Source organism: Schistocerca cancellata, chromosome 9 (assembly GCF_023864275.1).
Source record: "Schistocerca cancellata isolate TAMUIC-IGC-003103 chromosome 9, iqSchCanc2.1, whole genome shotgun sequence".
In the NCBI taxonomy this organism is placed as follows: Eukaryota; Metazoa; Arthropoda; class Insecta; order Orthoptera; family Acrididae; genus Schistocerca; species Schistocerca cancellata.
Genome location: NC_064634.1, coordinates 241216682 through 241360860, shown reverse-complemented (window position 1 = coordinate 241360860; position 144179 = coordinate 241216682). Strand labels below are relative to the sequence as shown.

General features: G+C 40.4%; 1 protein-coding gene across 1 annotated transcript; it reads right to left on the bottom strand.

The window, feature by feature from the left end:
* Window positions 1-95117: 95117 nt before the first annotated feature.
* On the bottom strand, window positions 95118-143311 carry LOC126100906 (uncharacterized). Its single transcript, XM_049911573.1, has 3 exons — window positions 143168-143311; window positions 142940-143071; window positions 95118-99750 (listed from the first exon to the last, which is right to left on the bottom strand). The coding sequence occupies exon 3, from the start codon at window positions 99613-99615 to the stop codon at window positions 96598-96600; it is 3018 nt and encodes a 1005-aa protein (XP_049767530.1). The 5' UTR covers window positions 99616-99750; window positions 142940-143071; window positions 143168-143311; the 3' UTR covers window positions 95118-96597.
* Window positions 143312-144179: the final 868 nt, after the last annotated feature.

Here is a 144179-nt window from a genome sequence, read left to right as displayed (position 1 = left end):
CCATATGTCAGTTTAGTGCAGGATCGTCCAAGAATTGCGCCCGGCAAGTGCGGGCGTGTCCCACAGTTGCAAGGCATTATTGTTCAGTGCCCCATACGCGACCGTTATTGCGAGTGTGGGCATAGGAGCGAGAGAGTTAGTTGCAGAGCGATTGAGACTGCACAGCACTGCTCTGCCCTGCCCTGGACTGTCCCACAGTCAGATCCAATGTAAACAAAATAACAGAGGACATGCAGATCTGTAAAAGTGGTCGATGAGTGGTAAAACAAGCAAACCATTTACTGTTTAGGTAACAGTTAGTGTTCATGTGGCAGATTTACTGCGCAAAGCTTTAGAAAACTATATACAAAACAAGAATTGAAGAACAATTTAGTAGTTTTCTGATCCACAGGCTGATTCTATTAGTACTGTACATGAACACTCGCCATATGTACAGTATGTGTCTTCTGAAAGATAGATCAATTTTTTAAATGAACTAGTCTCATAAACATTCTATTTCAGAAATAATTTTGCATAAGTGATATAGAGTCCCATTCTTCCAATTAGCAGTTACAAGTAAATATTTTTTTGTTGTACTTTGTGCTAAAGCTTTTTATTCTTTTCAGAGTTTAGACATCGGATCCTTAATTTTCTGTTTTGTACATAATAATTTTAATTGCTCAAGTTTGAAAACCTATTAAAAAAATAGAATTAAAGTTGTAAAGACCTTTGATCCTCACAGTCAACATTATTAAAGAAGACCATTAAAGTTTACATATTTTTCTTTTTTGAGAAATTGATTTTGTCTAGGTTTGCTACAATATTCCAGGAGACAACTAACTTCATAGAATTAGTCAAATTTTTATCGCTAAGTAGCAAACGGTTCTTAGTTTCAGCAAACATTAAAAGGGAGAAAAAGCACTCACAAATATACGTGGAACCAAACATTGAGAGAATTTTGGCATTGTGCTGGTGCAAAATGGGATACTTCTCTCATGGAAAACATCTGTAAAAGCCATTCAAAGTTTTACACATCAGAAAGCAGTCCTTCAGGCACATATCGTACTGCAGATCAATCGGCTCTAGTTGAAATACTTGTGAGACGTCCTCTGCCCGAAGGGAAAATGCTGGTTGAAGCTCACTTATCTCCAAATATCTGTTTTCAAACTCTTCTTGTAATTTGCAAATGATCTGGACATAATCTGAAAAATTCACATCTTCTTTAATGCCGTCTAATGCAGGGAAGCAGGAAAGTGTCCACAATCCTCCTCGTGCAACTGTTTTTCCTACAAAATAAGTTTTTTTTGAAATGCTTCAATAATCTGCACTAAATCAACAACAGAGTGATTTTAACCTTGGAGTGAAATGTTCAAAGTATTTAAATGACCAGTTAGGTCACTCAAAAAAGCCAAATTCGCCACCCACTTAGGATCACGAAGTAATTCTCCTGGAAATCCTTTCATTTCCAAAAAGGTACTGATTTCATCCTTTAAGGAGAAAAACTGATGAAGCACCTTCCCTCTGCTCAGCCATCATGTTTCAGTGTCGTAAGGGATATCTGGGTATTTTGTTTTGATATCAGCCAGAAATATTTTAAATTGGCGACGTGTGTCAATGCAAGCGAAGATAATTAACTGTTGGAGCAACTGTGTCCATAACTTTTATATGTTGACAATCTTTGCACATAGTGCCTCCTGGTGTATCAGACAATGGACTGCCGTGAATACGGAACAGGTGACTTCAGCCATTTTTGAGCTGATGTAACCTGGGAATCCAGTGCGTATCCCTTGTAGTACAGGGGCTCCATCCATTGTTACACTGGTCAGGCGTTCCCATTTTAAACCCATTGACTCGAGCACATCTTCCATGGCTAGAAAAACATCCAAACCTGTGGTTGTGTCTTTTAATGGTATAAGGTGGAGAAATTCTTTGGTGACACACAGGTTGTTGTCAACACCGCGAATGAGTATGATGAGCTGAGATATGTCCACAATGACAATAAACTCTTCAAGATCGATAGAAAATGAAACAAAGTTTGCCACTCTCTCCGTTAATTGCTGCTCCATATCTTTGACTCGGCGAGCAATAGTTTGAGGCAAAAGAGCTACTTTTTTAAATTTTTACATGAGGTCTGCAGAACAAATACAAACTGCTGAGTCAACCAGGCAATACTTGATGTGATTCCCAGCTGCAAAAGGTTTCCCTGCTTTCGCAATTCTCAACGAGCATTTGTAACTTGCTTGCAAACTTTGCCCACCAATTTACTGCTCCTACCACAGCAATAAAGAAAAAAAAGCCTTTAAATTAATTTTGTACAATTCTGTTTTTAAAACATTTTTATAATTTTAACAATTAATTGCTTTTCATTCATTAAAATCCAAATAAAAAACTAACAAGAAAGATTAGTTGTAGCTGCATTTTTCCCCAGTTCTTCTGAAAAGTGGTCATAGATGCTAGCAAGGACAGCGAAATAAATTTTTATTTATTGGAATATTTGCATTTTAATTAATTATAAATTAAGATCAAACTACAACATATGCCTTACCATAAATCAAAACACAAAAACAAAGAATGACTCTTAATGACACTTTGCTGTCCGAGAGAGCATTTGTAATGGCTTTTCAGAAAGTGGGAAAAAGTAACACACCTGAAACTTTTTTTTTTTTTTATGTCTGTGCAACGCGATTTAATGCAACCCAAATATAAAAATTAACCAAAAAGAAATGTTCCTTGTTGCTGACAATCTGATATTCGATAACTGGCACATTGCTAAGTGACATATCAGATTATAAAATATAGTTTTATTTATCATCTTTATAAACAATAAAGAGTCATATGATAGAAAACACTTACTTCTCTATAATGCTTCTTGAAATATTCTTTTAGTTCTTCAAGCTTTGACTGGCATTCCTCTTGCAACAAATTTTCGAACTGATCTTTGCGACAGATACTAAAGTGCCGTTCAATCGAGTACTTTTTTTTAATACATGCGGTTCCAATGACATACTAAACATTTGGTGAGATTTTTGACAGCAGTACAAGAAAACTGAATTTCCTACTGAGGTTTAAATAGTGTGGAGATGCCACTCCTCCACTTTTTGTCTGCTGCTGTTGACCATTCATCTCGATCCAGTGTAGCCTTACGCCTGTTGACTAACATCTTTGTGTCTTATCAATGCTTTTGACTGCTGCTGTTGCAGCAGTCTGTCTTCTGTATGAAGCTTGCGTGCAATGGCATGGCGAGGCATGGTGGGTGGACCACACGGTCAGCTAAGCGGCACAGATCAGCCACTGCAGCAACATACAAATTTGACTGGGGCACTACCCTCAGGCAATTGCAGGTGCTAGTGCCCCAGGGGCACAGTTTGTGGCTAATGAAGTCTAGACTGAAACTGAAAGTGACAAAATAAACACTTTTAGCTTCTTCATAACCAGACATTATGTGTGTATTAAGGTATCATTCACTACCAAAAATACATTGTAACAAGTAAAGAAAGGTAAAACAAATGGATTAAAAAGGGCCTCATTGTTTTGAGCAAATGGCTTAAAGTAATGCACAGAATATTACAAATGGTCCACATCAAATTCATAAAATGTACAGAGAAAATGCTTACTGAAAATGGCATTATCAACTCAGACAACAAGGCAAAAACAATGTGGATGATCATAAATTCAGAAACAAGATGGGCAACACATAAAAATAGTAGTCCAGAAAACAAGCTGGGAGAATTCTTTTCAAAGAAACCAGGAAACTGTTCCCAGATTACTTAGTGACTACTTCACAAATGCATGCAAAAATCTAACAAGGGGGTATGTCAACTCCAACAACTAGCACTATAGATATTTTATTAGAGAGAAGATGTTCTCTAAGAAATTTCATATATCTGTATCCAGCAAATGAGGAAGAAGTAAGAAGAATCACCAAGACCCAGGACATCTGTGGTGTCTCAATATGATTATTAAATTGTCATCTAAATTCTCATTAAACTCCTAACCAACAAGATTGAAGCCATCAGAGAAAGACTGTACCCTGAGAGTTTGAAAACTGCTACAGTGCTACCACTGTAAAAAAAAGATAAATCCCCCTCCCCACCACCATCACCAAAAAACCACTACTTCAGTGACATAGGACCTTGTTGACTATGTACTACAAACATTTAGAAGGGAAGACTCAACAATTGGGTATTCTGTGACCTACCAAAATCTTTTTGTTTAATTAATCTCAAGATTCTTCTGGAAAAGCTAAAATTCTATTGGGTGAGAGGAACTCGATTCAATCCGATGAAATCTTACTTAATGAACAGCAATGAAAAAGCAGAAATGCTAGATGAGGAGAATAATAACAACTGGCACTAGTTGGAAATGGGGAAGATCTTAACAGCATGCCACAGGGAAGTTTCTAGAGCAATTACTTTTCTCAGTAGCTGTTAATGACTTCATTGATGAAATCCATGCTATTTGCAATTGACACCAATATTTTAATTGAGGGACCCGATCTAGAAGCAAATTGTGGTGTTGCATATACTCTGCAAGAATAAAGTGTAACAATGTGTTTGCCTTACTGACAAATGAAATTCACAAATGATAAAATGATACATTAAACAACACTATGCAACAAAATGTTTTATGTTTGCATAATTTTTGCTGTTAATGGAGAACTTTTTTGGCTGATTTCTGATCCGTTATTAGTTTTCCTATCATATACAGTGTTTTCACAAATCAAGTAAACCCACTTTTCATTAAAACTTAAGTTTCAATGTGAGAAATTTTATTGCAAGCAGAGGAAATTTTGTTTTAGTATGATGGAGTAGTTGGCCACACTTGTCAAAACCAGCTGTCTGTTAGACAGGACATTGTAGTTCATGTTCGCGGCTCATTGTCTTGCGGTTGCGTTCTCGCTTCCTGAGCACGGGGTCCTGGTTTTGTTTTCCAGCAGGTTCAGGGATTTTTCACCTGTCTTGAGATGACTGGGTGTTTGTGTTGTCCTCATCATTTCATCATCATTCATGAAAGTGGCGAGATTGGACTGAGAAAAGGTTGGGAATTTGTATGGGCACTGATAACCGCACGGTTGAGCACCGCACAAACCAAACATCATCATCATTTTAGTTCTTTGTTGACATACTATAGTGCTGTGAGATTATATCCAAGCTGTGAAATAGAGTTTTGCAGTTTCTCAGAAATGAGTTCCCCATAAGTGTTTGAGAAACACATATGTATTCTCTATATTTGTGGTTGCTACATAATTGTTAAGTAAAGGCAGGGCATTAATAGTTTCAAGATAAATGTCTACTGCACATACTTTGTTATAAGAATTGCCAATCAAAACATAAAGCTGGGCACTCGACAAGATACACTATACATGTGTTGAGGGATTGAGACTGGAAAAACAGGAAGAGGAAGGCAATGCCTTTTGCTATTCCCATGGTTTGGTGGGAGCCACCAACTCATGTACATGATTGTTATTTTTGTTTGGTTAATGCTGAAAAAAGCAATAAAGATATAAAATACCCTAACCTTTCTTTGGCCTTACAACTAGTTAGGCATAGTGACTCTCTCCCTATTCCAATTTGACACACCACACTTGAAGATTTGCAACAGGAGAGCAGCTCAGAAAGTGAATGTGATGATGATGAAGATTGTGCATCAGAATTATTTATTGAAAAATTAAGTAAATGATTCAACTTGACTCGAATCTGACAAAAGAAGTTGATGAATTGCTTATGTCAAGACTGAAAGCAGGTCAGCATCTTCAACCCAGAGTATCATTCTCTTGGAACAGGCACAGAGAAAAGGAATTTCATTTCTTTAAAGTATATTATGTGGTGTTTTGTAACAATATTATGAAAAGGAAAGTTGTTACTCACCATATAGCACAGACACTGAGTCACAGATAATGCAACTCACACACCCGACTGCAATCTCTGGCAGCTGAAGTCACATTGCGAGCACCAGCTCCAGTGCACGATGGGAGTGGCAACTGGGTGGGGGTAAGGAGGAGGCTAGGGAAGAGGAGGGATAGCAGGGTAGAGGTGGAAAACAGTGAAGTGCTGCTGGGTAGCATGCAGGGATGAGGGGGAGAGAGGGTAGGATAGCTATGTGCAGTCGGGAAGCTGGATGGAGGGCAGGGGAGAGGAGAGTGTGTGTGTGGGGGGGGGGGGGGGGAAGAGGGGGAGGGGGTTTGCAGAAAAGGAGAGAACACACAGTGTGATGGTCGAATGATGGCTGTGTAGTATTGGAATGGGAACAGGGAAGGGGCTCGATGGGTGAGGACAATGACTAACGAAGGCTGAGGCCAGGAGGCTTACAGAAACATAGGAGATATTGCAGGGAAGGTTCCCACCTGCACAATTCAGAAGAGCTGATGTGGGTGGGAAGGATCCATATGGCACAGGCTATGAAGCAGTCATTAGAATGAAGGAGGTCGTGGTGGGCAATGTGCACAGTGAAAGGGTGGTCCACTTGTTTCTCAGCCACAGTTTGTTGGTAGCAATTCATATGGACAGACAGTGATGTTTGTGATGAGACTGGAGTAGGTTGGTGGTGGGAGGATGTATGGGACAGATCTTGCATCTACGTCTGTTACAGAGATGTGAGCCATGAGGTAAGGGGTTGGGAGCAGGGGTTGTGTAGCGATGGACAAGTATATTGCATAGGTTTGGTGGATGGCAGAATATCACTGTAGGAGAGGTGGAAAGGGTAGTGGGCAGGACATTTCTCATTTCAGGGCATGATGAGAGGTAGTCAAAACCCTGGCGGAGAATGTAATTCAGTTAGTATTCAATAACAGCAAGGCCATGGGCATTAGGGATGTTACTGTAAATGGAAGTGGCATTAATAGTGAAGAGCAGGGCACTGTGTGGTAAAGGGACTAGAACTATGGAGAGTCAGTGTACAAAATGGTTGGTATCTTTTATATAGGAGCATAGGGTCTGGCTAATAGGTTGAAGGTGGTGTTCTATGAGAGCAGAGATTCTCTCAGTGGGGGCACAGTAATCGGCCACAATGGGGTGTCCTGGTTGTTTGTGTTTATGGACTTCAGGAAGCATGTAGAAGGTAGAGTGCGGGGAGTGGTAGGGGGTGAGCAGAGAGATGGACTCCAGGGGGAGGTTCTGGGATGGGCCTAAGGATTTGAGGAGTGATTAGAGATCCTGCTGGATTTTTGGAATGGGGTCATTGTGGCAACATTTGTAGGTGGATGTATCTGACAGCTGGTTGAGTCCTTCTGCCAGGTAATCCTTGTGGTTCAAAACAACAGTGGTGGAGCCTTTGCCTGCTGGTGGAATTATATGCTCAGGATCAGTATTTAGATGGTGGACTGCATTTCTTTCTGTGGATGTAAAGTTAGTTGGCATGTTGAGGCATTTGGGGACTGATGGTGAGGCAAGGTTTGAGGTTAAGAAATTCTGGAAAGTTAACAGGGGGTGATTTGTGGCAGTGGGGGTGGATCACAGATGGATGGAGGAGTGAACTGTGTCAGGCCTGTTTCAACATTGGTCTTTGGTTGAGTCTTATTGGTAAGGTTGGTGGTGAAAAAGTGTTTCCACTGTAGGGACTTGTTTGACAAGTCCTGCGTGATTGAATTTGGGAGTGGGGCAAAAGGAGTGGCCTTTGGAAAGGACTGATATTTCTGTGGGGATAAGGGTTCTGGAGGAAAGGTTTATGATTGTGTTTCAGGTGTGTTTGGCTTCTGGATTTTGTTTGATGGTGGGAGGGAGTTTTGGAAGGTGGGGTAAATGTAGTAGGTCTGTGAGACAGGGTTTGTCAGCTATGAGGGGATGTGGGGGAGATTTGCAGGTTGCTGTAGAGGTGGTGGACAGTGGTAGTCCAAGGTGGGAGTAAGAAGTTAGTAGGGTAGATAATTTTTTGAGGTTGGATTGTGCATGTTGCTTTAGTTCCTGGAGGGCAAGAGTTTCAGTGTGTGTTATGGGTTCCAGGAATTTAGGATTGCATGGCAGGAGAATTTTGCAGATGGGAAGGTACTGTAAAGAAGTTTGAGCTTAGTTTATGTGGTTTTGCAGGACTTGTTAGTGATGACTAAGGACTGGCAGAATATGAACACATGGAGGTCATTGTGGAAGGAGGGGTGGCAGCCGGAGATTGGTAACTTGATGGTAAGGCCATTTGGGGAGATTCCATGAGCCAAACAACAATGCAGGGACGGTATGTGGGACTGGTTTCTGGCTACGGATAAGGAAACTTTTCTGCATTGACACAGACGGAAGGAGCAAGGACCCATGGTGGTGGAAAAAAAAGGCGTAAAAATACGTAATTAATGTAAAATTGTGTCAGAAAACATTTGCAAAAATACACTCAAATACATGGGAACAATTACAAAAAGAAAGAAATGGATGAAATAAGGGGAAACAAGCTGAAATCTGAGGGAGTAGGTCGATAGTGAAAGGCGAAAAACTTCTGAAATTGGAGTGAAGTTACAATGGAATCAAATGAGAAATAAAAATACTTGTAATGTGGGTTGCCGGTCTATGAGTGGATAAGCCTCAAAAGGGGGCCAACAGAAGTGATTAGATTAGGTGAAATTAGTAGGTGCGAACTGGAATAGAGAGAGAGAGAGATAGAGGGGAAGGAACGGGGGGTGAGGAGGGATTGGTAGGATAGGATACAAGTTCGTGTGGGATAGGAAAGGTGCGGGAAATGACATGTGAAAATACCTAATCTTGTCACTCCTGCCATTCTCCTTTTGACATTTACCCAACCATTTTTTTGCCTCATGGAATCCCCCCAAATGGCTTTACATCAAATTACCTATCTCTGGCTACCACCCTTCCTTCCACAATGACTTCCATCTGTTCAAATTCTGTCAATCCTTAGCCCTTACCAATATAGTTCTGCAGAACCATATTAATCAGATCCAGTCCTCCTTGCAATACCTTCTCTCCATTTGTAAAATACTCCTGCTATGCAATCCCAAATTCCTGGATCCCACAACTGACACTGAAACTCATGCCCTCCACGAACTAGAGCACTATGCACAATGCCACTTCAAAAAACTCTCCAACCTACTCCCTTCGTACTCCCACCTTGGACCACCACTGTCCACCACCTCTACAACAATGTCCAAAACTCTCCAATATCCACTTATAGCTGACAAATACTGTCTTGCAGGCCTACTACATTCCCCTACCCTCCAAAATCTCATAGGCCAACATGTTCAGCCTATTACCCACAACCTACCCTCCTACACAAAAAATACCAAATTATTTCCTACACTGACTCTCCACAGTTTCTGTCCCTTTACCACCCTGCTCATCACTATTGATGCCACCTCCATTTCAACTAACATCCCTAAGGCCCATGGCCTTACTGCTATTGAATACTAGCTTTCCCATTGCCCGATGGATTCCAAACCAACAACCTCCTTCCCTGTCACCACAACCAACTAAATCCTAAACAACAATTAATTCCCCTTTGAAGGCATTACCTACAAACAAATCCCACCAAGACATTAGCGACCCACATTACACCATCCTGTGCCAACCTGTTCATGGGCCAACTAGAGGAATCTTTCCAAAACACCCAGAATACCAAACACCTCACCTGGTTCATATTCACTGATGAGATCTGGATCAAGGTCTAGTACAGCCTATACACATTCCTCCAGAACCTCAAACCCTTCTCCTCCAGTTGTTTCACCTGGTCCTACTCAGCCCGTCAAGCCACCTTTCTTGAAATTGACTTCCGCCTCAAAGACGGCTGTACAGCACCTCTGTCCATATCACCATATCAAACCTACCAACCAACAACAATAAGTCCACTTTGACAGCTGCCATCCACTCCATACCACAAAGTCCTTTCCACACAGCCTAGCTGGGATGGTTCCTTTGAAAGGGCACAGCCGATTTCCTTCCAAATCCTTCCCTAACCCGAGCTTGCGCTCCGTCTCTAATGACCTCGTTGTCGACGGGACGTTAAACCCTAACCACCACCACCACCACAGCTTAGCCACCCATGGCTGTCACATCTGTAATGACAAGCAGTCCCTCTTGATATACACTCCTGGAAATTGAAATAAGAACACCGTGAATTCATTGTCCCAGGAAGGGGAAACTTTATTGACACATTCCTGGGGTCAGATACATCACATGATCACACTGACAGAACCACAGGCACATAGACAGAGGCATGCACAATGTCGGCACTAGTACAGTGTATATCCACCTTTCGCAGCAATGCAGGCTGCTATTCTCCCATGGAGACGATCGTAGAGATGCTGGATGTAGTCCTGTGGAACGGCTTGCCATGCCATTTCCACCTGGCGCCTCAGTTGGACCAGCGTTTGTGCTGGACGTGCAGACCGCGTGAGACGACGCTTCATCCAGTCCCAAACATGCTCAATGGGGGACAGATCTGGAGATCTTGCTGGCCAGGGTAGTTGACTTACACCTTCTAGAGCACGTTGGGTGGCACGGGATACATGCGGACGTGCATTGTCCTGTTGGAACAGCAAGTTCCCTTGCCGGTCTAGGAATGGTAGAACGATGGGTTCGATGACGGTTTGGATGTACCGTGCACTATTCAGTGTCCCCTTGACGATCATCAGTGGTGTACGGCCAGTGTAGGAGATCGCTCCCCACACCATGATGCCGGGTGTTGGCCCTGTGTGCCTCGGTCGTATGCAGTCCTGATTGTGGCGCTCACCTGCACGGTGCCAAACACGCATACGACCATCATTGGCACAAAGGCAGAAGTGACTCTCATCACTGAAGACGACACGTCTCCATTTGTCCCTCCATTCACGCCTGTCGCGACACCACTGGAGGCGGGCTGCACAATGTTGGGGCATGAGCGGAAGACGGCCTAACGGTGTGCGGGACCGTAGCCCAGCTTCATGGAGACGGTTGCGAATGGTCCTCGCTGATACCCCAGGAGCAACAGTGTCCCTAATTTGCTGGGAAGTGGCGGTGCGGTCCCCTACGACACTGCGTAGGATCCTATGGTCTTGGCATGCATCTGTGCTTTGCTGCGGTCCGGTCCCAGGTCGACGGGCACGTGCACCTTCCGCCGACCACTGGCGACAACATCGATGTACTGTGGAGACCTCACGCCCCACGTGTTGAGCAATTCGGCGGTACGTCCACCCGGCCTCTCGCATGCCCACTATATGCCCTCGCTCAAAGTCCGTCAACTGCACATACGGTTCACGTCCACGCTGTCGCGGCATGCTACCAGTGTTAAAGACTGTGATGGAGCTCCGCATGCCACGGCAAACTGGCTGACACTGACGGCGGCGGTGCACAAATGCTGCGCAGCTAGCGCCATTCGACGGCCAACACCGTGGTTCCTGGTGTGTCCGCTGTGCCGTGCGTGTGATCATTGCTTGTACAGCCCTCTTGCAGTGTCCGGAGCAAGTATGGTGGGTCTGACACACCGGTGTCAATGTGTTCTTTTTTCCATTTCCAGGAGTGTATAATCTCACAGTGGTATTCCGCCACCCATCAAACCTACACTATGTCCTCATCCGTCCATACATAATCCCCGTTCCCAACCCCCTTGCTCATGGTTCCTATACCTGTAATAGACATAGATGCAAGACCTGACCCATATATCTTCCCACCAGCACCTACTCCAGACAAGTTACAAATATCACCTATCCCATCAAAGACAGGGATACCTGTGAAACCAGTCATGTCATCTATAACCTAAGCTGGAACCACTGGGCTGCTTTCTATGTGGGCATGACAATCAACAAGCTGTCTGTCTGCATGAATGGTCACTGACAAACTGTGACCAGGAAACAACTGGGCCACCCTGTTGCATGCCACCCATCACAATGTCCTTCATTTCAATGACTGCTTCACAGCCAGTGCCATCGGGACCCTTCCCACCAACATCACCCTTTCTGGAATATGCAGGTGTGTGCAATGCTCTTTGTAAGGCAACAAGAGAAAGATGACAAACGTTGAGTACAGTGATGCAAAAGAAAATAGTAACAATAGAGAACAGCACTGAGTTAGGATCAAAGAAAAGCCACCACGAAAAAATCAAACAATGGAAAATCCAGGATGTAATGTAACAATATTATGAGAAGCCAAGTTGCCACTCACCATATAGCAGAGATGCTGGGTTGCAGATAGGCACAACAAAAAGATTTTCACATTTAAAGCTTTCAGCCAATGAGCTTTGTCAACAACAGACACACATATGCATGCGCGAGCGCACAAACATGCATACAGGAGCAGGAGGACTGTTCATCACTGCAGATGTGACGACCATGGGTGGCTAGGCTGTAGGGAAGAAACTTCTTGGTATTGAATGGGTGGCAGCTGTCGAAGTGGGGGTATTGCTGGTAGTTAGTAGGTTTGATATGGACAGAGGTACTGATGTAGCCATCTTTGAGGTGGAGGTCAACATCTAGGAAGGTGGCTTATTGGGTTGAGTAGGACCAGGTGAAGCAAATGGGGGAGAAGTTGTTGAGGTTATGGAGGAATGTGGATAGGGTGTCCTCACCTTCAATCCAGATAGCAAAGACGTCATCAATGAATCTGAACCAGGTGAGCAGTTTAGGATTCTGGGTGTTTAGAAAAAATTCCTCTAGATGGCCCATGAATAGGTTGGCATAGGATGGTGCCATGTGGGTGCCCATAGCTGTACCCTGGATTTGTTTGTAGGTAATGCATTCTAAGGAGAAGTAATGGTGGGTGAGTATATAGTTGGCCAAGGCAATGGACTAGGGATGTTAGTGTACAGGGAAGTGGCATCAATAGTGACGAGCAGGGCACCCTGTGGTAAAGGAACAGGAACTGTGGAGAGTCGGTGGAGGAAATGGTTGGTATCTTTCATATAGGAGAGTAGGTTCTGGGTAATAGGTTGAAGGTGTTGGTCTACGAGAGCAGAGATTCTTTCAGTGAGGGCACAGTAACCATCTCAGGTGGTTAGGTTTATAGACTTTAGGAAGCATGTAGAAGGTAGGAGTGCGGGGAGTGGTAGGGCTGAGTAGAGAGATGGACTCTGGGGAGAAGTTCTGGGATGGGCCTAAGGATTTCAGTAGTGACCGGAGATCCTTCTGGATTACTGGTATGGGGTCACTGTAGCAAGGTTTGTAGGTGGAAGTATTTGACAGCTGGTGGAGTCCTTCCGCCATGTAATCCTTGCAGTTCAGAACAACAGTGGTGGATCCTTTGTCCACAAGTATGATTATGTCAGGATCAGATTTTAGATGGTCGACTGCAGTTCTTTCTATGGATGTGAGGTTAGTCTGCACGTTGAGCAATTTGGAGAATGATGGTGAGGCAAGATTTGAGATTAAAAAACTCTGAAAAGTTAACAGGAGGTGGTTTGGGGGCAGTGGGGGTTGATCACATTTGGATGGAGGTGTGGACTGAGTTAGGCAAGGTTCAGTATTGGGCTTTTGTTGAGTCTGATTGGTAGAGTTGGTGCCGAAAAAGTGTTTCCACTATAGGGACCGGGAGAAGGAGAGAAGGTCTTTAACAAGTCCTGCATGATTGAATTTGAGAGTGGGGCAAAAGGTGAGGCCTTTGGAAAGGACTAATATTTCTGTGGGGCTAAATATTCAGGAGGAAAGTTTCATGCCTGTGTTGCAGGTCTGTTAAGGTTCTGGATTCTTGTGGTGGTGGCAGGGAGTTTTGGAGTGTGGAGTAAGTGTAGTAGGTCTGCAAGACAGTGTTTGTCAGCTATGAGGGGGCATGGGGGAGGTTGTTGTAGAGGTGGTGGACAGCAGCACTCCAAGGTGGGAGTAGGAAGTGAGCAGGATGGAGAGCTTTTTGAGGTGGCATCATGCATATGGCTCAAGTTCCTGCAGGGCAATGTGTGTTATGGGTTCCAGGTATTTGGGATTGCATAGCAGGAGAACCTTGCCGATGAAGAGAAGGTACTGCAAGGAGGTTTGAGCTGGGTTGATACAGTTTTGCAGGACTTTATTGGTGAGAACTAAGGATTGGCAGGATTTGAACAGGTGGAGGTCATTGTGGGAGGAGGGGTGGTAGCCAGAGATGGGTAATTTGATGGTAAGGCAATAATGGAAAATCCAGGCTGGAATGTAACAATATTATGAGAAGCAAAGTTGCCACTCACCATATAGCAGAGATGCTGGGTTGCAGATAGGCACAACAAAAATATTTTCACATTTAAAGATTTTGGCCAATGAGGTTTGTCAACAATAGACACACATACGCACACACGTGCACGCGTGCACATGCCCACACACAATTGCAGTCTCAGGCAACTGAAATCACAATGTGAGCAGTAGCACCAGGGCATGATGTGAGTGGCGACTAGGGCAAGGAGGGGGAGGGATAGCATGGTGGGGACGACGATGGACAGTGAAGTGTTGCAAGTTGGATGGAGGGCTAAGGAGAGATTTGGGTGGGGGGGGGGGGGGGGTGGAATAGCGGAAAAAGAAGAGAAATAAAGAAATAAATTAATAAAAAAATAAAATAAAATAAATAAATAAAGACTGGGTGTGGTGATGGAATGACTGCTGTGTAGTGCTGGAATGGGAACAGGGTAGAGGCTGGATGGGTGAGGACAGCGACTAACGAAGGTTGAGCCAGGAGGGTTGTAGGAATGTAGGATGTATTGCAGGGAAAGTTCCCACCTGCACAATTCAGAAAAGCTGGTGTTGGTAGGAAGGATCTATATGGCACAGGCTGTGAATCTGTCATTGAAATGAAGGATATCATGTTTGGCAGCATGTTCGGCAACAGGGTGGTCCACTTGTTTCTTGGCCACAGTTTGTCGGTGGCCATTCATGTGGACAGACAGCTTGTCGGTTGTCATGCCTACATAGAATGCAGCACAGTGGTTGCAGCTTAGCTCATAGACCACATGACTGGTTTCACAGGTAGCCCTGCCTTGGATGGGATACGTGTTGTTGGTGACTGGACTGGAGTAGGTGGTGGTGGGAGGATGTATGGGAGATGTCTTCGATCTAGGTCTATTGCAGGAGCATGAGCCATGAGGTAAGGGATTGGGAGCAGGGGTTGTGTAAGGATGGATGAGTATATTGTTTAGGTTTGGTGAATGGTGGAATACCACTATGGGAGGAGTGGGAAGGACAGTGGGCAGGACATTTCTCATTTCAGGGCACGATGAGAGGTAACCGAAACCCTGTCAGAGAAAATCATTCAGTTGCTCCAGTCCTGGGTAGTATTGAGTTACGAGGGGGATGCTCCTATGTGGCCGGACAGTGGGGCTTTGGGAAGTGGTGAGAGACTGGAAAGATAAGGCATGGGAGATATGTTTTTGTACAAGGATGGTAGGATAAACACGGCCAATAAATGCTTCACTGAGATTCACAGTATATTTCAAGAGTGACTGCTTGTCACTGCAGATGCAACGACCATGGGTCGCTACGCTGTACAGAAGTGACTTCTTGGTCTGGAATGGTTGGCAGTTGTCGAAGTGGATGTATTGTTGGTGTTTAGTAGGTCTGATATGGACAGAGGTACTGAAGTAGCCATCTTCGAGAGGAGGTCAACATCTTGTTGGGTTGAGTAGGACCAGATGAAGCAAGTGGGGGAAAAGTTGTTAAGGTTTTGGAGGAATGTGGATAGGGTGTCCTCACCTTCAATCCAGACAGCAAAGATATCGTCAATGAATCTGAAACAAGTAAGGATTTTAAGATTATGGGTGTTTAGAAAGCATTCCTCTCGATGGCCCAGGAATAGGTGGGCATAGGGTGGTGCCTTGCAGGTGGCCATAGCTGTGCCCCAAATTTGTTTGTAGGTAATGCCTTCAAAGGCGAAGTAATTGTAGGTGAGGATGTAGATGGTCATGGCAACTAGGAAGGAGGTTGTTGGTGGGGAATCCGTCGGGTGTGGGAAAAGGCAGTGTTCAATAGGGGAAAAGCCCTGGGCATTAGGAATGTTAGTGTACATGGAGGTGGAATCTCTATTTATCTCCTTTTCTTCTTGTCCCCCCCCCCCCCCCACCCCTGCCCGCCGCCCAAACTGTTGTCCCAACCATGCTATCCCTCCCCCTCTCACCACCAACTGTGTGTGTGTGTGTGTGTGTGTGTGTGTGTGTGTGTGTGTGTGTGTGTGTGTGTGTGATTCACATAATATTGTTAAAAAAAAAAAAAAAGCACTCCATCTTCAGGCCACGAGTGGCCTACTGGGACCATCCGACCGCCATGTCATCCTCAGAGGAGGATGCGGATAGGAGGGGCGTGGGGTCAGCACACTGCACTTCCGGTCGATATGATGGTATTCTTGACTGAAGCTGCAACTAATCAGTCGAGTAGCTCCTCAGTTGGCATCACAATCTCATGGGAACCGGTGTATCCACTGCGGCAAGGCCGTTGCCATAATATTGTTAAACATAAGAAAATTAGTTATGGAATGTAAAGAAGAACTTAATACATGTTCCGTATTTCCTCCAAATTTCCATTTCAAGCAAATTTGTTATGTGTAGCACTTACTGTCTGGAAAGCAGTACTGTGAAATATGAACCACCTAGCTCTGATGAGCAAGATGCAGAAAAGGATTGGGAACACATGACATCTTAGCTGCCCTGCAGGAGCAGCATGTTGAGCAACAGTGCCTGACTGTGTTCCAGGCAGTATATGTGTGGATGGGCATGACTGGGCAGAGAGGGGGCAGGACAAGATAGATAGTGGGAGGAGGGAGCAGGAGATGGACAGAGTGGTTCAGGAGCAGATGGACAGAGGAGTGTGGGAGGAGATCAGTAGAGAGAGGGGGAGAAGGACATAGGCAGAAAGAGGGACGATGAGATGGACAGAGAAAAGGGAGGATGCGTTGGACAGAGTTAGGGTGTAATGGAACTGACCAATGGCTCATTGATTTGCTAGATATTACTTGTTGATAAATTTAAGTAATTAGATTATTCGATACATTCCAAAAATTTACTTCACAATACAGACAACTTTCAAAAATTTACAATCTCACATTACTACAGTTTTAACTACACCAATAAAATAACTTTGTATAGTTATACACAGAAAATCTGTTCCAACATAAATGTAACATTGTGTTGTTGTTGTGGTCTCCAGTCCTGAGACTGGTTTGATGCAGCTCTCCATGCTACTCTATCCTGTGCAAGCTTCTTCATCTCCCAGTACCTACTGCAACCTACATCCTTCTCAATCTGTTTAGTGTATTCATCTCTTGGTCTCCCTCTACGATTTTTACCCTCCACACTTCCCTCCAATACTAAATTGGTGATCCCTTGATGCCTCAGAACATGTCCTACCAACCGATCCCTTCTTCTGGTCAAGTTGTGCCACAAACACATCTTCTCCCCAAGCCTATTCAATACCTCCTCATTACTTATGTGATCTACCCATCTAATCTCCAGCATTCTTCTGTAGCAGCACATTTCGAAAGCTTCTATTCTCTTCTTGTCCAAACTATTTATCGTCCATGTTTCACTTCCATACACGGCTACACTCCATACAAATATTTTCAGAAATGACTTCCTGACACTTAAATCTATACTCGATGTTAACAAATTTCTCTTCTCCAGAAACGCTTTCCTTGCCATTGCCAGTCTACATTTTATATCCTCTCTACTTCGACCATCATCAGTTATTTTGCTCCCCAAATAGCAAAACTCCTTTACTACTTTAAGTGTCTCATTTCCTAATCTAATACCCTCAACATCACCTGACTTAATTCGACTACATTCCATTATCCTCATTTTGCTTTTGTTGATGTTCATCTTATATCCTCCTTTCAAGACACTGTCCATTCCATTCAACTGCCCTTCCAAGTCCTTTGCTCTGTCTGACAGAATTACAATGTCATCAGCGAACCTCAAAGTTTTTATTTCTTCTCCATGGATTTTAATACCTACTCCGAATTTTTCTTTTGTTTCATTTACTGCTTGCTCAATATACAGATTGAATAACATCGGGGAGAGGCTACAACCCTGTCTTACTCCCTTCCCAACCACTGCTTCCCTTTCATGTCCCTCGACTCTTATAACTGCCATCTGGTTTCTGCACAAATTGTAAATAGCCTTTCGCTCCCTGTATTTTACCCCTGCCACCTTCAGAATTTGAAAGAGAGTATTCCAGTCAACATTGTCAAAAGCTTTCTCTAAGTCTACAAATGCTAGAAACGTAGGTTTGCCTTTCCTTAATCTTTCTTCTAAGATAAGTCGTAAGGTCAGTATTGCCTCACGTATTCCAGTGTTTCTACGGAATCCAAACTGATCTTCCCTGAGGTCGGCTTCTACCAGTTTTTCCATTCGTCTGTAAAGAATTTGCGTTAGTATTTTGCAGCCGTGACTTACTAAACTGATTGTTCGGTAATTTTCACATCAGTCAGGACCTGCTTTCTTTGGGATCAGAATTATTATATTCTTCTTGAAGTCTGAGGGTATTTCGCCTGTCTCATACATCTTGCTCACCAGATGGTAGAGTTTTGTCAGGACTGGTTCTCCCAAGGCCGTCAGTAGTTCTAATGGAATGTTGTCTACTCCCGGGGCCTTGTTTCGACTTAGGTCATTCAGTGCTCTGTCAAACTCTTCACGCAGTATCGTATCTCCCATTTCATCTTCATCTACATCCTCTTCCATTTCCATAATATTGTCCTCAAGTACATCGCCCTTGTATAGACCCTCTCTATACTCCTTCCACCTATCTGCTTTCCCTTCTTTGCTTCGAACTGGGTTTCCATCTGAGCTCTTGATATTCATACAAGTGGTTCTCTTTTCTCCAAAGGTCTCTTTAATTTTCCTGTAGGCAGTATCTATCTTACCCCTAGTGAGATAAGCCTCTACATCCTTACATTTGTCCTCTAGCCATCCCTGCTTAGCCATTTTGCACTTCCTGTCAATCTCACTTTTGAGACATTTGTACTCCTTTTTGCCTGCTTCATTTACTGCATTTTTATATTTTCTCCTTTCATCAATTAAATTCAATATTTCGTCTGCTACCCAAGGATTTCTACCAGTCCTCGTCGTTTTACCTACTTGATCCTCTGCTGCCTTCCCCACTTCATCTCTCAAAGCTACCCATTCTTCTTCTACTGTATTTCTTTCCCCCATTCCTGTCAATTGTTCCCTTATGCTCTCCCTGAAACTCTGTACAACCTCTGGTTTAGTCAGTTTATCCAGGTCCCATCTCCTAAAATTCCCACCTTTTTGCAGTTTCTTCAGTTTTAATCTACAGTTCATAACCAATAGATTGTGGTCAGAGTCCACATCTGCCCCTGGAAATGTCTTACAATTTAAAACCTGGTTCCTAAATCTCTGTCTTACCATTATATAGTCTATCTGAAACCTGTCAGTATCTCCAGGCTTCTTCCAAGTATACAACCTTCTTTTATGATTCTTGAACCAAGTGTTAGCTATGATTAAGTTGTGCTCTGTGCAAAATTCTACCAGGCGGCTTCCTCTTTCATTTCTTAGCCCAAATCCATATTCACCTACTATGTTTCCTTCTCTCCCTTTTCCTACTACCGAATTCCAGTCACCCATGACTATTAAATTTTCGTCTTCCTTCACTATCTGAATAATTTCTTTTATTTCATCATACATTTCTTCAATTTCTTCGTCATCTGCAGAGCTAGTTGGCATACAAACTTGTACTACTGCAGTAGGCATGGGCTTCGCGTCGATCTTGACCACACTGAGCTGTTGACTATGCTGTTTGCAGTAGTTTACCCGCACTCCTATTTCTTTATTCATTATTAAACCTACTTCTGCATTACCCCTATTTGATTTTGTATTTGTAACCCTGTATTCACCTGACCAAAAGTCTTGTTCCTCCTGCCACCGAACTTCACTAATTCCTACTATAGCAAACTTTAACCTATCCATTTCCCTTTTTAAATTTTCTAACCTACCTGCTCGATTAAGGGATCTGACATTCCACACTTCGATCCGTAGAACACCAGTTTTCTTTGTCCTGATGACGACGTCCTCCTGAGTAGTCCCCACCTGGAGATCCGAATGGAGGACTGTTTTATCTCAGGAATATTTTACCCAAGAGGATGCCATCATCATTTAACCATACAGTAAAGCTGCATGCATTCGGGGAAAATGTAACATAGATAATATTAATTAATTAATTTTTTTTATATTGGATTTATTTCAAAATTTTGTTATTGTAGCCATTGAAATTAAATAACTTGAAATCAGGAACAGAAACAGCAGGCTTAAGAAGTATCACCATTGTGATATCAACTAGCGCCAATAGGTGATGAGATATGGGCAAAAATGTACTTTTCCAGCTCATGCTGTATAGGCTGTTCTGAATGAATGGCATGTTTCATGAGAATGGCATCAGCCTGCCTAATCATTCTACTTTGCAGGGAAAACTACATGTCAGGACAAGAAACACTTTACCGGGCCCTGACATGTAGGCTGCTCTGCATAACAGGTGCACTGGAAAAGTATCAGTCCACTTTATCGACATGCCTGGTACGGCTGTCCCTCATGTTTAACCTGCCCTGCAACAATTTGGCTGGGACCAGGTGGAGATGGATAGAGAGGAGGATATACAGAGTGAAGGGAGGAGGAAATGAAAAGAGAGAGGGGAAGATAGGGAGATGCATGAGGCAGATGGAAAAGAAAGAAGGGGAGGCAATGATGGAAAGAAAGAGGGGGAGGAGGATATGGTCAGAGCGACTGAGGAGGACAATGTGGTGAGAGAGGGAGTGGAGGAAATGGATAAAGAGAGGGGAAGGAGAAGGTGAAGAGACAAAGAGAGTGGGGTGGAGCAGATAAACAGATGGAGGTGGGAGGATGAGGTGGACAGACAGAGGGAGGGAGAGGTAGACACAGAGAGGGGAAAAGGAGGTATGTTCAATATGCGTTTCGAACGAATATGCAGACGAAGCTATGGGGAAAAGACTAGTATATTATAAAGATGTATATACGTACATATACATATATATGGTCCCATCTCCTCTTTAAGCATTTATCACTTAGAACTAATTACCTACCTCTTATTGGCGTGGTGTTTGAGTTCAAAGTGGCATCACATAGGAGATGGATGGAGAGAGAGGGAGAAGAAGGAGATTAACAGAGGCGGTGAGGTGGTGATGGGCTGAGAGAGAAAGAGGAAGAGGAGATGAACAGAGAGAGTGTGAAGGAGTAGGTGTGCACAGAGCGTGTGGAGGAGTAGATGAACAGAGAGTGGGTGGAGGAGCAGATGGGCAGAGAGAGGGTGGAGGAGGAAATGATCAGAGCGAAGGAGGAGGAGGGGGATGTGTAGGGCGGAGATGGGTAGGCGGCAGGTGTGGAGAAGCAGCTGGAAGAGGTATAATGAATCATTTCTGAAAAATATTGGCAGATTCCCAAAGCATAAGATGACACGATTGAATTGTAGTGGCGACTTCTGCCATCAAATGTATCAGGATGACCAAATGTAGCAGGAAGAGGTAAAAGAAACAGTATTAAGACTCATCTGAGCTTTCCAAATGATTTATTTGTTTCCACTACAGTGCCTCATTCACCTCGGTCCGTGTCACAGTGTCCCGCAATGCTGAGGCCACCGCCCCAGTGCAACACGCTGCTGTGTGTTGGTCTTGTAGGACTGCATCGTCAGGGCTGTGCTGGCAGCTGGCTCAGCGGTCTGCTTCCCCGTTGACTCAGCACTGGTCCGCTGGGAGCTGTCAAGTGGCCCACTGCATCCTTCCTCGCTGGTGTAGCTGAGATCACAGCGACCACATCCGGCGTCTGAATCTGTGGCCCTCACCTCGAGATGCCCCTGGTGTGAGTTGGAAGCCAAGGCGACTGCCCATAGTAGCGAGCCGAATAGTGACCTGCCACAGGCTGGCTGGCTACGGACCCCGAACTGGCCTCAGAGGTTTGAACCAGCGACCTGCCATGGTCTAGTATGCTGGCGCCCCATCTGCTGCTGCGTGTAGCTGATGGTGTGACACGCCCTGCTGTCCAGGATAGCTGCCACAATTGAATGACTCTCATTCGAAAACGGCACGTATTTATACCCAGCTGTGAGCCCCTATTTTGCTAACACGCTGCTCTGAGTCACGTATTCATCACACTTAGGTTGTGCCAGTGGGTCCCTTCTGCCTGTAGCTTGCGTCATGCAAACTGCTGCATTTACTCTTTTCAGTGGTTTGACAGCCCTATGGCCTCCTATACTTCGCAACCGCTGGTCAGCGTAACTTACTGCAATCCAGCCTGCACCTGGCAGTAAGTTGTGCTCAGAAATGTTGGACCGAATCTAACTTTCCTATCTTAAACTGTGGTGCTGCTATATTATTCCCCTCTTCAGAAAGACCTGATCCCTGGGTCAACCCTTAACTAGCTCTTAACTTGTTTGGGTCAGCAGCTATGGCATATTTCCTTACTATTAGAAAACTTAAATGTGGTCTTGTGTCCCTTCAAACCATGACATGAAAAGAAACGTAAAAATTCCTTACCGGATGACCACTGCTCTATCAACCCCTTACCTACTTGTCCAATGCCCTCGGTATCCAATCCATAGGGACTTGGACTACCCTTGGTTCCCTTTTGGAATGAGCTCTCTGCCCGATCAGAAAGAAAACAACACATAACAAAGTTAAGGCTGTGATGAACTTTGCACAGAGGTGCTCAAAATGATCGTTATTTGCCGTTTCCTTTCCCTATACTGAGCAACATGTTCCACAAGCTGTTCGGCTGACATGCAACCCTCTTGGTCCAAAATGAACTGGTTTATGGATCTCAATAGACCTGGCTCCAGAGTTTGATTTAACAAGGTCAGATTCTGCCTTGGGAAAAACTCTCAGTACAGCTGTGCCTGCGTAACATTCAATTGTGTGACTCCTGAAACTGACAGTGGCAGGTGGAAGGTTGGTCCTATTATGTTACACTTAGTTCCATTGATTAAAATTCTGCTTCCCTCAAGCTCTATACATTTCACTTCTGCAAATACTCCCTGCTCAAAACAACTTGCTACTACTACCAAATTCTCATAGGTGGAGAAGATCCAATGCATCCCGACCCGTTGCAAGCTCAATTTTGGTTCCATGATGTCCCTTGGGCAGTCTATTCCTATCCCCCTGGCTAAAAATAACTGCAACGTGCATGTGTCCCATATTTGTAGCTTCACATATTTTCCTCCAACACTCACTATTTTTTATCCAAACCCAACACTGATTTTGTGATTACTTTCATCCTTAAATTTACATTGTATGAACTGGTGCAATAAGCACAACTTCCCTGACCAGCAATGTTGATAACAAAGAATTTAAACAGGAAATCATATGACTCTGACATCATTCAACACATATTTATTATAGCTTTGCTGCAAAATTTACTCTGACGTATTTATTTCTCCAGAACTGCGTTTGATTTCTCCTCCAACAACACTCCACATATGTCAGACACTACACTTCCCTTTTCAGTGACCTGAGGACAGGGATCACCATTATCCTTCCTCCCTCTTCAAAAGACTGCTGCGCCTAGCAGGCGCACAATACTTGAAAACACATACAAAATACAATGCCTAATTAATCAATGCAACACCAAATGATACATGACAAGAAAACAAAAAAAAAGCTACAAATACTCTACTACTTTCTGGACCGGAAAGCATACGGTACTTCATGCTGTACTCTATCTTCCTGGTTTTCTTTGTGCTGAACACCTCTCTTCACTCTCCCTTTTTTCCTCTTTCCTTCCTGTGACACACCTGGAATCACATCTGGGCAACCCTTAAATGGCCATAACAGCCCACTGTGTACGATCATCATTCTAGTTGGCAGCTACAGCTTAACATTAATGAGAGATGTGGTTTCAACAACTTGGTATGGCCCTTGATACGTTGTGAGGAACTTCTTCGTTTTTCCTTTTTGTGTATAGGGGCTGGGCAGCATTACCCATTGCCCCACTCTGTACTGCAGTAAACTTCCTTTCTCTTTTACTGGATCTTCCTGCCTTTCCAGAGCCTTTGTTTTTGTCTTTTGTACCCGTTTCCAAACATCCCGAATTGTTCTCGTGAATTGACGTACAGATTCACCGGTCCTTTCTTTCTGTAGTTTCACTAAATCAAACAGTGACAGCATTTGCCTGTACACTACCTTATATGGAAACAAACCAGTATTTGTATGAACTTTTGCATTGTACGTGCATACAGTATGCTTCAAATACTCGTCCCACTGGTGGTGATGAGAATCCACATAAAAACTCAGCATCTTCCTGATTGTTCTGTGTACCCGTGATCCCTCAACTTCGCTGGCACTACTACCCTTGGTCCTAACTTCGTTTCCCTGCACGGAAGACTATCATTCACATTAAACTGTGGCTGTGTCTGATACAATTTACAATCGTTGTCAGCATCCTGTAATTCTTGTCATACCACTAGGTCCTAACCTATGACTTCTACTTTTGCCACCTTCCAACTTAGTGCATCCACATTACCATGCTTCTTCCAGGCTTGTGCATCACCTCGTAGTCGAATTCACTAAGCCTCACAGCCCGTCTAGCGAGTCTAGTGGCTGGATCCTTCAACCCCAACAACCACTTCAATGCAGCATGATCTGTCACTACCTAGAATCTTCTCCCATATAAATAACATTTAAAATATGTGATTCCATAAATTACTCTAAGCATCTCCCTCTCAGTTGTTGAGTTATTCCTCTCTGCTGCATTCAACTGCCTAGACGTATAGGCTACAGGATGTTCTTTCCCGTCAATTTCCTGACTAAGAACATACCCTAATGCTTGAATGCTTGATTTGATGCATTGCATGCTAGTATAGACTCCTTTTCAAAATCTGGGAACACAAGAACCGGACTTAATGTTAACACTTCTTTCAGTTTGTCAAACCCTTTCTGACACACTTCTGCCCACTCAAATTTCACACCCTTTCACAACAGTCACGTCAATGGCTGTGCTAAATCTGCAAACCCCTTCACGAATTTTCGATAGAAATTGCAAATTACGATGAATGACTGCACTTCCTTAACTGTTTTCGGTTCCTGAAAATCCCTTACAGCCTGTACCAACCTTGGATCTGTTCGCACTCTGTCCTTACTGATAATATGACCCAAATATTTTAGTTCTTCTAATGCAAAATGACACTCCTCCAGGCTCAACGTCAAACGAGCTGCTCTTAACCTCATAAAGACTTCCCTTAACCACTGTCTATGTTGCTCCATACTACTTGAAAACACTATAATGTCACCAGACACTGCCATGGTTTCACACCCCTCAAGACACTGTCTGGCAACCTCTGAAATATTGTAGCAGCGTTTTTCAAACTGAATGGCATTCTAATGTACTGGTAATGGCCTCCAGGTGTAGGGAAAGCAGTTTTTGGATAATCCTCTGGAGCCACCTCTAACTGATGATAACCACTTGTCAAATCCATTGTAGAAAAGTACTGGCACTGTCCTAAGTGATCCAAAGTCTCCGATATGTTTGGAATGGGGTATGCATCCATTACTGTCTTATTATTGAGGTATCGGTAGTCACAACAGAACCTGTATTTCTTAGTTCCATCCATAGATTTTTTAGGTGCAACAACAATGCCTGCTCCCCAGCAACTATTACCATGGTCTATAATACTGTCCGCAAGCTGCTGATCAATGAAATCCTCCACAATCGCCTGCAAATACCTTGGTATTCTGTACAGTATACGGTAAACAGGTGCGTCATTCCCCGTTGGTATCCAATGTTGACTAATGGAGTTGCTGGTAACAGCCCTTGTGGAAAAAACAAATCCTTAAATTCCCACAATAATTCTTCCACTTGCTCTCCTTCTCCTCCTTTCAAATGCTTAATTTTGTCAAGCAATGCAGTTCTGTCAGCAGTTAGTGGTTGATCGCTTCGCCTACCTCTTGAACACCAGTCTTCGTCATCTGGCACATTCAAATTTGCTATTAAAACTCCTTTCCTCAAATTCGCGCCTACAGCGCTAAAATTATCCACATTCACAGGAACTACTCATCCATCATTCCCCTCCTGTATGCGTACAACACTACGTGTCACAAAACAACCTAATGGATCCAAAAATTCATTATCATCCAATGGTTCAATAACACATACTGTACCCACAGGTAGATTCGATTCCACACTTACCCAAAGCGACTTCCCGGTGCCACTAGACACACACTCATGCGAATTAAGCCTTAATGCTAGTATATGCAGTTCAATTGGTTTGTTCATTACGCTGAATGCCCCTGCAACAGTTCTGCCTTGACAACAGTTTCCCAAAGCTAAAATAACATTCCACAAAGTTCCTCAGTTCGTTGTCCAAGGTTCAATTTTGGCATGATGCTGATGCAAGAAATCTACTCCTACGATCATGTCATAGCACTAGCTTACCCATGGTACTACCTCCATGCAGGCATCAAATTGGACTTTCCCTATGCGAAAGTCAACTGTCACCAACCCCAAAGGCGTTACCTCCTTACCCCCCACTCCACGCAACCTATAACGTGGTGGGTCTAACTTCCTTCATCCCATTATATTCCTAATAGCCACTGACACTTGCGCCCCTGTGTCCAACAAAATCTCAAAGATTTTAGTTCCCATGGCTCCTACCACTAAACATTCCACCTCTGCATATATATTCGTAGCATCAAAATTTCCCTTAGGTGGCTCTTGGGCCCCCTCTACCATTTAATGATTGTCCACCTCTATTAAAGCCCCTTCTACATCCTCCATGCAGCTGATTTCTACCCCTTCCTTTATTTCTCGGTGACTGGGTACATTGCCTCTGCATGTGTCCCATATGACCACACTTAAAACATTTCACACCTACTGTAAACACCGTTTGCCTATCGCACACCCCTATTGCCACGTCTATTTCCTCACATTGAACTGCCAGCTAAATGGCCAAATACAAATCTTTCGGATTCCCTTCATGCACTTTCCATGACATATGTGCTAGTAATCCTCTCAAAAATACATCAAGTGCCTTTGCTCGACCTCCTGCAACAGAACACTATTCGCTTCATCGCTCTGACCCAACTTGTAAGTATACTCATTAATTTCCCTTATCCTGTCCAAAAATTTCTCTACCGTCTCCCCCTTGTCTGTTCGTCATTGTACTCAACCTCTCCCTAAAGTACTGAGCACTATTCTGTTTCTTTCACCTTTGTAAAAGCCCCTCTTTCAACTGCTTAAACTGTCCTGCCTTCCATAAGGCCTCAGAACCCCTTACATATGTCTTCGCTTCACCCTTTTAATCTAATCTTGGCTACATGTAATAACTGTTAATCAGACCAACCATTCATCACAGCTCAAGTTTCCAAGTCCTCCACAAATGAACACACATCCTCAGATGCCTTGCCAGAAAATGGAATAATCAAACTTGCGGCAGCTGGATCAATCTCCTGCTGTGGCACCCTAGGCAAAAACAACTGATGCGATGTGGTTTCCTGCTCACTTCTAGATGTTAATTCACTCCTCAACTGCTATTGTGTGCTGTCAATTGTGTTACCTTTTCCACCAATATCCGTACTGCTTCTGGTACCGACACACCTTGCATCCCTCACTCTGCCACTGTGTTGCTTTCATTCCGTTAGCCCCAAAACAAAGCATTTAAGTACAAGAATAACCCAATTCCCTACACCTCCGTATCATCATACTCAAACCAATACAAAAGTAATCAAATGCCACAAGAAAAAAAGAGAAAGAGAGAGATAGAGAGAAATCTTACTGACTCAAATACACAAACACTTACTCTGACAACAAAAAATGCTATGCCCACACAAAACATCTGCAGTGTGGCTTGCCAGGAGCCATACTTGAACAAAAAACAGGCAAGAAAATGTCCAATACTCAAAAGAAAACTGGTAAAAACTTACCACTTCTTGTGACCGTAATGCAGGCGGTGGGCTCAAACATTGTACTGTACAGATGACGTCCGCTGTTCTGACACCAAATGTAGTGGCAACTTCTACCACCAAATGTATCAGGATGACCAAATGTAGTGGGAAGAGGTAGAAGGCACCATATTAAGACTTGTCCAAGCTTTCCAAATGATTTATTTGTTTCCACTACAGTGCCCCGTTCACCTCGGTCCGTGTCACAGGGTCCCACAATGCTGAGGCCATCGCCCCAGCAACCCAGTGCAACATGCTGCTGTGTGTCAGACTTGTAAGACCACATTGTCAGGACTGCGCCGGCAGGCTGCTCAGCAGTCTTCTTCCCCGTTGACTCAGTGCTGCTCCACCGGGAGCTGCCAAGTGGCCCACTGTTTCCTTCCTTGCTGGCATAGCTGAGCTCGCAATGACCACATCCGGCGTCAGAATCTGCGGCCCTCACCTCAGGATGCCTCCAGTGTGAGTTGGAAGCCAAGGCGACTGCCTGCGGTAGTGAGCCGAAGAGTGGCCTGCCACTGACTGGCTGGCTATGGACCCCGCATCAACCACACAGGGTCAAACTAGCGACCCACCATGGACTGGAACGCTGGCGTCCCATCTGCTGCTGCGTGTAGGTGGTGGTGTGACATGCCCCGCTGTCCAGGAGACTACCACACTTGAATGACTCTCATTTGAAAATGGCACCTATTTATACTCAGCAGTGTACCCCTGTTTTGCTAACGCGCTACTCCGAGTCACGTAGTCACCACACCTAGGTTGTGGCAGTGGGCCCCTTCTGCCTGTAGCTTGCGCCATGCAAACCTCTGTGTTTACTCTTTTCAGCAGTTTGATGGCCCTGTAGCTTTGATTATACTTCGCAACTGCTGATCAGCATAACTTACTGCAATCCAGCTCGCACCTGGCTGTAACTTGTGCTCAGAAATGTTGCACTGAATCTAACTTTCCTATCTTAAACTGTGGTGCCGCTACAGAATATACATGTAGCTTAATGGTATTCTGTGTCAATCTTTCATATGTATTTCATTTAGAGGACAAATGCTGGAGGACAGCATCAGCTACTGTCATTTTCTTCCTTGGGACTCCTCCTGACTGCATATTAGGCAGACAGTGGTTTCATTTGTCATCATATTTTTATGATATTATAAATTTAATGAGAAGCAATTAGTAATTAGTTATTGCTTTATGAATCTTTGACCTAATTTGTTCTCTAAATATTTTTACAGCAAAAATTGTTGGAGAGTATGAATCAAGGCAATCATTTTAATATATGATGCCATCAATCAGCTGTCATTGTAGCAGCTTTAATTGCATTTGGCAAGATCAGTCCTAGAATCTACCTTCATTTAAGATTTTTATTATAAAGCCAGATATTATTTTGAGTAGTCATTTTCCTATAAAGACAATACTGGCACTGAAATTTGTAATTGTCTTCTCATGGTCATGCATCACCTTATAAACGATGGACCGACTACCATGGGTTATGCTGACTGTCTACCCTCCCTGACAATTAGCTGTGATGTGCCCTTTCTCAATTTATTTTCTTTATTCATTACCTACAACATTCAGAATTACACAAGAGGTCAGATTACAAGTAGCAAGGCAACAACTGGACATGTCGTTGCATTTTCTGTCTTCTATGTTTCGTGTTCAATGCATTTATGGAGATCAACCATTACAAAAGAAGAGGCTACAAACAAAGAGCAGAACAGGAAATTATGGTTAGGAAAAGAGGAAACTAAATTTAAACTCTGAGTTATCTTGTTTTTATTATTTTGACAGTAAACCCTGAGGACACTTGGGCAACTTAAGACCAGACCTTCGAAAAAATAACACCCCGCTTATATCCATTTCAGCATCGCTAGTTAAATCTCTGGCTGTTAAAGAGCATCTGGCCTACATTTGTAGCCTGGCTGTTGCATTCTGCCATTCTGCATGAAAGGTTGACACACTGTATGCATCTTTGGATACTCAACAACAAAACGAATACTTTCAGCCTCTCTCCTGTATTGTTGTTAGGCAATGCTTTCAAAAATGGGTAGCTGTAGCGATTCTGAGTTTGAAATTGAATTTAGTGGCTCAGAAAGTGAAGAAGAATGTGACATTACTTCATTATAGATTGAAAGTGATGATAGTTAGCGAGTTGAGTAAATTGTGCTCACCAATGGTACAAGATAAATACATACACTGTGCACCAGCCAGCTCCTCTGAGATTTATGTTCACAGGTAACCTTTGTGAAATACATGGATAGACTTCATATAACAAAAATAAACAAATAAAATTTTAAAAAAGTCTTCAAGTTTCAGCATATTTTAGTCAAAGTCCAGTGCACGAGTATTCTCAGAATTTTGTTATCGGTGATCTTCAGAATTTTGTAACTCACTAGTTTGAGCTTTAGAAGCTACCTTCATAGGTCTATATTTAGTATAATTCATTATAGGATGTTTTTCATTAGTAAAAAAATATTTTTTGAAACATAATATGAAAATAAATCAATATGTTAAAGGGGTTAAATAAACAGAAGTCGGTACTGAAGCAATCAATGCATCGGTATTTGAGGAACGGACAACAGTCATCATTTACTTACATCCACAGTGCAAACAGTGTTTCTTATTAAAATATCAATCTATTGACACAAACAAATAAAATTTTCTTTGTTAATTTTCATGATTATTAATAGTTAATTTTTCACCACAAGATGGATGGTCTTGTAACATGTGGGAGTCACCAGAAGAACACCTGTGAATGCAGAAGAAATGCAGCATTATTCTGTGGCAACGAGCGTTCAGACGATCTGCTTTACTCTTTGATTTTTATTAGTATTCTTGGTATTGACTTGTGTTTTGAGTTGATTGGTGTTTGAGCCTTGAGAAAAAATGAAAAGTTATTGCTTGACTACTGCATTGCATCTCTTCAGCAGACGGAGATAAACTTCAGTTGCCAAAAGTGGTGACCCCGTATATTGAATTCCATTTTTGATGAGCAAATACAGCACTGATTGGTATTGTCTACTGCAGAGTCGGCGCGTCTGGTTGACACACACAGAGTACTACAGATCAACGCGATGCTTTGTTGAAACACATCGAAGATTTACGACACGACATTAGAAACCAGAAAAATGCTACTTTGAACTTTTCTATTGCATCAAGGAACAGCCGTTTGGTGGATGACACTAGCAAGATCAAGATATGCCCACTGCAGTTCATTCCTGATAAACCATAATTATGGCTTGCAATGCTCGATCTGACTTTCCAGCACCACGGCATTGTAAACGAAGATACCACAATTATGATCACTGTTAGTGCACTCAACAGTAAAACAGCAATGATCAGCCCAGATATAATACTCCACCGACCCACCACACAGAAGTATATGCATTTTAAACAGTTATTCCTTGAGCGGCTACATCAGCCAGTGGAACAACATATCCAACAAGCACTACATGGTGAAAAGAGAGGAGACATATCGCTTTCAGAATTTTGGCGGTACCTGCAAAGCTTAGTTGGCAGCACCGAGTTTCCAGATACAACACCGCAACATGTATGGCACAAACAGTTGCCACAGGCAGATAGAACAGCTTAGTGCTTTTCAATGCACATGATATTTCATTGTTGCTCTCACTAGCCAACAACAAGGGCATACATCATCTGTGACATTCAAATGCAGCAGTACAGACGTTCAGGAAGCTGCACCAGTACAACAATGCCAGCAACCAGATGTTACTCAACAACTGGACGAACTACGAAATCACATTGATGACTTGCGGCAACAGATACCGACGTTGCTGGGAGGCAGAGCAGTCGCATGCAAGAAGAGCAAGGAAGATGGCAACGTGTCAAAGGAACATATCTACTGGTACCACCGTCGCTTCGGAAAGAAGGTGAGGCGGTGCACATCACCTTGCACTCACCCAAATGGCGACAGCAGCCGGAGATAGGCGATAGGTGCCACCGGTTGCGAGTTCGAGCACCAGCACCTACCACTGCAAAATGAAAGTGTTGACAGGAAACTACTGGTGAGTAACCTTTTTTCTTTGCCTTCGCTGTCCCACCAACTTTTTGTCACAGACGCTAAATCCGGCCACGCTTATCTAATCGACTCAGGCTCAGACGTCAGTGCATTGCCTGTTAGAAGTTGCGATGTGAAGTTCCTCCATCTCAATCAAAGCTCACAGCAACAAACCAGACTTCAATAATGACTTATGAAAAATGCCAGATAGATGTAGGCCTCAGGTTCCAAGATCGGTTACCATGGACTTTAGTAATTGCCAATGTGTCAGACGCAATATTGCGTGCAGATTTCTTGCTTCATTATGCAATGATGGCTCATCAAGCATCTGCTGGCGTAAACAGAGCATAGAGGCACCCTAGGATGAGGTTCTCTGCCTACATATGATGACAGACAGGAAGTGATGCCACATGTAGCAAACTGTGCTGTGTGTGCAGACAGTTAAGCACAACATGGTCTGTCACATCAGGACTTCACCTGGTCAACCAGTATCTCAGCACCCACGCCAGTTATCTCCTGATCGTTTCGCTACAGCAAAGGCAGAATTTGAAGAACTCTTGAGCTCGGGAGTCATCCATAGATCCAACAGCCTGTGGTCATCATCACTTCATCTTTTTTTTTTTTGGTCATCAGTCTACTGACTGGTTTGATGCGGCTCGCCACGAATTCCTTTCCTGTGCTAACCTCTTCATCTCAGAGTAGCACTTGCAACCTACGTCCTCAATTATTTGCTTGACGTATTCCAATCTCTGCCTTCCTCTACAGTTTTTTCCCTCTACAGCTCCCTCTAGTACCATGGAAGTCATTCCCTCATGTCTTAGCAGATGTCCTATCATCCTGTCCCTTCTCCTTATCAGTGTTTTCCACATATTCCTTTCCTCTCCGATTCTGCATAGAACCTCCTCATTCCTTACTTTATCAGTCCACCTAATTTTCAACATTCGACTATAGCACCACATTTCAAATGCTTCGATTCTCTTCTGTTCCGGTTTTCCCACAGTCCATGTTTCACTACCATACAATGCTGTACTCCAGACGTACATCCTCAGACATTTCTTCCTCAAATTAAGGCCAGTATTTGATATTAGTAGACTTCTCTTGGCCAGAAATGCCTTTTTTGCCATAGCGAGTCTGCTTTTGATATCCTCCTTGCTCCGTCCATCATTGGTTATTTTACTGCCTAGGTAGCAGATTCCTTAACTTCATTGACTTTGTGACCATAAATCCTGATGTTAAGTTTCTCCTTGTTCTCATTTCTACTACTTCTCATTACCTTCGTCTTTCTCCGATTTATTCTCAAACCATACTGTGTACTCATTAGACTCTCAAACCATACTGTGTACTCATTAGACTGTTCATTCCATTCAGCAGATCATTTAATTCTTCTTCACTTTCACTCAGGATAGCAATGTCATCAGCAAATCGTATCGTTGATACCCTTTCACCTTGTATTTTAATTCCACTCCTGAACCTTTCTTTTATTTCCATCATTGCTTCCTCGATGTACAGATTGAAGAGTAGGGGCGAAAGGCTACAGCCTTGTCTTACACCCTTGTTAATACGAGCACTTCGTTCTTGATCATCCACTCTTATTATTCCCTCTTGGTTGTTGTACATATTGTATATGACCCATCTCTCCCTATAGCTTACCCCTACTTTTTTCAGAATCTCGAACAGCTTGCACCATTTTATATTGTCGAACGCTTTTTCCAGGTCGACAAATCCTATGAAAGTGTCTTGATTTTTCTTTAGCCTTGCTTCCATTATTAGCTGCAACGTCAGAATTGCCTCTTCATCCCTTTACTTTTCCTAAAGCCAAACTGATCGTCACCTAGCGCATTCTCAATTTTCTTTTCCATTCTTCTCTATATTATTCTTGTAAGCAGCTTCAATGCATGAGCCGTTAAGCTAATTGTGCGATAACTCTCGCACTTGTCAGCTCTTGCCGTGTTCGGAATTGTGTGGATGATGCTTTTCCGAAATTCAGATGGTATATCGCCAGACTCTTATATTCTTCACGCCAACGTGAATAGTCGTTTTGTTGCCACTTCCCCCGATGATTTTAGAAATTCTGATGGAATGTTATCTATCTCTTCTGCCTTATTTGACCGTAAGTCCTCCAAAGCTCTTTTAAATTCCGATTCTAACACTGGATCCCCTATCTCTTCTAAATCGACTCCTGTTTCTTCTTCTATCACATTAGACAAATCTTCACCCTCATAGAGGCTTTCAATGTATTCTTTCCACCTATCTGCTCTCTCCTCTGCATTTAACAGTGGAATTCCCGTTGCACTCTTAATGTTACCACCGTTGCTTTTAATGTCACCAAAGGTTGTTTTGACTTTCCTGTATGCTGAGTCTGTCCTTCCGACAATCATATCTTTTTCGATGTCTTCACATTTTTCCTGCAGCCATTTCGTCTTATCTTCCCTGCACTTCCTATTTATTTCATTCCTCAGCAACTTGTATTTCTGTATTCCTGATTTTCCCGGAACATGTTTGTACTTCCTCCTTTCATCAATCAACTGAAGTATTTCTTCTGTTACCCATGGTTTCTTCGCAGCTACCTTCTTTGTACCTACGTTCTCCTTCCCAACTTTTGTGATGGCCCTTTTTAGAGATGTCCATTCCTCTTCAACTGTACTGCCTACTGCGCTATTCGTTATTGCTGTATCTATAGCGTTAGAGAACTTCAAACGTATCTTGTCATTCCTTAGTACTTCCGTATCCCACTTCTTTGCGTATTGATTCTTCCTGACTAATGTCTTGAACTTCAGCCTACTCTTCATCACTACTATATTGTGATCTGAGTCTATATCTGCTCCTGGGTACACCTTACAATCCAGTATCTGATTTCGGAATCTCTGTCTGACCATGATGTAATCTAATTGAAATCTTCCCGTATCTCCCGGCCTTTTCCAAGTATACCTCCTCCTCTTGTGATTCTTGAACAGGGTATTCGCTATTACTAGCTGAAACTTGTTACAGAACTCAATTAGTCTTTCTCCTCTTTCATTCTTTGTCCCAAGCCCATATTCTCCTGTAACCTTTTCTTCTACTCCTTCCCCTACAACTGCATTCCAGTCGCCCATGATTATTAGATTTTCGTCCCCTTTTACATACTGCATTACCCTTTCAATATCCTCATACACTTTCTCTATCTGTTCATCTTCAGCTTGTGACGTCGGCATGTATACCTGAACTATCGTTGTCGGTGTTGGTCTGTTGTCGATTCTGATTAGAACAACCCGGTCACTGAACTGTTCACAGTAATACACCCTCTGCCCTACCTTCCTATTCACAACGAATCCTACACCTGTTATACCATTTTCTGCTGCTGTTGATATTACCCAATACTCATCTGACCAGAAATCCTTGTCTTCCTTCCACTTCACTTCACTGACCCCTACTATATCTAGATTGAGCCTTTGCATTTCCCTTTTCAGATTTTCTAGTTTCCCTACCACGTTCAAGCTTCTGACATTCCATGCCCTGACTCGCAGAACGTTATCCTTTCATAGATTATTCAATCTTTTTCTCATGGTAACCTCCCCCTTGGCAGTCCCCTCCCGGAGATCCAAACGGGGGACTATTCCGGAATCTTTTGCCAATGGAGAGATCATCATGACACTTCTTCAATTACAGGCCACATGTCCTGTGGATACACATTACGTGTCTTTAATGCAGTGGTTTCCATTGCCTTCTGCATCCTCATGTTGTTGACCATTGCTGATTCTTCCGCCTTTAGGCGCCATTTCTCACCCCTAGGACAAGAGAGTGCCCTGAACCTCTATCCGCTCCTCCGCCCTCTTTGACAATGCCGTTGGCAGAATGAGGCTGACTTCTTATGCCGGAAGTCTTCGGCCACCAGTGCTGATTATTTATCAAAATTTAGGCAGTGGCGGGGATCGAACCCGGGACCGAAGACGTTTTGATTATGAATCAAAGACACTACCCCTAGACCACGGGTTCATCTAGTAATAAGAAAGACAGAACCGGGAGACCATGTGGAGACTACCAAGCACTCAATATCCATACTATTCCCGACTGCTATCTGATATCAAATATTAGGGATTTTATGGATGCGCTGGTAGGCACAACCATTTTTAGTGTCATTGATTGCCGGAAAGTATATCACCAGATACCAGTAGCGTCTGCTGATATACTGAAGACAGCTGTCATGACACCATTTGGCTTATTCGAATACCTCCATATGCCGTTTGGTTTGAAAAATGCAGCACAAACTTGGCAACAGCTTATTGATGAAGTACTAAGAGGTTTACTGCACTGCTTCGCATACCTCAATGATATCCTGGTCTTCTTGGCATCTGAGAAATTGCACGGGCTGCATTTAAAGACTGTTTACCAATGCATTGATGCATATGGCATTTCGGTCAATGAATCAAAGTGTTTACTTTGGCGACTTCAGGTGCCATTCTTAGGATACTCAGTGACAGCAGCTGGAATCAGCCCACTGCAACATAAACTTGCCATTATCAAAGAGATGGCTCACCCCGTTGATTATCATCAACTATTCCAGTTCCTTGGAGCAGTTAATTCCTATAGACAACGTCTGCCTGATGCGGCAGCCATCCAGGCTCCTTTGATGTCACCACTAGCCAGCAAGGACGCAGTGGGCAAACAACCTTTGCAATGGACACCAGAGATGTTGATGGCATTTGATAAGACCAAGGCGTGTCTACGTCAGGCAATCATGTTTACACACCCAGTTCCTCAGGTGTGACTGGCAATTGTTGTGGATGCTAGTCAGCAAGCCATTGGCACAGCTCTACACCAGCATGTCGAAGGCCACTGGCAGCCCCTGGGCTTTTTCTCCCATAAGCTTACATTGTCACAAGTGAAATGGAGCACTTACGATAGGGAATAGCTGGCAATTTATGAAGCTGTCAGGCATTTCCGGCCAAAAGTGGAAGCCAGGCCATTCAAGATTTTCACAGACCACAAGCCGATTACTTTCCCCTTCGGTAGGAACAAAGATGGCTTTCATCATGACAATTTAGACAACTTGAATTCATTGCCCAATTCACTACAGACCTGCAGCATATAAAAGGAGCTGAGAACATTGTGGCAGAGTTTCTGTCTCAGTTGGAATCAATCTCTCAGGCTACTGATTACAAGGAGCTGCCTGCTGCGCAAGAGGCAGACCAACAACTTGCCAAATTCCATTGCAACAGTACATTCGGGTTATGTCTGCGGCAAATACAACCTGCTGGTGAACGTTTGCAAGTTTGGTGCAATGTATCACAGGAAAAACCAAGACCTTTTGTACCTAAGAAATTGTGATGGCAATTATTTGACAGCATCCATGGGCTGGCTCATCCGGAATAAACGCCAGCGTCAAGCTGTTGATGGGACAGATTTTTGTGGCCCTACATAAAGAAGGACTGCCGTAGTTTGGCAAAAATGTGCTTAGATTGTCAGAGGGCCAAGGTTGGACGACACGTGCACAAAGCAGTGGGAGACTTCCCACTTACGATGCAACATTTCACACACATGTGCACCTGGACATCGTGGGACCTCTGTTGCCATCAGAAGGATACCATTACCTCCTCACTGCAGTGGACCACTTAACCAGATGGGCGGAGGCAGTTCCATTATTGGACACTTCTGAAGAAACAGTGGCACAGGTATTTCTTTTGTCATGGATTGCTCATTTCGGCTGCCCTTTACATGTCACCACAGACCAGGGGTGTCAATTTGAATTGATGCCGTTCTCAGAATTGGCCAACCTCTGCGGTTTTCACCATCATCATACCACGGCTTACCAACCAGCAAGCAATGAAGTGGTGGAACGCTGACACAGAACACTAAAAGCTGCTTTAATGTGCCATGCACAGTCTTGGTCATCAGCAATGTCACTGGTTTTTTTGGTCCTTCATATAGCATTAAAAGCATATTTAGGTGCATACACTGCAGAATTGGTTTGTGGTGAACCCTTAAGACTCCCCTCAGAATTCTTCACCGCTCAAACTGGGGCACGACAGACAGAATTTCCTTATGGACTGCAAACGGTGCATGAGCATATGGCCAGACTTTGCCCATCAGCTGTCTCAAGACAAGGGGCAATAACAACGTTCATGCACAAGGACCTACAGTCATGTACACGTGATGCTATGGACAGACACCATCAAGTCACCACTGCAGCCCCCATATTCTGGGCCTTACAGGGTTCTCTCCAAGGATGAACATACCGTACATATAGCTCAAAATGGGAAGACCCAAGTGGTATCATTGGAACGTGTCAAACATGCACATATGTTACCAACCGAAGAAGATGTACATGCTGAACATGATGTGTCACCTTCCACACTACTGGACACGAATGACACTGTCTCGGTGCCACAGGAGGAAATAGAACCATCACTGCCAGCATCGGAGGCTGAAGAAGTTCAAGCAGTGCCTTCAGTACACATGAGAGCTGGACGTCGGGTGTAATATAAATACCCCTACATAACCGGAGCTCCACTCTACCGTGGGGGGGGGGGGGGGGGGGGGGGGGGGGGGGGGGGGGGGGGGGGCTGTATGGGAGTCACCAGAAGAACATCTCTGAATGCACAAGAAACACAGCATTATTCTGCAGCAACAAGAAGCACACAGACGATCTGCTTTACTCTTTGATTTTTATTACTATTCTTGGTATTGACTTGTGTTTTGAGTTCGTTGGTGTTTGAGCTTGAGAAAAAATAAAAAGTTATTGCTTGACTACTACATTGCATCTCTTCAGCAGATGGAGATAAGCTGTAGTTGACCAAAACCATTTTGTTTGTAATAGTGATGGTAGATTACACTGTCATATACATAACACTAAACTATTCATGCTTATAAAATAAATATGATTATTCAGTAGACGCTTTTTCAAATCATAATTTACTCAAAATTTCTGTAAAAGTATTTTTCACTTACATTATGTTATGGTGAAAATGGGAAAGAACACAATGGCTACAGAAGAAAATAGTAGCATGGAGTTTGTTTCAGAACAAAGTGAACTTACTAATGTGGAAGATGTGGATTTAGGCAGTTCAGAACACAATCCTGGATCATGGCCTGAAAGCAAAACTAAAGTTTTGAATGAAAATCTTTTCTGTGAAGTTGATATTGACAGAGACAATTCTTTACATAATGTAACTGTTCAATTTGATGCTTCACATAAAGTAAATGTTCAAATGGGCAGTATTTCACATTCACATGAAATGAATGTACAAATAAGCAGTCAACCAACTGATCCAATCACCTTGTTATTACAAAGTCTTCAAGTAATGGAAGAAAACATAAAAGTTCTTAGAACAGAACAACAATCTAACTTTAACCACTTATTTGGAAAAAAAAGTAATTCACTGCTAATTTCAGTACTTATTGTGGTCTCCCAGAAGCAGTTCAGACTTTGTCTCAAGATCACAAGCGACTAAAAGGAACAGTAGTGAAATTAGAAAATGAAGTAGATACCTCTGTTGAAGACCATGTGTGATGTTCGCCTGCTTTATTGGGGGGGAGGGGGGGGGGGAATTTCAATACAATACTGACTACTGTAAATGGTGTAGTAGCCGACAGGTGCACAGTTGCATTTTGCATTTCATAGTTCACAACCCCCCCTCCCCAATATTCACAGCTAATATAGCCAGTCCACTATTGTTGAATCTTCGATAAGCCTCATTAATAGGTTGCAGGCAAACATCAGCACAGATGTCATTGAGCAGTATAACCTAAACACACAGTTCTTGCAGAATAATATGGTATGTATAGAACAGACACTGTAGCTGTTCTAACACACAGACTAATTGTGTTACTCTTATTCCACGGTTAAGTTGATGCACTGTTGTTGATCTAACCAATACAGATTCCTCGTCTGAAACTTGGCTGTGGACTGACTGTCTCAGGACAAAAAATCGGGCCTTTATATATCATCACAATAATAGGCATTGAAACTATACATTGTTTGATGTTTAATTTACAGAAATACAATTAAAACATAACTCATTAAATTAACTGAATACATTGAAAACTTCCTTCTTTTTAACAGTTTCCTCTACTACAAGGTTGAAGCTGAATTATTTGTTTAAATGTTGAAATTAACAGATATAGTTATGCGAACAATACTTTTGACAAATCTGTTAATTACTTTGTAATTAATTAAGAGCTGGCTTTGCTAACATGTTTTCAAATAGAGCCAAATGAATACTTTAAGAATCCAAGAGATTCTTTTTCCAAATGTTCATCATTATTACAGAATTTATATTTGTTTGTAAGTCAACAACAGGAGTTAAGTCACAAAACAATTACTGATTTCACCCTATAACAGAAGATATTAACTAGGAATAGTCAAAATAAATCAAGAAAATAATTACATACACAAAACTAAGCACAAAAGTAGATCTGGTGCTACATCCTTTAAAACTGAGGGCCAACCTTTCTCTTTTATGAAAATGCAGATTATATTCACGTATGTTAATGGTAATTAGCTAGCAAAAAAATGAATTTAAGCAGGCACATGGCAAAACAAGAGAGGAAATAAACAGATCCCTGCTTGCTTTGTCACACAAGGAGCTTAAATTCAAATGCAGTTCAATGACCAGTGCAAATACATTGTTGATGATTTTTCGCAGTGGCTTTTATGCAAAGGTATAGAAATTAACACTAAATTAAGTTCTGAATTAGAGTGTGTTGTAAATGAATCTGTCACCTGTGCTGTGCCCAAACAATACAATTACAGTGAATTCTTAAAGTCCGAATTAACTCAAATAAATGTCACCGTGAGCAAAGATTTGCCAGAATGGCATGAACAAATGAATATGCAAGTTGCAAACATGTGACAAGAATTGTCTACAGTCAGGGGAATTGTTCAAGGCACCCTGCCTATTGCTAAAAAAGTATGTGATAGTTAACGGCAGTCTTACTGCTGCAGGTTGTACAACATATGGTGAAGAGACAAATTTCAACAACTTATTGCCAAATTCTATACCATAAAAAGTAAAGACTGCACAATTACTATCTTCTGTCTTGCCCGAAGAAACATAGCTCAAAAAAATTGGCAGTTCCAAGTTTCTGTATCAGAAAAAAATGCTACACATCCAATAATATTTATACAAGCATTCAAAGATGTGTTACCGTTACCACAGTCTTGGACTGAACAGCAAAAGAACCATTTCATCACTGGATGCACAAAAGGTGATGGAGCCCTTTGGGCCAAGGACACTGTGGTACCCTGTCAAATTTTCAAGCAGTCTGAAAGAGCATTTATATCTAAGTACTGGTCAAGAAGCCATCGAGACAGATGGATAAAACAGGTATTCAACCTGGAGCCTTTCTGTACTAAACAGAATAGTCTCTGTTGATATTTTGAAAAATATTTAAACAAAACTCGGTATCGAGACGAGCCTATTTCTGAGATAGACATGTTAAAAATTTTGAAGGCAAAGTTACCTTTAGATATTCGTGAGAAACTAGTACATGTACCGGATGAGTATCTAGAACATTGTATGTCTGCTCTATAATCTATTGACCTTATTCATGAAGATCTGAAGGTCCATAACCATAACCATAACAGTAATGGTCAGAACAGCATAGTGCAGTCAAATCAGCCATGCATGCAAATTCTGCCAGCCATCCAAATGGATACCACTCTGACCAAGTCACGTCAGCTCCAACATCACAGAGATGTGATGCATGTCATACAGACCAACGCCCACCAAATTCAAATAATAATAAGAAACAATAGTCAATACAACCCTGATTACCAAGGAAATGTGGGCAGAAAAGTTCTTAGGAATAACAGTAACAGTTGCTGTAATATCAAGGAAAGCAGCTGTTAAACACAAATGAGATTGCTTCAACTGTTGGGAAGGCAGTCCTGACAGACCGTAACACAGCACAAGTTAGTGGACAGATGGAATGTAGCTGAGTGGGCTTCATGGGTGGCAGGAAACAGAGATTTTTGGTGGACACAGGTGTAAATGAGTCCATTATCAGTCTGGACCTGATGGGAAAGAGAAGATAGGCCACCACAGTATAGGTTATGTGGGGTTGGCAATAATAGGGTGGAATCATTGGGCACAGCAGTACTGGAATTTTCAGTCAGGAAAACTAAGTTCAGCAAATGGATGGAAATGTTTCCACGTGTAGGCGAAGATTATTCAGTGATTCTCAACAAACATCACACAAAGATTGATCTTTTGCAATGTACAGTGGGGCTTTGTTTCAACTGGGGGAAACAGCTGAAACTGAGACAATGGTGCAAGGTTCACCTATCATGAGGGAGAGACCAACTAAGCTGTGTATGTTTTCAGTAAAGATCAATCAACAGGCTAAAATACCAGCAGGTACTAGAAAGATAGCATGGATTTCAGTGGATACCGATTTGCTGAAGGAAACATTACTTGTGGCTGAACCACTCTTAAGCAATGAAGAGTTGGATAGTTCACATTGTTTTATCTGCAGGAGTTTAGAACATTTGAATGACATTAATGGGGAACAGATGATTCCGGTTAGTGTGGGTAACTTTGGCAGAGGGGAGGTGACTCTATCAAAGGGTGCAATAATAGTCACTCTGTAAGTCTTTAAAGATGAGGACTTCAATACATTGATCCTAGAAGAAAGCCACAAGCAAACCATCAATACGGAAGTGTTATGAGGGAAAGTAAGTAATTTGAAGGGCCAATGACAAACCTCACTCTGGACACCCCAGCACATCAACAACAGGTGATAACATTGAAGCTATGAAGAAAATGGTTTTGGAAAATCATTGAATTATCATAATATAAGTTGCTGAGCATGTTGGCATTTTGGTCGGTTAGTGTCACACAGTTTTTTCACATGTTTTGGGCATGAGATGTGTGTCAATGAAGTTTGTTCTAAAACTTCTCAATTTTGATCAGAAGAACCATTGCATAAGTATCACTCAGGAGCTCTTGAAAGACATCAATGATTATCCTGACTTGCTCAAAATGGTCATAACTGGTGACGAAACATGGGTTTACGGTTATGATGTCAAAACCAAAGCCATCATCCCAATGAAAGCATCCCCGAGAGACAAGAAGCCATCATCCCAATGAAAGCATCCCCGAGAGACAAGACCGAAAAAAAGCAAGTCAAGTTCAATCAAATGTCAAAGTTTTGCTCACTGTTTTTTCAATTACCATGGCGTTGTGCAACATGAATTTTTGCCTGAAGGTCATACAGTCAATAAGGAGTATTACCATGACATTATGCATCGTTTGTGAGAAGCAATACACAAAAAATGACCAGAACTGTGGAAAAACAACTCATGGCTTTTGCATCACAACAATGTGCCAGCTCATTCATTGTTACTTGTGAGAGATCTTTTGGCCAAAAACAACATGACAATCACACCTCAACTACCATATTCATTGGATTTGGCCCCTGCAACTTTTCCTTGTTCCCAAAACTGAAGAGACCAATGAAAGGATGAAGATTTTCAATGAGTGAGGAAATAAAAACTGCATCGCTGGAAGTACTCAAGGCTGTACCAAAAAGTGCTTATGAGAAGTGCTTCAAGGATTGGAAGGAGCATTGGCACAAGTGTACTGCATCTGGGGGGGGGGGGGGGGGGATTACTTTGAAGAGGACAACATGAATATTGATGAAAAAATAAATACTTTCTCATAAAAATATAAAGTCCCCTGACTTTTGGACACACCTCATATAGCAGAGCTGTTTTGATGAAGGAACAGGAAACGTGATGTGGAGCAGTATGTTAAGCATTGTGTGCCATGTGTGCAGAGGGCCAACATTATACACCAGAAAGAGCCACTGCAAAGGTTGCCAGAGGCATCAAGTCCATTTTCTATCATAAAGTTGGATGTACTCAGCCCCTTTAATAAAACACCTGCAGTAAATAGGTACGTTCTCACGATCATCAATCATTTTTCTCAATTTTTAGCAATGGCACTGATGCTAGACCAATGACCTAGTACCATAGTGCAGGTGTTAGTAAACAACTGGATAATAAAGTTTGCAGTACCTGAGACCATAATTAGGGACCAAGGTATGAATTTTGTCTCAGAGCTCATGAAACAACTATGTCACGTATTGTGTGTACAGAAGTTGCGGATGAGTCCATTCCATCCCCAGGCCAATGGGAGAATGGAATGTGTGCACAAGACAATGGTAAAGATGTTGAGCTATTACATAGGTGCCAGGCATGACGATTGGGCCACCTATTTACCACATGTACAAGGTTCATACTGCTATGGGTTTCTTGTCATTAGAGGTGGTGTACGGTATGGAAATGCAATCTCCTTTTGGTTTATTGATTCCTAAATTAGGCCTGGATGGTGAGTCAGTGAGGAAGTTGTCCAGGAGAATTAGGAAGTTTGGACGAATGTGCGAAAGGCAAACATGAAGGTGCTGGAACACTAGGAACAACAGAACAGACGTAAGGGCATATTGCCGCAATACTGTGTGGCACAGTGGATAATGGTCACTAGTCCCTATAAGTTGAAGGGGATAACAAAGAAATTTTTAACAAAATATCAGGAACCATACCAGGCTGTGGAAATGACCTCATCGGTCAACATGAAGATATGGTTCTCCACAAAAACGTCTGTTACACACATTAGTTGCATCAAACCACTTAAAGGAAAGGTGGAGGAGAACCACAGCTATCGTAGCCAACCAAGAGATTAAAGTTACAAAGGGTATAAAGAAAGAACCTGGAATTGGTGAACAATGTAAGGTACATGATGTGCCATATAGGTTAAGGCTGTGTAAGTAAGTTGTATACTTGTAATTTGTTGCTTTTTTTATTGTTTGGTTTAGTGTATCAGGGAGTATGTATTTTTTCCATAGGGATAATTGTTTTTGTGGAGTTTTTTGTTTTTCATGTTATTATTACTAATATTGCTTTTTTGTGGATTGTGTGTACAAGAAAGGCGTGATAGAGTAATTTGTGATCTTTCCAGATGGCCAAGTACCGACTGACATGCAGAAAGGTGAGGTGAGTGTTTCTGGGACAAGTAAATGGGACGAGTTGTGGGAAGGAGCTTCTGCCAGCCCAAATGTACTTCCCGAGGGTGGGTACTCATTTTTTATACTCCGTATACTGTATGATTGAATTGCTATGAAGGAGGCAGACCTGTAGGCTCCAAAAAACTCGAGCTTTGGGAAAACGGAATGACCATTAATGGCACAACTTGTGAGGTAGTCGGGAGGGATTTTCGTCCTCTGGCTATGCTTACAGGCTCAACTATTTTGACATTGTTGTGAAATACATTGCATTGGCTGGAAGGATCTCTGAGGTTATTAACTGTCCAAATTTTAATGTATTTAAATGACACACTCTTTCCAAAGCTTTTACAGTCCTTGCACAGATTAATAGAGTCCCAGGAAGGGGGGATTTCGATGGAACAAGTGTGGCAGCATGTACACCATTTCCAGGATGAATAGGAGAACAAAGTATTAATGGTGAGCAGGTCAGCCACCACTTGAGGAGTGTTTCTAGCAGACTTTTGCATACTGTATTTCTGTGTAAGTTACAAGAGGGCACAGGCTATGGATGTGTAAACACACCAATTATGAGTAGAATGGTTGCCCAGCATTGGTTGGGGAAGCAATTAGTTTTATGGTCTTAATTAGTATGTAATGGCATGATAAGGGATACAAGACAGTAGTAAAGTGTGAGAGTAAGTCCCATATGGTGAATTTAGGAGATGTCCTTCATATGTAATCTATTAGAGTTAAGACAGTTGAGTGAGAGCATGATGTTAAAGATTCGGGAGGAATCTTCTCAGAAGGGAGGTGGTGTGCTGTGCCACGAATACATATAGGCATGGATTTGGGGAATTCTTGTAAATTTCATGCAGCTATGGTTGAAATGTAGTTGTTAAGGGACCAAGTGGCACATCATATGGCAGGTACGGGCAGTGTTTATCTTTTACAAATGATTTTGCGAGGCAGGTTTATGACACTGCTCACAGGTGGGAAGGCACGGCCCGGTGAGCACCGTATACAATTATAACATAATCAGGGCAGCACAAGTGAACCCAGAGTCTCAAATCAGGCAGTCACTGTTCTGTCTCCTCCATCTAGAACTGGAGAGAATGAAGATTGTTTAAGTTGCAGGCCAACCATGATGACCTGTTGCTGATGAATACTGGTGGCCAACTAGCCTGCTGAAATACGTCAATCCTCCACTGCATGGACATATCATAGTCATGGCAGGGTACGTTGCACTTTGGAGCTGTACCGGCCTGAGGAGGAAGAGGGCTGCTAGCCTCCACTCTCTGGGTGACATGGTCTGGTGGACTGCAAAGTGCCATCCGCAGAGGCGACACTGGGGTCCAACATCAGTCGGAGCTGCTAAGCCTCACTGCAATGATGGAAGTCAGCTGTTTCCCTTCGGCACTCTACATGGGGTCCACGAGTCATGCTGGCAGGATCAGCCAGCCATGTTCTGGGCTAGAGGCACATCTAACGCACATGGCAGCCACTTAGCCATTGCATGAATTGGATCGCTACATCTGCAAGGCTGGGTGACCAGGCGCCAACACTTCAGGTTCTGGCACTGACCCACATACACATTGTGCCATCACTGAATTCAGTAGAAAGCCCGCTGAGTACATTCAATGTAATACAGTCAGGCCACACATGCTTGTGTTTCTCTGCATGATTCAGCATAAGTCACCCCTTTCTCCCAAATCATACCTCTTGGTCGTTCTGACATATTACAACCCCTGAGCTCAGGGGTTGTAACATTAACCTTTAAATTCTACTGTGCAAAGAATTGGTCATTTAATATTGATACTGAAATGAATTAAATCAATAAGAGCTCTGGTAGTAAAATGTAAATATTTCTGCTGGAACTAATATCTTATATGTAGTTGTGCTATAATTTAGTAATTTATGTTCATAAAATGAAAGTCTTGATCCTAAATGACGCACTGAACCATTAACTTCAGGTAGACAGGTATCTGTAGTTAATGATGGACGAACACTGTAATGGAAAGTTGTATGTATGTTAAGACATGATGCTCTATGACTGAGCCTTCCTTCATTTTCAGTTTATCTTGTGTGTATTTTAGCATATATGGGGTTTTTGGGTGTAAGAGTTGGTAGAAAATACTCATCGTCATCTTTTGGTGATCTTCGATGTTGCAATGCCTGTAAAGAAATTTCCGAGTATCTGCTCCACCAAAATTATCTGAAACTTCTTGAGTTTTTCACAGTGTAGGTACTGATCTATTATGCAAAATGAAATTTTAAGTAATCTCGTTGACATGAAATTTTACTTTCACAATTATACGTTTATTGTTCAAAAACATATAAAAACTTTAAAAAAGTTTAACAAAACTAACTTACAAAAAATGTGACAAAACTTGTATAACAATGGCTGATTCACTACTGCTTGCGTATCAATCCAACAATTACACGTAACATCATTCATTATTACAGAATGAAAATTTAAGAATTGCAATCAAAAACTTGGTGTTTACTGACTGACAATACAGAATTAAATAGTAACTTACTTCTCCCATGTTGCAACAATAAGTTTCATTTGGCTCATAGTTTTTTAGTACTGAAATTCATAAAATATGTTTGCTAACAATATATTTCACAGTATTTTGCTTGCTTAGATCATGCTGGAAAATGTTCTTAACAGGTACACGAGTTCGTTACATAAATACTAATGCAAAACTACGTTTCATTTCTTGTGAAAAATATTCTGGAATTATAAAATGAGAATTGTTTATGATATATGTTAATTGTTGATTATTAACAGTTGAACCATAGCACAGGTGAAATGAAATTACTGACGGTATAATAAACTGAGTTTTAAAATGACCAGATAAATGAAATAAGAATATTACAAAATTTATTTAAGTCTTTAAATGTGGACAAAGCCTGGCACGTGAGGCCAACACTTCATATCATACTAATGATACATTTCAACACTCCCCCCCCCCCCCCCCCCCTCCCAAATATGATACTCTGTCAAAAATGAAACTTCAATCAATTATCAGAAATACAGTATAAATAAATAATTCCCCAAAAGTTACCATTCAGCACAGTGTGCAATGGTGAAGTTGACTTCAGAGACCAACATAAAATGTAACAGTGAGCAGTGAGTATAGCAGATCAAATATGTAATAACTACAATTACATGCTCAAAGCATAGCTTGGGAAAATGATTCAGATTTAAACATTGACCATTTCTACATTACTTGAAGTTTGGTTTCAGTTGCCAGAGACTGCAGGTGTGTGTGTATTGCTGATGAAGGTCAATGGCCAAAAGCTTTAATTGTGAAAGTATTTTTGTCATGCCTATCTGCAACTCAACATCTCTGCTGTTTCCTTCCCATAATATTGTTACTTGAATAAGGAGTAAAAGAATCACTTATACAAACTTTAAAAATATATACATTCTCTGGTGTTACATGCTTGTTTGCTGCTTGAGAAGCTCCCAGTCCATTTGTGACAATGTCTCCTTACAGTCTTTTTATATTCCTCTGGTGCTCCCAGGCACACAGTCTCTATGTTCAGTAATTTCTGCAAATACATGCAACTGACCAGTCGATGCTCAAATACCAAATATAGTCTCTTTATAAAAGGTTTCACTATCATTATGCAAATACAATTTCATAAGCAGTAACTTTCTTGCAAGATAAATTTTTTCACCTCTATCAATATAGGTGCATGACTTCCCTAAATAGCATCACGTACATTGTCAAATACCACCTCCAGGGCAGAATAAAAGTTAAAACAGTATGTAGATAGCATGATAATTAGTGTGTGTTTTCATTGATATATGTTATTTTCAATTTCTTTCCATGCTTTTATATACAATTTGACATTACATATGCCTTCTCTGCAAAGCAGTGCAGAACTCATAAAACATTAAAAAATTAAGTAATAAAAATATTTTGTTCAGTAGGAGACATTGTGCAGGCACATGCTTTTGAGCTGGTATCCCTCTCTCACCAGTGAAGTGATGTGTATATTCATAAAGTAATAAAATTAGCAATTAATAAATTCCTTCCTTCAGTTTCTCAGTATAGTGCACTTGTGATCACCTAAGGTAAAGGAACACCGTGCAGGCACATACTTGTGTGTAAGCATTCCTCACAATGGTATGTAATAAAACTACATACCACAACAAATCGATATGTTCAGTGTTCAAATCATTCAATTAACAGTTATTAATCCTGTAATGTGTGTGTCTACCAGTGATCTTACAATATGTGAACAGTAAGAAAGTGTATAGCTGACAAGACTACTGCAGACTCTGTTCAACCAACTTCTTCTATGATCCAACACATTTACATTACTGTAAGGTAACAACTATTCTTTCCCAAAGGTCATCCAAAGTAACTCTCCATTCAAATTTCCTTAAATGTACTGCAGAAATACCATTCATTGTGTCTGAAATACAAACATTCTTTTGATATAACACCCTGACAGTGTACACATCATGGCTCAATATTAGATTTGCATTTCAGCACCTCTGTGATCGCCCATAAAATATTCACATAAGTTTTGCGATTACACACCTCTCAAAATGCAATAGAAGTGAAATTAGAGCATACAAATTCATCTTTTGACAAAGAAATTAACTCAAGCGCAAATTTAGAAGTGTGCCACAGAGGCTATGTGCCTGTACCATAGTGAAAACCAAACTCAAGTTTAGTAAAATAGCAGAATACACTACAAAACTCTCCACTCATTCAGGTCCTCGATCACTGAGCTTACAATATGTGAACAGTAAAAAAGTGTATAACTGACAAGAGTTCTGCCTCAATGGTTTCACAAGCTGCTGTGATCCACATCACTCAGACAACCTCTTCTGCATATTATTTGGTATGTCTTTGCATAGATTCTGTATATGTACTATAAAACATTTTAAATTCTGTACACTCCACTTCAACAAACTCATCCAGAAATGAGCAAAGTAAGTCTCACATACGTAATATTAATTGTGACCTACCTTTCAGTACATAGTTGTGTAGTTGACAAACTCACAGAATACAAATAAGATGGTATTAATACATAAAGAAAATACAGTTTCAGAAATGGTTTGTAAGATTAAGATTTCATATTTTCTTACTGAGTAACTTCTATTTGGCTTTAGTTTTTTTCCCCCAAAAATGCAAAATGACTGTAATATAACATCACTGACTCAACTGTCAAACACAGCAGTCAAAGTAACGTCATTATAAAATAAACTTTCATAATTGGAAAACTTCAGATATAACAGCTCCAGCTATAGTTGGACATCTGCTACCACTCCACCAACATCAAAGGGGCAAACTTATACAATAGTGACAGCAGTATTAGTTAACTGAAAATTGACATTCACAAGTCGGACATCAGTCGCAAGAATATAGTAAAAGAATAGTCAGAGAATAATTGTACCAACAGAAGGCTAAATTACAGAAGCAAACGGTACAGGGCTGAGTCCCTAGCAGTTGCCACACACTTCATGTGCAAACAAAACACATTTCCCGGTATGAATAATGACATTATTGTAAAATAAAAATCCTGTATCACCCTTTATGTATTCAGAAAATAGTATGTAAAAGATTTCTAACTTTACCACTCCACATCACATGACAATTTACTTTCTCTGTCCTTGTCTGTACGATTTTAGTTCTACTACGGTCCTTAATCTGAATATTTTTCTTGTTTTAGGATAAACTAATCTGTAAGCATTTGGATGAAGATTTGATATCACTTCAAGTAGTCTGATGCACATGTCAAAAAATTTCTTGATTGCTATACTAATTGTTCTAAGTTTTTCATTGGTCTTCACTAGAACCAGGTTCCCAGTTCTGACTTTACTTTTCTGTCATGTCTTGGTTTTCTTAAATTGTACAGTTGCCTGGTCCTCCTAACGATTTCTTCCCCTTTCTCACTACAACCCCTCTCTAAACCTCCACAGCTCTTCGTTTTTTGTAGTTGTTTTTTCAACAACTTCTCTTATGACCAACATAGTATTGTACTCACTACAATCCCTTTCTATGACACCTCCCCTCCCCTTCCACAGTTCTTCATTTTCTGTGGTTCTCTCTCCTGACAGCTTCTTTTTTGGAAATTGGAATACAGTAATGTTTTATGAAAAATGGCCTATGATGTTTCAACTTTAATTTACATTGATTGTTCCCCTCTCTTCCATGTTTCTCACTAAAAACATCTTGATATCCACATAAAAATTCTTTAAGTTATCTTTTTTGTTCTTGGTTAAGCTTACTAGCCTCATTAACTTTTGAATTTACTGACTCATAGTACCCATCCCTACGGTATTCTTCCTCAATTACATAGCCCATACCTTCATTACAATCAATCTCTTTTATCTGATTAGCTTCACCACAGCAATTAACAATTTCGTTTTTCCAGTAAGAATCAGTCCCTCAGTTCCCCAACTAAAACATACCTTTGCTTTAGCAATCCAATCAGTTCCCAAAATTATGTTCTCATAAGCTCAGGAATGACAAGACAGCCTCGTACAAAGAGTACACCACCAATTTCGTACTCTAGCCTTAATCGAAGCTTTACTGTTTCACTATGCCTTCCAGTACCGCCCTTAATCTTGACACAAACAACATGCAATTCAATGAAATTCTGGCTGTATTTAATTCTGTCTCTCAGTTTCTCAGAAATTCCACAGACTAGAGTGCCAGTGTCTATGAAAGTTCCCTTCCCAGTTATCAGATTCAACAAAGATGTAAGAACTTCCCTGTAATTCCCTATCATCTCTATCTTCTTTTTCAAATAACTCATTTTCTACTTCTTCATAGCTAATGCCACCATCACCTTGATTATTATCACATTCATTATCAAAAACTGGTTGCAAAGCTGCTACAGGCATCTTAGGTTCCTCAAAAGTACCCTCAGTTTTCTCTTTCCACCAGACTGGATGTAATTCATTGCAAATCCTCCCTATTTTATCAACAGCATGAATGTTACTATCCACATTTCTGTAATGATCCCAAGCAACCTTGAAAATCTCATTATCAATGCAAGTTCATCTTGTCTCCTCTTTACTATCAGTGCTTCCCGCCTTTCTGACATCCACCTGCAACATTTGATCCTCTTGTACCACCCTATTGTGTCATCATCCCTACTTACATCATCATCTCCCTTCAATAAATCATCTTTAATCTCCACATAACTCATTCCATCTACCCCATCATTAAAAATAATCTCACCTCTCAAAGCATCATTAATGCCATCTACAACATAATCACTTAGATCACAAATTCTCTCAGTATTATTTTCGCAAGTCACAGAGACATCATCAATCTCATCAGCCTAACAAATCATACAATCATTATCAGCCTCCTCAACCTCACAAATCATAAAATCATTAACAGCCTCCTCAGCCTCCACTGCAATTAAAGTTCTCTGCTTCTGTCTTTGGCACAGTATCACCAGATTCAACCTCAAAACAAACACATTCATTCACAATTCTCAAACCTTCATTACTCATATGATTATTTATACCATAAAGATAAATGTTCTCATCATTATTAACTCTTTCACCCCCACATTCTTTACTATTCTCTTGACTATATAGATTATAAAAAGATTCTGCAACCAGTCTAGATTCATATCTTTCCCCAGTGTCTATATATCTCCTACTGCATTCATCAAGCTTCATACCCCTAAAAAAATTTCTGTCAGAATGTAATCTGTTGATCTGCAACCCCTATCCAAAAATTTCTTTATGAATTTGATTTTTAAATTTTCAGTCATGCCACTTACACATTTTTTTCATACATTGCTGTAAGAATTTGACAGAGTGAATTTTACTGTCATTTGGAAACTGCTTACTTGAAATGTTACTCCAAAGAACAGCACAACTATTGCTAATGCTTTTAGCTACAAAATTTTCCTGCAACTCAGTAAACCTCTTGTTCAAATCATTTATTTCACTAATGCATGCTGCTAGATTGGGAGCTGACGAGACTTTTTACAGTAGCGACTTTGTTATTACAATAGTCTTCTGTTGTTGTTGTTGTTGTTGTTGTTGTGGTCTTCAGTCCTGAGACTGGTTTGATGCAGCTCTCCATGCTACTCTATCCAGTGCAAGCTCCTTCATCTCCTAGTACCTACTGCAACCTACATCCTTCTGTATCTGTTTAGTGTATTCATCTCTTGGTCTCCCTCTACGATTTTTACCTTGCACGCTGCCCTCCAATACCAAATTGGTGATCCCTTGACGCCTCAGAACATGTCCTACCAACCAACCCCTTCTTCTAGTCAAGTTTTGCCACAAACTACTCTTCTCCCCAATCCTATTCAATAACTCCTCATTAGTTATATGATCTACCCATCTAATCTTCAGCATTCTTCTGTAGCAGCACATTTCGAAAGCTTCTATTCTCTTCTTGTCCAAACTATTTATCGTCCATGTTTCACTTCCATACACGGCTACACTCCATACAAATACTTCCAGAAACGACTTCCTGAGATTCAAATCTATACTCGATGTTAACACATTTCTCTTCTTCAGAAACGCTTTCCTTGCCATTGCCAGTCTACATTTCATATCCTCCCTACTTCGACCATCATCAGTTATTTTGCTCCCCAAATAGCAAAACCCTTTTACTACTGTGTCTCAAATTCCTTCAGCATCACCCGACTTAATTTGACTACATTCCATTATCCTCAGTTTGCTTTTGTTGATGTTCATCTTATATCCTGCTTTCAAGACACTATCCATTCCGTTCAACTGCTCTTCTAAGTCCTTTGGTGTCTCTGACAGAATTAAATTGTCATGGGTGAACCTCAAAGTTTTTATTTCTTCTCCATGGATTTTAATACCTACTCAAAATTTTTCTTTTGTTTCCTTCACTGCTTGCTCAATATACAGATCGAATAACATCGGGGAGAAGCTACAACCCTGTCTCACTCCCTCCCCAACCACTGCTTCCCTTTCATGTCCCTCGACTCTTGTAACTGCCACCTGGTTTCTGCACAAATTGTAAATAACCTTTCGCTGCCTGTATTTTACCCCTGCCACCTTCAGAATTTGAAAGAGAGTATTCCAGTTGACATGAAAAGCTTTCTCTAAGTCCTCAAATGCTAGAAATGTAGGTTTGCCTATCCTTAATCTAGCTTCTTAAGATAAGTCGTAGGGTCAATATTGCTTCACGTGTTCCAATATTTCTACGAAATCCAAATTGATCTTCCCCGAGGTCGGCTTCTACCAGTTTTTCCATTCATCTGTAAAGAATCTGCATTGGTTTTTTGCATCTTTGACTTATGAAACTTGACAGTTCGGTAATTTTCACATCAGTCAGGACCTGCTTTCTTTGGGATCGGAATTATTATATTCTTCTTGAAGTCTGAGGATATTTCGCCTGTCTCATACATCTTGCTCACCAGATGGTAGAGTTTTGTCAGGACTGGCTCTCCCAAGGCCGTCAGTAGTTCTGATGGAATGTTGTCTACTCCCGGGGCCTTGTTTAGACTCAGGTCTTTCAGTGCTCTATCAAACTCTTCACACAGTATCGTATCTCCCATTTCATCTTCATCTACATCCTCTTCCATTTCCATAATATTTTCCTCAAGTACATCGCCCTTGTATAGACCCTCTCTATACTCCTTCCACCTATCTGCTTTCCCTTCTTTGCTTCGAACTGGGTTTCCATCTGAGCTCTTGATATTCATACAAGTGGTTCTCTTTTCTCCAAAGGTCTCTTTAATTTTCCTGTAGGCAGTATCTATCTTACCCCTAGTGAGATAAGCCTCTACATCCTTACATTTGTCCTCTAGCCATCCCTGCTTAGCCATTTTGCACTTCCTGTCGATCTCATTTTTGATATGTTTGTATTCCTTTTTGCCTGCTTCATGTACTATATTTTTATATTTTCTCCTTTCATCAATTAAATTCAATATCTCTTCTGTTACCCAACGCTTCCTACTAGCCCTCATCTTTTTACCAACTTGATCTTCTGCTGCCTTCACTACCTCATCCCGCAAAGCAACCCATTCTTCTGCTACTGTATTTCTTTCCCCCATTCCTGTCAATTGTTCCCTTATGCTCTCCCTGAAACTCTGTACAACCTCTGGTTTAGTCAGTTTATCCAAGTCCCATCTCCTAAAATTCCCACCTTTTTGCAGTTTCTTCAGTTTTAATCTACAGTTCATAACCAATAGATTGTGGTCAGAGTCCACATCTGCCCCTGGAAATGTCTTACAATTTAAAACCTGGTTCCTAAATCTGTCTTACCATTATATAACCTATCTGAAACCTGTCAGTGTCTCCAGGCTTCTTCCATGTGTACGACCTTCTTTTATGATTCTTGAACCAAGTGTTAGCTATGATTATGTTGTGCTTTGTGCAAAATTCTACCAGGCGGCTTCCTCTTTCATTTCTTAGCCCCAATCCATATTCACCTACTATGTTTCCTTCTCTCCCTTTTCCTACTGCCGAATTCCAGTCACCCATGACTATTAAATTTTCGTCTCCCTTCACTATCTGAATAATTTCTTTTATTTCATCATACATTTCTTCAATTTCTTCGTTATCTGCAGAGCTAGTTGGCATATAAACTTGTACTACTGCAGTAGGCGTGGGCTTCGTGTCGATCTTGACCACACTGAGGTGTTCACTATGCTGTTTGCAGTATTTTTTAATTCATTATTAAACCTACTTCTGCATTACCCCTATTTGATTTTGTATTTGTAACCCTGTATTCACCTGACCAAAAGTCTTGTTCCTCCTGCCACCGAACTTCACTAATTCCTACTATATCTAACTTTAACCTATCCATTTCCCTTTTTAAATTTTCTAACCTACCTGCTCGATTAAGGGATCCGACATTCCACGCTTCAATCCATAGAACGTCAGTTTTCTTCCTCCTGATAACGACGGCCTCATGAGTAGTCCCTGCCTGGAGATCCGAATGGGTGACTATTTTACCTCAGGAATATTTTACCCAAGAGGACATCATCATCATTTAACCATACAGTAAAGCTGCATGCCCTCAGGAAAAATTACGGCTGTAGTTTCTCCCTTGCTTTTAGCCGTCACGGTACCAGCACAGCGAGGCCGTTTTGGTTAGTGTTACAAGGCCAGATCAGTCAATCATCCAGACTGTTGCCCCTGCAACTACTGAAAAGGCTGCTGCCCCCCTTCAAGAACCACACGTTTCTCTGGCCTCTCAACAGATACCCCTCCGTTGTGGTTGCACCTACGGTATGGCCATCTGTATCGCTGAGGCACGCAAGCCTCCCCACCAACAGCAAGGTCCATCGTTCTTGGGGACGGACAATAGTCTTCTAATTTTTTGAATTTCAATTCTAAGTCTGACTTCTTGTTATTTATTACACTTTTCAGTACAACACAACTTTTCATTACACTTTTCAGTACATCACAACTATCTATTACTTTTTTTAAGCAACCTTGAAATTGTGTTTCGTAAAAGCAATTTGCACAGTGAGTTCTGTTTTTAAAGAGTACCAACTTTGGTTTCCACAGACACAACTTTAGCATCAACCTCTTTCCGACCATTTTGTACCTAATTTTTAAGATGTTATTGTCTCTTTGTTTTTAGTTATTCCTGTATTACTATTTTCCAGTTGTATTGTTTGTTTCAGCAAAACTAAAGAGCTAGTTACAGTATTAGCAGTTTCAGTAATTCCACTACCTAAAGCTTCAGCTGTGTTCTTAGTTTCAGCTATTAACCTGGACAATAATCCTACTATTCCACTGTTCAAGCCTGCAGCTTCAGTTTTGTCAAAACCAAGGGATGGTGAACAGGCACTCACATCAACACTCCTTTGCTTCATAGTCACGAATTTGGTCCTGTGTTACTTCACTGTTTATTTCAGTTTCACTTTCATTAATGGTTCTACTGCTGATTAAACACACAACACTGAATAATACTATCTGTTCGCAATTTTCTACTAATGGGCTATCGCTCGCCATATTGATAAATAAATACAGTTCTAAACACTTGGATTAAAATTTTCAGTCTTCATAAAAATTTCTACCACACAGAAAAAAGGGCAAACAATCAAAGTATTTATCTCAATTGACTGCGATGACATAGTTCCATGCCAGAAGTATGAGTTTTTATGTCCACTTTTTAGTTATTGTCTCTTTATTCTCCTCTTTGTCTCAATATATGGTCCATTGCCGATTCCCATGTTAGTGCTTCCTATCAAATTTACCATCCCGAAGCTCAAAATTCTGTTAGCAGATCCTCAACAGCAGGGCACCCATAAACCAAGGATCATCTACCACAAATGAAATATTATGGGGCTTCATTTCTCAGTGATCTCCAATGCTGCAGTGGCTGTAAAGAATTTGCAAGTGTCTGCTCCACCAAAATTTGCTGCAACTTCCTGAGCTCTTCACAGTGTAACTGATAACTCATTATGCCAAAAGAACTTTTAAGTAATCAGGTTGACATGAAGTATTACTTTCACAATTACATATTTATTGTTAAAACTGTAACAAAACTATCACAAAACTGGAACCCACAAACTGTGACAAAACTGGCACACTGACGACTGATTCGCCATTGCTTATATATCGGTTCTGCAACTACATGTTATATCATGCATTATTATGGAATGAAAATTTAAGAATTACAATCAAAAATCTTTGTGTTTACAGACTGACATTACAGAATTGAATACTAAATCAATCCTCCCAGGCTGCAATAATAAATTTTACTTGACTCATAGTTTTCTTGTACTGAAATTGGTAAAACATGTTCACTAACAATATATTAAGTAGATTTGCTTATATCATGAAGATTATTAGTTGGAAAATGTTCATAAGATATACACGAGTTCTTTACATAAATACTAATGAAAAACTAGTTTCACTTCTTGTGAAAAGTACAGGGTGTATCAAACAGAATAATCTACATTTCTAAAACTAATAGACATATGCAATGAATTTTGTACTTTGATGAATGTGAAACTCAAAAAGTTTTTTTCGTACCTTTTCATAGGTATTCAATATGGCCCCCTTGAGATGCATGGCATATGTCAATGTGATACTCAAATTGTCCCCACACTGCAGCGAGCATGTCCTGAGTTACAGCTTCCACAGCAGCTGTTATGTGAGCCTTTTATAAGCCCCCACAAGAAATAATGACATACAGTCCCGGCTAAATCATTTGGTCCAGTGAGACCGATCCATCATTCAGTAATCCTTCGATTTAAAAAAACTTCCAGATACCAGTGCCCAATCCTGTTGGTAAATGGAGTCATTTGTATCAGTCTCCAACTGTGGGAAAAGAAAGTTCTCAAACATATCAAGATATGCATTTCCTGAACAATGTTCTCGGAAAAGAAAAATGGACAATACACCTTTTCCTGTGAAACTGTACAAAACACATTAAATTTTGGAGAGTCCCTCTCATGCTGTATAACTTCATGTGGTTGTTCTGTACCTCATATTCTCACATTACGAAGATTCACCTTTCCATTTAAATGGAATGTTGCCTTATCACCAAACACTAAGTGTGGGAGAAAACTGTTACCCTCCACCTTACTAAGAACGAAATTACGGAACTCCACACACTGTTGTTTGTCACTTTCATGAAGAGTTTGCAGAAGCTGAATTTTGTATGGTTTCATGAGTGGACATTGACGCAGATGGACATCGGGGGCATGTAGAGCTGTCGAGCTGTACGACAAATGGATTTCTGCGGACTCCTTGTGAAACTGTGGCGGACGCATTTGATGTCTATGTTGGACACTCCGGGATGGCCCAGTGATTTGCCTTTACACAAACAACATATTTCTCAGAATTGTTCATGACATCGTCTAATGCTCTGTGCTGTAGGAGGATCCAAACCATACCTAGTACGAAATTCATGCTGAACAGTTACCGTATTTACTCGAATCTAAGCCGCACTCAAATCTAAGCCGCACCTGAAAAATGAGACTCGAAATAAAGGAAAAAAAAATTCCCGAATTTAAGCCGCACCGGAAATTTGAGACTCGAAATTCAAGGGGAGAGTAAAGTTTTAGGCCGCACCTCCAAATCGAAACAAAGTTAGTCCATTGCAATATGAGACACAATTTAGGTCGAATGAATGACGATACAGCTACAGTAGTTTGGTTCGAGTTGTAAGCTTAGCAGTTAAGCTTTACCAGGTAGCCATTGCTATGCGTCAGGCGCTCCATCCGTATTTATAGGGGTACCCATCCTTTTTCACGTGCTTCGTCTGGTTTGAATCAATTGCTTATTTTGCTTTGATCTGATAAGTGCTGTTTTCTTTGTTATAGATGTTTGCGTCACTCGAAGCTGAAAATGCATTACTGTACTGTGTAACGCATTGTTTGTCGCCTTCTGATAGTGCGTGTTTACGGCCTGTCGCCGCTCGCGGCATGGCTTGCTTTTATGCGTGCTACCGCCGCTTTCAATTAAAAAAAAAAAAAAAGAAAGAGTAATCGTCTCATTAGCGAAACAATGGCAAGAGACTGTATTACTTACACTGCTGCTTTCTCTTATAATGATAAACAAGAACCAAATAATAGACTGCGTATGATAGAACGTTCTGAACGAGAGTTAGGCGCAAATTTTTGTCCGTTTGAAAATCTTTGCGGCCACTTCTTTAGTACATCAAATTCTGCACAGAAATTAGTCATCTTAGAATTAAAAATCTAGTCAGTTGCCTTGCTTCATTTCTCACTATTAGGCATAAGAATAATACGAATATTAACATGACACGATACATATATTCTAGTTTCGTAGTTTATTGGGCAGGCAGGATTTAAATGAGATAGCAGCAAACACGAAAGAATACATGATAAAATGTTGATATTCGTATTATTCTTATGGTGAAGAGAATTCTGCATGTGATTCACATTTCATCAGGTTCCTATTAGCAACCATCTCTTCTCACAGGTAGGAAAAAATTCAGAAAGTAGAGTTGGCCATATTGACAAACATCCCAAACAGTCTTGCATGTCGGATTTTTGTAGTACATTGATATTCTGCTACATTCGAAGATGAACAATACGGAATTTGTATTTACTTCGTTGGATAATATATGAAAATGCAGTGGTCTAAACTCGGGGCGGAGAAAAAAAAGCTCGTCTTCCAACTTTTTTTTAAAATTTATTTACTGACGCGGAGGTTTTGGCGCCAGTATTTATCTTTATGCCTACAAAGCATGCCTGTGTAGCGCTACATATATTCGACGGCAGAAGTTAGTTGTGGCGGCACCTACCAACATTTTTCAGAACTTCAACTTGCTTTGCACTCGATTCTAAGCCGCAGGCAGCTTTTTGGATTACAAAAACCGGAAAAAAAGTGTGGCTTAGATTCGAGTAAATACGGTATTACTGACCCGCACTATGCAAAACATAGAACACAAAACACTTTCTGTTGTCTCGATACCATTTTTATTAGAATGGAAGTTGGTGCATTCTGCTGCTACCTAGAGAACCATGTAAAACTCGCGAGTTTGCCCTTTCCAACATTATGTTGTTCACACACACATCTCAAATAACATAACAGTTATAATACGAGAGAAGGAAAGTTGCTACTCACCATTTAGCAGAGATGCTGAGCCACGATAGGCACAATAAAAAGATTATTGTGCCTATCGCGGCTCAGCATCTCCGCTATATGGTGAGTAGCAACTTTCCTTCTCTTGTACTGTTACATTCCATCCTGGATTTTCCATTATAACAGTATTTTTTTTTTTTTTTAATCTGATGATTCTTTTTGAGACACCCTGTATTCTGGAATTACAAAATGAGAATTGTTTATGATTTATATTCAAGTATTGAACAGTAATAGTTGAACCAGAGCATAGTTGAAATGAAATTAATGACAGTGTAATAAAAGTAAGTTTTAAAATGACCAGATAAATGAAATAAGAATGTTACAACATTTATGCAAGTCTGTAAATGTGGCAGCTTGACACCCGAGGTCTACAATTTGTGTCATATTTAACCTAATAACCATACACTTGTACGTGTCATGTTGCGGGCAGATGATTCTGCTTTTGTGGGATAGGCAATGCCTCTTGTTCAAGCTTTAAACAGTGCTGAATGTATACAGTCAGAAATTCTTAGAACAAAATCAGTTTATCTTTATGAAACCATTCATTTATCCATTAGAAATATGGAATATAAGTATTTCCGTACAGGCCAAGTAAAAATGCAAAGAAAAATGTAAAATGACAATCTTTTTATGTAAATATTGCTAAGAGAGATTTCACTACAAAGAAAGGGACCCACAGGGACAAACTCGAAATGTGACTGTGTAAAATGAGCAATGGGAATGAGGGTGGGGGAGAGAGAGAGAGAGAGAGAGAGAGAGAGAGAGAGAGAGAGAGAGAGAGAGAGAGAGAGAGAGAGGGGGGGGGGGGGGGGGGGGGGGGCCTCTATAGCTAAAATTCTAACCTGAAATTATAATTAAGTCTTTGCACGTTTCTTTAAGAACAATTACACATTCTTCAACGAAATAATGAATTTGGTGGAAGAGTAACATCCACCTGTGACTGGCACTTGTTTCTGCATGCATCCTCAGTATTTCGGCAATGGGTGCTTTAAATAATATGAAAACTTAATTTGCCTGGATGGTGCAGCCCAAGGCACCTTCATGGCCTGTGGTCCAGTGAAATAGGAGAGGGATGTCCTTGGGAAAATTGACCAGACATTCTACATACACATGCAAATATGTGAACACATTGGCAACTATGTGGTAGCACTGACTGACTGTTTACTGGCCACGTGGGAGCAATCTTTGTAACAGTCCCCAGTTACACAATGAAGACTCAATTTTTATAAGTGCAGTGTCATATACATGGCACTGTTACAAATATTCAAACAAAATGAGCAATATAAAGATAAAATATAAGTTTAACATGGACACACAGTGTGCCTATTGTAAATATTCATAATGTATAGGACCAACTAACACTCACTGTGACGTTCAGTAATAATAAACTTCATAAAAACTGCATTACAATGAAAACAAGAGACATTTTGAAAAACAGCCCATAAAATCCAAGTTTTTTGTCTTTCTAGAACAGAAATTTTGTATTTATGTATTTAAAACTTTTATTTCAGCACATCCATCACATATTGTGCAAAGCCGTCACTGATTCTGCTATACAGCTGTTTTCACGAAATCAGGTCACTGTGGAATATCTAATGCCTACATGAGAGAAAACCTGGCTGATTTGTGATATCCAGTATCAGTGCAATGAAAAACTCATCAGTTGGATCCCCTCCTTCAGACTGGTATTGTCTGTCAAATTTTGATCATCGTTCCTGGGTGTGGTGTGGTCATTTGCTTAAACACCAAACTTTTAAAAACAAAAGAAAGAAAGAAAGTGTGTGTGTGTAAAACAGTGTCAATGCCTTTCAACAGGGAGGGGGGGGGGGGGGGCTGAATAATAAAACATTTCTGAGAAATACTGACAGCTCCCAAATCCAAAGACGAGATGACTGAATATATATATATATACCTTAAACGTATTCTGTGTCAACTTTTCATTTGTATTTTGTTTAGAGAATAAATGCTAGAGCTGCCAAATCTGCTACTGCCTTTTTCTTTCTTTGGGCTCCTCCTGTCTGCACATTTATGCAGAAGGTGGTTTCATTCCTTGTATATTTTATGATGATTATAAATTTAATGAGATGCAATTGGTAATTAGTTATTTCTTTAAATGTTCCCTTGTCCCAACTTGTTTTCTAGATATTTTACAGCAAAAAACACTGGATAGCAAAAACAACTCAGCAATCTTAATATGGTGATCTCCTGATAAGACACTGTAATTGCATATGCATGATTAATGCTAGGAGTTACTTTCATTTTAGATTTTTATTGCAAAGTCTAATATTATTTTGAAGGACACTTTCCTATAAAGCCAATACTTACATTGAAATTCTTAATTATCTTCTCATTGTTATGTGTCATCTTATTAACAATGGAGTGAATAGTGCCACTTATTCTGACTTTCTGCTCTGCCCATCACAGTCAATTGCAATCTGCCCTTTCTCAATTAACTTTCTTTAATCATTACCTACAACATTCAGAATTGTACAACAGGAAGGGGAGATTAAGGAGTGACAGGGTGTGATGAAATAGGTGGAAGAGGGGAGAGGGAAATTGAATGGAAAAGGCAGATTAGGGGAGATACTTAAACTTTTTTGGATTAGCTGCTTAAGTTCTAGGCAACCTCTACAATCACGTAGGCAACTAACACAGCTCCTCTCCTGTGTGTGTGAGACATACCAGCCCACCCTTGTCACACTTGACGCAATTTCTATCAAACTTCAGAGCACCTATCATAGCTACCTGGTAAGGCCTGTAGCACCCTTATGGTTGAGGGCAGCAGTGTAAAGGATTGGCATAAAAATATAGCTTAGGGACTTGTGGAGTAATTTCAATAACATCTGGTGTAGGTGCTGCTCACTAAACAAATCGAAGCTTATATAATGTGTCATCTACAGTAAAAAATCTCGTATACTGCATCAAAATACTTCGTCAAAAAACCATCAAATCATAAGCCAAGAGGAAAAGGTCGCAATAATTACGCAATCTGTACATCTACTCCAGCCGAATTCGGCACTTGAACATAAAAACAGTATGTTTTCAATGTTCAAGAAAGCGGAAAATTCAACTAACACAACAAATGCCGCCAGAAGAATAGTGTTTTACTGGATGATAGTCACCTTAGAGGTGTTGCCCACAAAATAAAAAATATTAACAAAGAGGTACGTGCCCTGGGTTATAACATACCAGGTACCCCGAATCGACTAAGTGCTATCAACAGTAACAGATAATTCTCAAAAGATAACGAGGAATAACTACATTATGACCAGTGGTGGTTCAAATGATGTTGCAAACAACAAAGGTTTGCATGCTGCTGTGGTCTTAAGGAAAGCTCTTACCAACTGAAGCATTCTAATGTAATTGTAGTTGATATTCCACACAGTCATGACTTAATACCATCCTCGTGTGTAAACAAAGCAGCAATAGCTACAAGTAGACATTATGCAGAAATCTGCAGCAGTTTTGTGAATATTTGTAGGATTGAAGCTCAAAAATTTGGTAGAGAACTTTACACCACTCATGGCCTTCATTTCAACTGGCATGGGAAAAATCATTTAGTGACTATAATTTGTAACATAATTGCAAATGCAAGGAGTAACATGAACCAAGGACAATCAGATTTGAACGAAGAATGTACCACTACACAATATAACTGTAGGACTGGGTATAGGCAAACTACATTGGACAACTGGTCAGTGAAAAAACAAGGTGCCCCCAGGGGCTCAGCACTCATTTGCTGAGTACGGGCTTGGCGACCCCGGGGTCCTGAGCTGGGGACTGGTCAGCGCCGCCAGTCTCCTGTCACTGTAACCCCCGGACATGCTTCAGCGACCACCGTATGGCGCGGCAGTGGAATGTTGTGTGCTGCGGGGAATGGTAATCTGGGCTTGACCGCCTGGATTGCGAGGAAGGTAAACCTCAATAAAAACCCCTCAATCTCACGGTGTGCTGCGCGCCTATAAGATGCATGGCTGTTAGGGTGGAACAGTCGCAAGCGGGCAACCTCTGGGGCACCTGCTGCACCCCAGTTGTATAAGGCTTACTCAGGTACGCGGGGCTCTGTCTGAGTGGACCTTTAGTTCCCTAGCTGCTCATGGGGCCACAATGGACCCTTCGACCTCTACATTTCCCCCTACCAATGGATTGGGTGGGCCACTGGTAGGAAAACACACCCCATCGAAAAAGCGACTTCGTGCTGTGAGTCCTCCAGCGCCTGGTGTTACTAGAGATTTATCAGACTGTTGTAACAGAGCACATGCTGATAACCAGAGCATGTTTTTGATTGTCAAATGGAAGGAGGGTAGCTTTGAGAGGGTTTCTCCCTTTTACATCCACAAGGGTCTTGAGGGAATTGCAGGAACACTGAAATCTGTGAAGTCACTGCGCAATGGGACTCTGCTAGTTGAAACTTCTAGTTCCCGTCAAGTCACTTCTCTTCGGAAAGCAACCTGTCTCGGATAGTACGCTATCGAGACCGAGCTCCACTCCACTTTGAATTATAGTAAGGGTGTTGTGACATGTAGTAACTTGGTGGATATCCCCAAGGACGAGTTGAAATCTGAGTGGGCTGACGAAGGTATTGTTGACGTGCAGCATATTATGAAACGAGTTGATGGGGACCTAGTCAAATCCGACTTGTTTATCCTCACGTTCAATTGCCCGAGACTCCCAGAGCATGTTAAAGCGAGTTTCTTACGTCTGCCAGTATGGCCATATTTCCCCAACCCAATGCGCAATTTTAAATGTCAGCGCTTTGGGCATACTACGTTAGGGTGCAACGGGATAGCCACTTGTGGTAAATGTGGTCAGCCTGCCCATGAAGGAGCCGATTGTTCATCGCCTGTGAAGTGCGTGATTTGCTCTGGGAGTCACCCTGTCTGGAGCCGGGTCTGCCCCATCTATCTCGAGGGACGGAAGATACAGGAAATCAAAACATCTAAGCGCATCCCCTATGGTGAGGCCAAGAAGCTCTTTAAGGCCATGCAGCCTCCTGTGTTTACAACATCTTTCGCTTCCGCTCTGCAGAAACCGGTACAGTTGGCCACTGTTGCTACACAAACGGTGGTTGCTAGTGTCAGCACTAATACCTGCGTTTGCCAGTGTACTTGAGCTGCTGCGGTTGTTTTGCAACCTGCAGCTCTCCCCACAATGTCGGACAAGGCCGTGGTTGCTGACATTGGGGTACTTCCTGCCCCTCCCCATATGGCGCCTTCTGCGCAGGCGAGTAAAGCTCCAACTGTTGACAAGGTTCTGCATTCTAAGCCCCCCAAGACAAAGACGCCGAAGGTGAAGGTTTTGCCACCTGAGGAGACTAGTCAGGGTTGGTCTGATGACGAGGCCATCATACTGTCTGACATCTCCCTTGGGTCACCATCGGAGCTGATGGACATTGATGTCGACTGGGGGCAATATTCTCGCCCCAGGAATAAATCTCCGGTCAGTACGGGCTCTCCTCCAAAGCACAGAGGCAGGGTGAAAGTTCAGCCACCCCGATCACTGGCTCCCATATTACACTGGAACCTGAATGAGTTCAGGACGCATGTGGCCGAATTACAACTCCTTGTACGAGAGTGCCCCTTGTACTTATATCTCCAAGAGACACATTTTCGGGCCACTGATGCTCCTTCTTTACGGGGCTATACCGTATATCGAAAAGATGATCTGATGGGGGAAAGGGCAGAGGGTGGTGTTGCGGTTTTTGTCTGTGACTTGCACCACTCATCTGAGCTCCCTCTCGTTACGGACTTGCATGCAGTTGCAGTTGAACTTCTTGTGGGGCGGAAGCTCACAATTTGTTCCGTTTACTTACCGCCTCAGGATGCAATAGACTCTGAGGCTCTCTCAGACCTTATTAGCCAACTCCCCCGCCCATTTCTCCTTCTGGGGAACTTCAATGCTCATAATGTCTTATGGGGCTCTATGACTACTTGCCCCAGGGGTCCCGTTCTGGAAAGCCTCATGACGTCCGAAGAACTGTGCACCCTCAACTCTGGTGCTCCCACTCATTCCTTTACTGCTTCTGGGTCGTCGTCAGCTATTGACCATTCCTTTTGCTGTCCAGCACTCACGGATTCTGCTCTGTGGGAGGTTGCCGGTGACCTCCATTCTAGTGACCACTTCGCCCTTTGGATTCGCCTTCTGGACGAGGCTGTGGTAATACCAGTGCCACCCAGGTGGCACCTCTGCAGAGCTGACTGGACACTTTTCAGCCATTTGTCTGTTTTGGAACACCATGCCAGCGTCCACGAATGGGTCGACCATGTTACAGCCGTGATCTCCCATGCTGCTGAATTGTTGATCCCACGGTCCTCAGGTCATCACAAGAGGCATCCTGTCCCTTTGTGGACCACTGAGTACTGCTCAGCCATCTGAGCCTGCCGTGCAGCTCTGCGCCGCTTCAAGTGCCTTCCCTCAGCTGACAATCTTGCAGCCTTTTGGGTGGCAAGGGCCAAGGCGCGGCGAGTGATTAAAGAGAGCAAACGACGGTCATGGCAATCGTTCTTGAACTCCATCTCCCGCTCCACTAGTTCTACGAAAGTATGGGAAGCCATAAGGAGGATTTCCGGGAAACGCAGCCAACTACCTGTCACGGCATTTCTGCATCAGGGATGTCTCTTCACGGCGCCGAAAGACGTTGCCCAGACACTGGCCATGCATTTTGCAGAATCTACTGCCACTAATAACCGTGATCCAGATTTCTGCCGCTACCGCACTGCCATCGAGAGGGGTCACTTGGACTTCTGGTCTCCAAATTCTGAACCCTACAACTGCCCCTTCACAATGTGGGAACTGGATTCAGCGCTGTCTGTGGCTCATGATACTGCACCCGGTCATGATCAAATCCTGTACAGCATGCTGCAGCACTTGTTGCTGCCATCCAAGGAAGGTCTCCTGAATTGTTTTAATATGATATGGTCATCCGGCATGTTCCCTGACTCATGGAGGGAGGCGATTTTGATTCCCCTCCTCAAACCGGGTAAGGACCGAATGCATCCCAGTAGTTATCGGAGTATTGCTTTGACGAGCTGTGTCAGGAAGACATTGGAACGCATGGTCCAGCTCCTTAGCCACTCTCAGTGTGGCTTTCGAAGATGTCATTCAACTATAGACAACTTGACCTTGCATGAGGCGGCCATCCAGCAGGCCCTCCTACGTAACCAGCATTGTCTTGGTGTATTCCTTGACATTAATAAGGCGTATGACACTACTTGGCGCCGCCTTATCCTCAATCAACTCCATCAGTGGGGCTTTCGTGGCCATCTCCCCATCTTCATTCGGTCCTTTCCTTCCCGCCGCCTCTTTCGATATCGCGTTGGTAATGTGCTATCTGATTTGTACGTGCAGGAGAATGGTGTTCCTAAGGGAAGCGTTTTAAGTGTCACCCTCTTTGCCATTGCCATTAACAGTATCACGTCCACTATCCGGAGTCCTGCCCAGTGCTCCTTGTTTGTGGACGATTTTGCTGTTTTCTGTTCTTCCTCCAGTCTTGTCACTGCTAGTCGGCAGTTGCAGCTTACGATAAAGCGATTAGAGGCATGGACTGCAAAGACGAGTGTTACCTTTTCTGCAGACAAATGTGTGTGTGTTCATTTTAATCGTTCTCGACATCCTTTTACCTCCCCTGAATTGCATCTGAGGGACACCATTCTTCCTTTTAGAGACACTGTGAGGTTCTTGGGCCAAGTTGTCGTGGTTGCCGCACCTTAAAGACCTCAAGGTGCGGGCCCTGAATATTTTGAAGTGTCTGAGCCATTGATCCTGGGGAGCAGATCGGGCGCATCTGCTGCAGTTTTATAGGGCTTTTGTCCGGTCGTGTCTTGACTATGGATGCACTGTGTATGGGTCAGCGAGGCCCTCGTATCTGAAGATTTTTGACACAGTACACCATGAGGGTATCAGGCTGGCCACTGGTGCATTCCGTACCAGTCCCATCCCCAGCCTGTGTGCTGAGGCAGGGGAACCGCCGCTCGCCATCCGGCGGAAATTCCTCATGGTGCGACGGGTGTGTCAATTCCTTGCCTGTCCTACCTCCCCTGCGTACTCTACTGTTGCCCGACTGCCTATGGAACGTCTCTTTTTCCTGTCGCCCCTGGGCAACGAGACCATTTGGGATTCGTGCCAAGCATTTGCTAGAGTCCCTTGGTGTGGAGCGTGTGGCAGCCCAACTCCAGGGTTTTACCCGCCTGCCTCCCTGGTTGCTTCAGAGGCCCAGCGTCCTTTTAGACTTGTCAGAGTACCGGAGGAGCTGCACTCCTGTGTTTGTTTTTACCTCCTTATTTTACGATATTTTAAACCAGCATCCCGACCATGTACCAGTATTTACGGATGGCTCTAAACAGGGGGACTCTGTTGGTTGTGCTGCTGTTTTCCCTGATCGAGTCGTCAAGTTACAGCTTCCTGCGGCGTTTACCATCTTTGATGCCAAATTGTTTGCGATCTTGCGGGCACTGGAGCAGATGAGATGTGTTCCCAGTCTTAAGTTTCTCATCTGTTCTGACTCCCTGAGTGCCCTTCAGACCATGCAACACTTGTACCCAGCGGATACGGTCGTCCAGAACATCCATGATGCCCTACTCCACCTGCAACGGCAGGGGAAGGAGGTTTCTTTCTGCTGGGTGCCGGGGCACGTGGGTATTAGGGGAAACAAACTGGCGGATGTGGCTGCCAAAGGTGCATGTTCCCTCCCTCACGTTGTTGAATGTGCAGTCTCCCTCCATGCTGTTACCTCCCTTTTGCGTTTTCATGTTATGCATCAATGGGAAGAGGAGTGGCTGGCAGTCAGTGAAAATAAGCTGTGTCTGGTCAAGGACACCACGTAGCCATGGCGTATGTCCTACCAGTCATCCAGGTGGGATGAGGTTCTCCTCACTCGCCTCCACATCGGGCACCGTCCCTTAACGCATGGTTTTTTACTCCGGCGGGAGGAGCCCCCAATCTGCAGTGCTTGTGGCGTCCACATTACTGTCTGCCACATTTTACTTGACTGTCCTTTATTATCTGACCAGAGGGCGGTGGTTTCCTTGCCAGCGGATTAGCCCTCTATTTTGCAAGACGACGCAACGACTGTGGTTAAGGTCTTATGGTTTTGTGTCCTGTCCAATTTGTTGCCTCAGATTTTAGGGAGAGGATTTTAATGTGCTGCTGGGTGACTGGCTCACCCAGGTTTTAGGTAAGAGGTCCGCTAGTCACGATCACCTACTTGTTTCACTTCGATTTCTGTTCTCTTTTCCTTGTGTTTCCTTTCCTTTTTTAGTGTGTTTCTTCTCCTCTTGTTTTGCCTCTGTATGTGAGGATTTGGAACTGTGTCAGGTCTGTGTCTTTTAGCCATTCTCCTTGTTTGCTGTCCGTCTTCGTCCCTTCACCGCATGTGTTCCTGTTTCTATGCGTTTGGGCGCTGATGACCACACTGTTTAGCGCCCGAAAACCTCAAACCACACACACACATACACACACACACACACACACACACACACACACACACATATGCACACACACATACACACAAAACAAGGTAAAAGTGCTTCTGCCTAATCTACCAGTATGGAAACAGACCAAATTGGAGAAATGGGTAGTGAAAAATACTTTACTCAGACCTTCAACTGAAACTGGCAATTTATCACCAAAACATTAGAAGCTTCTGCAGTAAGATCAATGAACTTATAATCACTACCCATGAGCCACGAGGTGTACATTATGCCCATGTTCTGTGCTTTAGTGAGCAAATTATTAATTCTATTATAGAAAAACTTGTGATAAATAATTATTACTCAGCATCATTTTGTAGAAAGTAAAGGTGGTGTTGCCACTTACGTTAAAAACAGTGTCACATGTAAAGCAATTGATGTGCAGACTTATTGTTTAGAACATCATTTGGAAGCTTATGCCTTAGAAATGTCTGTGAAGAACTCTCATATATCATTACTTGCAGTGTACAGAGAACCTTCAGGAAATTTGAGTCTCTTTTTGAAGAAATTAGATACTCTCCTAATATATTTACTCAAGCACAAAAGAGATGTGATAGTGCTTGGCAACTTCAATGTAAACTTTCTAACAGATTTCAGAGACCAATCAGAGCTAGAAAATCTGTTGTCCACGTATGATCTTGCTTCTGCAGTTAGCTTCCCTACTAGATCGATAATATATCTATAGACCAGACCAAAATAGGGGATACAACTACCAGACAAGTCCTGAATGGTCTCTCTGACCATGATGGACAAAGAATCACCATAAATAGTGCAAGTATCTATGAAGATGACAATGGCCCCAATTGGAAAACAGCTGGGACAATTAATGATTAATCTATCCAAACTTTTAAATCACATCTACAAGCCACAGACTGGAGACCTGTGTACAATTTAGAATTCCAAGTACAATCTTTTCAGTAATGAAGTAGCACTGATATTTGACTATATCTTCCCAAAAAATATGTATTTAAGACCCAAACCACAAAACATACCAAAAGCCCTGGATAACCACTGGTATTAAGGTTTCATGCAAAAGGAAACAAGAGGTGTACATTACCACAAAAAAATTCAGACAACCACAACCAGCTAAATCACTATAAAAAATACTGTAAAATACTCAGTAAAATTCTTCAGAAGTCTAAAAGTTTGTATCTGTGCTCCAAAATTAATAAATCTAGTAAAAAAACCAAAGCAGTATGGGAAGTGATAAGGAGTGAGACTACTGCAAATTGCCCCAGTAGATCCCAAAACATTGTTCTCAGTAATGAGGGTAGAGAAGTACAAAATTGAGAGACTGTGGCAAACATTTTTAATCAGCACTTTTTAAGTGTTGCTGAGAAAACAGGACACAATGGCTCCTTAGAAGAGGCCTTAAAAGTACTGAAAGGTCATTCCCAAATTCCACAGAGCAGACAGGTATAGCCCTTATAACAGTACAGGAAGTAACAAAAACCTTATTTCTTTCAAAAGGTAAAATTCAGCTGGTGTCCATAACATATCCAGCAAACTGCTAAAAGCCTGCTGCAATTAGTTCAGTGAAGACCTAGCTCATATATTCAACACTTCTCTGAAACAAGGTATCTTCCCTGACAGGATAAAGTATGCTATTGCAAAGCTCCTCTATGAAAAAGGTGATGCCTCACATGTTACAAACTATCGCCTCTTTCTCTCTCTCTCTCTCTCTCTCTCTCTCTCTCCCCCCCCCCCCCCCTCTCTCTCTCTCTCTCTCTCTCTCTCTCTCTCTCTCGACTACCTTTTCTAAAAACCAGTTTGGATTCGAAAAGGTATCTCCACAACCAAACCTACATTTTCATTCAACAATAATGTTTTGGAATTCCTTGACAAGAAGACATTGCCTGTGGGGATATTTTATGCTCTGTCTAAGGCCTTCAACTGTGTCAATCACAGAACACTTATAGAGAAAGCATCAAGGACAAATGGGCAACTGGCTCAAATCCTATCAACAGGGCAGACAACAGAAAATAGTGTTAGATGGTAATAATATGCAATTGGGAGGGGTTGAGTCTGACTCCGGAACAGTAAACATAGAATTAAATGTCATCCAATTACTTGAGTATGACCTGAATTGGTCCACAATAAATCCTCTACTAATAAACATCAGAAAAACCAATTACATTCATTTCCATTCTGGTCACAAAATTCCACAGGAGATACACATTAAACATGAGAGCCAGCACATACAGATGTTAAGATTGTTACAAAATCATTGTGCATACAAACAGATAACAGGCTTAAATGGGAACACCACATCCACCAAACACTGAAAAGGTTTAGTTCAACAGTGTTTGCCATCTGGATAATTGCCAAAATTGGAGACATCAGTGTCTAAAAATCTGCTTACTTTGGGTGCTTCTATTCACTTGTGTGTTTTGGAATAATCTTCTGGGGCATTTCACCACTGCGGAAAAAAGACAGGAAAAGGTTGTCCAAATTTTGTGAGGATTACCTCCAAGAACCTCATGTCACAACCTTTTTAAGAAAATAGGAGTACTAACCACTACTTCACAATATCTCTTTTCAATAATGGCATTCATGCTTCATAATCCTTCCCAATATGAAATGAATGAAACATACCATCAGTAAGTAATGATGGTGGCAAGTACACACAGTCTCAAATTGCTCTGTAACTTGTGATCGTATTTCGTCAGTGAAGTGTACCATATGCCATAAAATTGTGTTAAATGGATTAAGAATTTGTGCATTCAATCGTAAATGGTGTCACACACATTGTTTCTCATGATCAGAAGTTCTAAATAAGTGCGACTGTGGTATGAAATGCAACGGGCAGGACAATGTCAGTGAAATGCACAGTGCAGGTTTGCAATTGAATGTAGAGAATGAACTTAGGAAAGAACTAATTTATATTATAAAATATGGTAAAACGCTTGAAAACTTGTAAGAAGTGTGAGAAATTCCTCAAAATCTAGCTTTCAAGAGTTATCAAATACCAGTCAAATAAGCAGCACACGACCAAAAACAAATATGGCAGTACTTACTTTAAAACTAAGAAACAGGTTTAGTGTGGTTGAAAATAACACAGAGGAGAAAGAACAATCAAATTGTACTATGATCCACAAGGACAGTTCAATAATCAACACTAAATTGCACTTACAAAGCAAAACAAATAGCCCTACTATTTGTAAACAAAACAAAAAGCACACATTTGAAAATAGACATGAAATCCGTATTCTAGCAGACAGCCATGGAAGAGATGTAGTCAAAATTATGAGTTCTAATAAAACATGATTCAAGGTAACAGGCATAATCAAACCAGGAGCACCACTATGTGAAGTTTTAAATAGCTCTAAACAATCTATGACAAATGGCAGCACATGTGTAATAATTGGAGGCGCCAATAATATATACCACAATGAAACTAAATGTGCTGCAACAGTTTTAAAGCAAGTAATTTGTAAAACGCCTGAAGCGAAATTTTTTGTTGTCAGTATCCCTCATAGGTATGATCTCATGGAAAAGTCTTGCGTGAATACTGAGATTATTACCGCCAACAGTCTTTTCACCATGTCAAGGTTATCCTAATGCTACATATGTTAGGATAAATAGTAATTGCAGAGATCATTTTACAGAGCATAGACTTCACGGAAACATGATAGGGAAAGAAGCCACGAGTGCTGAAATATTGAATGCTATTAAGTCAAAAGTAGTACGAAACACCATTGCACTGTCTGAAAATGACCTTATTACAGTATCTACATCAGTGGAAATAGGAAGAGCTGATGTCCCACAATCATTGGTAACAGAAGATTCTTCGATGTTAGAAGAAGTAAAACAGTCTGAAGTCTCGTCCAGTACAGCAGCCAAATCAGCCAACTCATCAGTGGTGTCAAAAACAGCTAAACCATTATCATTAGCAGCAGATGTACCACCTTCTACAGCAGGTTCAAAATCAAGCACAGAATCTGTGACCAATCCAGCAATCAGAAGAACAGAGGCAAGACCAGTGGTACAAAATGCCACTCAAACGTCATCAACAGAAGAAAAAATCAACACCATCAAAGCATCATTTATCAGCTTCATACGCAGCTTTGGCATCCCCAGTAGCGTCAGTGCCAACCATAGTTCCAGTTTTAAATGAAATTACAGTCTCAGCAAAAGTTCCAGCATCAGTTACAAAAACGGACTCAACATCAAAACTGGCAGTATCTCCAACATCCACAGTAACATCAGCTTCAGAAACACCTCCAGCATCCACTGAAACAGCAGCTACAACAAGTATGGAGGCATCTCCAGGGGTAAGAAATACAAAGAGCAGGAAACGTAATTCTTAAGGATTTTTGGTACCCAGCCTCAACAGGGAACAACCGGTAGCATTGGGAAGCATAAGTACAAACTCCTCTCAAGCTAATTTTAATACTTTAAAAACAATGAGCATTATTATACAATGCACTAAAAATAAAATATTAGAACTTGAGATTGCAGCCAGTGAAGCTATTATAGATTGTATTTGTATTCAAGAACATTGGTGCATGAGTTATGAAGTAGACAATATTTGCATTTCCCCATACAAATTAGTAAGTCATTATTGCAAGAAGGAAATAAGACATGGTGGTGTTTGCATTTATGTAAAACCTAGAGTAAATGTTGAAAATATGACTGTAACTGAATCCTTGAGTGAAGAAAAACATTTTGAGGGTAGAGAAATACAGTTGAATATGCAAAAGAGTAAATTAATAATAATGTCAGTGTACAGATCCAGTGGTGATCCTGAAATTTTTGGAAATAAGTTAGAGGCATTGCTCAATATACTACATGATAAAAAAATCAACAATAATTATAAGTGGAGATTTTAATGTCAACTTATTGACTGAAGGTGCATCAAAAGATCAGTTCCTGAATGTTTTAAAGAGCTTCAACTCAGATCCACACATAACCTACCCTACAGGAGTAACAAACTCTTCACAAAGTCTCATAGGTAATATTTTCACAAATATAGATGCCATAGATACAGGTGTAATAAATGTCGACCTAGGAATATCTGATCACAATGCACTCATCCTTAAATTTCCCATAGCCCCTGTGACCAAAAATAGTTCATATCAAATGTACAAAGGAAACTTCACAAATAGTTGCAGTCACTTCATAAAAACACTGATTAACCAATCATGGGCAGAAGTACTGTTAAAAACTAGCACAAATGCTGCATATGTTTTTTCTTCCCTGTTTGTGTTGAATTTTTAAATGTGTTTCCCTAAAAAAATTGTCAAAACAAACTCATACGGGCATTTACATGCTAACTCCTGGATCACAACAGGTATTAGAAATGCCTCCAGGACCATGAAAATGCTTAACTATAAACTGAAAAGTTGAACTGACCCCAAGTTGAAAGAACATGTAACAACCTACAAAAAATATATAGAAAAGTAATTATGAAAGCAAAATTATTAAATAATGATAAATTAATAAGAAAATCGGGTAATAAATCAAAAACTACTAGGGAAATTGTGAAAAGGGAAACAGATGATGGCTTCAAGAATCAGGAAATATTACTCAAAAATAGTGAAAATATGGAATTAAAAGATGAAACTTTGGCAAATTACATAAATAATTACTTGTTAAATGTACCTGCGTCATTTAGTAAAAACTTTACTAAACATGAGAAATTAACAACCCTAAAAGTAGACAATAGTATGTTGTTAACTCCCACAAATGATAACCAGACTCATAAATTACTTAGATGCTTACAAACTTGTGAACTGCAGTTAACATGGCTTTCGCTCAGGCCACAGCACAGCATACAACAAAGAATCAGCTATCCATGCATATACTTAAGAGATTGTAAGGAATCTCGACACTAAGAAAGTGTAGTGGGGATTAACTTAGATCTATCTAAGGCTTTGGATACAATAAATAACCAAATTCTGTTAAACAAGATGGAGGCAATAGTTGTAGGGGAGTTGTGAGGCAATGGTTTGAATCTTACCTTCAAGATGGAACTCGGGTGATAGAAATCACCGAGAACATAAAAATCAGATAATCAAATGGGTTTCAGATGCAAAGAAATTGGAAAAAGGCGTCCCACAGGGCAGTGTTCTTGGTCCCTTATTATTCTTGATTTATATAAATGAAATAAAAAAACAAATATTTCCACCAAAATAATGTTGTTAGCAGATAACACAAGCATAATTATAAGTGATGATAAGAAAAATCATTAAACGCCACAACTGACATATTCCTGAAATATATACAACATTGGTTTAATGCTAATGAGTTAACACTTAATCTATGTAAAACAAATTATATACAGTATGGCAAAGCAACCCAAGATATGGACCTCCACTTAAAACTAATTGATATGGAGATAGATAGCGTGCAATCCACAACCTTTTTGGGCATGCACATTGATCAAAACAAGCTGGAAAGACCATCTCAAGTATTTATCCCACAGGCTCAATTCAGCATGTTTTGCATTGAGGATATTATTAGAGTAAGCACCACAGACTGTACTAGACTAGTGTATTTTGCTTACTTTCAGTCCATCGTGTCTTCCGGCATAGTGTTCTGGGGTAAAACCAAATCAAGCTAAATAGATATCTTCAAATTTCAGAAATAAAGCTATACGAATCTCCAGGAACTCATTGTAGGCCCCTTTTCAAACAGCTACAAATACTCACAATACCATCACTGTATACAGGGAGTTACAAAAAGGTACGGCCAAACTTTCAGGAAACATTCCTCACACACAAAGAAAGAAAATATGTTAGGACATGTGTCCGGAAACGCTTACTTTAGATGTTAGAGCTCATTTTATTACTTCCCTTCAAATCACATTAATCATGGAATGGAAACACACAGCAACAGAATGTACCAGCGTGACTTCAAACACTTTGTTACAGGAAATGTTCAGAATGTCCTCTGTTAGCGAGGATACATGCATCCACTCTCCGTCGCATGGAATCCCTGATGTCCTGATGCAGCCCTGGAGAATGGCGTACTGTATCACAGCCGTCCACAATACGAGCACGAAGAGTCTCTACATTTGGTACTGGAGTTGCGTAGACAAGAGCTTTCAAATGCCCCCATAAATGAAAGTCAAGAGGGTTGAGGTCAGGAGAGCGTGGAGGCCATGGAATTGGTCCGCCTCTACCAATCCATCGGTCACTGAATCTGTTGTTGAGAAGCGTACGAACAGTTCAACTGAAATGTGCAGGAGCTCCACCGTGCATGAACCACATGTTGTGTCGTACTTGTAAAGGCACATGTTCTAGCAGCACAGGTAGAGTATCCCGTATGAAATCATGATTATGTGCTCCATTGAGAGTAGGTGGAAGAACATGGGGCCCAATCAAGGTATCACCAACAATGCCTGCCCGAACGTTCACAGAAAATCTGTGTTGATGACGTAATTGCACAATTGCGTGCGGATTCTCGTCAGCCCACACATGTTGATTGTGAAAATTTACAATTTGATCACTGAATGAAGCCTCATCCGTAAAGAGAATGTTTGCACTGAAATGAGGATTAACACATTGTTGGATGAACCATTTGCAGAAGTGTACCCGTGGAGGCCAATCAGCTGCTGATAGTGCCTGCACACGCTGTACATGGTACGGAAACAACTGGTTCTCCCGTAGCACTCTCCATACAGTGACATGGTCAATGTTACCTTGTACAGCAGCAACTTCTCTGACGCTGGCATTAGGGTTATCGTCAACTGCATGAAGAATTGCCTCATCCATTGCAGGTGTCCTCGTCATTCTAGGTCTTCCCCAGTCGTGAGTCATAGGCTGGAATGTTCCGTGCTCCCTAAGATGCCAATCAATTGCTTTGAACGTCTTCCTGTCGGGACACCTTCATTCTGGAAATCTGTCTCGATACAAACATACCGTGCCACGGCTATTTCCCCGTGCTAATGCATACATCAAATGGGCATCTGCCAAATCCGCATTTGTAAACATTGGACTGACTGCAAAACCACATTCGTGATGAACACTAACCTGTTGATGCTACGTACTGATGTGCTAGATGCTAGTACTGTAGAGCAATGAGTCGCATGTCAACACAAGCACCAAAGTCAACATTACCTTCCTTCAATTGGGCCAACTGGCGGTGAATCGAGAAATTACAGTACATACTGACGAAACTAAAATGAGCTCTAACATGGAAATTAAGCATTTCCGGACACATGTCCTCATAACATCTTTTCTTTATTTGTGTGTGAGGAATGTTTCCTGAAAGTTTGGCCGTACCTTTTTGTAACACCCTGTATATTTAAAAGCATTCTGTGTACAAGAGCATATATGAAAAATCTGCGTACAAATGAGGACTGCCACGATTATAATACTAGAAGTCTTAAGAATTTGTATGTAGAAAGGATAAGGATAATATAAATCCAAAAGCATGTAAGTTATTTTGGAATAAAATTTTACATTGCTCTACCAATGTACATGAAGGAAATAACAGATGAAGTAAAATTTAAGACTGAGCTTAAAAAATCACCTTTTAAGCAAAGCTTTCTATGACAAAGATGAGTACTTTGATTGTGTGTAAATTTATTGCCAAAAATTTTAATTTACGTGTCTCAACTTCTACTTTTAAAAATGCCTTGAAAGTGATATTCCATTATTATGTTTGTAGTACTTGTATGATAATTTTGTTGTGACAATTCCTCCATCATGTAAATGATTTACAGGGAGATAATAAAATGAAATGAAATAACAAAATGCAGAAATGTGAGATACACTGCAACATGAAAAATTTGTCTCTGGTGCAAGGAGACGTAAAACACACAAGCACAAAAATCTTCAAAGGACTTCCAAGTAATACTACATGTCTACAAAGTAATAATGTACTATTTAAAAGTAAGCTATAGGAGTTCTTGTTTGAAAAAAAAATATTCTATTCCCTAGAATTCTATAGTAGAGAAAGCTAAGATCGTTTACCATGTATTCCGGAGTCAATACATCTTGCTGTTTTATTAACTGGTCACTTTCACTCTGTAAAAAATTGTTTGGGTAACACCTGAAAATTGTATCTTAGCCTCAGTTTAAGAGTGTAACTAGGACTTACTGATTGTGTTACTTTATTATTATTTTCAATTTATATTCTTAATCCTTGTTCATTGTCCTGACAGAAAAAAATGTAATAACGAATTAAATGTTTTAACTCGTAACACAGTGATGCGTTTCCATGCAAAATTGGATCTATGGAATATGTACTGCAATAAATAAATATACGACACATTTTTTTGTAAAAAATAGTGTGGGAGTAAGATACCCCTATACCCTTGGAATAGGGATAAGAAAGGGATGACATACAAAAATGTGCAAAACCAATCTGTTGGCATTGCTTTCCTTTATTTAGGTGACTTAGAATATTTAAAGAATGAATTCAATTTGTCACTTACTTGAGCTGTTCATTGTGTCAAAAGGTTCATGAGATTTAGCACAGTGACAACCATGTGGCTCACCCACTATCTATCAATTCAGCTTCATGCTCTCTCTCAGATGCGCACTTTTGTGGACAACAGCACCATGTACCAGCCTTTCTGTGCAGCAGGGAGGTGGCTCAGAGCCAGTGAAAGGGTCAGAAACAGAAACCAATCAAGAGTAGACCTCATCTTCTTCCGGGTGCCACCTAGTGTTTATCATCCCCGCTGCTCTGTGACAGGAAGGCTGTTGCATGATTAGTTCTTTGGGGTTTTTACAGTGTGCCGAGCCACATGAGGTGCAGGTAAGGTGCCATTTTCAGTCATTCAGATTTGTAAAATGAGGGACAATTCATCATCATCACCACTCCGGGCACAAGATGTTAATCACTTTGCATTCAAACCTGATTTTTAATACTGGAGTTATTTAAGATTTGAGCTTCTAAGTTTTATTATTTACTGCTTCAAATGAGATTTTCTGGACATAATTGTTATTGTCAGAGTCAGTTTCAGTAACTGAATATGCTTTCAATTTTCAATCATTTAAATCCACATTCCGAGTGACAATTTATCGTTACCATTATCATTTTGATTAATGTCACTTTAGAAGGAAGATGTAAATATTTGGAAATGAAATAGGATTTTTAATGCTGGAGTTATCTAACATTTGTGCTTACTGCTTAAATGAGAACTAATTGCATTACTATTATCCACATTTGACAATATTATGAAAAGGATAGATTGCTACTGACAATATAGTGGAAATTTTGAGTCACAGACAGACACCACATAAGGGCAGCTAAATAAGTAAGCTTTTGGCCAAAAAGGCTTTCCATCACAATTAGGCAACATACACAAACAAACTCACTCGTGCAAATGCAACACACACCACAAATGACCACAGTCTCTGGCTGCCAAGGTCAGACTGTGAGCAGCAGCATATGATGGGAGAAGCAAACTGGGAGGTGGGGATAAAGAAGGAGGATGGGGCTAAGAGAGGGAGGAACAGCAGGGTAGGGGTGGGGGATGGTAAAGTGTTACTTGAGGGAGCGAACAGGGACAAGGTGGGGACAGGGTAGGGCAGGTAGGTGCAGTCAGGAGGTTACACAGATAGGAGGTGAGGGGGAAGGGGCAGCATAAAAGGAGGGAAGTAGAAAGAGTGTGGGAGTTTTGGTGGAACAGAAGGTTGTGTGGCACTGGAAGGAGAACAAGGAAGGGGAGAGGTGAGTAAAGGCAATGAGTAACAAAGGTTGAGGCCAGGATTATTATGGGTATGTAGGATATATTGCAAGCAGACTTCCCACCTGTGCAATTCAGAAAAGCTGATGTTTGTAGGAAAGATCTTTGTGGCACAGACTGGGAAGCAGTCACTGAAATGAGGAATGTCGTATTGGGCAGCTTGCTCAGTAACTGAGAGGTCCAGCTCTTTCTTGGTTAGCTCTTTGTAGGCGGTCGTTCATGAGGACAGACAGCTTCTTTGTAGTCATGCCTATGTAGAATGCAGCACAGTGGTTGCAGCTTAGTTTGTGGATCACGACTGGTTTCTAAGGCTGGTGGTGGTGGGAGGATGTATGGGGCAGATCCTCCATCTAGGTCTATTACATGGATATGAGATATGTGGGCAGTGGAATACCACTGGGGGAGGATTGGGAAGAATAGTGGGGAGGACATTCCTCATTTCAGGGCATGACAAGAGGTAGCCGAAACCCTGGTGGAGAATGTGATTCAGTTGCCCCGGTCCTGGTGGTACTGACTCACAAGGGGAATGCTCCTCTGTGGCCAAGCACTGGGACTTAGAGGGGTGGCAGGTGATTGGAGATATAAGGCAAGGGAGATCTGTTTCTGTACAAGGTTGGGAGGGTAATTATGGTCTGTGAAGGCCTCAGTGAAACCCTTGGAATATTTCAAGAGGGACTGCTTGTCACTACAGATGTGATTGCCATGGGTGTCTAGATTGAATGGAAGAGACTTCTTGGTATGGAATGGGTGGCAGATGTCAAAGTGGAGGTATTGCTGGGGGTTGGTGGGTTTGATATGGGCAGACGTATTGATGTACCATCTTTGAGGTCAACATAAAAAAGGAGGCTGGGTTGTTCAGTTGTGGAGATCCAGGTGAAGCAAATGGCCAAGAAGGTTTTGAGGTTCTAGAGGAACATTGACAGGGCACTTTATCATCCCCTACCCCTACCCTGCTATCCCTCCCTTTCCCAGCCTCCTCCTTACTCCCACCAAACACATTGACTCTCCCATCATGAACAGTCTCTCGCAGTATGGCCTTGGCAGCCAGAGACAGTGGTAATGTGTGCGTCTTCTTTGTCTCATTTCCATGAATGTCTGTGTGTGTTGTCTAAGTCAAAAGAAGGCTTTTTGGCTGACGTGCGTGCAAAATATATGCAGCTGGCTTATGTGGGAGAGCCCATGAGCAAAAAGCTAGTGAACGGTAAATTGTAGAATACAGAACATAAATGTCATTGTATGATCCAAACGTCACAGCCTGTATGTAATGATACAACATGTATAAACTGAAATACATAAAAATCAGTGAACAAATAAACAGTTCATGTTCTGAGAAAAACTAATTTACCTAGGACCAGATAATATTTTTGTATGTCTTACTAAAGATAGGAATTAATGATGTTGGTCTATAAAGTTGGAGACACTTTCTTAGTTCCCTTTACAAACACAGATTTCAGATCAGGTCCATATATGTTTTTTGAAATGATAAAGCTGCCAGCATTCTGGCAATGCTGTGTTCCTCTGCTTGTGTAGGCTGGTGTGCTCATTCCTTCCACATGATCAATCCAAGTTTCAGCTCACTACAGCTATCACATGATTTTTGGCAGCCCCATCAGTGCAGTTGTGTTTTTGTTGGGTGTTACGAAAATGGAACAGCAGAATTTAGAGTAACGTTACGCCAACAAGTTCTGTGTTAAACATGGGGAATCCGTGAATGTGACCTCAGAAAATTTGAAATAGGCCTATGGGGAATGTTTCTTATCAAGAGCACAAGTTTTTTGCTGGAACAAACCATTTTTGGAAAGCCAAGCACACACTGAAGATGAAATCGCTCAGGAAGAGCTTCAACTTAATAAACGGACAAAAACATTGAACGTATGCAAGCTCTTGTGAGATTGTTCCTCCAGGACAAACAGTCAACTAAATGTTTTACAAAGGTGTCTTTGAAAGGCTCAGGAAAAGAGCGAATCAAATGAGACTGAACACTGCAGACAAGTGAATGCTGCATCATGGCAAAGCCCCATGTCACACATCCACTTCCATCAAAGAGTTTTTGACCTCAAATTGCATTCCTGTTGTTCCACAGCTTCCTATTCACTTGTTCTAAGAACTTACAACTTTTTTTCCTGAAATTGAAAATGTCTTAAAAGGATGTAATTTTGGCTCGGGAGAACATTAAAAAAGAATGTAAAAATGTTAAAGTCTTCACCAGCTGATCCTTTCAGCACTGCAACCAAGACTGGAAACAAAACCTTTGGTAGTGTACAGCTGCCGAAGGAAATTACTCTGAAAGGGACAATGGATTAAAAAAAAAATCAGTTTCATAGCTTTTCTCTCACACTTCATATATCCTAAGTACATTTAATATTTGAAAGTCCTTAAATTTGTTTTACGTATACCCACAGCATTACAGCTAGTTTTGTTATGCATCGGACAGTTTTCTTTACTTGAGTTTTATAATTTTATGAATGTGTACATCTGCTGCTCTTCCATCCATCTATTGGTGTATAATATGTGTGGAGAAGATAAGTCTGTACATTTTTAGCAAAGTTCCTCTGTACACTATATAGGACATTTTCTTCATAAACCCGTAACTTAAAGAGTTGACACTTCTATATCATATACTAGAAGGTGGGGCCTCTGGGCCCCTATGTTTACACCAAGATTTAAGGTGCAAAACATTTGAAATTTTCAGTATGTGTTATATAACCTTCATTTTTACAATTTTTTTAAGTGTTGTTGAAATACTCCTTGTTAATTTTATTGCACTAAATGAGGCCTGCAGTGTTTTAATTTTTATCACACAAAATCACATACGTTTATGCGTCTTTTTAAATAGTGCACATAAACGAGCTTTTAGAGAACTGAATTGTACTTTCTGAAAAATATAGTACCTCTGCTGCACCTAAATTTTCATATACAATTAAATTCCAGGGTTTAACCTTGCACATAAAAACTGCACTCGAGAAGTAAAAAAAGAAAGTCTGCTGAACTGACATTCAATGCTGGGATCTACATCTTTCAGTATCATAACTCAGAACACATTTTATTTTAACTAACATGTTAAGTATTTCACTGAAGAAACAAAGTTGGGTAACAATTGCCTTGAAGTTCTTCCTCTGGATGATCCACTTGTTTGTTAGCAGAACTGCGATGACTGGCTATTGTAAAATTGTCATCGTTTTCGTCTATTTCTTGATCTGTATCACAGGCATCTTCGTCTATCCACCAAATAACAACCTCATCAAACTTAGGACTGTTAAAAACGCACATTCCTACAACACATCTGCACTATACTGAAGAAAACATATACACAATTCACAAGGTGGGGTCTAGAAGACACCAACATGCATCTGTAACACACATCAACAACAAATGTGAAAACACAAGCAACAACAAAACATTGTGAGCTGGGCAATCTAATGAGGATGAGGATAGGGAGGTTATAGAGACATTGCACCAGAACTGCCCTTCGATAACAAATTCAAAGATTTTTGTGTGGTCTGGAAGAACACACCTCATGAATTAAGAAAACATTTGTACTTATTTCGGAGCAAAAATTATCAATTATTATGAGAAACACCACTGCACTCAGAGTAAATCGCAGCGTGGATTGCCACGACACGAGCACAAATTATGGGGCCGATCTTTTTGGATACTATCGTCACTTCCGATTTCTATTGCATTTGATTACACATGAAACACTGGTAAAGGTGTCTGCAAATAAATGTAAGCATGTTGAACTATGCCTTCAAGAAAGAGACAAGCATTTCCAGCACATATGGTGTATTTAATGGTAATTAATTTCATTGTTTTAATTGTAATAATGTTGAATCCCATCTCCCACCATAACTGCAGCCACTAGCAGTGAATTCTGGCCCCTAGCTTCTACAGTGACACGATTGTGCTGCTAACCTTATTTGCTCTGCAATGCGATACACGCAGAGTTCGCTGCTGCAGAAAGATTTTGTGGACACACTGTACTAATATGAGCATTTCAGCACAGGTCAATGCCACATACGCAGAACTAGTTGCGCTATTAATGTGTAAATGTAATCATTTCACGCAATCAGTATGCACAGTTGGAACAATAAATCTCGAGTGAACTGGAAACCTCTGAATGGGAATATATTTTGTGTAGCTAGCTGGTAGTGAAGAATAATTGATGACACTTTAGTTATGCAGATGACCATGTTGAACTCAGCTGGCACCTAGTTTTGTTTAATAAACTTTAGTTATATGAAGAATTGGGCTTCATACTGCAGTTGGAAATGCATTATAGAATTATGAGCTCAGAGTGATTTAAGTTGTTTAGAAAGTATAGAACAATTAGCTATGAGAGCTATTCCAACACTAAGTTTTGAAATTCAGATGTGCACTGGGCTTAACCAGTCACTCAGGTCAAAATTAATCCAAGAGACCTGTCACAATATTATTTCATACACTGACACACTCGATGATTCCCCCACAACTTCTGCTACATTAAGCACAACTTTCTATCTCCAGGAAAAGGAACTATCACGTAATCCACTGATCCAACTGAAGACAAGGGTGTCAGCCCTTGAAATGTGTTGTGGAAATAAAAGTCACGCAAAACTGTTTTGTCTTTTACACCATAAACAGACAGTTTTCAAATCACAGTCCACCAAGGACTCCTAGTTCTTAAGTTGTTGGTTCTATGTGCATTTTTGCTGTGTCTACAAACCACTAAAATCATTGGTAATGTTTATACTGAAGCAATGGGACTTGAGGCATCTCCTGCTTATTTTCACCAGTTTAAAAGTCCTAATTGTAAACCAGTCTTCTGACCTACACTTAACACAACTGCAGCTGATAATTTTGCATGTTCTTCTTGCATTATTGTCAAATAAATTCAAAGTTTCATGATTAGCTGCTCTTTTTTCAGTACTGTATAGCACTAATGACAATGGTGACATCTCCAGAAGCTCAGTCTTCATATACGCTGTGTTAGAACTTCCCACATGAAAATGATGTTTGCATTCCACAACTTTATTTCCATTCCTGAAAATTATGAGGTAGTTTGCAAACTTGCCCAATCTGTTAAATCAGGTACTTTGTTAAATATCTTTGTTCACTGGATAATAAAATGGTTAAGGGATTCCTCCATTATGATTCCTCGATCCCAGTTTATAAATTAGAGCTAAAGGGGTTGGCAGAAGAAAGGGGTAACCTGCAACAGCCTATTTTGAGATAACACATGTTTGGTTAAATTTGAAAACATGAACACAGATGCGAGATGCAACAGTTTATATAACAGACAGTGCTTTCAAGCTTATGTATAAAACTACTAGTTACCAACGTGTTGTGCATTCAAAAATACAACAGATAACACAAGCAGTGGAGTCTTTACTAAATAGATGGTTACCACTATCTTTCAGCAATCCCATCAATTGTTCAGCAACAATTTTTATTGTAACATTTTCCTAACGACATTCAGTTCATGTATTTGTTTATCATCCATCCAATCCCCCCCCCCCCCCCCACACACACACACACACACACACATTCTTTACTTCCGAGATCTCTGAACCTGCCCACTTACTTATCGATATCCAATATAAACGGAAATGTCAAACATTGTCTTACAGAAGCTAGGAGTAATCACACAGCTTTTTACCTACATCTATTCTATACTCTGCAAGTCACCGTGAGATGCATGACAGAGGGTACGTCCCATTCTACCAGTTATCAGGGTTTCTTCCTGTCCCATTATGCATGGAGCACAGGAAGAATGATTGTTTGAGTGTCTCTGTGTGTGCAGTAATTAATCTAATCTTATCCTTATGATCCTAATGTGAGTGATACGTATGTGGTTATAGTACATCCCTTGAGTAATCGTTTAAAGCAGGTTCTTGAAACTTCGTTAACAGACTTTCTTGGGATGGTTTACATCTATCTTCAAGAGTCTGCCAGTTCAGTTTCATCAGCATCAACTGTAACACTCTCCCACAGATTAAACAAACCTGCGACCATCGTGCTGCCATTCTCTGTATTACATTCAACATCCAGTGTTAGTCCTATCCAGTACGGCTCCCAAACACTTTTGGAATATTCTAGAACTGATTGCACAAGTGATTTGTAACCAACCCCTTTTGTAGACTGATTGCACTTCTCCAGTATTCTACCAATAAACAGAAGCCTACCACCTGCTTTACCCACAACTGAACTTGTGATCATTCCATTTCATATCTATAGAAGGTATTTGTATTTGTAGGAGTTGGCCAATCCCAACAGTGAATTGCTGATATTATAGTCATAGGATACTACGTTTTTTCATTTTCTGAAAAGCAAAATTTTACACTTCTGAACATTCTGACAAAATATTTATGAAGTTTCTCTCAGAGAGTAATTTATTGTAGATAACTGCAAAAAGGCTGACATTACTATTAATATTGTCTGCAAGATCATTAATATACAACATTAACAGCAAGAGCCCCAACACACTTCCCTGGAGCACCTCAAAATAGTAACTTCTACATCTGACAATGACCCTCCATCCAATATATCAAGCTGTGTCCTCCCTACCAAAAAGTCCTCAATCCAGTCAAAAATTTCACTTGATACCACATACGATCGCATTTTTCACAATAAGCTTAGGTGCGGTACTGAGTCAAATACTTTTCGGGAACCAAAAAACAGTGCATCTACCTGGTTGCCTTAGCCCACAGCTTTCAGTATGTCATGTGAGAAAAGGAAGAGTTGGGTTTCAAATGATCGGTGTTTTTGAAATCCACATTGACTGGCACCGAAATGGTCATTCTGTTCAAGATACCACTTTATGTTTCAGCTCGGAATACGTTCCAAGATTCTACAACAAATCGATGTCAAGAATATTGGACGGTAGTTTTGTGGATCACTTTTACCAACCCTCTTGTAGACAGGTGTGACCTGTGCCTTTTCCAAGAACTGCGTACAGTTTTTTGTTTGAAGGATCTATGATAGATTATGGTTAGAAGATGGGCTCACCTAACTCAGCTGCAAATTCAGTGTAGAATCTGACGGGCCCGGAGCTTTGTTCTGTTTTAACGATTTCAGCTGTTTCTCAACACCACTGACACAAATACTAATTTCATTCACCCTTTCAGAGGTACGAGGATGAAATTCTCCAGAGTTTCCCATTGTAAGGGAACAGTTGAAAACAGAGTTACACATTATAACTTTTCCTTTGCTACCCTCAATTTCAGTTCCTGCCTAATTCGCTAGGGACGTCAGAATTTCTCTGGATTTTGTGACGTCATTTGACAATATTATGTTACAGTAGTCATTCAAGACATCACACACTGCTCTCTTGACAGCCAAACACATTTCATTCAGCATCTATCTATACCCCTACGCATTGTTTTGCACCTGTTATGCAGATCCTTAGAAGTTTCTTTACAGTGACTGTATACCATGAAGGTTTGCCCCCGTTATGAACTGTTCTACTGGGTACTTATCTATCCAGTGTGTGGCCAATTATTCTTTTAAACTTGAGCCAGAGTTCCTCTACATGTTCCTGACCTGTGCTGAAAGTTTTAAGTTCCTTACTGAGATATGACACTACTGATTTTTTGTCTAGTTTACTGGACATATGTATCTTTCTGCTTGTTTCAGTTGTCCTTTGTACATTGGTAATCATTGTTGCCACATCGGCACCATGGACACTGTTACCAGTTTCTGGGTGACACCCTGAAAGATATCACCTACATTTGTTGCCATTAGATCCAATATATTCTCATCATGAGTGGGGTTCTGAATTATCTGTTCTCTGTAGTTTCCAGAGACGACATTTAGTGAAGTTTCACACGATATCTTATCAAGTCTGGTTGGTGATAGAAGACAATTACCATTTTATGCCCACCCCTGATACTGAGTCTTGCTCAAACAATCTCGTCTGCAGCTTAATTTCTATCTCAGTGGATCTGAATTTTTTGTCTACTGAGACAAATACACCACCTCCATTTCACTTGCCTATCCTGTGAATATACATTTAAATTTTCCCAGAAATCTCACTGTTATAAATTTCAGGTTTCAACCAGTTTTCTGTACCTAGTATTATGTGACCTTCACTGCTTTTCATGAGCGCTTCAAACTATGGCACTTCGTTGTGAATGCTTCGACAGTTTACCATCAGGATTTTAACACTCTCACCTGTGGGAGGCATTTCCTTCGGTCTTACACTGATAATTTTGGGTTTCTTACAGCTACTGTTACCTGGATTTTGCCTAATCTAAAAAACCACCTTGTTTGTACCCCACACAGTCAGGTATCTAAGTAGCAGCTCCTGATGTTTAATGCACACCTGCCCTATTTAGGGGGACCCTACAGTTCTCCATCCTATGGCACAAGTCCAGGAAGTCACAGGCTAGCTTGTCACAGAACCTTTGAAGTCTCTGGTTCAGTCCTTCCATTCGACACAGAACTGAAGGGCCACAATTAGTTCTGGGTACAATAATGCAAATTGTGAGCTTCACTGAAACTCTACAAGCAAGGCTGGTCTTCTCAAACTTTTCTGCCAGTCGCTGGAATGACCCAAGAATGACCTTGGAGCTCAGATGACAGGCATCATTTGTTCCAACATGCGCCACTATCTGTAGCTGGTTGCACCCAGCTCTCTCGACGGTTCCTGAAATAGCCTCTTTAACATGTTGAATGACACCCCCAGGCGCGCGCACACACACACACACACACACACACACACACACACACACACACACTGTGTACTTCCAGTGCCCTTTCCTGAATTTCCCTAAGGGGTACTATCATTGCCATACGTTTGAACTGCCGATGAATAATAGATCCTAACCTTTTGTGTTTGTCTCCTCCTGACACCAGACAGAACAGACTTCCCCAAAATAGGTGAATCAAGTCCCAATGACTGTTTCAGTAAAAGTCAGCACCTCAAACTTGTTGGTTAGGGGAATCTGTACAACACACTGAGTCTCCCTGGTCCCCGTCCACCCTGTACAGGACTCCTAGGATCCACCACTGATGAGTCATTCACGGTCAAGTGGGATGGTAATGGCAGATTCTGTACTTTCTGCAGAGGAGACAATATCCACAGGACCTCCAGTACAGGTATCACGCGTACATGACTCTTGGGAGCTATTCCAAGACATCGATTTGCAGCAACCGCCACTTGTTTGACAGTAGTCAGGGTGATTTCCAGCTAGCTGCTTACAAATCTCAACCAACTCATCCTGTGTTTGAAAACAGCATTCACAGTAGTGCTGCATTTTGGTGGGTGCAAGGTACAACAAAGCAGTGAACAAATGGCTTTAAATTAAACCTGCTGATTATATTTTAATCTTTTGCGCTAAAAAGTTGCTAATTCCCTATAAGAATTGGAGCAGCTACACAAAACGAGATTTCTATCAAGGCATCCTAAAAATCTGTGGCAAAAATTACATTTCCTAAAACATTTTGACGTTAATTATCGTTGTTAGCCTACTCGAAAACAGTTACTTTACAATAAATGCATATAATATATAAGGCTGCTACTCTTTATGGGAAACTAGATGTAACACAATATTTTCATTAGAAAATCTGCTATGGTAACTAAACCACAAGTGCTAATTTGTTACAAATTGCTTGTACATTATGCAACGGGCAATGGTAGCTTCCAAAAATTCTCAAAAACGCACATTTATTTGCATTAATATATGATGAAATTCAGATGTGATGTATACTTTGACTGAACTGTGAATCACAAACACTTATTTTCTATGAATTAAATTACAAACCCAACACACTCATACCACTAACTTACGAAAATATAGTTTCGTGACTCTGAAAATTCTGAAACTAACCTATTTCCCACATAATTGTACAACAAAATTAAGAGAACAATTGTTTTGAATGAGGATACGCCTCTTAAAATTTTTAAGAGCATAATTTAGTTTAAGCCCACGATCTACAACTACAGTACCAGTTTATCGTGGCACTTACAAATGTTTGAAATATCACGATATATCACAATACAAATGGGTATTGATACAATGAATGACAGATTATAAAGAAGAAATGATGCGAACAGTAAAGCGTGTGAATCTAGAACTTTAAACTGACACACAATCTTGTACAAGAAGCCTCACACAGGAAAACATTTTTGGTCTCAAAAACTTGCTGTAATGTAGCAGTCTCATGAGGGTGTCATTTTAACTACCTCTACTGTCTTTTGAAGCTGCCTGTTAACACTTTCCAATCCTGCTTGAATATAAAAGGGGAGAAGTGTGATCACTTTGAATGCTCTGTTGGTTGGGTGTGAATATTCCCTGCCAGTCCACCCAACACATTAGGTTGTTAGAACAGGGACACTGGCTTTATACCATTCCCACAACAGAAGTCTCCTTTCGCTTTCTAGGGAGTCCTGAAACTAGGGTGTGGAAGAACCCAAATGCTATCAATCAAGTGTATCACTGCAACAGTCATCCATCTTACTGGCACACACAACTCACTTTTCTTTAATGGATATTTCTGCCACCCCGATTGACGACACAGTTAAACCAATATCAACATCCTTCTTCTCTGTGATTCATATTTCACTACTGTATCCAATTATGATGTACGAATAATGATAAAGCCCAGTGCTTACATTAATGAACAAGACCATTGGCACTAACCAATCAATAGCTCAAGATACCCATGCTTGACAAACCAGAATCCAACCATGACTGACCAAGTCTATTAACACGTTTGTCATTTAGTACCAACCAGGGAGGAACACCAGTGTGTCTGAAAGTGCAGTATTTGGGAAAAGACCTCTTTTGTTAAAGCAATGGGTTTAAAATTTTACATTTTTCAAAATGCCTGCAGTATCAATTTATTCCGGACAATTTTCTATAATTCTATCTGTAAAATACACAAAGAAAGATTTCTTATTTTTTTAAAACAGTTATGTAAAAGATAGTAATGTATAAAATGTTTAATAATAATTTGAACTCACCTTGAGCACTTGTAATAGTGATAACCAACAATTGAGGCATTTGTCATACCTATGGACACGTTTTCCAATACTCCTTTCATAAAATGTTGCCACAAACAAATTGAAATGAATATTGACAATGTCTTGAAGTTTTTTGTTAGTCTGGAAGTACTGCCCTTTCAATCACTTCTTCAGTTCAGGGACAAGATTGAAATCACTCGACACTAGGTCTGGACTGTATGGTAGGTGATCGAAAATGCCCCATTGAAACTACTCAAGGAGCCATTGGGTTGCACAGAAACTGAGGGCAGGTGTTGTCATGGAACGGAACAATTCCAGAAATCACCATCGCTCGAAGTTTTCTTAATACACTCTGCTGAACTGTCTCATTTATGGTGTACAGGAGGTTAAAGAAAATGCCCAACATATAACAAATTCAAACAAAAAAAGTTCAACTGAAAAACTTTTTGTGCACTAGCACAAATTCATCAACATTTACCCACAAGCAACAACATTAGTATCAGCTTAAAGTCACAGTAACACTACCTGTTGAACACAGCAACAATAATTAACCTTTAGCTTACTGATCAAAGCCAGTGAAGTGAAGGTGTGGCACATCTCTCCTTCACAATCTGGCCATTCCATGTCTCAATTCCAAAGCTAGAAATTTCCTTAACTGCATGGGAAAAAATTATAGCTTGAATTACAAAGCTGTTTTTCAAGAATCCTCACCCTTCTCGTACTTATTCACCATTTAGATGGACCTACAGGACATAACACAACACTTTTGACACAGGGGATTACTGGAATTGAACACCTTCGTTGAATGTTTTACACAACACAAGACCCATTTACTACCCCACTGATGCATATGGTAATATGGGAAGGATCAACCAAAAAGAGAGATTCATCCTACTATTTGCAGCGAGTCCTTTTCCTTTCAGTTTTCACGTGTTTTGATATAACTCTTATTTATGCCATTTCAGCTTCCATTTTTGCATTTTAGTGCTCTCCAGTTGGCAGAAGTTAAAAGTGCACTTATGAAAATTTTCCCACATCTACAACTGTGATTGATTTTCATCATTTTCACATGTGTTTCAAAACAAATTTTCTTGTTACAAAAGAAAACTGAATAAAATCATAATTTTAGTAAAAACATTCAAACCACAACTATTTTTATATTTTCGGATACGAAATGCAGTTATGATCCACTGGTAACAGTAAAAAAGTGGTGAAAATGGTTTGGGTTAAGAGGCCAACAAGAACTGTGGGATTATGTGATTTGCTAATACTCTACTCATTAAAGTAAACCAAAAAAACAAGAATCTAATGAAGCAATGTTAACAACCTATGTTATCTTGACCAACAGTTGTGTAAAAATGACACAGTATATTTAAAATTAACAGTATTTATTTGATTTGCTGTCCCGAAAAATCCAATTTCTAGAGCTAAATTCTTTCCCATTTCCTCTTATGTATGAATTTCAACATGCAACTACACTACTTTGTAGAGCTCTTTTTGAATTCAATGAAGATTCATTTAAAATAATTTACAATTTTGTGTAGTATTTTTGAGGACATGGTTACAGGGTGGGGAACTGAATATATAAATGTAATCAATTTCACAGAGTACTTAACATACAACACTCACAGGGAAAGGAAAGTGGATCTCAGCATACTGAAACTATTTCTGATTCCTTCATAACAGCAGGCTCATAATTCTGAAAATATACCCTCATTTGAGGAATTACAGCTTTCCAGTGTCTTCCACTGGAATCTGTTAAATATATCTGGAACTTTTTTATTTAATACAACCTGAACAATTACATAAAAGAATTCCGACTTTGGCGGACACAGAAAACTCATATGTAGGGATCATCATCTTATAAACTGACTCTTTTGCTGATAAATCACATTAAAAATTCACTCAATGAAATAGCTTGTACCACCTTGAAAATTAAATACACTTTATTTCATTCAGAACAAATATGCTGTTGTATCTAACCAGTGATACTTACTCATGTGATTTGTTCCTTATGCACACACTAGCTACTGAAGCACCATGGCAATTACTTTTATAGGTGTGACAAGAAAGAAATCAGACATGATTGTGCATGTAATATTTCAAAATTAAGTGCTGCCAAAGAAACTTTTGAATGTGAGAATACTCTATTCAAGACACTAAAAATATTTAACTTATCTCTCTTAATAAAGTCATCTAGCAAATTTCACTATCTTTGGCACACACAGTCTATGGTTTTCTTTAGTAATGGATAAACTTCCTGCTCTTTTCTGCTCTGTTCAAACAGACCTTGGAAGGCCAAATGGTACTAACCAGCCACTGTGTCATCCTCAGCCCAAAGTTGTCAACAGATGCAGATACTGAGGGGCATGGGCCAGTGCAACTCTCTCTCAGGCATAGTCAGTTTCTGTGATCCAGAGCTGCTACTTCTCAACCAAATAGCTCCCCAATTGGCCTCACAATAGCCGAGTTTATCCCACTTGCCAACAGAGCACGGCAGACCCAGACGGTCACCCAACCAAATTCTAGCTGTACCCTATAGTGCTGAACTTCTGGTATCTGATGGGCAAGGCTGTTTGCATTCAGAACACTACCTGGAAAGTTATGAGCCAGAAATCAGTCTAACAGCTGATCTCAAACAAAAATTTTCACCAATCCTTTACATATACCGAAAAATGTTTAATATCATGTAAAGGTGTGGTGCCTGACTGAATAGTCTCTGCATAACAGCACATTGACTTTGAAACTTACATGTGGTTTGTGAGGAACATACATTGCTACTTGCATCTTTCTTTTCCTATGTAGTCGATTCCTAAAATTCAGTTTGTTATTCAGCATTGCTTTTTCTTTTCTTTCAAACACTAACTTGAAATACAGAAGCTGTTCAATGCAAATGATAACACATTTTTAAATTAGTCTTTCCATAGCAACAACCAAACATAGGATCCAGTAGATGACAGTCGTCTACAGCACACTGCCCTTATAGGTTCCAGAAACAGTGATACATCCGTAGACTTGACGAGATAGAAGTAGAAAAAGAACTACAATATATATGTACCAAAATATTAGTGCTTGACTAAGGCAACACCGGTCTAGTGGTTCTCTATAACTATTTCCCAATGAGCTCCTGTCATTTTTACATTGCTGTTCAGCTGTGCAGTATTGACTTGCAAATCATTTCTGTTCTCTGTGGATGAGAAATGAGAGTTCATGTTTTGTGAACTTTGCAAGGCTTTTCGTAATAAAGCATGCCTCACAAGAAAATTAATACGCTTATGACACACGATACATCTTGTGCAATGAGGAATTATGCTGAATGGTGAACTAAACCTACTCCTTCCATTTGCAAAGAAGTGTATATGCGCCAGCTTGTAAGTTTGCAATTTTAAAAAAATAATAAAAAAATCAGTCACTTAATTTTTAATTTGAGCCTTCATTTGCTTGAAGTGAACAAACAGATCTGTAGTAAGCACTATCACACCTATAAGCTAATAGTCCCCAGATGAATTACCAATGGCTGTGTCAAATTTTTTCTGCTCTGGAGAAAATCTTGAATGGTGATTACCAAGCCTTGTCAAACCTAATGCACACTATGAACATAAAACAGCAGAACTGTCACACCAACAGACAAACTGAAATGCCTCCACATGAGTGAAAGCCACACAACATTTACTTTTATTGAATACTTTTTGTGTATATTGATGGTTACAATAGGAAATAATACTGATGGATACCAATAAGAAATTATAGATCTAGTAATATTTCATGTGTGTCTCCAAAATAAACTTCAATTTTGTAGCTTACTTCATAGAGTGGACAAGGTTATTACACTAATTCAGTACACAACTTTATTCAAGGGAAAACAATACATTGCATTTGTTTCTGGGATTTCCCCCCCTTGTCTAAACAAGCAAATTCACAGTCAAAACAGATATGCAACAAATATCACAGTGGGTATAAATGAAATCATACTGTTTTAACACAAATAGTACATTGTAATTTGTATCAACAGTCACAGGAGCGCAGTGGAAATATCTCTATTGAACTTATGAGATTCTCAAGTACTTTGTCTTGAGAATCTAGCGAAAGGAAGTTCTTTACTGTTCACACAGTCAAATTTCAGAATGACTGAATATTGTAATTCTGTTTATGTTTGTTTGCAAATGGGACACATACTGTTTAGCTTATACTTACACCCTATGTACCATGGGAAAGGAAAGATCCATAGACATTTAATTACGATAATTAATTAAATTCTGCAAACTGTGTGCAGTGATTTCCTTGGCAACAATGACAGCACTTCTCAGATTTCATCAAGTTGTAGTTAAGTGCCTTATTAAATATATTTGAAATACATAACTGACTATCATACAAATTCATTACTGAAACACAAAGTGCATTAAGTAATTTTCATGAGATTATTCTCTCTTTGGACTCGATTTCATCAAACTGCTTTGCACAAGTGACTGTTAGTTCCTCCTGTCACATTAAAGTCATCAGCTCCACCTGTTATAAAATATTTTCAGCAAACTAGATTTTTATTTTTTTGTACATAAAATGATTTGAGGCAAAAGGGTGACTTAACGATTTATGACGAATTCTTACGATACTGCACATAAATTACCATGGCATTTCTTCTGTTTGCGTACTGATACGTTGTATGCAAGCTTAATAAAGCAAATCAGTCATTAGGACTGAGATGATAAATACTGATGAGCATTCTTTTACACAATGTCTAATAATATATATATATATAAAGCATCAAATATACAAACTACCATTATTGATAAAACTGTATATATCCCTATTGTATTAAAATATGCGAACAGTAATCTACCTTTTTGTCTGTATTTAATAAAAAATTAAGTAATGCAGAAACAATAAAATACAGATATAAATAAGTAATACAAAGATTTAACAACATACACTACACATGAACAGTCTCATTCACATTTTTCACATCTCCTTGATTACATACCAATATCATGATTCATATTTCTTGCGCTCACAGCAAAGTAGAGAAACATATACTTTGGCCAGTGATGTACGCCTCATTATAGCAACATCACATATAGCACAGAGCTTCTCAAAACACAAACGCTGTGCTTGGCAGTCTAGGAACTTCCAACAGTAATACATACTTACTTGGAAAATGAAGGCAGATAACAGACATTCCTAAATTTTAGTGTTGTTCAATATATATGTGTATCTTGTTGAGTTTAATTTTCTCACTAAAATTAACACTTCTTCTTTATCTTGTCTGTCAGCACAACAATAACTTTTCCTGTTATTTTCTCTTGTGACATAAATCAAATTAAAGAAATATTTTGTGGACGCGTTTGAGAGCAACTTTCCTGCAACAAGTAGGACATTTCTTGAACTGATTAACAGCTTCTTCAATGCATTTTGTACAAAATACATGACCGCATGGAGTAGAGGACACAGACTGTCGACCAGATAAAAGACTTTCAAAGCAGATAGGGCAGCTCCACGCAGGCGAACTGTCTTTGTCTTCTGCAATATCCTTTGTTGCTGATTTATTATCTGTAGCAGTTCCCACAGATTTTATAACACTATGTCTTTCCTGTTGTTTCTTATCACTACCTGATAAGTCCAGAACATCCAGTGCACTATTAGTCTTATTTTGCCAAGTAGTTATCAACGGACTTAAGTTTCTCCTAGACAGATCAATCACATCACCATCTCTTCCTAAATTGCTTTGGCCAGGAGTATAGGTTATGGTAGCAGCAACAATGTGTGTGAAAGTGTCACTGTTGTTAGTATCCAGTCCACTGTTACGCACTCCCAACCTGTCTGCCAGACTACATTGAGAATCCCCAGCAACAAACGCAGTGGCAAGCACACCAACACCACTGTCACCTGCTGAAGGTACAACACTATTACTTTTAGGGATGGCAGGTGGGCTTCTGCCTCCTGATAAATCAATTACACCATGACTTTCAGTTCTGTTTCTACGGTTTATGTCACTGACAGAAACACGTGACTCAGCATCCGATACATTTACACCTTCATCTGAATGATTTGATGCTCTGTTTCTTGACGACAGTACTGCATTTGAAGACTCGTCGTCAGAGTCTGACACAACAATGCACTCCAGAATATCGCTCCCTTTAGCTACGGAATTTCTTGCTTGATGACCTAATGATTCCTCATTTGTTGAACTCCTGGTACTTGATGTACCTTTGCGGCTGCTGGACTGAGTGTTTTTATCCAATGAGCCACTATACGAAGATTTTGTGTTGCGTTTCTTGCTACATGTTTTCACTACATCAAATTCAATTATGCTATCATCATCCGAATCGGATATCACAATAGTGTCCTTAATACATTTATCTTCATTTGTGGTTGCAGCAGATGTTGATGGAAGAGCAGAATCTTTCAATGCAGTTTCAGTGTGTATTCTGTTGTCTCCTGAACTACTCATGTCACATTCTCCATCTTTTAAAAGTCCTGATGAGAATTTCTTTATTAATTCCTTTTTGTGATGCTTATGAATAACATCTGTGTCTGGTTTAATACTATTCTCAGCTTCAGATCCTGAAGTGGCAACAAAATCAGATCTGTTTTCTGAGGACTGTACAATAGTGGCCGGAATCTTAGCAACAAAACATCTTGGTAAACTGGTGAGCAGCCGTTCTTCACGTGTTTTCTTCACTTTTTCAAATGATGCTTCTGTTTTCTGTGTTAAGGTTGTTTTCTGGGTTGGGGTTGTGTCAGCTACAACAGGAAACAAAGTTTGATGGAGACTTCGAGTGTTGTTTTCTTCATTGCAGCTCTGTGATCTGCTAGCATAGTGCCCTGCAACCTGGAAACACCCTGACTCACTAATCAGGTCAGGTATTGACAAGTCTCTGTCTATTATTTCCTTTCCATTCTCAATATGTGGCTTCACAGAATACTCCTTAGCAGCAGCTGATTTTGCTAGGGCTGCAGCTAAATTTTCTTTGTATGCAGTTCTGTTATACAAATCTTGATTAGGCCCTGTATCTGATGACTCATGATGACCATATGTAGAAGTAGAAACACTTTCTGTCACTATTTCGTGGTTCTCAAGTGACATGAACAAATTCTGAAGTACACTATCATCATCAAGATCAAGTTCACGGTTACGCAGACTGGCGTCCTCTTCCGCTTCCTCTTTTATGGGGAACTCTTCCTTAACCACTGCTTGCCTTGTTATTGCCACATCACTGTCTGGAATTTTGTTATGCAATAAATTTAAACTGGTTTCTACTTCTGCACTGTGTGTCAAATTCCGAGTTTTGCACAAAGGGTTACCTGTATTGTCACATACAGCTTTACCAATTGACTTATTGTCCATATCAAAACTAGTGCTTGCATGTCCTGATATTTCACTTTCGTTGTGAAACAAGACGTGTGCATCCATTCCTTCCATGCCAGGAGAGACATCAATAGCAGCAGTAAGACTACTGTCATCTGTTTCCTCCTTCTGAACAGAATGCAACAACGAATCACAACTTTCTTTCTGTTCAAAACTAGTAGGGCATATCAAAAATTCTGAAAGAGAAAGTGACTCATGAACATTGTGATATTCATCTGCCTCTGTCTCTGCACCCACAAATTCATGGGCAAAAAACACACGTTGCTCAGTGTTTAGCAATGAATTTTCAGTTTCTGTAACACAGTCTTGACCCGCTACAAGTGAAGCAGAACTGTCATTTCTGTTTTGAAATTTCAATACAGCATTCTCTGTTTCCATTTGCAAAAAATCTTGTTCCTGATCTGAAGATTTTCTGTTTGTGCAAGAGCCATTTTCTATTGCAGCACAGCTGTGACCACCAATGGCTTCCACCGAGATATGATCAGAGTTACACGCTTCCAATGTTTCATTTGCAAGTTGCTGAAGTGATGTTTCTTCTACTAAAACATCTGTTCTTTCACTTTTATCAATAGATGGATTTTCTACAACCTCACCTAAGTTAACATCATTTTTAATGAACTGAGACCTAATTGCAACTGCATCTACCATGTCAACAGCTGCCTCTGAACGATAATTAGTAAATTTAGACTGTAGTTTTATTAGTTTTGGAAGCCTTGTATCCAATTCATCATCTAATGTGTGCCTTTTGGTTGCAGTGTGGTCAGGCACTCTCATGTCACAAAATTTCATACTGTTATTGAATGGAAAATTTCTAATGCATGAAAACTGAGGTACTCCGTGTGAAAGCTTTTGTTCCAAATGATTATTTGTGTAATCTTCATCAAGCATCTTTCCTTCTCTGCTGCTGTTTACTAAGCTATCCTGTTTAGGCAGTTCATGTGGAACAGCAATTAAAAATTCTGATGACATTGTTTTCGCTCACTGAATGATACAATCAAATTTTCTATTTTTCCACCAAGTTGTTTATTGGAATCCAAAAGCGAACAAGTTGTTGCAGTATTATTCAGTGCCCATTCAATAGCCAACAATTACAACTCCGAACACCTGGAACAAAAGATGAAATTTAAAACTGATTTTTATCTTTGGCATTACACAATACAAAAATGAAAACCTACAGCAAATTTCAATATTTCTCCCCATGTTACAACAGCTGCGATACAGTAATTGCTAAGGTGTACTAAAAGATTCAGTTACCATTCCTGCACACACACACACACACACACACACACACACACACACACACAGAGAGAGAGAGAGAGAGAGAGAGACAAATTATTTAACCTTCTCGGTCCTTATGTAGCATCCAACAGCTACATGCAACTTCCCCTCCCCCCAAAGCTGAGGGAACAAACTAAAGTCACTGTGCCTGATCGTATATTTTACTTCATGTACTTTTAGTAGAACACTTCTTTCTGTTTCTGAATGTTCCCAGAAGCTGGAAGTATCTGCTTGAAGAACACTGTTTGTAGAGTCGGCATAGGTATGGGAAATTAAGTTATTTTATGTTTGTCTTCAGTAATTTTGAACTATATGTGTTTAGAATATCTTAATACACCATACACAATTGAATACCACATCGTTTATTTAATCACAATGCAGTGATACATTATTTTTTATGTAGCACTGAGTCAACACTTGACAATGTCCTATACTCTCAACATTACTGAGGGATCATTACCAAAGTTTTTTCGTTGTTTGTTACAGATTTTTCTCAAGGAGGCACACTTCAGTTATTTTATAACATTATAAAATCACTGATAGCTGTTATCCCATAAGACATTATGTCTGTTTTTGCAAAATAAATAGTATTCTCTTTGAACAATATTTTAATTACAATGAGTCTCATTCATATTAGATGAAGATGGAAGAAAGATTAAAAGTATATTTTCATGTACATTCTTTAGTACTGAATGATGCAGTAATCATGAAACCTCTCAGTACCATTGACTCAGATCTGTCTGATCTTGAAGACTGGGAGGAAGGACTGGGCCTGTGACCTAACAGTCAAGCAAGATGTTCCAGCAGCAGATGACAGTTCAGAATCCGATAATTATTCTGTTAGCACTTTTATCAATCCATGGAAACATAAGTACCCTAGACGAGAATTTAACACATTTTGATGAAGAGAATGCAAAAAGAAAAAGAAGAAGAAGAAGAAGAAGAAGAAGAAGAGAGTTTTGAAATGGAGAAGGAAATAATGACATACATGAAGCAGTCCCGGTGAGGAGGCATCACAGAGCAACAATGCTGTGTCACCACCTACAGCAAGGGTATTCTATGCCAAACATCTACCTGACATAATGAATGAAACCCAGAAACATCACTCCAGATGTAAGTTACCAGGGTGTAAGCATTACATGTACACACATTGCACTAAGAGTAAAATTAATCTGTTTTGCAGAAAAAAATATTTTTTGTAGAATTGAAAAAAAAATTAGCAGAATTATGAAAAGTTTTCAGGTTGTACTTCCACACTAAAAAAGTAATATTTTGTGGTACTTATACAAATGTACTTACATATTTCAGCTATCTGACTAAACAAAATCCACCAAAGCAAACATTGCAAGTATTTCATTATTAGGATAAAAAACATGTCCTGACATGTGTGCTACTTTTCGTAAGTAACATCAAGTTTTTAAATTCAGTATTTTAGTCTTACATGGTCCCTGAATACAAATAAGAACTTTTCTGCCATGAAATCTCATACGAATGTGTTCTGGGTATGGTGCGATGTCACATCGTAAATCAGTGACCTTCTATAGCGCCTACTGGTGTATTTTTGTCGTCCAGAGTCACTTATATTTTGTCATGACTGCTCTGCTGTAATGATGATATTGGTCACCTGCTGGGAAACTTTATTGTAATGGGTTTCCTGTGGTGGAGGGAGTGGGCATCTACTGTTGTCTATTACATCTTTCAACGTGTGGTTTGACTGGTAGTCATGGTCGAACAGGCAGTGAAGACCTACATAATTATATCATTAAATCTAAGCTCAGGATTGAGGGAGTTAACCCAAGTTATTTCTATTGTTTGAAATGATGTGGCCTAGCTTCCAGTCTGTCAACTGAAGTTGAAGCTGAAAAAATAAAAATCTTTTCTTGATTTATGTTCTTTTATGATAAGTAAATCAAAATTTGAAATCTCTCGTGTTATTTTATTGCAGTCCAACCACAGAGTATTATTTTCAATGTTAATTCAATGCTCTGTATTTTAACCAGCTGGCCTCTACATTTTTGTTCACAACTATATAACAATATTATTAAAAATGAAGATATCCTTCCCCCGAGTATTTTTTTAATTATAAATATATTTTCATTCTACCTATGGTAATGTGACATTCTGGCACCATCACAATAAAGAGCTCTAATAATTTCAATATCAGGTGCATTGGCAGTCCCCACTGCTGAAAAAGATCAATTTGCTTATACTGATTAAAATTAAAGCTGACACTACACACCAGGGAAATGAGTTCCTCCAATCAGAGCTCAAGACATAATGCACAGACTGTGTGGTGTTGTCAACTTGACACAATAAATCAGTTAACTTCTAGTGCTCAAACTGCACTCTCTGCCTAAGTGATATTTGACAAACTGAATCCTGGCACTACCTGCAGCCTGTTTTAATGCTACTAACCATAGCTATTAAATCCACGTTTTTCCACAAGATTTACTGATTCTTTGAATGAGCATTTACTAAGGCAACACTGTAGAGGTGACAGAAGTCAACCGACAAATGATTTTCATTAGACTATAGGAATTATGTCTTCGTCATCTTGGGCACTGGACATTGATACTATTGGAGTTGCTACTGATGCATAAATAATTTACAAAAATGTTTTAGGTAACTGACACTGAAGTAGTTGCATGATCCCTTAAGTGTTACGCAAATAAATTTCTATTCTTTCGTTAGTTACGTGTTCAACAGATTACATTCATGGTAAGCAATATGTGTCATTTGCTTTGTGGCTTAATACAAGTACAGATAGTTAAATGTTGACCAGTGAGACATATCTGATTATATTCTACAACAAATATCTATAATCACACACATCTGTGTAATTATTTACTATGGTATATGCATGTACAATCAATATGCATATTGCTCCACATTTGTTAGTAGTGTGAGACTTGTGTGGAGATTGTAAATCACAATTTCACTACAGCACATGTGGATGACAAAGAAGAGGAGATATTCCCACGGACATGCAGAGTATGCATAAAAGGAAGCAGCTGAGGGGAGAGGGAGGCTCAAAATGGAGTACTTTCAATAATTTGATAATTTATAGCATTGATCTTGATTACAGATAACGCCTGTTATCTGTAGAAGGAAGGAAGCTAATTCAATTGTAGATAAAGTATGGAGCAGCAGACAATAAGAATTTAAGAGACAGGTCATAATACTTGAGTTAAGTAAAAAAGTGAATGTCTTACTGCTACATAGCAAACATTTGACACCCATTATTGATTTTCCTACTCGGGTGGTAAAGGATAGCAGCTCACTGATAGATAACTTCTTTATAGACCAAGATAAGTTTAACCAGATAAATGCTAAGCCTGTTGAGAATGGTCTTTCTGATCATGGTGCACAGCTAGTTACAATATATGACATAGCTCCATTCAGCAATACTAAACAGTCCTCCAAAGTAGTACGTTCAGTCAACAATTTAACAATTGCAAATTTCAGGGAAAGCCTACAGCAGTTAGACTGGGATGAGGTGTACCGTGACCCTGATGCCAATTTAAAATATAATTTATTTCATGACATTTTTGTAAATGCATTTGAAAACTGCTTCCCCAAGAAAATAGTTAAATATACTCGTAAGAAACCTTGTAACAAACCATGGCTTACTAAGGGTATAAAAATATCTTGTAACCGGAAAAGGGAAATGTATCTGACAGCAAGAAAGAGTAGTGACCCAGAAACTATCAAACATTATAAAAACTACTGTGTTATATTAAGAAAAGTTATTAAAAAAATCCAGAAGTATGTGTATCATGTCTGAAATCAGCAACTCTGATAATAAAATTAAAACAATTTGGAATATTATTAAAAGAGAAACAGGTCAACCAAGAGCACAGGAAGACAGTATTACCATCAAATTGAATGAAAACTTTACGAACAAAAAGTCAGAAGTTGAAAATATTTTTAATAATCATTTTCTAAATGTTGTGGATATAGTAGGATCCAGGTGTTCATTAGAAGATGCTAGGCTGTTAATGGAAGAGGCCATACCTATGCAATTTGATACAATTGAAATCTCACCCACTTCTCCCTCTGAAATTAGGAAAATAATAAACTTGCTTAAGAGCAAAAACTCACATGGAATTGACGGCATTTCCAGCAAAATACTAAAAGCTTGTTCTCAACAGATAAGTAAGATTCTCAGCCACCTGTGTAATAGCTCTCTGGAACAGGGCATTTTCCCTGATAGACTGAAATATGCTATTGTTATACCTTTGCATAAAAAGGGGGATAGATCTGATGTCAACAATTACCGTCCAATCTCCCTTCTAACAGCTTTATCCAAAATTTTTGAGAAAGTAATGTATTCAAGAGTAGCTTCACATATCTGTAACAAACAAGTACTAACAAAATGTCAGTTTGGTTTCCAGAAAGGTTTTTCAACAGAAAATGCCATATATGCTTTCACCAATCAAATTTTGAATGATCTGAATAACCGAACACCACCCATTGGGATTTTTTGTGATCTCTCAAAGGCTTTTGATTGTGTAAATCATGAAATTCTGCTAGACAAGCTCAAGTACTGTGGCATGAGTGGGACAGTGCACAAATGGTTTAATTCGTACCTAACTGGAAGAGTGCAGAAAGTTGAAATAAGTAGTTCTCATAATATGCAAAGATCAGCACATTCCTCAAACTGGGGAACTATCAAGAATGGGGTTCCACAAGGGTCAGTCTTGGGTCCTTTGCTGTTCTTAATATATATTAATGACTTGCCATTCTATATTCATGAAGAGGCAAAGTTAGTTCTCTTTGCTGATGATACAAGTATCGTAATCACACCTGACAAACAAGACTTAACAGATGAAATTGTCAATACTGTCTTTCAGAAAATTACTAAGTGGTTCCTTGTAAACGGACTCTCACTGAATTTTGATAAGACACAGTACATACAGTTCCGTACAGTGAATGGTATGACACCATTAATAAATATAGACCTTAATCAGAAGCATATAGCTAAGGTAGAATATTCCAAATTTTTAGGTGTGTCCATCGATGAGAGATTAAATTGGAAGAAACACATTGATGATCTGCTGAAATTTTTGAGTTCAGCTACTTATGCAATAAGGGTCATTGCAAATTTTGGTGATAAACATCTTAGTAAATTAGCTTACTACGCCTATTTTCACTCGTTGATTTCATATGGCATCATATTTTGGGGTAATTCATCACTGAGGAATAAAGTATTTATTGCACAAAAGCGTGTAATCAGAATAATAGCTGGAGTCCAACCAAGATCATCCTGCAGACATTTATTTAAGGATCTAGGGATATTCACAGTAGCTTCTCAGTATATATACTCTCTTATGAAATTTGTTATTAACAACCAAACACAATTCAAAAGTAATAGCAGTGTGCATAACTACAATACTAGGAGAAAGGATGATCTTCACTATTCAAGATTAAATCTAACTTTGGCACAGAAAGGGGTGAATTATACTGGCACAAAAGTCTTTGGTCACTTACCAAATAGTATCAAAAGTCTGACAGATAACCAACAAGTATTTAAGAAGAAATTAAAAGAATTTCTGAATGACAACTCCTTCTACTCCATAGAGGAATTTTTAGATATAAATTTAAAAAAATTATTAATAAAAAAATAAAAAATAAAAAAAATAAAAATAAAAAAACAAAAAATGAAAAATTTGTTATATTAACTTAAGTATGTTGTTAAATTAACTTAATTATGTCTTGTATTGGAAAATTTGACTCGTTCCACATCATTACGAAATATCGTATTCATGATCCATGGAACTAGTATTAATCTAATCTAATCTAATCTGTTAGGGGGAAGATTGGAAGTCGCTCACTGTTATGTCATTTGCTGATATTGGAAGTTGGGGATACAACCAATGTGGCACATACCTTAACAGTAACAGGTGTTACAAAGGTGAAAATAGATGCACAATCACACACACTGAAGAAATTGTTCAAATCAGCTAATTAAGATGTATCAGAATGATAGAGTATTAAAAAACACGAACACTATAATGATGAATGCAGTTTCAAAGAGGCAAACATCCTTGTTATCAGTCCCTTGTTGTTGTTGTTGTTGTTGTTGTTGTTGTGGTGGTCTTCAAGTCCTGAGACTGGTTTGATGCAGCTCTCCATGCTACTCTATCCTGTGCAAGATTCTTCATCTCCCAGTACCTACTGCAACCTACATCCTTCTGAATCTGCGTAGTGTATTCATCTCTTGGTCTCTCTCTACAATTTTTACCCTCCACGTTGCCCTCCAGCACTAAATTGGTGATCCCTTGATGCCTCAGAACATGTCCTACCAACCGATCCCTTCTTCTGGTCAAGTTGTGCCACAAACACATCTTCTCCCCAATCCTATTCAATACCTCCTCATTACTTATGTGATCTACCCATCTAATCTCCAGCGTTCTTCTGTAGCAGCACATTTCGAAAGCTTCTATTCTCTTCTTGTCCAAACTATTTATCGTCCATGTTTCACTTCCATACACGGCTACACTCCATACAAATATTTTCAGAAATGACTTCCTGACACTTAAATCTATACTTGATGTTAACAAATTTCTCTTCTTCAGAAACGCTTTCCTTGCCATTGCCAGTCTACATTTTATATCCTCTCTACTTCAACCATCATCAGTTATTTTGCTCCCCAAATAGCAAAACTCCTTTACTATTTTAAGTGTCTCATTTCCTAATCTAATACCCTCAACACCACCCGACTTAATTCGACTACATTCCATTATCCTCATTTTGCTTTTGTTGATGTTCATCTTATATCCTCCTTTCAAGACACTGTCCATTCCATTCAACTGCCCTTCCAAGTCCTTTGCTCTGTCTGACAGAATTACAATGTCATCGGCGAACCTCAAAGTTTTTATTTCTTCTCCATGGATTTTAATACCTACTCCGAATTTTTCTTTTGTTTCCTTTACTGCTTGCTCAATATACAGATTGAATAACATCGGGGAGAGGCTACAACCCTGTCTTACTCCCTTCCCAACCACTGCTTCCCTTTCATGTCCCTCGACTCTTATAACTGCCATCTGGTTTCTGCACAAATTGTAAATAGCCTTTCGCTCCCTGTATTTTATCCCTGCCACCTTCAGAATTTGAAATAGAGTATTCCAGTCAACATTGTCAAAAGTCTACAAATGCTAGAAACGTAGGTTTGCCTTTCCTTAATCTTTCTTCTAAGATAAGTCGTACGGTCAGTATTGCCTCACGTATTCCAGTGTTTCTACGGAATCCAAACTGATCTTCCCCGAGGTCTGCTTCTACTAGTTTTTCCATTCGTCTGTACAGAATTCGTGTTAGTATTTTGCAGCTGTGGCTTATTAAACTGATTGTTCGGTAATTTTCACATCTGTCGACACCTGCTTTCTTTGGGATTGGAATTATTATATTCTTCTTGAAGTCTGAGGGTATTTCACCTGTTTCATACATCTTGCTCACCAGAGGGTAGAGTTTTGACAGGACTGGCTCTCCCAAGGCCGTCAGTAGTTCCAATTGAATGTTGTCTACTCCAGGGGCCTTGTTCCGACTCAGGTCTTTCAGTGCTCTGTCAAACTCTTCACGAAGTATCATATCTCCCATTTCATCTTCATCTACATCCTCTCCCATTTCCATAATCAGTCCCTTGTTCATTGGAAATTAACACAAAATTATGTGAAACAAGAAAAGGAGAATGATCAGCCCCCAAGTCTTAGACCTTGTTGTTGTAGCTGAAAATTTGCACGATAGTAACATATGAGAAACGGTTGGAAGTGAGATAAAATCCAGGCAGCTAAAAACTGTAACTGGTCACAGGGAACAGATCACAGTGTGAAAGTAGCAGCAGTTGGAGGGCTACTGAGGACAAGATATCTGTAGTAAGAAGCACACACACTGCACTTGCCCCATATCAATATCAATGAAGGATACACCATGAAGTGTCATCAGATTCAGCAAGAGAAATGGGATGGATAAATGAAGACATGTATGGACACTAGCTTAAACAGCTAAATAAATAAAACATGTACGTATCAACTTAAAAATACACGACAGCGCAGGGGAATAAAGCAGTTGGAGCTCACTTAGCGCACGTCACCAAGATGCACTCTCTCCATATCCACCTGTGCCACCGAACATTGAGGTGTCTTAAATTTTGTTATATCTACTTTCCCTCAGGAAACACTTGACTTTTTTTGCTGCTGTCCCATTGACTGCAAGTATTTTTCTACAAAGGTAGACAGGTTATGGCTCGTCTCATGTAACTCAGTAGGGTACACACTGTGAGAATATGGGCTATCATGTCAGGAGTACAGCTGTAACGGGGAAACTTCTATCGATGTAAAAGGAACTCTTGTAAGTCTACTGTGGCTGATATGTAGGAGGCATGGTACAATTGAATCTTTCTGTGAGGCTTGGAGAGAAACATACCATGCCGTTGTGGTCCCCTTAATTGCCCTCAGAATGTCAACGGTTATGGTAACTTGTCATTCCCTAACCCAGATTTTCAAAGTCTTATGTCTCAGTTGCAATTGTAGGTATACACATGGTACATCAAATTCAAGTTTATCTCCTGTGGTTGCTTCTTAAGCTAAATTTGTCAGTGAATTTATCTCCCAGTACATCCATGTGGCTCATTGTCCAGATGAATGTTATTGTGGTTCCAAAGCTGTGGAGGTCTTAGATATTAGTGATCAGAAAGATTCTTTGGTAGCACTGATATGTTCCTTGTAAGCAGTCTATGGAGTCATTACAAACTATGAAGTTCTTTGTTGGGAGGGTTTGATGTGTTGGTAAGCATGAGGTATGGGTACCTGCTCTGCAGCGTACACAAAACATGCATTCAGCAGAAAATGCTTTTTAAGCCCCCTCGTGTATGCTAAAGTGCGACCAACTCTGTCACTGACTTCTCGTCCTTAAACAGATTTTGAACTGGGTAGTCATGAAGCACCCAATGGGTTAATCTTCCTGCCACATACAACACTATTATTGTGTGTCAGAAGTCACTATTTTCAAGTCTCACCTTTTTCTATTACTCTGGAACATCAACAGTTGCACTTTTCACATTCTCAAGTCTCATGGCTCATGGAAATGGACAATTTATGACCTGTTTGATCAATTTATAGAAAATACATCAGGTGCCACACAGTTGTAAGCAACAAACTGTTGCTAACGGCATATAGTAATAATATGATCCCATTCCACCACCACAAAGACCTCTATTCCATCAATGAACCCAGTCTTTTTATTTCTTTCCTTGTTCACTACCCTCTCTCCCCCATTCTCCATCTAACGTCCTGACTGCACTAGCAGCCTTAGCCTCTCTCCACCTCATCCCTGCTCACACCCTCAAGCAGCACTTTACCATCACCTACCCCTACCCTGCTACCCGTTTCCCTTCCCTGCCACAGCCTCCCCCTTACCTCCACCTAGCGGTTGCCTTTCCCATCATGTGCTGCTGCTCGCAGTCTGGCTACAGCTGCCAGAGACTGTAGTCACATGTGTGTCAGATGCGCGCGTGCGTGCCCCCCCCCCCCCCCCCAAAGGCCTTGTTAGCCAACTGCTCACTTCCCAATAGTCTTTTTGTTGTGTCTACCTGCGACTTAGCATCTCCACTATATGGTGAGTAGCAAGTATCCTTTTCACTTATTACATTCCAAAATTCTGGAATTTAGAATGGAAGTAATTTAAGCAATTTTTGAGAAATAATAGAAGAATTATGAGGAATTATCTCGACATCTCAACACATACAAGACATGCTATATTCTGTTCAAGAATAAATGCTGACTAGGAGGGAGGGAGGGGGGAGGATGGAAAAAAAAAACAAGAACCTAGTGTGAATTGTGCAATGTGGGCATACCTTAGCAAATGATCTCACCAAGGATCCAAAAAATTTCTGGCCCTATGTAAAATCCCTAAGCGGGTCAAAGGCTTCTAGCCAGTTACTTGTTCACCATTCTGGTGTGGTGACTAAAGATGACATTCTAAATTTCGCATTTAAGAAATCGTTCCCGCAGGATCTTACAAAGATGTTGTTGTTTGACCATTGCACAGACTCCTGCACAGAGGCACGCCTGGCGTTGAGAAGCAACTGAAAGAGTTGAAAACAAATAACTTGTCTGGTCTGCATGGAATCCCAGTTTCGTTTTACAAAGAGAACTCTATTGTACTGATCCCTTATTAGCTTGCATTTATTGTGAATCTCTCGCCCAGCACAAAGTCCCAAGAGACTGGAAAAAAGTGCAGGTCATTCCTATATGTAAGAAAGGAAAAAAAAGGCCTCGCGAAATTACAGAGTAATATCCTTACTATTGGTTTGCTGCATAATTCTTGAACATATTCTCATTTTGAACATAATAAATTTTCCTTGTGACTGAAGAGTTTCAGGAGTGCCCCAGGGAAATTTTACAGGACCGCTCTTGTTCTCTACACACATTAGTGATCGGATAGACAGGGTGAGCAACAATCACCGTCTGTTTGCTGCTGATGCTGTTGTGCACAGGAAGGTGTTGAAGTTGAGTGACTGTAGGCAGATAACAGATTACTTAGACAAAATTTCTACTTGTTGTGATGAATGGCAGCTAGCTCTAACTATAGAAAAATGCAAGTTAATGCAGATGAGCAGGAAAAAAACAAACACATAATGTTTGACTAGAGCATTAGTGGTGTACTGCTTGACATAGTCAAGTCGTTTAAATACCTGGGCTTAACATTACACACTGGTATGAAATGGAATAAGCATGTAAGAAGTGTAGTGGGAAGGACAAATGGTCAACACCCGTGAAGGAGACTGCGTACAGAACATTAGTATGACTTATTCTTGGGTACTGCTTGATTGTTTGGAATCCCCAACAGGTCAGATTAAAGGAAGACACTGAAGCATTTCAGAGGTGGGCTGCTAGATTTGTTACTGGTAGGTTCGAGCATCACACATTACAGGCTTGCTTTGGGAACTCAAATTGAGTACCCTGAGGGAAGGTAATGTTGTTTTCGAGGAACACTACTGAGAAAATTTAGGGTGCCAGCATTTGAAGTGGACTGAGGAAAGAGTCTACTGCTGCCAATGTAAATTTCACATAAGGGCCACTAAGATAAGAGAAATTAGGGCTCATACATAGGGATATAGACATCGTACATAGGAACATAGACAGTCATTTTCCCCTCACTTTATTTGAGAGTGTAACAGGAAAGGAAATGACTAGTAGTGGTACAACGAACCTTCTGCCATGCACCATGCAGCAGATTGCGGAGTATGTATGTAGATGTAGCTCCCTCATCCCAGTTCCACCACATGATTTCTATATGTATTCCTTTCAGTGTTCTACTAAATCATTACTATCTATGATTTATATACTCCAGACTTGTTTTTGATCGCAGTATCTACTATCTTTCATTCTCGAAATTGTATACAGACTAGTCAGCAGGGTTTTCGGAATTCTCTCTCTTCGTACTTTCTTCACTTTTGCAGCTCCTCATTCAAGCTCTCAAAAATGGTTCAAATGGCTCTGAGCACTATAGGACTTAACATCTGAGGTCATCAGTCCCCTAGAACTTAGAACTACTTAAACCTAAGTAACCTAAGGACATCACACACATCCATGCCCGAGGCAGCATTCGAACCTGCGACCGTAGTGGTCACGCGGTTCCAGACTGTAGCACCTAGAACCGCTTGGCCACTCCCGCCGGCAGTTCAAGCTCTCTTGGATTCTCCGATTACCTGAGTCGGTCACAATTAGATCTTCCTCACTCCTACAATTTTTGTACTTCCTTCTTTGCCTAATTACCTGAATTACTGATTTATCTATTCATTATTTCTTGGTGGTGGTGGCACTGAGAATTAGTTGTTCATTCTTAGTATGTGTAATTGTGTTTTGCAGGCTGTTCCACTTTTCTTTGACTGAGCTAACTGCCTCTTGATTCAAACTTCACTGCATAGAATTTTGAAATATTATCTTAAGAGTTCTCGTTCTTCAATTTTGTCACATCAAAACTTAACTTGGGTCATAGTTTTCCTTATTTTCATTATCTGCATGTTGGCTTCCAAGCAGATAAGGTTCTGGCCACTGCAACCAGGATATAACTTACTCTGTCTGATTTGGGTTTGGTATCTCTGTTTTGCAATTCAAAAATAGTAATACTATTCATAAATAACACATTATGAGGGTGCAGGTGAAATGACTTACACTACCCATCACCCACTGTTTGAGGTCAAAGAAAGGGAGCATAACATTTATTTCAAACACAAACTGAAAATTTTATCTGTTTGTCAATTATCAACTCACCGTATAGAAGAATGAAGAATGCGTCCGCCCGCCCGCCCGTGTATGTGTGTGTGTGTGTGTGTGTGTGTGTGTGTGTGTAGACGGAGGAGAAGAGCGGAGAGATTTTTCACAGAGAAAAGTGAATTATAATTATCCACTGAGATATTCTGCATTATCATGACAGATCACAATTATGATCCTTAGAACACGCAAATAACTACTTTTCTGTGATATAAAAGACAAGACAAAAAAATTGCTCTGTCCTATACATTTAAATCTCTCTCTTTCAAGTGGTCCGATTAAGTCTCCCCTGACACAGGATTATGACTTGTCTGTAACTCTTCCCATTTTCTAAAAGTCACCAGTCCTTTTGATTTATTGATTGAGGGGATGGGGGTGGGGAAGAGGGGTTATGGGACTAAACGGTAAGTTACGCGATTCAAAAATTACTTGCCTAAGATATAGGTGTTCACTAAAAGGGGGTGGATCCAGTCAGAAGGATCAAACTACAAAGCGAGAAAGCTATAAACACACACAGTAGAAGGGCTAAAAAGGTAGGCCAAAACTGAAAACTGCAAAAACAGAGGGATGAAAAAGTGGTTTTTGCAAGGGGGAATGGTCATGGGTCCAGACCCAGAAAACGCGAAGAGGCCCCAACTACAACCACCCTGCCCCTGCTCCTGCTCAAGGAGGAAAGCTGAATCTTATAACTGTAACTGAAAAGAAAAGAAAAACCCTTTTACGTAGGAAACTGTGGACCAGTTCAACCATCTGTGAATCATTTGCTAATATTAAGAGAGATTTTACCTCAAATCAAACAGGTCAAAATTTGTAACTTTTTGCAAATTTCCAAATTATGTTTTGAAGATATTAATAGTCACAGGATGCTAAATGTCTTGAGAAATGATAAAGTGGAAGAACTGCTACTGTTGGCACTGACATTAAGGCATGAAATTCTTAAACTGTGAAAAGTATATGGACATAAAGATGAAAGATTCTGAATTTTTTGGTTATTTAGAAATTATTTTCTCTAAAATACCCATCCTAAATGCTCTAAAAATTTCATGGTACATTAGTTGGTCATTGTGCTTAGGGAATGTACAATCAGAGTGGGCAATACTTGTCTGTACAAAATGTGAGAAATTTTTTAGGTAGACCTAGCTCTGCTCTAAAGATCAAAAAATCATGCAAAACTGGTATTTCTGAATCAAAATAATTAGTTTATAACATTATAAATGAGTGGGAAAACAATTCATACTTTTGTTCGAAAGCGTTTTATAACAAAAATGATATATGGAATATTTATATCGATTTTTCTTTTTTATGATATTATTCACAAATTATTATTGTCTTCTGTCATGATTTTACTCTTCATGACTTTCTGTGATTAAAATTGCCACCATGTAACAATCAACACTGTACTGTTCAAAAGAGTTCATTTGTTTTTTCATCTGCTTCTCAGTGAACTTGTACAGCTGAGCTGAATTTGCACACAGACAAGGATGATCCAACAAGAGCAGTCAGTACTTTGGAAATGGCAACTGCACACTGATCTTTTGATGATGGCAACTTGAAAGCATTAAGGAGACAGTTATATCTTGCAGCTCATGAGAAACACATATTATCTGTCCCACCCACCACTGAGTGGCATACACAAAAGAAATGAACTGGCTCACTACAAAGTCTTCTAATGTATACTGTCATCTCTGCTTTTGACACACAGCAACAGGCTGCATTTCGTGGAGAACTGTTCTTGCAATGTATGTGCCTCTCTGGGATGCAGCCCAGTAGTGACTTGATATTCCTACCACAGGCTTCATAGCAGACCACTCTTCTCCTTTTTTTTAATTGGAATTCCCTTAATGTACTTTCATTTAGAATAAGGGTTTCATGTTTGTTACTAATGCCGATACGGTGTGTACAAATCCTGTAGCATCGCTTATAGCATCAACAGCTTCATGCTGGAGATTAAATCCTGTTGCAAGAAGTTTGCAGGTACCTCCTACCCCATCACATGCACATTTTCCATGACCTGTTGTTCAAAATATCCATTTTTTTGTCTTAACTCCTGTACTACAGTGTTGACCAAGCTCATAAAGCTGAAAGCAGTTCTTAAAATTAGATGCTGCACCATTAGTCACATAATATGTGTAGGAAATAAATGGCCTCTTGATGCTATGTCATCGATTATCATACTGACAGCGTAGCATGCATGTGCACCGTCATGAATGAGATCTCATCACTGACAACAGCAAAATAGAGAGATACTTCAAAGTAGTGAGCAACACTTGTGAATACTGGCACCTGTGATGTGTGCCAGTGGTAACTTTGAATTTCGTTCTGCAAAGCAATAGACCAGTTCTCAGCAAAGTCGAAATACAGAACTACTGTGTCAGTATTCTGGGATGTGGCTGAATTTACTTCTGCTATGGCTTGTCTTTGAATCCTCCGGATATGATGGTGAGCTATTCCTTTCATGACACAATGCCTCACCTCTGTAACAAACTTCTCTGGTGCTACTGTCTTCTTCACCAACTCACCTGTCTCCCACAATGTATAAATTACATGATTGTCAATATCTTTAAGGTGTAAGATTTCAAGTCATCACTTCAGCACCAGGACACATTGCACACTCCTGTAACCACCATTTATCTTGTGTCTCTTGACACATACAGAAAAGCATCCGGTCCATTGCTGTGTACTTCTTTCCTGTGACACTGCTTATAGTGAAACAAAAAAAGTTTCAAATACATGTTCATATTTCCTTCACTGGCTGGTATTTTACCCATTTTGGTCATAGGAAGTAAAGTTTTGTGAAACCAATTTTTAATCAGGGTTCTCCTTTTCCATGAGGAGATATGCTTCTCTAATTGATTCTGTCATATCTCTTTCTACCTTTTTAACTTTTTCATAATTTTCACTAACAGGATAACATAGGCCTGGTTAGGTAGGATTTGCCTGCTAAAATCATTGTCATCACTTAGGTAATATTCCAGAGCAACAGTAAGCATCATCTTGCAACAAATGCCCACAATAAGAATCTGAGCATGCCCAAATATCTTTTTCAGTCTTTATTTTATGACCTTTATAATCAAACAATGTGAGGCAGTGGGTATGTATTTCTGTGTCTGCTGCTTAGAGTATCTATCTGGTATCAGTGTCAGTAACTGTACCTTCTCAGTATAGGTGGCTACTGAGACAGCAGTATTTATGTTTTGAAACCACACATCACATTTTGTGCACATATCACTATCTTCAGGTTCAGCACTAAGTGCATCTACATTATACACTTCACGAAGTTTTGAAGATGTTGCACATGTGAAACTTGTTTTAATTCCTTCCACTTTTCTTTTTATATACTGTTTTCTTCTGGCACTTCTAACCTCTCCTGGACATTTACAGGGGGATATAGTACGGACTACAACAGAAATGCTACCATTCGGTGCATCAACAATTTCACACCCAGGAATATAAACATCTGCACTGTCTTCTTCAGTTTCCCATTAGGGTGATGGTGATTGTTCAGTTGGGTTGTGTCACTTAAGTTACTTCTTGTAGTGAGTGTAGCAATTCCTGCACAGTGTACATCACACTAATACCTTTACTTGAGGACCAAGATATTTTGGCAATACCACTGACAGATTTCCAAGGACTGTGAAGTATTTTTTACTTTTCCTAAACACCATCATCATCTTTTTTTTCCCCCTCTCTCTCCATACCTCACACACCCCACACCTTCACTTATTTCCTCACTGATGTATATAACAAAAAATTCAAACCAAACACAAAACTCGATGCAGAATGGTTGTCATAAACAGACAAGCACTGTAAACGGTGTTGTTGACATACATATTTTACACTAGAAATTCAACAATACGAAATATCCAGAATGTTGAAAAGTTTTTAACACTTCACGCAGAAAAATACTGCCCACTATGTTTGCACTGGCTACTAACATATAACCAATCAATTTTTTGTGTAGTTACGAAAAGTTTTCGGATGGGGGTTTTCGAGTAAATAGTTCATAAAAACTCAAATATGCATTTTTTTCAGTTTTAGTAATAAATATTTACATAATACAGATTGCTGGGGCAGAGAAGGTGCTGTTCATAATTACATTAGTGGTATCTGGTAAGATGACGGAAAAGATAGCATTCTGCGACTTTCCAATTTGTCACTTAAAGGAACCCCATTAGTGTGCGGGTGTCAACTAAATTTCAACACACTAAGAGGGAACTTCAACACAAAACATCTGCCAGGTCTCCAATATTTCTGGTTTATTAGTTATTTATTTTTATTCTCAGCAGTTTTGAGAGCTATTTGCATAATATACATTTTTCAAAGGACTGCACCATTTACAAAAATTAAGATAAAATGAAAACACTTTATTTCAAATTAATGATATGAATATAATAGAGGGAAACATTCCACGTGGGAAAAATATATCTAAAAACAAAGATGATGTGACTTACCAAACGAAAGTGCTGGCAGGTCGATAGACACACAAACAAACACAAACATACACACAAAATTCAAGCTTTCGCAACAAACGGTTGCTTCATTAGCAAAGAGGAAAGGAGAGGGAAAGACGAAAGGATGCGGGTGTTGTGTTTGTTTGTGTGTGTATCGACCTGCCAGCACTTTCGTTTGGTAAGTCACATCATCTTTGTTTTTAGATATAAACACTTTATTTCGTAACACTTATGATATAGAGGTCTAATATACATTTTTTTCCAGAGAAATTCAAGACCACAAATTGACATGACCTGTATGATTATAGATGTAATCACCCTTAAAGACAGAAATCTGGAAGGCTGTACTTAGTATGAAGGGCCAAAAGAAGGGGACATTCCATCAATGTCTGGGATATAGTCAGTCTGGCTCCACAGCAACAACATTGGGGTGGCTCATTATGCAACAGAAAACAATGGGTGAACCTAGTATGATCGATGTGTAAACGGCATAAGACAGTGGACTTCCCCGAGAGGAGGGGAAGAAAGAGTGCCAAACTCCAGTAGTCTCCCTGATTGTGGGGAGTTTATTACTAAGAACAGTAGCACACGTGATGCCATTCCACTTTTGGGCAAAGGAAGATTTGAAAAGGAAATGGGGCAAATATCTGCCTCTTTAACTAAATGGTCAGCCAATTCATTCCCTGGAATGCCCTCATGACTTGGGACCTAGACAAAGATCACTGAGCATGTGACACAGCCAAGGCAGGGCGAAGGTCAGGGATAGCAGCAACCAAAGGGTGATGAGAGTTGCATCAGTCTATGGCCTATAGACTGCTCATTGAGTCGGTGCATATTAAAACACTGTGGAGGGAGGTCTGAGTAACAAAATGAAGAGCCCTGTTAATGAACAACACTTCTACTGGGAACACACTACATGATCCCAACAGTAAATGGTGTTCCATGCCAGCAAAAAAACTTTTGTGTATCCCATCTTATCTATCATTTTAGAACCATCAGTACAGAAGATGGTAGCAACCTGAGACTCCTCAAGAATGAAACGTACGAGACACCGGAATATCATAGAGATGACAGATCTCAGGACCCTGGAATGTGACAGCGAGAAGCCATAATGCACGTCAAAGAAGAACGCAACAAGGTGTCAGCATTTAGGAAAAGCCTGTCAGATTGCTGTTTCCAATCTGAGTAAATGATCAGTTGATCATCCTTCCGAGAAGACACACTGATACAGGTACAAAAGGCCGCGAGATTCGAGTATTCAACATAATCAGAAGCTAACCATCCTCTCTAACAGTTTACAAAGTATGCTGGCCAGGCTAATCAGTCGCAACTGTCAAGAGAACTTGGGTTCTTCCAGGGCTTGAGTACAGGGATAACTGTGCTGTCTTGTCACTGCAGGGGGAACACACCTGTTAGCCAAATGCAGTTGAAGACTGAGTGTACAAGGGGGGACCCAAAAGAAACCAGACTCCGAGGGCACTGCTACTCGTAGGTGTAGTGCAGGGTTCTCACGCTAGATGGTGTTAGTAGAGACCTTCATGAAACAGCTGTGCAGACGGCGTAGGTGTAGAGCTGAACGTGCAAGTATGGTATTGTGTTTCTCTGACAGCAACGGAGACACACCAAATGCTTCAGGAAGCTTTCCAGGAGGATGCTATGAGCCTCACACAGGTTTTCGAGCGGTTTGGCGCTTTAAATGTGGTGATGAGTGTGTAGAAGACCAAGCTCGTTCTGGACACCCTTCAATATCGCGAAATGAGGAGAACATTGGAAAGGTCCACCAAAAGATCAACGAGGATCGTCGCCAAACGATCAACCAAATTTCAGCAGAGACAGGAATCAGTTGGAGCTCGTGCCAGCGGATTTTGAGTGAGGATTTGCACATGAGACATGTTGCTGCTAAATTTGTTCCACTCCTCCTCCTCACACAGGAGCAAAAAACCATCCGCATGAATGCATGTCAGGACTTGAAAACAGAGATTGCACGTGATCCAAACTTCTTGAACAAAGTCATTACAGGGGATGAGAGTTGGTGTTACGGGTATGACCCAGAAACCAAGCAAGCATCAAGCCAGTGGAGGGCTCCCAACTCTCCCAGACCAAAAAAAGCAAGGCAAGTGAGGTCAAATGTGAAGACGATGATCGTTGTATTTTTTGATGTTCGTGGAATTGTGCATCGGGAATTCGTACCCTCTGGCCAGACTGTTAACCAGCACTTTTACTTGGATGTTTTAAGGCGTCTGTGAGAGGATGTGAGGAGGAAACGCCCGGAACTTTGGCGATCAGGTGACTGGTTTCTGCACGACGACAATGCTCCAGCACACACAACCTTATGAGTGACCCACTATTTGGCATCTCAGAGGTGGTCTGTCGTTCCCCGTGCTCCGTATTCACCGGACCTAGCCCGTGCGACTTTTTCCTATTTCCATGAATGAAAAAAATGCTAAAAGGGGAGCGTTAAGACAATGTGGAGGCGATAAAAACAGCTTCGCAAAGGGCACTGGACTATATCAAACTTGAAGAGTTAGAAACATGCTTCCAACAGTGAGAAAAGAGACTTGACAAGTGCATCCCATGTAATGTAGAGTATTTTGAAGGTGACTGAAGTAATTTTGTAAAAAGGTTCATCAACAAATTTTTTTATGACAACAATCTGGTTTCTTTTGGGTCCCCCCTCGTAGATGTTGCCTCTGGATAATGTCCACGTGTTGAATCATCTGGTTATTGATGTAATCTGGGCCTCGGGCTGAGACATGTGAAGAGGTAAGAGCCTGCAAGAATTCCCATTCAGTGAAGGGTTCACTATAGGCTTCAGCTTGGTGGGGGCTGATACAGAGGGGTCTCTTCAACTCATTGTTTCTGCCAGAGAAAAGTAGCAGAATAGGAAGACGATGCCAATACTGTCAACAAATGTGCTGCGAGGTGTTCTGCAAGGACCGATGGATCAGTACACTGAGCACCCTGTAGGATAAAACCTTGGACAGTTGATTATCGCCGGTTGCCCAGAAGGCTACGGAGCCTGGACCAAACATGGGATGAAGAGAGGAAACATTGCACTCCCAGCATTCCTTTTTACTCTGCTTAATAAGATAGTGAGCCTTAGCATGGAGGCACTTAAAAGCGATAAGGTTAGTTTGTAAAGGCATTGAAATCGTTGCAATCCCTGTCAGAAGTCCTGGATAGTGACTGCTACGTCCTTGGTCCACCACAGTACCAGCTGACGACGAGGGGGTCTGTGAATAGGGGAAGAGCAGTGCCAGCGACATGAAAAAAAGTGTCAGAGACATCTTGCATGATAGCATCAATGTAATCAGAAAGAGGTGTCGAAGTACACAGCAGGCATATATAATGGCCAATTGGCTCTGCGGAATGCCCATAATAGGGGCCTAGCTGCCTGGCGGCAGCTGGCGAATGATAGAATCAGCAGACAGTGGCCACTGTCATGAAGATCATCAAGGGGGTGACCAGTGTAGTGAAGCCATGAGAGAGCAGGGGAGGAGATCATGGATCAATGGCATAAAAGGTGCGATTAGTGGCACTGAATTGTGTAGGAGAACAGTCTTTGAGGAGACACAAATCAATGTTTGTACTAAGTTGGTCAATTAGAAGACCCCTACCTATCAAAGTGGTACTCCCTCACAGGGCATGGTGTGCACTGACGTCCCCAAGGAGAAGATACGGGGTGGGAGTAACTATATGCTCTTGAATCTTCTTTTCTTCCTTGTAAGCTGGGAATCTGGCGCGTGTGGCTGTCATGACAATTTACACACAGGTGGCAGAACACAGGGGCTTCCCTCAGGGACTGGGTGTCCACAATCACCACACAGAGGGTCTGTAGTACAGCAGGAAGCCATGCACCCAAAACGCAGACATTGAAAGAATCTCATGGGTTGCAGGACGTATGGCTTGGTAACACATAACCTTTACCTTCTCTGCGACGGTATCTCCCTTGAAATCCAGAATAAGGGTGCCAGGATTGGTGCAGATGTCTTTATGACTCTTCTACACATGTCTAACAAAATGAATGCCACATTGCTCCAGAATAGCCTGGAGTCACTCGTAAGTTTGAAAGATGAGGTCCCTATGAAAAATCACTCCCTAGACCATATTTAGAGACTGGTGAGAGGTACTAGAAACCGAGATGATCACAAGCAAAAAGAGCTGCAGATTGAGTGACAGAAGGAGGTCTGATCAACAGGGAGCCCGACCGCATCTTACGGAGAGACTCCACTTGGCCAAACTTGTCCTCTATATTAGTCAGAAACAACAATAGCTTTGCCGCATTGAATACGTCCACCATAATACAGACCAGTTAGCGGGGAAAGAGTTTCATCCCTGTGCGTAGCCAGGGAAGGGAGAGCTGACTGGTCATACAAAACAGCGTAGTCCCACCACACAGACTGACTACATGTGCTGGTGACATAACGGGATGGAGAGGGGCCACGGTCGGGAAGGAAGAGCGGAATGAAAGAGGGGGGGGGGGGGGGGGGAGGAATCCATGCCGGAGACGCTAGGGAGGGAGTTCTTCCCCAAATGGCTCACACTAAAGACAGAAAATTTATAAGTGGAGCTCAAATCCCAAGGGAGGAATGAAAAATGCCAAACAGGATGAAAGACGACAGGCAAGAGGGACAAACTCACTAGGATTAAAAGGAACTAAGTGGCTAGCCATGTCAACACAAATAAGAACACCAAGAGGGGGGAAGGAGGGGGCAGTGGGGAAGGATCGAGAATGAGGAGGGAGGGGCACAGAAAGGAAGAATAGGCTGCAGTAACTCAGAGCCCCAGGTGCACCAACGCGCGAACTCGCAAAAGAACTGTGAGCCTCCTGGAGGGTGAGTCCTTTTCCTTCATCCCTCTTCCTTCCCCTTCAACCTTTCTGCCACAAGAAATAACCACTGGCTCAGAAAGTTTGCATATTTCCTTACCTTTTACATGTGTTTTCTCCTGCCGCTACCTGGTGAGTAATTTTTTCTGTCCAATTATATTTTAAAAAAGTGATAATTTTATTCACACATTTTTGAGTTACTTGATGTACATTTTTTTTTGCCCAAGATGATTATACTGGATAAACACTTTTTTTCTTTTTAGTTATATTTGTGAACCCTTTCTTACTATCAAATGAGGATTGATTGTAGTAATTATAATTCATTAGTTTCCATAGTACTATGTGAGCCCAAGCTTCTTTTTCACAGAGCGAGTTACTACAAATTCGCAAACAGCTAATGAGAGCTCTTAAGTAAAGCAATTTAATTACTGCCCCCCCCCCCCCCCCCCCCATGGAAGTACAGAGAGGTATTCAGACACATAGTAAATTGTGAGTGCCACAAGGAAGTGTTTAAACTTAGAATTGGAACTTCAAGAATTTTATTGAAAACCTGCAGAATAATGCCGGACAGAACAATAGCAAGACAAATGTGGTACCATGGTATAAACCTACACTAGATAACTTTCTTCAGTGTTATGCACACAGAAGGGGTGATTGGCATCCACAGGTATAAATGAAAATTATTCCAGTCACTAAATCAGCATGCCTGATGACAAAACAAGCTGTTGTCAAAATACTGTGCAGGTTGGTGACAACAATGAGATCGTTCTGCATTGAACTTTTTCACTCAAGACACACACTAGGTAGCTTCAGGAGGGGGAGAAATACAGCATTATAAACAAACTTTACAAGCTGCACTGCAAGAAAGGATGTTTAATTGCTAGTCTCTCCTATCTGTTGGGAGCCCCATGATGATGAAATTTTGCTAACCTTTGTCATTTAACACACCAGAAGCAAGATAATCAAGCTTAGAATGAATACAGCATTGGTTAGAGACAGGATACAACATACTCATCACAAGCTCAACAGAAGTTAAAGGGGGCTGTTCAGCCCACCTCTCAATGTGGAATGTATACTCAGTTTAAGCATCTAAGAATGGCTTGGACAGTAAACTGGGTCTGGTCAGAAGAACACCAAAGAGCAACAAAGCTTGAAATTGTACCTACTAACAAACAGCAAGCGTTTGAGAGAACAAAGATGAATGGCCATGAGCTTCACTGCGTAAGAGCTATACAACAATGCCAAATAACTCTTAGGAGGACCTCAGTTTCCGACACGAAAGATATCACTCATCTGCGGTCTTATCAGTACAGTGGAAAAGGTTGCTGTTGGACTGCATTCTAAAATGGCTGGAGCCTCATGGAATCACTGCAGTGTCCTCACACAAGCACAACTAATGAAAAATACAATGTAAGGAAAAACAAGGACAAAGCTCAACAAGGTCCACGAGAGAATGCTGGTATTTCTCTGTAAGTCTTGTTTAAGAAATGAGGTTATCAACTAATTATATGTCAGGACTCTGAGCACAAAAATTAAAACTAACAGAAGTAATATCATTTAGTGCCATTGTCAGCAAATATTCTTCCGAGGGCTTGGAGAACAGTCTCTGCATGTAGATGCTCTACACAAATATGAACACCATACCACTAGCTTGCTGCATTTGGTACAGTAGTTCAGCCAATTTAAACTTATGAAACCAATAATCTTGTGCTGTTTGCGACTTTCATGAAGCACTTACTGCTTTAAAGTTTCATATATGTATTTTTGGATGTTGTGCTAGTAACAGTAATTTATTTCTACAAGATGCTGTTAGTCATCAGGTACCCAAGCAACTAAAGGTATTGGTTGCTGTGCCCAGCTTGGTCATTCTGGTCCCTATCCCTCAAGAGTGTTCTCACTACATTTTCTGCTTTGCAACTGATGATGTCTTAGCATTATCTAAAGTTTCTGCACCCGATACAAATGCACGATACATGATTTGCGCAGAGAACTGTATAAAAACTAAGAACATAAGCCTGAAAGTCAATGTCCAAAGTAGGGTCGAAATCCAAATTGCAGCTGGGTGATATTTAACTGAGCTCGTGAAGCAAATTTTACTAGACTGGAGAGGCGGCCCCTCACATAGAACTAAGCTGTTATCAGCCAAGAACATGTGACCCTGCTGTGGCGACTGACCAAGTCTACTGTAGTGCCCCTCCTCCATTGTCAATCACATCTGCTAGCGGCGATATTAAATCCCTCCCCCAATTAAACTGGCATGTGGAGCCGAAATTGACTCTGCCTGTGCCAACTGAGCAGGAGGGTGGAGAGGTAACACTCTCCGCCAGTGGATCTAAGACCACCAACTCGAGCCCTGCTCCAGCAGGAGGTCCTGTCGAGGGCAGCAAGAATAGAGGAATCGTCAGCATGCCCACAGAAGGAGAATGTTCCTGTGCTACCAGACTGAGGGACAGCAGGGACATAGGGAGTGGTTCTGTCTTTACAGTTTCCCAAACCATCATCCCCTCACCAAACACGTATGGGCAGAGGTGCAGGGGCGGAGGTCATATCACAGTGCAGGAGATCTAAGGAGAGGGAAAGAGACCTAGCCGGAAGTGACACTGGTGTTTAGTCTGCAGGTCAGAATTCGGCAAGCGCAGTGGCGCAGATTGGGACTGCAGCCGCTGGTCAAATGAAGGAGCCCAACCTTGTTGTCGAACAGCTGACAGCCCATCTGGGCTATGACGACCACTTTGGGGCAACCTAGAAACCAGCTGAATATACAAGCTCAGACAAAAGTGCCCATCCTGTAGATGGGGCTTGTAACATCACAGATTAAGGGTCGACCTGCAACAGCAATCGCACAACTTGCGTACAGGCTGCTAGACGCCGCCGCGAGCGCTAAGAGTGCATTGCGATCGCATGTGCGCATGTTGCATACGGGCCGCGAGGTGCCGCCACAAGCGCGACCGTATATAAGTGCCGACGGAGTTCGGCCAGCTCTCATTTTGTTGGCATCTCATTTTTGCCTATTCTCTTATTTGCTTAGCTCTTATTTGTTTATGGATCATGTTATTGTGCTCTTTTTCAGCCATTCTGATTGTTTTGATTTACTCCCAATTGACAAGTGCTCATTTTGGCATTTCACTTCTGCATATTTCTCATTTTGCTAATAATATGCTCCTTAGCTTTTTACAGTTGAATTGATTAACATAGTCTCATGTACTGTTTGTTCATTTCAGCCTGTTCATATTTTGATGTTCTTTAAATACTGCAATAATTATCGGAAGCACTTCTCCCCTTAAACTTGTGTAAAGTATTCTCAATGTGGGATTTCTTCTGTGACACACGTGTAAGGTTTTGAATATAAATTATATACGAAACTGTGCTTTAAAAGTAATTTATTTTTTCAGTTTGTACTACATCCGACGAGAATTTTGTGATATGAGGGAGAAATTTGAGGAGCGAACCCATGGAAATAGTCTTAAGTGTTCCCCTTTAAAAATAAAAATTTGTGTGACATGTAGGCACTGAGAATATATATACCACAGGCTGTACATACGATGAGCAAGCTGCATTGGACGCAGGGTGTCTAACAGAGTGTGATGCCTGTACCCATGCAGGATTTTGGCCGGACTGACCCTGATGTTGGGGCTGGATTGCTATATCATGAGGAAGATGTACAAGGCATCCTAAGTCGAGAAGGTTTGTCTTCCATACCAGTCTTGAAGGTGTGGGCAGACCATCCACTCCGCCCCTGGATTGGTGATGGAATGAGAGATGATGATGGTCCCATTCTCCGAGGAGTGTAGGGAACGATGTGGGAGACCTGCACAGCCGACTAGGCAAGGTTGTAGCGGAGGTGGTTTACCATTGCCTTCCTCCGGCCGTATTGGGGATGAATGATGATGAAGACAACACAACAACATCCAGCCATCTCGAGGCAGGGAAACAAACTGGGATCTGTTGTCTGACACTAGAGTGCAAGGTGTCCTCAAAATACTGAAAATCCTCTCAAGGGCATGTATGGTTGCAGGGATGGGCTGGTGGTGGTGGTGGACAGCATGTGCATATGCACAGAAAGTTGAAGAGGACATCCACCACCAGCAATCACAAGGAGTCCTGAAGTCGCACTGCAAAATCTATCTCAAGAATGGACAGGGTGGGGCCACAATGAAAAATGATGAGCTGGGGTACTTGATTGAGGAAGCAGACAAGTAAGAGTGGCATGATGCAAATTCAGTGTCAGCATCGATGCCCTGCCAGTAAACATGCTGCCTGGAAATGCCTTCAAGCATGTCATCCCCCAAATGAAGGAGGTGTACAACAGCATGCACGGCTGGACTGTGGGTGGAATGCTTCTTGGCAGTCAAAGCCCTCCATCGCCAACGATGAGACACCATGTGTGGCACTGACCCAGTAGCACAGCACAAAATAATTTTGGAAAACTGGAATGGCCAAGTGGGAAACGTGCTCTGGTCACCCCTTCTGGACCACAGATAAAATCTCGTGCAGGACGACGTCGAGGCAACATCAATATCATGCGCTGTCAGCCAGGATTCCAAAACAGTTTCCTGGCGAATGAATTTCATGTTGAGGCCAAGGAGGAGCTGGAGGAAGGCACTGTGTTGGTGGGACAGACAAAAATGGATTGTGTAATGATACCCGACTAAAACAACATGCATCCCTACAGACGCTGCGCTGTTTTCTATCAAAAGGTGAAATTTGCTGCCATACGACTTGCTGACTCTATAAATGATCACTAAAGCGTTGTCCTGAATTTAAAAGTAGTGAGCTAGAGTAGTGAGCTGTGCAGTATTTAACATTTTTATGCAAAGGCAAGGGGGTGCTCTGAACCATCTGAGAATTTGTATGACGAAACTACTGCACTGCTGTAGTGGGACGTGACCGTCGCTGGAGTTACTGGCAGCCCTGGCATGTATGGCATCAGACGTAGATTGACCTTCAGACCGCACTTAAGGCACTGAAAAGCCCGTTGACTGGCAGCCAACCACACACATCTGACACTGTTACTGCACAACTGATTAAGAGGGTGCATGATGGATGCCACTTGAGGAATGAACATTGTACTCTATGCGATTTTCCCCAGACACAATAGCAACTGTTTATAGTTAATGGGGGCATGTTGATAATCATGTCAAATGATTGTGCACGGGTGTGATACCCTAGTGACTAAGAATCTGCTGGGGACAAAGAAACAGGACTTTTTCAACCAACAGTGTAAACAGTTTTCCTGAAACCAATGAATAAGGGATTCCACCTTCAATATTCAGCATGTCAATCCCTTAATTAATATTGTCCAAATAATTAATACAATGCAAAATACCATGAATCAATTGTTCTAAATATTTTTGGAAAATGACGGGTGTATCCACGATCCCAAACAGTAAACAGTTGTACCTAAATAACCTGAACGCCATACTTGAAACTAGCAACTGACAGGAAGCATCATGAAGAGGCACTTTTGGACATGCATCTCTTAATCTATCTTCAAATAACACTGCCCACCAGCCAGTCAGACAAAAATTCCTGTGGGCATGACAGCACATAAAGATTGCTAGTAATTTTCACAAAGCTGATCATTCACAAACCCAGTCAACCACACAACAGCCAGCGATTGACATTCACCCGTTTGGCTCTGTACAGTTCAGCTCGCATAGCCTTGTCCCCTTTTGTCTGCAGGAAAGTTAATTTCTAGATGCGACCGGGATTCCTCTGGCAGAGACAATCACATACACTATGCACGCATTCAAAAATCAACTTATCATTCATTCAGAAATCAACTTAGAATGTGTTCAATAATGTTGATTTTTTTAACAGTGATGCATTTCAAATTTATATGAATAACCGATAGAGCAATGTGTGCTCGATGCTAGGCGCTTTGTGAAACAATACCAATGTAGCACGCATATTCCATCTCTTCATCATCATCATCATCAGTCTAGAATTTGTTGACTTATTTGTTTAGTTTATCTGGTTTGAATTGGGTGAATCAATACCTTATTTTGCTTGCTAGTAACTGTTCATCAGTGATTAAATTATCTATAGAATGACAAGAACTCAAACAATTTCCAATTAATTTCTTCTGAATTTCAGGCACAAAAATGAACTTACCAATAGACTGGTGTTTGGCTCATTCTGATTCTTCATGAAAACACAGAACTCTGATGCTTGGTATTGTGTTATTCAAGCATTTAGCTTTAGTTGTATATCTTCTCAAGCGCTTGCATTCAGTAATGTTCACTCTACATGTAATTACTGATTTTTTTTGGTGATGAGAGCATCAGAAATTAAATTATTTTGCACACTTCCCTTCATTGATCTCTTGTGGCATAATTTTCTGGGGCAATTCCACAAAGACACACAGTATTCATTGCATTCAAAACATTCTGTGAGGCTAATACTATGTCCATTCTTGAACTTTATGTAGGCATGGTTAAAAAAAATTACGCACACCAATAACAGCCGCAAAATAGATTTTTCTCTTAATAAGTACATGCCTAGAGCACATCCAATGAAATGTCTTTTATATCAGTGATACCACGAACATACATGATGGCAATAATTTTTCAAGCTCCCGAAGTGACACTATCTAATCATTTGTCACTCTAATCATCAAATGGTGAAGATCGTACTTTCTTCAGATCCTTTTCAAACATTTGACTTTTATTTCAGAAACTGATTGGGTTATTAACTCATTCAAAATCACTCATAACAGGGTCGACTTGTTAGCAGGCATAAATAACACTGGTGGTGGGGGAAGGTTTTTTGCACTTCATGAATCATTTCTTACTAATGTTGGATCAAGAAAAATTTTCCTTGGCTCTAGTTTCTGCGACACAAACAAGGTGCAAGTATTTCATATTAACGGATTAAGAGAAAAAGATATGTTTTAATTAAATATGCTAACAACACTGAAAGTTTACTTGAATTTTTTTTTAAATGGTAGTTACATTGTAAGATATCTAAATTATTGAAAGAATACTTTGCAGATGGTTGGGTCTGAAGAGACTCGTGTTGTGGCTGCATGAGATCGTCGTCTTTTAGCTTGCCTCTTTTCGGAGCATCCCAACACAAAGACCAACAGTAGTCCACAAGCACTGCTTCATTCCAATGTGCCTCATAAATTTGATGCCCTGATGGAATCACTCTCACTGTTGATCACTGGGAGCTCCACAACTTGGAGGGAAAAACTCTATGTGGGAGTGGAGAAAATGGATTTTAACAGACATGTTGCATCGAAGGTTATGGCATTTTTGCAGGAGCACTGTCACCAACTGAGTGTAGTTATCATCTCTTTTGTTGCCTAAAAATCCACTAACAACTCCCTTGAAGGCACCCCAAGCTTCCTTTTCTTTCACCTCAAAAACTTGGTCAAACACAGGATCCTTTACAATTTCTCAAATTTGTGGCTCAATAAATATATCTTCAACTTTTGCATCACTTAATTTCGGAAATTTCTCTCTTATGTACTTAAAGACCTGTCCTTATTGGTTCATACCTTTGACAAAATTTTTCATCAAACCCAGCTTGATATGCAGGGGTGGAAGAAGAATATCTTTAATGACATTTTTCACACTAGGATTAAAAGTTTTTGCAGGTCACTCTGCTTCAATAAAATGCAGTTTCCAATCCCTACTGTCCCACATACATAAGAAACAGCAATTTTTGTGTAGAAGGAAAATGGTTGGCACTGTGAAGTAACACAGCTTTGTAACTAAGCTTGGAGGAGCCTATGAATAGCCTCCATTCAGTTGGATCATGGTTCAAACTCAAAGATTTCAATCATGCCATTAATGTTGAAGCAAACAAAAAGATTGTTTTTCTACTCCAAAAAGGGAAGCAGTTACATGTGAGGTTTTCTGTACTGTGAGACTGACATAACTTTTGAAGAGATTCCATTGCTTTAGTCGAGACCCAAGAATTTCTGCCTTCTCCTTTGACAGGTCAAGGTCTCTAATGAGATCACTCAATTCTGCTTGACTCAGTATGTGGTTCATCATCTTTTCCCACAAAATCGTCATCACTGGATATAGAAGGCTTGTTTGGTTCTTCTTCTGCTTCTTCTTATTCCACACTGTCTTCATTTTCTACTTCAAACACACAATTTTCAGGTGAAGCAGGAACTGGTAAATTATCTGAATGCAGAACGAGTCAATTAGCAGATCGAAGATTCGGGAACTGAACTGTTGTTCTTTTCTTCAGAGACAATCCTGTCTTTATAGGTAGAGTCACGCAGAAATAGCAGTCATCTGCATGGCTTGTACATTTCCGCCAAACCATAGGCGCAGCAGAAGTCCTAAAACATCTCTTATTTTTCAGCCATTCTCACAGTGTAACAGAACATGCATTTCGACATATAAGTGGAGCCCAAGTCTTATACTGCTCCCGTACTTTCATAATGAAATAACGACAAAAGGCAGTCTTCACGATGCGTCAGATTGTGTTTCTGTGAGGAAAATGTTGTTTCAAAACAAATGTAACAAAAATTGTTCCCCTTGTTTACACATTTTTGTGCATTCTTATGAATTTTACAGTACAAAAGCACTCTCCAACCAGAAATTATGCTTTAATTATGGCAGAAACTATATGAAACTCACTGTCACAACAATAGTATCCATGCTTACAACTTACAAACAGCTTAAGAGCATTTGTGTTTTGTTACTGGACAGGTGTGCCAACTCTGGAAACAAAATTTCACACAAACCGAAAAAGTTGACTATAGAAATGAAATGTCACTTTATCTCCAAAGCAAGAGCTAAACTGTCATTTTTATGGTGACTTTTTAATTCAGCAGATGGAAATATATCAGAATTAACTATTTTTGAGCCTGAAACATTTTCTTTGTTGGCCAGTGTAATGAGCTCTCCTCAGTCTTTCAGGATATTCACACCGAACTCCGTCCTACATGACAATGACTTGGAAATATTCCACATTGTTTCAGATATAGAGACCAACAATATAAGGCATTAAACTTAACCTACTCATACAATTGCTGTGTGTCCTGAATTTGATTAGTGACTGGATCATCATCCAATAACACTCATTTACTCATAACATGACCTTCATACTAAGCAGTCTCCGGTATAAAATCATGATCATTACCGTGGTAACTAGTTTTGAATTCAACAACTGAATTATCTACAAGACATATGACTTTTCATTAGCCAGTTTATGCTGGCAGTATACAATGAACCCTTCTCAAATGAAACAAAAATTAAATCTGCACCTCCCCCTAGCAACCATGAATGTTGTTATTAATAGTTGCTAACTCATTGCTGGGTTTCTCACAGCAGCAACCAAGACACTGTTGGTAAATATGCCACAAAACAACATTCCATAGTGTGTGGAAACTATAATGGCACAGTCAATCACAAGGGCCATTCCGTGCCAAGTGGTCTAATATCGAGAAATGTTTCCACATGACCATCATGGATTTTGATGAAATTTTGTATGAACATTCACACATGTTCTCAATGAACACTGGTAAAGTTTCAGTTTCAGAAATTCAATACTTTCGGAGATACAGTCACTTGTTTAAGACCATAGCACAGCTTTCTATAGTGCGTCCTTGAATTTTCAGCAACTTTGAGATGAGATATCTCTAAGTATTTGCATGAAAGAAACAAAACTTGACCATCTTATACAACTTTTAGAGCTCTTTAAAGTAAAATATTATGAAAAGGATTTCGGAGTAATTTTCATCTAGATAATTTGAAGCAAAGTTTGGCGAAAAAAAAAAATAGCTGTTTAAAAAAAAAATGCGAACTTTAGTTTTTTATATCTCCAAAAGCAATTGTGGGATGTACATGAAACTTTGCACACCATAACTCACCAACACAAGGTCTTAGAATATAAAATTTCATTCTCCTATTGCTTTCCATTATTTCACAAATCTAGGGTGAAGTTGACGATTTTTCAAAAAGTGCTAAAAATGGGTATTTTTTAGTCAAATTTTTCAAAAAAGTGTTTTCTCCAAACTCTTCTAAACTATGATCATTAGAAAAAGCATATTTTAAACTATCTAGAAAAGTGGATTTGGTTTTGCAATGCAAGCATACAAGGCCCTATAAAGTAGCATCACCAAAGAGGTGCACTGGAAGTTTGAACACATTTTTGAAGTAGCCCTTCTGCTTTTATCCTAAGTGTTCGTCTGCATAAAACTCTTCTCATATGTAAAAAAAAAAATATTTACAAGTGGAAAAGAAGACCCAATTTTTGGATTTAATTGTCTAAAACATTTTTCCAAAAAAGAATTGGTTTGCATGAATCATGCATCAAGTGATGTAAATTTTCCAATCAATATTGCAGAGATTTTAATACATAGGTGTTGTAACCTGTTAATTTTTGTCTTAAAGTTATTAGGGAAACACGTGAAATTGGTTGGTTAAACATCTAAGAGTTTTAATTTTGTACTTAATCACACTTAAATGTAGCCTACTACCTTGGTAAATGCGTAACCACTAGTTTCACAGAGAAAATTCACAAGATTCACTGTTTATAGAAAATATAATTGCAACAATTACTTTAACAATCAGATTGTTTCATTATTGTGAGCCTTGTTTGAACAATCAGTATTTCAGTGGTGTGTTTGCAGCATTGTGAGTGGGTTCTCTTGACTGAGTGTGGCTTGTTAAGTGATTCGTAAGACCATCAAAGTTTGTAATCTAATTTACAAAAAATTGTTTTGATTCCGTCTTTTATAGCATGTATCTCTTATTAGATTTTTTCATTGGTATTATACATTGTGTATAATTTCATTCAGTAGCAATTTGTCTGAAATTTAAGCAGACTATAATTTGCACTTAGAGGCCAAATACGAGGGCGGTTCAGAAAGTAACCTCCGATCGCTCACAGTGCGGGTTGTGGGGGGAGTAGCGACGCCATCTGTGCGTTCACGCACCCAACAGGTCAGTCGGCATCAAGCCGTGGTCTAGTTTAGTTTTTGTGGCAGTTTGAAATGTGTGCTGCAATAGAAAACCCCGCCAAATGTGAAGTGCGTGCTGTCATAAGGTTTTTTACAGCCAAAGGATATTCTGCAGCAGCTATTCATCGTGAGCTTTGTGCCGTGTACGGACCAAGAGTTATGAGTGAAGGAGTTGTCCGTGAATGGGTACGTTTATTTAAAAGTGGACGGGAAAACGTTCATGATGAAGAGAGGAGTGGTAGACCATCATTGGTGACTGACGAACTCGTTCAGACAGTTGATGCAAAAGTTCGTGAAAATCAACGTTTCTCAATGTCGGAGTTGTCTACTGGTTTTCCACAGATTTCTAAGACTCTCTTGTACGAGATAGTGACAGCAAGATTGGGTTACCGTAAGTTCTGTGCACGATGGGTGCCCAAAATTCTTACCGACCACCACAAAACTCAAAGAATGGCCTCTGCATTAGACTTTCTGTCACGTTATGAGGACGAAGGAGAACCATTGTTAAACAGAATCGTGACCGGTGACGAAACCTGGATTAAGTACGTGAACCCTGAGACAAAAGAACAATCAAAGATGTGGGCACATTCAAATTCGCCTACCAAACCAAGAAAAGCCTCGCAAGATTTTTCTGCCAGAAAACTGATGGCAACGGTGTTTTGGGATGCCAAAGGGGTGTTGTTGGTTGAATTCATGGAACGTGGTACGACCATTAATCAAGACGTGTACTGTGAAACAATAAAAAAGTTACGACGGGCTATACAGAACAAACGCCGTGGTATGCTGACTTCCGGTATCGTTTTTTTGCACGATAACGCCCGTCCTCACTCTGCTCGCAGAACAACGGCCCTTCTTGAGTACTTCAAGTTGGACGTTATCAACCATCCACCTTACAGCCCAGACCTGGCGCCAAGTGATTATCACCTCTTCATGCATTTGAAGAAATGGCTCGGGTCACAGCGGTTTGATGACGACGAAGAGCTCAAAGATGCGGTCACAGGCTGGCTCCAGGCACAAGCGGGTGATTTTTATGCAGAAGGAATTTCAAAGCTTGTGAAGAGATACGATAAGTGCCTCAATCGCTATGGAGACTATGTAGAAAAATAGTGCAAAGATGTAGTTGTAAGATGTATATATTAAAATATTTTTATTTAACTTGGTGTATTTTTTTAAATCAACTGGAGGTTACTTTCTGAACGGCCCTCGTACATTATTTAGTTACTGATTAGAGATGGGTGCAGGTGGGCACAGCATACCTTCCTGCTCAATTGGGCAAGGAGATAGTGGAACAACGTGTAATGTCACTTTCTTTGCCAAAAAAGCTGCTTTAAAATGGTTTGCGGATTTTAGTGATGAGGAAAGAGAGTTGTTGGTCCGACGTTCTGAAGCAAAGCTGGACAATACCTCTCAAGTTAGCCTACACCATGACGCCCTGTTATTGACACAATATGAGAGGTTTAAAAAAAAAAAGCTTCAATCCCTTTGGGAAGGTGAATCATAATTGTAAGGCAGGAATTCGCACTCCTGATACTGAAACAGCTAATAAGGCTTCTGATATGTTGAAGAAGCAGCTTGTTAATAACATAAAGCCAGGTCAGAAAATTTGTCCGGCTTGCAGGACTACCTTAAATAAACACTTGGATCAGCCTATCATCACATTCTGATGAGGACTTTACACCAAAAGAAGAATTAAATAGTAGCTTATTGTCTATCGGTATTTCACGCCTGAAGAGAACAGTAAGCTACAGAGATAAGCTCCAATATGTGAAGAAGAAAATTCAAAAGGCTCAAAATGTGATTAAAAACAGAATTGTAAATGCAATGGCAGTAAACCGACAAATTGAAGATGCTAGAGAGATTAAGGAATGAGGAAACTGTGCCGACTATGCACATTTGCTGACTGAACTGAAAGCCAAGATGCAAAATGCAATTCATAAAGAACAGATGCAAATTTTAAACTTGGCACCTGTAAGTTAGACAGTCAGACAAACGGCAGCTCAGTTCGGCATGTTCGAAAGAATGGTGAAGAATGCTCGGATGCTTAAGGCAGAGAAGGGCATTCTGGCACGTCCCGAAAATAGGCAAAGCAGGAAATTACCAGCAGAAGTTTCTAGTAGAGTGTGAATTTTTTTTTTAAGATGATGAGTATATTAGGGTGTGCCCTGGAAAAAAAGATAGTATTTCAGTTAGACTTTTAGATAGAAAGACATACATGCAGAAAAGATTGTTACTTTGCAATTTACGGGAAATGTATGTTATCTATAAGAATATAAATGGTCCAGAAATAGGGGTCTGAAAGTTTTGTGAACTTAGACCCAAATGGTGTGTAACAGTAGGATCAGCTGGAATGCATGCAGTTTGCCGTCTGTGCAATTCACCAAAATGTTAAGCTTATGCTTAGCGGAGCTGGTATACGTGAAAATTATAAGGAGATTCTCAGCAAGGCAGTTTGAACTCTGAACAGTGCACGCTACATCGCTGTGAAAGGTGTCCTGGGTCCAAAGCTATAGCATCTGAAATTGCCAGCTATTTCCTAGATGATGAGCCACAGGAAGTTATTGTGTTTAAGCAATGGATACATACCGATCGGGCCACACTGGACACGCAGCAAATGGTAGTGGATGAATTTAGTGAAGATGTAAAAAATAAAATATGGAGTCTGTCATGCCATCATTACATTGCCAAGCATCAAAGCTTGCATCTTAAAGGCCTTAAATGTCATCTGAAAGACGAAGAGCTTGTTGTCCTAATGGATTTTGCAGAAAATTATTCTTTTATCATTCAGGATGCTGTGCAAGGCTTCCACTAGGACAATAGTCAAGCAACAATTCATCCATTTGTTACCTACTTTCGTCAAAATGAGAAAGTAGAATCTTTAAGTTTTTGCATTATCTGTGATTGTTTGCGGCATGACACTATTACAGTTCACGTTTTTATCAAGGAGCTCATAAAATATATAAAAGCACAGTTTGCACAGATATCCCACACTCATTATTTCAGTGATGGCTCCAGTGCTCAATATAAAAATTTCAAGAATTTCCTAAATTTGTGCTATCATAAGAGTGATTTTGGAATGACAGCCGAATGGAATTTTTTTGCTACTAGTCATGGGAAATCACCTTGTGATGGGATTGGAGGTACAACAAGAGCACCAAGAGCAAGCTTGCAATGGCCACTTAATAGACAATATCTTACTCCCCTAGATCTGTTTAACTTCTGCTCTGAAAACATTAATGGAATTAAATTTGTTTTCGTCAGTAAAGATGAAATTGAAAAAAATATTGTGTCACAAGAAGAGAGGTTTAAACTTGGACAAACTGTAGCAGGCACTAGAGAAAATCATCACTTTTTACCTATTGATGAAACAACAATTCAGGTCAGCAGAGTTTCAAATGACTGTTCATGTTTTCTACCTAAAATGGGCACAGTAATGAAGGAGGCATATTAATGTCTGCTCTCCAACCAGGACAATATGTTGCATGCATCTATGAAAATGTGTGGTGGACTGGGAATATCTGAGAGACCTCCACAGAGCAAAGGGATGCATTAATAAACTTTATGCACCCACATGGTCCATCAAATTCATTTTGTTGGCCACCAAGAAGTGACAAGTGCTGGGTTCCGGAACACCACATTATTGCAGTTATTCCAGGTCCATCGGTAAATTCGTCTGGCCGGCAATACACCATTCCTCCTGATATTCATCAGAAAATTAATGTAGCATATCAAAAATTGAAATAGGTTAGAGGAAACAATCTAAGGAACCCAAGAGTGCCTTCTAATTTTACTATCAGGCTTGGGAACCTGTGTAAAAAAATCCTTAACAGGCTTGGGATCCTGTGGTAAAGAAACCCACCCGTGGCTGTTGTTGCTAAGCTATCAGGCGTGGCCCCTATGACAATCGGAATGCAGTGGTTAAGCCACCATGGACCATAGCAACTCATTTATACACTTCTTTTCCGTCAGTAAGCTGGTGTTGTTCATTAAACAGGTATCTAATAATTAGATGATAATGGAAATAAATTTTACGATTTACATTCATTCTTAATAATAATTGTGTGTGTGTGTGTGTGTGTGAGAGAGAGACAGAGAGAGAGAGAGAGAGAGAGAGAGAGAGAGAGAGAGAGAGAGAGAGAGAGAGAGAGAGGGGGGGGGGGTGACAATTAAGAAATAACATTGTTTCTGTTTTTATTCTTTTGCTATTCGGACCTAAGCTAGGTCCTATTCATCAGGACTTCTTATTTCACTTATCCCAGACATTAATAAACAGGTATAAGGCAAAGCAAAAGATTTCAGGTATAATTTGAGTGCCAGAAAAAGTGTTCAAACTTCCAGTGCGCCTCTTTGATGATGCTACTTTTTAGGGCCTTGTATGCTTGCATAGCAAAACCAAATCCACTTTTCTAGATTGAAAAATTTGACTAAAAATACCCATTTTTAGCACTTCTTAAAAATCGTCAACTTCACCCTAGATTTGTGAAATAATGGAAAGCAATAGGAGAATGAAATTTTATATTCTAAGACCTAGTGTTGGTGAGTTATGGTGTGCAAAGTTTCATGTACATCCCACAATTACTTTTGGAGATATAAAAAACTAAATTCGCATTTTTTTCAAACAGCTATTTTTTTCGCCCAACTTTGCTTCAAATTATCTATATGAAAATTGCTCACAAATTCTTTTCTTAATATTTTACTTTAAAAGCTCTAAAAGTTGTATAAGATGGCCAAGTTTTGTTTCTTTCATGCAAATACTTAGAGATATCTCATCTCAAAGTTGCTGAAAATTCAAGGACACACTATAGAATGCTGTGCTATGGTCTTAAACAAGTGACTGTATCTCCAAAAGTATTGAATTTCTGAAACAAACTTTACCAGTGTTCATTGAGAATATATGTGAATATTCATACAAAATATCATCAAAATCCATGAGGGTCATGTGGGAGCCTCTAGACCACTTGGCATGAAATGACCCACAAGCATACACAAACAAAAATTTTGGCTGTCTTAGGGGAGATGAATGGAGGGAATGAACGAACTCCACTTTCCTCTCTCAGGGCTGGCAGCATATATCTGGCTCCATCACTCCCCAGAAAGTAGAACTGACGTAATGGTCATAAGAATCACTAATCCCTTCTGGTTTTGTGAAGGCCGTACTCGAACCCCCATCATGGACTAGTATTAGTCTCTTCTCTTTTTTTAAGAAAAAGAGAATTTAAAAAACATAAAAAAGGGCCATGCACAACACAAAGCAAAACAAAGCAAGAGTACCAAGCATTTGTTAACGGTTGCAGCGCAATTGTTTTATGGGGTCGGCAGTGTCCTAAATGTGGTTGCTCGGGACCAACCTCCAGGGTATCCCAAACAACCACAGATCAAGCAGCCACGATAAACTGCCCATATTATACTGCAAAACTGAGAGTAGAAATGAAAATGGGTTCTAATTGACTATTCCGCTGTTCTTATGAAATTTCTATGAAAGTACAGTGTGGTTCCGCATTAACATCGTATTTTTAATACATTATGTGTCAGAATGTTACATCTTGTAGAATGTTGACCACTCTGCTTTCCATGCAACGTCACCTTACACTTGATATTGAGTGATGATATGATGTATCCCCTGTTTTTTTTAAGTTGCATCAGACAGCTTTCTAGCAGAAAATTTGTGCTCTAAACAACAAATGTTTATTATATATTTATTTAAACTGTATGGTTTGTAATAATTATTCCTTATTGGCAACTGAATTGCCTTAAGCTACATCACAAATTCCATTCTTATGATGCAGTCAAGCTACTTACTCCCTGATTATGTACTGTAGCCATTTGTCACCTAAATTCGATTGTATACTTGTGTATTGCCTGAATTAATGGTAGTATAAGGTTGTTATACTATACTTATGTGATGTGACTTACTAATACTCTATAAGTTACAGAACCACCAATAAAATTCCCCATCACAAATAATAAAGCTCATAAAACTTTTCACAACTTTAAACAGCGTGCACCATTTAATTTAAAAAACATAATTGCTATGACACAGAAGACCCATCATCCTAGTAAAGCATACACAAGAATGTATTAAATGTAATGTACTATTACACAGTTCCCGTACGAAAACAACGTCACTCATAGTATTACACTTCCATAATATATACAAACTTCACTCTTCAAACTGACAGTTTGGCTGTGCATGGGCAAAAGTCATTTATTTCCCCAATGAATCCCCCTAATTTTCCATAACGGCCTGATGGTTTAAAGATTTTTAATATGCTTGAAGACATTAATAATTGCATCCTGAACCATACAGTCACCCATTACCATGGGACTCTTACATTAACAGGTAAAATACACAATGACTGAATGATGTCACACTAACTATACCGGTTGCTAGCACCACTGTTCAAAGATGACAAATTGTATCAAATGCATCACAAAAAATGGTATGCGTCAAACCAAACAAACATAGGCAGTGATGAAGATCAAAACTATGTTTAAGTTTTAAGTTATCTGGAGTAAATTGTGCGCATATTAAAGAACACTGTTCTGAATGAGGCAGTGCAGTTAAGACAAAGTCCTCATATTCGAGAGGATGGAATCTAGCACTGTCTGCCCAATATGATTTACATTTTCCTAAATCATTGCAGGTAACTGCCATGATGGTTTCTTCATGAAGGACATAGTCCACCCAGTGCACTATCCTCAATAACAGTTATCTTATTTGTTGTATGTGTACATCTACTTTTGAGCTGTTTATTCCTGTGGCATTATGAGGACAAATCCGAAGTTGATCCCTGGATGAATAAACAAACAATCATTGGAAGATTATGACAAAATAGCATGTAAGGTACTTCACAAACTACATCTTCCACGTACATTTTCTGTCTATCTTGATCCTAGTGTACATAGTTCCCTGTTCTATACTGCGAGTACTTCATTTTCTTCCCAATTTGTATGCAAAGAATCAAACAAAGCCAGACATTGCTACAAATAAATGTAGCAGTTTGCTTCAGATTAATTGCAATAGTAATATGAATACATCCAGTATGAACAACAATTTAAGCATATTGGTGTATTTTAGATACAATGGAAAATTGACATCCAAATAAACTGAAAGCTATAACCAGAAAATCCATCTTCGAACAGTGGTGTTCGCAACCTATTATAGTTAGTGTGTAATAAAAAACTGGCAGCCAGACAATCTTTCTAGATCTCCTGGCTATTAGAGAAGTACATAACCAAGAGGAAATGACTCATCATCACATCAAAAGCACTTCTCAGGGCCAAACATGTAGGAAACTTGGAACAATTATTAAAATATACCAACAGAATATTGAGGACATTAGTAAAACCAAATGCCAAATTCTTCAAAAGTTACTGACTAAGCACAACATTGACATGATTGCCCTACAGGAAACCCACACAGATTACGGAGATCAATTACGCTCCAAAGGAAAAATAACTGGATATGAGATCATTGGCGCAACATACCACTGTGCCTATTAAGTAGCAACATACGTCAAAAATAAATTTGAGAATGCTCAGCTTATATCCCCTTCCACAAATGACAATATCCACTCGTATCCCCTTCCAAAAATGACAATATCCACTCGTGATAATTAAGTGAACTGGTCACAAGTAACATTCACAAAACACCAGGATCCGCATGGCCAGTGGATGTGCTTCAATCATACCGCCATCCCGCAGTCTTCTTAGGAGACTTTTAAACAGCTACCACACGCAATGGTGATACAGAACAACTGATACAAATGGTGAAGCCTAAGCAAACGGGGCAGAAGAAAAAAAAACCACTTCGTTTTTGATGCTAAAGATCACGGTTCCTTCAGATCCGCAGCTCGGAAACGAGAGTATGACCCAGACCTATGCTTTGTCACAGCTGATGAAAATCACCAGCTGGTCAACACAAGCTGAAATGTTTTGCCAGATTTCCCTCAAAGTCAACATCGTCTAGTCCTAGTAGAAATTGTCACAAGTATTCCACTGATAACCTTAACTCCTTGATCCAGATGGAACCTACAAAAAGCAAATTGAAAAGCCTACCCTGAAGACCTCGATAAATGCCTAGGATGGATCCTTCCATCTGCTGATAGTTACAAAATATTTGTGGGAGCAGTCATCAGTACAGCAAAAAAAAACATAACTAGAGATACCACAAAGAATACATTCCAGGCTGGGAGGAGAAATGTGAGGAGCTGTATAATGACTACCAAAGCAGCGGTAACAGAGAAATAGCAAATGAACTCATACAAAGCCTTGATACCGCACGACGACAGATGTGGATGGAAACTACTCAGGCTATGGACTTTAAAGTATCCGTCAGAAAAGCATGGTCCCTGCTTTACAAACCACGAGCAGCCAGCTGTATCGCTCGAGAAGAAAACACCCCAACACCTAACAAAATTGCTTTGCACATTGTTAAAACATTTAAAGGGGTAAACCACCAAGATACAACAATATGCATTAAACGTGAACTTAGAAAGCTAAAAGCAACAGCCAGTGTTGACACTAAATATTCATGCGACATCACCCCCGAAGAGATCTTGGCAGCAATTAAGGACACAAAACCAAGTAAAGGCTCTGGCTGCTCAGATGACATCTCCCAGAGTTTCTTATAACATCTAGCAAACATACGAAAATATTGTTAGCGAAGTTCTTCACATCACTAATGCAGACAGGAAACATACTTAAACGTGCCAAGATAATTGCCCTCCTAAAGCCAGGTAAACCGGGAAATCTGCAAAACTACCAGCCACAGCACTGCTTAGCATGGTTTACAAACTTCTGGAACGAGTACTACTTAACAGGATTGGTCAGACAATACTCATGGCCATCCCAGTAGAATAAGTCGGCTTTCGTTCCAACTGAAGCTGGGCAGACCAAGTCCTGGTCCTTACAACACATACTGAAGTGGGATTTCAAAAGAAACTAAAAACATCTGTGGCCTTCATTGACTTGATAGGAGCCTATGATACTGCCTGGAGACAAAGCCTACTCTATAAACTGATGAAAATAATTCCCTGTCAAAAAGTGACAAAGCTTATTGTTAACAGAGGATTCCAGGTCATCGTGGGAAAAAGTCAGCAGCCAGAAATTCCTTCAAAATGGCTTACCTCAAAGCTCAGTATTAGCACCACTGTGTTTCATCCTCTACATTGCTGACATGCCAGAAACAGCTATTGGCTATGCTGATGACTCTGCCATTGCAACAATGCGTACCGATTTTGATACAATGGAAGAAACCCTGACATCTGATCTGTCTGCCCTGGCAGCATACTTCTGTAAATGGAGGCTTAGCCTAATGCCACAAAGATAGAAGTAACTTGCTTCCATCTCAATAACAGAGAAGCCAACAGAGTTCTGGAAGTATACTTTGACGACTCACGCCTCATCCACAACAAGGAGCAAAAGTACCTAGAGGTCACGTCAAACAGAACCTTGTAATTTAAATCTCACCGTACAAAAACAGCTTCCAACATGAGAACAAGAAACAACCTCATCCATAAACTCTGCCAACACATCAGAGAAGAATGCAGTGAGAGGACTATGTGTTTGTCTGTGAATATATGTAATGTAATTTAGAATAATGTGATCCAATACTGCAATGTACTTAAATGCCGTACAATCCAGTAATTTGCCACACCAATCGAATCTATTCATATATTATTTTACAATGATGCATGCATTTCTATTATACAAGAGTTCTGTTAACCATGATCGCCACAACTATCCAGATTATTTATACGATTCTTAGACCAGAATTTGCATCTCAGGATCACTAATCAACAAAACGGTTCTGGACAACTTGCACTGACATGTCAACCATCTGAATGGCACACGAACAACACTATATGCAATCATTTTGTTTTTGCGTTGATCAAACGCACAATTACTGTACTGGTGTGCAAAAATGACACTGCAACTGATGATTATTTGATACATTCGTTATTAATCAACGAAATGAAAGCTTTAATGCTAACAGCATTTTCAGCAAAATATTAATTTAATTGACTACATATAATCACAGTGTGCAATCTATCCACAAGGGACATTTACAAGTCTTACAACGCTCACTCGGTAATCACACATCTGTTATTTCCAAAATAACAGAGGTATTGTGTAATGCGGGCCATTAAGTGTACTCCATATTAGGAAAATAAAATCAAAACAAAAGGTATTTCCTCGAAAATATCCTGGATAGGTAACGACGTTAACGAGAAACTATAGCAAGAACGTAAACTACTGTATCATGCGTGATAGGCATATTTGTCACGTTACACCCACGATTACGGCACCAAAATACTACGACACCACTCCTGCAAGTCACTTCCGAAAATATGAGATGACCATCTTGTTTAAATTTTTGTGCGAAAGAAAGTAACAATAGCATTTACACCCAAGAAAGGAAACAACTCCTTATGTCGTTGTTTTCAAGTTTCATATAGTTAATCCCATTACACAACGCAAGCTAATTATTAATAAAATTTCATCATATACAACAAAAACACATAACATAAACACATACTTGTCGATCATTGTGATATCTTCACTTTCTTCACACTCGGTCTTCGTTACTCATGATCAGCAACCATTTGGGTGTCATGTCAAAACAATGCTGCGCATCACAGTAGCAATGCTGATGTGATGACGCCTTTGTCTGCAAGTTCATAATAATGAGGAAAATCTGTGTTGCATTCATACAATTGCCACGTTCATTATACAATTAGGTTATGTACATAATTTTTATACGCACATTAATCAGCTCATAATTTCTGTAAACCTCCTCCCGCATAATACATATTACACGTTACCTAAAGACCCACCCACGAAAAAACTTTTATCCACCCTATGCAGAGACATCTCACACAGAGATGGCCGTCACGTGCACAAACATGTTTCTCAGAAGGAAGCGAGACGCACGTCAATATATCGCAGACGTGTCATGGACTATATATATAAATTAATAGACTTAATGGAGTCAATGATTGCAATAAACTATAAACCCAACTGTGAATCATAACTATGATAATATTAGAATGAGTAAAGGTGAGTGAGATAACTGCCACAATACTCGAATAACAAATCTCACACAGTATTCGAAATCAACTGTAATTAAAAGACGTCTAAAAAATCACAAAATATTTTTATTGGGCAGTATGGGCCCACAAACATTTTACAAAAGCTTCTTTTAATTAGCACGCTGTCACTAGCGGTACGAGGGTAAAGCGGTACGAGGGTAAGAGAGAGCTGTGGAAATCCAACATTACAAAGTAGCACAGAAACATACCTACATGAAATTTGTAGACTAGGAAACTTCAAACAGTAACCAGTATTTCTTACCCTATTAACACGGATTTCTTTGGAGGTCACCACGCGTTTTTTATTCAACCTCTTCTTCTTCTTCAGAAATTTGTAGTTTATTCGGAAGTACATCTTCGTAGTGCAGACGTATTAGATCACTGAGGGCTTGCGAGGTACAGTACTCTGAAGTTTGAACGTTGTGTGCGCGACGACATACATAAAACAATTATTGTCACTCAGGTGTTAGCGGCAACAATGGCCAAGTACGCAGTGCAACTGTGATCTCTGTACCAATGTGTCCTTTTGTTTCACCTATACCACCATTTTCCCCTCAAATTAAATTAAATTTGCCAATGAAATAATGGTTAGCACTTCTGTCCACAGGATATACCCGCATTCATAACATAATGCTGCCTACGTAGCCTTATCTAGCCCTAACATTACATAATGGAATTTTTGTAGTG

Coding starts and splice junctions, on each gene's coding strand:
- LOC126100906 (XM_049911573.1), bottom strand. CDS start 99,615: ATGTCATCAGAATTTTTAATTGCTGTTCCACATGAACTGCCTAAACAG.